The sequence below is a fragment of the Pristis pectinata genome, chromosome 34 (assembly GCF_009764475.1).
Source record: "Pristis pectinata isolate sPriPec2 chromosome 34, sPriPec2.1.pri, whole genome shotgun sequence".
Lineage (NCBI taxonomy): Eukaryota > Metazoa > Chordata > Chondrichthyes > Rhinopristiformes > Pristidae > Pristis > Pristis pectinata.
Window position 1 is genome coordinate 11,195,705 of NC_067438.1, and position 124,405 is coordinate 11,320,109.

General features: G+C 44.2%; 1 protein-coding gene and 1 long non-coding RNA gene across 2 annotated transcripts; both read left to right on the forward strand.

The window, feature by feature from the left end:
- The first annotated feature begins 2,359 nt into the window (after nt 1-2,359).
- Nucleotides 2,360-11,560, forward strand: LOC127585944 (uncharacterized). Its single transcript, XR_007958616.1, has 6 exons — nt 2,360-2,477; nt 3,085-3,165; nt 7,533-7,655; nt 7,744-7,827; nt 8,715-8,814; nt 11,171-11,560. It is a non-coding gene; the product is annotated as an uncharacterized LOC127585944 (long non-coding RNA).
- A 10,768-nt stretch (nt 11,561-22,328) lies between these two features.
- LOC127585943 (uncharacterized) lies at nt 22,329-90,350 on the forward strand. Its single transcript, XM_052043699.1, has 11 exons — nt 22,329-22,451; nt 22,653-22,848; nt 61,860-62,165; nt 74,614-74,862; nt 78,725-78,841; nt 80,830-80,910; nt 81,934-82,056; nt 82,146-82,229; nt 83,916-84,014; nt 88,788-88,825; nt 90,308-90,350. Exons 2-11 carry the CDS (start codon nt 22,674-22,676, stop codon nt 90,323-90,325), a joined length of 1,290 nt encoding a protein of 429 aa, XP_051899659.1. The 5' UTR covers nt 22,329-22,451; nt 22,653-22,673; the 3' UTR covers nt 90,326-90,350.
- Nucleotides 90,351-124,405: the final 34,055 nt, after the last annotated feature.

Genomic DNA, 124,405 nt, shown 5'->3' on the forward strand with positions numbered 1-124,405 from the left:
CTATCAGATTTTTAAAGAAATGAGTAGTTTCATTACATGCTCCATCACATTATCAGGGTTGCCGCCCCCAAATATCCATTTGTGCATTGAATGACCAGGGTGGCTGTGTCAGGTTTGGATTTGATTTGGAACCTTCTAAGCTGTTCTTGGGACATCACAACTAGAAGGCTTTATTGTTGGAGACTGGTTGTTCATTCCAAATATTGGTTTCATTCCACACTTTCCTCCAAGCTGAGGAACTGTTGTGCCTACGAGGGCTTAGACACGTGTCCATCAAGGTTTCTGGAAAACCAAACATTGAGCTGAGCTGTCCTTTAATTCCTTGTGGATGGGGAGGTCTGACATACCATTTATAGGGTTGGCATCTTGTATATAGCAATATTGGCCACCACTGGCACCCATTCAGTTGATGTACATTTCTGATGATGAATGGTTAAACCAACTTTCCTCCAAAGACATTCTTTTAAGTCCAAGGTAAGCTGTTTTGAATAGAAGTGAGGGATAAATCATGAGGAATGTCCAGGGTGAAAGGAAGTATTGGTTTTGATGGGGACAGGACAATCAAGCAATTTAACAAACATTATGATGAATGATGGTCACAGGCTGGACTGGGATTTGAACACATGGTGGTAAGGGGATTGAGGTAATGTGGTTGACACTGAAGCAAGGAAAGCTTGATGGGGGAGGGGAACATGTGAACCAAGAAAGCATTTAAGACCACCTTCTCAAGGGCATTTAAGGATGGACAATAGTTTAAAGACCTGGTGAAGGGAATTTGCTGCTAATGCGATCTTTGGACCCAGTTCATTGAACAACCAAGCTTCTGTGACCCTCATCCAAAGTGTGTATGTTATTATTTTAAATATTGTCAGTCCTACCTGCATCCTTGAACAGAGAAAATATTTCATCTCTCACCAGAGCAATGTCCCATGCCTGGGAAGATCGACGTACTGCTGTTCTAATCCAAGATATTGGAACTGGTTCCACTGTCCAATGGACTTTACTAGATATTGTACCTGAGATTGATTACCATTGCTACTGGTCTCGGACTGGGAGAACAAAATAAATTTTAGACTTAATCAGTGGACTAATATCGCAGAAATAACTTTACAGTAACCGTTGGCCCATTTGATGGACACTTTTACAGGGACACTTGCAGTGTACCTGGCATTTCTTGATGTGACAGCCTCTGGGCCAGCAATCTCATCAGTTGCAGTTTACAAAATAAGTCCTTCCAGAAGTTCCAACCACAGGGCACGTTGTCTGTCTCTCACTGTGGTCTCCACTTACTCGTGGTGCGATGAGCTCTCTTAACATCCTTCACTTCAATGTTGCAATACCTGGTCCATTCCTGAGCTGACGATGCTGAGCATTGCTTTTGACCTGACCAGCCCAGGGTTCCTCAACAGATTCTGAATCAATGGATATTGAGGATAAGTGCCACAAGGTAGTGAGTTTAGAAATAGGAAGATAGGACAGCTAAAGATGTGGTTAAGGAGTTGGTGAAGGGGGTCAGGACTTCAGATGTTTGGATAATTGGATATTCTCTTCTGGCACAGGGTTGACCTGTACAAGAAGGACAGGTTGCACCTAAACTGAAGGGGGACCAATATCCTGGCAGGGAGGTTTGCTGGTGCACGGTAGTGTAGCGGTTAGTGTAACACTTTACAGCACCAGCGACCTGGGTTCAAATCCAGCCACTGTCTGTAAGGAGTTTGTACGTTCTCCCCGTGTCTGCGTGGGTTTCCTCCGGGTGCTCCGGTTTCCTCCCACATTCCAAAGATGTACGGGTTAGGAAGTTGTGGGCGTGCTATGTTGGCGCCAGAAGCGTGGCGACACTTGCGAGCTGCCTCCAGAACACTCTGCAAAAAGATGTATTTCACTGTGTGTTTCAATGTATGTGTGACTAATAAAGATATCTTATCTTATTTGGGATGGCTTAAACTAATGATGCAGGGGTGTATGACCCAAAAGGACAGTGTAACAGGAGGGGAGAGAGATGCATGTGTAGTAAATGGACGAGGCAAGTCTAGTGGACAGAGCAGCCAGAGATGGCCAGAGTGCATAAGAGGGCTGGTAGGCTTAACTGCATTTACTTTAATGCAAGGAACTTTGCAAGTATGACAGATGAGCTGAGAGCATAAATCATCATGTGGAATTATAATGTGGTAATCAAGGGAACATTGTTGAGTGAAGGGCAGGGCTGGCAGCTCAATGTTGAAGGGTACAGAACCTTCAGACAAAAAGAGGAGGAGGTGTTGCACTGTTTATCAGGGAGAGCATTACAGCAGTACTGAGGGAGGATATCCTGGAGGGATCAGCAAATGAAGTTATATGGGTGGAACTTGGAAATAAGAAAGGAGCAATCACTTTGATGGGATTATACCCGAGGCCTCCAAATCGTCAGTAGGATTTAGAAGAACAAATATGTAGACACATAGCAGTAGGATGTAAAAGCAATAGTGCTGTAGCAGTGGGTAATTCTAACTTTCTCAATATTGACTGAGATTGCTTTAGTGTAAGGGACCTCGATGGGGTGGAATTTGTAAATGTGTCCAGGAAGGGTTTTTAAAGCAGTATGTAGAGAGTGCTGTACTTGAACCTTACTTTGGTGGAAGTTTCTGTAAAGGAACCTTTTGTGTACAGTGACCACAATTCAGTAAACTTTAAGTTAGTCATGGAAAGGGGTAAGGTTGAGTTAGAGTTAAATTAGTGGAGGGCTGACTTCATAGTATAAAACAGGATGTGGCAACGGTAGATTGGAAGCAGCTGCTGGAGGAGAAACAGATTTGATATGTGGGAAGCAGGTCTCTGTAAGTGGAAGAGACAAAGGTGATGAGATTAGGGAATAGCAAAAAGCATACATCAGCTATGGGGAAATTGTTTTGTGAGAATTGAGTTTATAGAACATCTAGAAAGCAAAAGCGGGGGGACATGAAATGGCCTTGGGGCAACAGAATCAAAGAGAATACCAAAACCTTTTATAAATATATTAAAAGCAAGAGAGTAACGAGTGAAAGAGTAGGTCTCCTCAGGTGCTAGTGGATTTGAGCTGTGTTAACATTATTGTTTGTTTCTCTACAGCCTCTCTGAGCTTGACTATCTGCAAAGTTCTGTCTCTTGTTGCCACCTTCATTGCACTTGCCTCCTGGATTGGGATTAAAGGTAGGTGCACAAGTAATAATCCATCACTTCATGAAATAATTAGTTCATTATTCTGTAGGATAATTGGAAATAATCCCTGCCTGTATATTGTAAGCTGTTTCTTCCAGACCACCAGCACCTGTGTGCCTGTCCCACAACCCATAGCCAGGTACAGAGAAACTTACTATATTTTATGAGACTATAGATCAGGAAAGACTCAGTCCTAGTGCTCACATAATGGTCTTTAAACAGTGTTGCTATACCAGATTTGAAAAGTTGGAAAGAGTGGAAATTTAATAAAAAAGAGGCAGTCCCACTCACATCTATCAGTTGCATGGTTTATGTTAATATGAGGTTGTAATTAAAATTGTGTCCAGTGTTTTTTGTGTTCAATGTAAATTAAATTTAAATTTAGGAAATTTTTTAGAGCAGACTTGGAAATAATATATAAATGAGAAGGATTGAAGGAGCAGGCTGTGTGTCCAAACTATAGAATTGTGGTAGAAAGTCTGTGTCTTCAATCTCACGGGCTCAAGAGTTATTGAACGGGAGTTTGTGTTGAAGGTATAAGGGAGGAGAATCTGGAGTGTTTTACTTCAGAGTTTGGTCATGCCTCATAGAGGCTACAGGATCATTGATTGATGCAAAAGATGGTAAACAGTAAGACTGAAGACCATACAGAAACTCAGCAGGAAGTGCTGCTGCCTCACAGCCCCCAGCGACCCGGGTTCAGTCCTGACCTCTGGTGCTGCCTGTGTTGTGTTTGCACATTCTCTCTGGGACTGCATGGGTTCCCCCTCAGGAGCTCGGGCTTCCTCCCATATCCCCATGCAGAAGGTGAAAGGAGAACCGGTGTGAGGAGAAATCTTCTGAACCTCATGCACACCAATCTACTGGAAATAGATCTCGCCACAACAGTAATTGTAGCTATATGGCTAAAAGGTTACAAAAGCATGATGAAAAAGAAACCAACACTATTTTAAGCACCAGTCTATTGGGAGAAGGGAGGTAAAGGTCCATAGGAAGAAAGGAAATGAAATCAAACTGTTGATTCAACCAACTTCTGCAGCTACAACTGACAAGTGATCCTGTTTTGCAAGGTCATAAACCAGGAGACTGATAAGGAATAATAGAGCAGATGCATCCTGTTTACGCAACCCTTCAACTGATAATCTCAGAATCGTGGGTCCTGGTAGAGGCACTCAACGAACATTCTGAAAAGTTGAAAAAAGCAGATAAAAGAAGGGACATTGGAGACATAACAATAATAACACGGGACCAATCATCGCAAAGAGGATTCTGGACGCCAGGCTCTGAGAAAGCCAGTTTCCCTCAGAATGAATCTGGCCAGTTCCTCTGGACTGGGTACTCCAACTCCAAACTGCTATGAATCCATAAGACAGTTGCTAAATATGTTGTGAGTCATAAAAGAGCCTTAAAGTATAACAGGGGTGAGTGGTCCTTTGATTGATGCATTAGTTGGCCAGTAGAGGTAAACTCCAATGACCCACTTTGTAATTTAGAAATCCCGATGGTTTGGCAATTGGCTGCAGAGGTGAAGTTTGCTGTGCTCCCCATCCACTCACCAGGGCTCCGCTTTTTGTGCTCCCTTTTGAAGGGGTCTCAATTGCTATGCTGTCATCTATTCACGGTCCCTGGTTCCCACACTTCCTTTAAACTTACTGAGTTCACAAGAAAATGTATTATAATACTGTGTAACATCTGGCAAAAAAGGTGAATTAAGTGTGCTGGAGTACACAGCACATAGAACAGTACAGCACAGGAATAGGCCCCTTGGTTCACCATGTCCATGCTGACTGTTATGCTAATTTAAACTGCGCATCTGCCTGCACGTGGTGAATATCCCTCCATTTCCTGCCTGTTCATGTGCCTGTCTAAATGCCTTTTAAAACTTTACTATTGTATCTGCTTCCACCACTTCTCCCGGCAGTGCATTTCAGGCACCTACCACTCTGTGTATATAAAAAAAGCACTTAAACTTTAAACTTTCCCCCTTCATCTTAACACTATACCCTCTAGTATTTGACATTTTCACTCTGAGGGAGAAAGACTCTGACGGGTATTCCCTATCTATGCCTCTCAATTTTATAAACCTCTATCAGGTTGCCCTCAGCCTCTGATGCTCCAGAGAAAACAGTCCAAGTTTGTCCAACCTTTCCTAAGACCTAATACTCTCTCATCCAGGCAACATCCTGGTAATTCTCCTCAACACCTTCTCCAAAGCCTCCATGTCCTTCCTCTAATGCAGCAACCAGAACTGCATACAGTACTCCAAATATGGCCTAACCAAAGTTTATACATCAGCAATGTAACTTCTCGGCTTTTATACTCAACACCCCGACCGATGAAGGCAAGAATGCCACATGCTTTCTTTGGCACCCTATCTACTTTGTTACCACTTTCAGGGAGTTATTGACCCAAAATCCCTTTGTACGTCAAGGCTCCTGAGGGCCTGCCATTTACTTTATACTTTCCTCTTATATTTGAACTCCCCAAAGTGTGATTACTAAACCTACCTAATAGGCGCAATGCATTTGCTATGCGTGAGGATGAGGATAAAGCCCAGAGGGATTTGGCAAGAATGCTAAACGAGGCATCTTAGAACAGGAGCAGGGCCAGAGGAAGAAGGAAAAAGAGAAGTTCAATCTAGTAATAATGTCCAATTCTGTAACTAGGGAGGGATAGCTTCCATTGTAAGCAGGATCAGTATCCAGAGTGAGTGGCATCTTGAGCCATCTTTGTTTTTATTTATGGGAGACGGGCATTGTTGGCAAGACCCAGCATTTATTGTCAATGCCTAACTACCCTTGAGAAAGTGGTGGTGAGTTGCCTTCTTGAATGGTTGTAGTCCTTCTGGTGAAGGTACTTCCACAATACTGTTTAGGTAAGGAATTCCAGGATCTCGATCCTGCAATGTTGACTGGTGCAAGTGAGGCTCCTGAATCTCCTTCAATGTCTGAATTTGGTCCATTTCTGGAATGTTTCGTGTCTGTGATGCTTGGTGTCACCCTCAGTCTGAGTAGCCCAGGGTCCATCACGCTATCAGTAGCTGAATATATTGGTCAGGATGATGAATGACTTGGAGGGGAACCTGCAAGTAGGGGTGTTTCCATGTGCACGTGGTTCCTTGGTAATAGATGCAATGCCATCACCAGTTCCCCAATAATGAACAATTAACATCAACCATTATCCCCAACCATCACATTCTGGCTTTCTTAGACTCTCCTTTTGGAGATGGTCATGGCCTGGTTTTTATGTTGTGCAATGTGATTTGCCACATCAATCTATATTTATGAATGCTGGCATGAACTGCATCATGTTCTGAGGAGTTACAAGTAGAATAAAAAATTTTGCAATCATTAGTGAACATGCCCATTTCAAGTCGTCTGATAGATCATTGATGAAGCAGCTGAAAATGTCTGGGCCTTGGGTATTGCCCTGACAACCTCCTGAAGTGATGTCCTAGGGTAGGAATGATTGACTGCGAGCAAGCATATCCATCTTTCTTTGTGTGACCTATGACTCTGAGCAGTGGAGAGATTCCCCTTGATTCCTGTGGACTTCAATTTTGCCAGTTCTGCATGATGCTGGGCTTGGTCAAAACTGCCTTGATGTCAAGGGCAGTCACTTTTAGTTCATCTCTCTTGTCCATGTTTTGACCAAGGCTGTGATGAGGTCTGGAGTCTAGTGATTCTGGGGTAAAACCCAAACTGGGCATCTGTGAGCAGGTTACCTAAGCATAGGTGACCAGTGTTGAAGGCACCAGGCTCCATTTCAGTAAAATTGAGGGACTGATTATGAAGTAACTAACCTAATTAGATTTGCTTTTTCCTTCCTGGCCAACTTCCATGTCAGGTAGATAACACTGTTGAAACTGTACTGGAACATTCTGGCTACTAGTTTAGTTAGTTCTGCAGCACCAGTCTTCAGTACTGTAGCCGGGAAGTTGTCTGGTCTGTGGAATTTGCTGTATCTAGTGCTGTCAGTTATTCTGGGGTGAAGTGACTGTAAATAGCTGAAAAGCAGCTTCTATGACAGTCAGGAATGTGGGAGAGAGATGAGATGATCATCCGCTCTGCCAAGCAACGAAGGTCATGTTGATTGTCCAATAGTATTATCCGAAACCACACAGATTCCAGCAGAACCTCTGGCAGCTGGTTGGAGATGATTCAGAAGCACAGGCGAGAATTTTTCTTGCAGTGGAGGGCAGGGCAAATCTCAAAGAGAATAAATGCAGAGTCACCCACATCCCCAGAACAGATGTACAAAATGTGTAATCAGGTGTTTGTGACTTGTATCGGTGCTGCTAATTAGTTTAATTTCCCATATGAATGACCAGCCAGTATTGTCGAATCTTTGCTCTCCAGATACCACCTTTGTACCTATCATTACATTATTCCTGGTGTCTGTTCATCTTTTTGATCATCGTTGCACCAATTATCATCCAGAAGGTCAGCTGCTTGTTTAATGGGAATTCCAAGAAAAGAAAGGTATGGATCAATTCGCTTATTGAATAAAATTACAGATTTAAAAATAAAACCATACGTTCTTAACCCATATATCATTTGTATTTCGTAGATTGTCAACCTTCCATTTGCTTGAATGACATTACTGTGATCCTCATTTTGATCGTTACTTTAAAGGAAGAGATTCAGCAAAACAGTGAGTTTACCACAGTACTTGCTTACTTGGTATTGCAAACTAATGTTTCCCCTTATTTCTTCCACATTTCTTTGCAACATAGGAGGCCATACTGTCCATCAAGTCAATACCAGCTCACAGAGCAATCCTATTTCCTGACTCATTTTCCTCGGAGTCATGGAGATATTGCATGGAACAAGCCCGTTGGCCCACCAAGTACGTGATCACCACCAAGCACCACTGCTCTTCCCCCATCTGGTTCTGGTTCCATCTGACCTTCACCTCTCCTCTACTGGCTCCCATTATAACCTTCCCTGCTTATCAGAATCCAGCACTGGGAGATTTTGTGTTCCTGCTTCTCATGCTCCGCACTGTCTCCACCTTCACCCTCCCGTTTTTCTCCAACCCCCCCCCCCCCCCACCACCACCACTTGGCTCCATCTGCCTCTTTTTTGTTTGCCTCCATCTATCATCCATCTACCTGTCTCCCAACTCCACCCTCCCACCCCACCTGGTTCAACCTGCCAGTCATCCTTCACCCCTCCTCAATCCACCAATCACCCAATTGTCCCTGTCTTACCCCGCCCCCCTCTCCCTTAATAATGGCTACTGTATCTCCCCTCTCCCCTCACAGTCCTGATGCAGAGTTTCAACCCAAAATGTTGACCATTCCTTCCCCCCACAGAAGCTACTCGACCCTCCAGCAGTTGTGTGCTGCTGCAGACTGCAGCATCTGCAGTCTTTTGCGTTTATATAATTCAGCATTAAGTTTTGTTTGATAATGCTCCTGAGAAATTCCTTGGAATGTTTTACACAGTAAAAAGCCACAGAAATGCAGGTTGTTATATTTTGCCGTGAGAGATGTTATTGTGAACTTATTCAGTACTTTCATTGTTATACATTTTCAGAACAAAGCTGTCATACCAGCATTTTTAACATGGAACATACCTATTGCACTGTTGGTCAGCTGTGTTCTAGTCGTCTCTGTGTTCCTTGCAACATATTGCTGTAAGTATTAAATAATTTGATCACATTCACTTTCCAAGAGGGGTAAGTTGCATTGAAAGTCCCACCTGTGCCAGGCATGTTTCTGACGACTCCTACAACTGAAAGCTGGGAAATGGTTTGTTTCACCTGAACCCAATGATTTATTATATTTTGTACCTCCTTCATTTTAATCTTCACTTCATCTATTATCTCTATCACTGTGTCTTCAACTGAGATTTTGGCAGCATCCTCTTCCTTGATAACCACCAAGACTCATTTAGTATTCCAGCTATGCCTTCTACCTTCATGCATGTTGGAGGGATTTGTGTGTTAAACCCGCACCCTGAATCTGGCTTTCACGTGGGGCCCAGTCACCCTCTTAATTATGGCTCAGATCAGCACAGCACAGAAGGAAAATCTCAGAAAGCAATGCTGATTTTCTCGAACAAGTTGTTTTATTCAGGCCCTGTTACAGTGTACACTGCGGAGAACTTTGAGTGAGAGCTCAAAGATACTCCTCTGACCCAGAAACCTTCCAGCAATTTATAGTATTCATGTTACAATAGTTCAATGTGGATTTCACAATAATTCATCAGTAACCCACTTTTCTTTGTAGTTTTTGGTCGTTGTTTTATCCCTGCAGGCATTGCCTCTGTCTGCCTGATAGATAGGACTTTACCTTCATTTCCCAGACAGCCATTTCCCCCATTCTCTCTGCAATTGTGTGCTCTAATTTATGGTCTTGTCCTTCTGTCGTGACTCTGCTTATGTTATGTTTCTCTCTCCTGCACTTAGTCTGCATTCCAACATCCATTTGTTTATCTCTGCTCCAGCTAGCTATGCCTTGTAATCTAAACACTTCCCTGATCTAAGTCCTGCCCTGTTTCCTGCAATTAAAAGGGTGACTGGGCCCTGAGTGAAAGCTAGATTCAGGGTGCAAGTTAAACACACAAATCCCTCCAACATGCATGATTTTTAAACCACCTCCACTACTGGTCAATTTTCCCATCATTCCTTTCTAATACGTGTGACACTTAAACTGACCATATATTAGAAACGTCCCCAATGTTCTCATGATAGGGAAATATATGATCATGCACTTCGGAAGGAGGAATAATGGTTTCCTTAAGGAGAAATCTTGCCTAACAAATCTGTTGGAATTCTTTGAGGAAATAACAGGCAGGATAAACAAAGGAGAGTCGGTGGATATTATTTACTTGGATTTTCAGAAGGCCTTTGACGAGGTGCCGCACATGAGGCTGCTAAACAAGATAGGAGCCCGTGGTATTACAGGTAAGGTACCAGCATGGATAGAAGATTGGCTGACTGGCAGAAGGCAAAGAGTGGGAATAAAGGGGCCTTTTCTGGTTGGCTGCTGGTGACTAGTGGTGTTCCGCAGAGGTCAGTGTTGGGTCTGAGACTTTACAAGTTGTATGTTCATGATCTGGATGATGGCTTTGTGGCCAAATTTGTGGCTTTATAAGGCGTTGGTCAGACCTCATTTGGAGTATTGTGAGCAGTTTTGAGCCCCATATCTAAGGAAGGATGTGCTGGCATTGGAGAGGGTCCAGAGGAGGTTTACAAGGAATGATCCCAGGGATGAAAGGGTTAATGTATGAAGAGCATTTGATGGCTCTGGGCCTGTACTCACTGGAGTTTAGAAGGATGGGGGGGGGGGAGGGGGGAGAAATCTCATTGAAACTTACTGCATATTGAAAGTCTAGTTAGAGTGGATGTGGAGAGGATGTTTCCAGTAGTGGGAGAGTCTAGGACCAGAGGGCACAGCTTCAGAATAAAAGGATGTCCCTTATGGAACAGAGACGAGGAGGAATGTCTTTAGCCAGAGGGTGGTGAATCTCTGGAATTCATTGCCACAGAAGGCTATGGAGATCAGGACATTGGGTACATTTAAAGCAGAGGTTGATTAGGTTCTTTATTAGTGAGGGTGTCAAAGGTTACGGGGAGAAGGCAGGAGAATGGTGTTGAGAGGGGAAAAGTAAATTGGCCATGATCGAATGGCGGAGCAGATTCGATGGGCTGAATGGCCTAATTCTGCTCCTATGTCTTATGATTCCTGGAGGTTCCTTCTTAAATGTATAATTATTTTTGAGCTCCCCACATTGGCCTTGTACTCTGCTCTCATGTTTGGCTGTGTTGTTTCAAAGCTGCCATGTCTAGATATGCATCCCCACCGGATAGTTTCCAATGTGCATCTGGTTGTGAGGATGGTTGTAAACTTACAGACCTGTCTCTTTGCCTCATCTGTTCTGTCCATTTTGCAGTCCCCTCTCTCTTGTCTGTCTGTTTTCTTGCTGCTGGTATTTGGGTATAAACATTTGATCACAGTCCATAACAAATACACTTCTGTTTGTTCTAGTTTCACGATCTGAATGGAGCCGTGATTTGAGTGGAGTTTGATGCTGGATCTGAATCTCATCAGACCTTAGAAAATGGCTGTGACAGTTGACATCAGTGCCAGTGAAAAGTTTTATCCATCAAAACAGAAAATATTTTCTGCAATCCTGTGGACAGAATCTACTGTTTCAACTACCTCATTATTTTCAATCATCTGCTTGATTTCAGAACACATTCCTTTCAGATGACCTAAGATCATCTGCCAAATGTGAATAAAGGTCAAGATGGTCAGAGGAAATACTTGAGCTCTGAGTTGTGCCGTGACAGGCCCATGACTACAACAACCACTGCCAAATTTTCTGTTCAGTTATGCCATGCTTAGTAATTTTCTTGTATGTACTATTTTTTTAAATGAAGAATAAATTGGTGATTTTAAAATAATTTTTATACAATATTTCAGTTTCTAATATGTTCCTTTTTTTAAGTATCTGTTGTTTGGGATGTGGGCATCATTGACGAGCAGCATTTATTGCTCTACCCTGATTGTGTTTGTAAAGACGGCAGTAGCCAACTTGAACAGCTGCAGTCCTTCTGGTGAAGATGCTATTTGGGAGGGAGTTCCTGAATTTTAGACTCGGTGACAAAATATATCCATATATATGAACTGTGGCTTGGAGATTGTGTGTTTCCTCTGCTGCCTTGTCCTTGGCGGTAGAGGTGACATATTTGGGAAGCACTGTCAGAGTAGTCTGGGGTGAGTCCATTTTGTAGTACTGCAGCAACAGTGTGTATTTGGGAAGCACTGTCAGAGTAGTCTGGGGTGAGTCCATTTTGTAGTACTGCAGCAACAGTGTGTATTTGGGAAGCACTGTCAGAGTAGTCTGGGGTGAGTCCATTTTGTAGTACTGCAGCAACAGTGTGCTGGTGGTGGAAGGAATGAATGATTAAAGGTAGTGGAAGTGGTGCTAACCAAGTGGTCTACGGGATGGTACCAAAATTCTTGGGTGCTGTTGCAATTGTGCTCACAGGCAAGCCGAGGGTATTCCATCTCACTCCAGCTGTCTGCCCTGTGATGGTGAGAACCTTTGGAAGGTCAGATGAGGCACTTACGCACTCACGTCCAGCTTCTGACCTGCTCTTGTAGCCAAAATATTTATAGTAAAACTTACAGCAGACAGAGCAGCAGAGCGGAGGAGCTTTCAGTTGAGAGCTTTTCTCCAGTTGCAGCAGAGAGGGTAGCGGAGGGGAGAAGCTAACAGCTTCTTTTTAAAGTTGTGTGATTGGCTAAGTGTGTGGCAACTCAGCCAATGAAAGGAAGGTAGAGTAAAGCAGAGCCATTGTGTGAGTGGGCCAGTGTAGGAGCGGGAATCTGAGGCTTCAGCTCAAGAGGCTTCGGCGAGGAGGTACAGGTGAGCAGTAGGTAAGAACAAGTAAGGTCTTTTTACAGTGGTTAAATAAAAAGACTCCAAATTACAACTAATTAAATAAAGTAGGGATGCAAGATCAGGTGATGTGTTGTAGCTGCATGATGTGGGAGCTGGTGGACCCCAGTGTGGTTCCTGGTGACCACATCTGCAGCAAGTGTTGGCTGCTCAAGGAGCTCAGGCTCAAAGCTGATGACCTGGAATCTGAGCTTCAAACACTGTGATGCATCAGGGAGGGGGAGAGTTACCTTAATGCTGTGTTTCAGGCCACAGTCACACCCATTACATTAACTACTTCACATTAGGTCTGTGGCCAGGGACAAGAGGGTGTGACTGCGAGTGAGACTGGTAGGGGGATCCAAGAGGTACTGCTGGAGGAGCCTCAGTCCTTGAGCAGGTCCAACAGGTCTGAGATTCTTGCTCCCTGTACAGATGAGAGTGGGGGTTGTAGGAAGGATGAGCAACTGAACTGTAACACTGTGGTTCAGGGAGCCATTCATGAGTTGGGAGAGGAGAGAAATGTCATTGTAATTGGGGATAGTATAGTCAGGGGAATAGACACAATTCTCTGTCACAAGCATCGAGAGACTCGAAGGCTGTGTTGCCTGCCTGGTGCCCGGGTTCAGGACATCTCATCTGACCTGCAGAGGAATTTGGAATGGGTGATTAAAGATCCAGTTGTCGTGGCCCATGTGGGTACCAACGATATAGGTAGAACAAGGAAAGAGGTTCTGCTGAGGGAGTTTGAGCAGCGAGGGACTAAATTAAAAAGCAGAACCAAAAAGGTAATAATCTCTGGATTACTACCTGAGCCATGTACAAATTTTCACAGGGTCAATAAGATCAGAGAGCTAAATGTGTGGCTCAAAGATTGATGTGGGAGAAGTGGGTTTGAATTTATGAGACATTGACACCAGTACTGGGGAAGGAGAGAGTGGTTCCGATGGGATGGGCTCCACCTGAACCACACTGGGACCAGGGTTCTGGCAATTTGCATAACTAGGGCTTTAAACTAATGGGGGGGGGGTGTTCAACAGATTGGAAAAGTATGGATAAAGTAAAAGGGAAGGAGAGTGCAGGAGAGGTTACTGAAGTCTTCAGAATAAAGAATAAAGCAAAGTTTAGAAAGGGACATGGAGACAAACTTGAGAAGAAGGCTGGTGAATCCAGGACTGGAAGTACCATATTTGAGTGCACGCAGTACATGAAACAGGGTAGATGAGCTTGTAGCACAGTTAGAAATTGGCAGGTATGATTTTGTGGGCATCACAGAGTCATGGTTGAAAGAAGATCACATCCAAGGGTACACGTCCTATCGAAAAGACAGGCAGGTAGGCAAAGGGGGTGGGGTGTTTCATCTGGTTAAAAAAGATGTAATCAAATTCTTAGCAAGAAGTGACATATGATCAGAAGATGTAGAATCCTTGTGGGCGGAGTTAAGAAACTGCAAGGATAAAAGGACCCTGATAGAAACCAGAAGCCCACACAGACACAGGGAGAACGTACAGACTCCTTACAAACAGTGGCCGGAATTGAACATCTTTCCTATAACAGGTTGACCAAAACTGAACACAATACTCCAAGTGCAGCCTCACCAGACTCTTGTACATTTGGACCATAACCACGCAACTTCTATACTATATGCGCTGACTGATGAAGGTCAGCGTGCCAAAAGCCTTCTTCATCACTCTGTCTATCTGTGATTCCGCTTTCAGGGAACCATGTACTACAACACTCCCCAGGTCCTTACCGTCCACTGTGATTTGACTTTCCGAAATGCAACACCTCACACTTATCTATTCCACTTGCCTTTTATGTTATGTGGTCACAGCTGTCTGTTTAGTTTTTGTTTACACAGCTGCAATCAGAATCAGGTATATTATCACCGACGTATGCCGTGAAATTTGTTGTTTTGTGGTAGTGATACAGTGCAAGGCACAAAGACAAAAATTAAATTAAAAAAAAAGTGCAAAAGAGGAATAACGAGGTAGTGTTCATGCACCGTTCAGAAATCTGATGGCAGAGGGACAGAAGCTATTCCTGAAATGTTGAGTGTGAGTCTTCAGGCTCCTGTACCTCCTCCCCGATGGTAGTAATGAGAAGAGGGCATGCCCCAGGTGGTGAGGGTCCTTAATGATGGATGCTGCCTTCTTGAGGTGCCACCTCTTGAAGTTGTCCTCGTTGGCGGGGAGGGTTGTGCCCGTGATGGAGCTGGCTGAGTCTACAACCCTCTGCAGCCTCTTTCGATCCTGCGCATTGGAGCCTCTATAGCAGTTGTTGGTTGTGAAAGGCACTGGCTGCATGCTTTTAGAACATGAGATAGGAGCAGGCTATTCAGCCTTTTGGGACTATTCATCAAGATAATGGTTTAATGTACCTCAGTTCCATTTTCCAGCACTTTTCCCTTATCCCTTGATTTCCTAATTATCCAGAAATGTATTAATCTCCATTTTGATTGAGCCACACCCCAAGGTAGAGAATTTCAAGGGTATACTGCCCTCTACGTGAAGAAATTTCACCTGATCTCAATCCTAAATGGTCTGCTCCTGGTTCAAGACTTCTCAGCCAGGAGGAACATCCTCCCTCTTTCTAACCTTTCGAGTCCTGTAATGATTTTGTAAGCTCAGTGACATCTCCTCACATTCTTATAGATAATGGAGAAAATAGTCTATTTCAACCTCTCTTCATATGGCAAACCAACCAACTCTGGAACCAGTCTGGTCAATCTTCACTGCACTCCTCTATGGCCAGTATTTCCTTTTCTAGGTAAGGTTACCAAAACCGGAAACAGTACTCCAATACTCTCACCAAAGCTCTTGCAATAAGATATCCTTACTCCTGTACTCAAATCCACCTGTAATACATGCCAACACACCATTCTCCTTCCTAAATGTTTGCTCTACCTGCATGTTTGCTTTCAGTGGTTTGTGTACAGGGACACCTAGGTCTCCTTGAACATCAACATCACCCAATCTCCAAACATTCAACAAAATACTCCGCACTTGTGTTTTGGCATCAAAGTAAGTAACCTAACACATTTCAAAATTGTATTTCAAATGGCGTATTCACATCTGCTCGCTCACCCAGCTTGTCCATATTCCCTTGAAGCATTTTTACATCTTGCTCCCTACTCATAATCTCATCTAGTTTTGCATCATCAGCAAACTAGATGATGTCCCCATGGCCAAATCTCTAACATTATGAACAGTTAGGGACCAAGCACCAATGAACATATAACAGTACAGTACAGTGCAGGAACAGACCCTTCATCCACCATGTCCGCGTCGACCATGGTGCAAATCTAAACTAATCCCACCTGCCTGCATGTAGTCTGTATCTATTCCCTGCCTGTTCCTGTGTCTGTCCAAATGCCTTTTAAATATTGCTATCGTATCTACTTCCACCACCTCCCCTGGAAGCCCGTTCCAGGCACCCACCACTCACCGAGTAAAAACACTGCTCGCACATCTCCTTTGAACTTTCCCCCTCTCACCTGAAACCTATGCCCCCAGCATTTGATATTTCTAACCTATCTATGTGACTTATTATTTTAAATACTTCTATCAGCTCGCAGCTCAGCCTCTGATGCTCCAGTGTAAACAATGCATGTTTATCCGACCTCTCCTCATCGTTAATGCTCTCCAATCCAGGCAATCCTCTTCTGCACCTTCTCCATATACTTCCCACTATGAGCAGACAATGCTACAGATGTGGCCTAATTAAAGTTTTATACAGTTGCAACGTGACTTTTATACTCAACACCCTGACCGACGAAGGTATGCATGCCACATGCCTTCTTTACCACCTTATCTACTTGTGTTGCCACTTTCAGGGAGCTATGGACTTGCACCACAATATTCCTCTGCACATCAATGCTCCCAAGAGTCTTGCCATTTACTGTATACTTTCCTCTTTGACCTCCCAAAATGTAACACCTCATATCTATCATTTCTCCACCCAAATTTCCAACTGGTCTACATCTTGCTGAATCATTTGATAACCTTTCTCACTATCCACATCTCCACCTACAGCCACATAGGTACAGACAACAAACAGAATATAAATTATACACAAAATATACAAGACACCAAAGAGAGGGAGAAAAAAGATTCAAAAATAAGACCATATTGTGAAAAAAACAAAGACACGATCAGAGATAAGTCCATGGTAGTGCAGGAGGTGATCTGTAGTGTTCATTGCTGAGGTAGGGTTAGGGTTGTGCAGATCAGTTCAAGAACCTGATGGCTGTAGGAAAGTAGTTGTTCCTGAACCTAATAGTGTGGGACTTCTGTACCTCCTGCCTGATGGTAGCAGCAAGAAAAGGGCATGACCCAGATGGTGGGAATCCTTGATGGTAGACGCTGCCTTCCTGAGGCAGCGCCTCCTGTAGATGCTGTCAAGGGTAGGGAGGTCTGTGTCCACTACTCTCTGCAGTCTCTTGCGTTCCTGTGTATGCATTTTCATACCAGGCCACGGTGCAACAAGTCAGGATACTTTTAACAGTGCACCTGTAGATGTTTGTTGGAGTATTTGGTGACATGCCAAATCTCCTTAAGCTTCTAAGAAAGTAAAGAAGATGGTGTGCCGCCTTCATGATTGCATCTATGTGCTGGGTCATCCGAGGGTCTATGTACAGGTCGTCCGAGATGCTTACACCCAGGAATTTGAAACTGTTTGCTCTCTCCACCTCTGACCCACCAGTGAGGACTATTTTAAAACCTACAAAATTATAGACACTGTTCCCAAAATGCTCCCCCATCGAAACTTCGCTCTCCTGACCAGGCTCATTCCCAAGGTCCAGTACTTGCCCATCCCTAGTTGGACTATCTACATATTTTTCAAGAAACAATCCTGAATGCACCAAAAAAATCCTGCCCCATCTAAGCCCCAGGCATTAAGGGAGTACTGGTCAATGTTAGGAAAGTTAAAATCACTCATAACAACCCATGTTGTTTTTACGTTTCCATGATCTGCCTGCAAATCTGTTCCTCTATTTGATGCTGGTTATTGGGAAGCCTGTAGTATAACCTCACCATAGTGAATGCAGCATTCTTACTCCTGAGCTCTATGCATATGGCCTCTCAGGATGAGCCCTCCAAGATGTCCTCTCAGTGCAGTAGTGGCAATCTCACAACTGCAAGTCCCCATTTTTTTTTTACAACCCTCCCTATCACGTCTGAAACATCTACACCCTGGAACACTGAGCTGCTAGTCCTGCCCTTCTCTCGACCAAGTTTCTATTGTGACTATGACATCGTAGTTCCACGTACTAATCCAGGCTCTAAACACACTTGCCTTACCTGTTACACTCCTCGCATTAAAATAAATACACCTGAGACTGTCAGTCCTGCTGTGTTCATTAACCTGGCCCTGCATATTATTGATATTGGACTTACTTGACTGAACCCCTACCTTCTCCTCAATCATTCTATCTGCTAACCTACTGCTCCAGTTCCCACCCCCACCACATTAGTTTAAACCCCCTGTTATGTCTGTTCTTCGTCAAGAGACAAACTTCGCGTCGGGTTAACATCTGAACATTTCTATTAACGAACACCAGGCTGCTTGCTTTCCCTCTTTTGAAAGCCACTTCCTGTTCCCCCCCATGTGACCACTTGCATTGCTTACTGGGAACTGTAGTTCTTTATTATAACTACACATCTTGCCGCTTTAAAGAAAAACAAACACAATACTTTGTCATTATAGACCTGCCAAGAACCCTTGTCCACTCAGCAGCTTTCAATCAGTCTCTGAGGTGGTTTAATGATCCTTTTTGGTCTGGTACTTGTTTCCACAGGTGTGTTGCTTTCATTTGCTGCATTACTATTGGTGTTGTCCTGGGAACTCTGGTCCACGTGTTCATTTTCTTCATATGCTGACTCCTTAGGTGTACTGACAGGGGATGGGTCACAGCCACCGGTTGGAGTTTGTGGTCATAGATCCACGCGGTTCCTCCTCAGAGGTGTCCCTCACTCCATCTAGATCTGATATGAATGTGGATTTACTTCCTCTTGCACAACTCCTTGCACGGACCATGTGCCAGAATCATGATCTCGGATTCACACTTGATCCCCAGGCTTCAGGACTGGTCGGCTTTTCGCTGTCTTGTCGTGATTCTGTTTCTGTTTTTCTTTCTCTTCGTCTTTGGCTTGTTTGACCTTGTGTGCTTCTTCAGGTGTCAACAGGTTTTCATGTATTGGAAGGTTAGTGTGTATGCATCGACCCATCAGCATTTGGGCTGGTGAAAGGCCGTCCTGCAGTGGTGCACTTCTGTAAATCATTAGACTTCTGTGGAAATCCTCTCGTCCATCTTTCACTTTCTTCATGAGGCCCTTCACCACCTTAACCGAACTCTCTGCTAGGGCATTAGATCTTGGGTGATGTGGGCTTCAGGTTATATGTCGAAACCCCCAAACATTGGCAAAGGATTCAAATTCACAGCTTGAAAATTGTGGACCATTGTCTGATACTACTTCACATGGAACTCCATGCCTCGCAAACACAGCCTTCAGGAACATAATAGCTGCTTTGCTGGACGTTGATTGCAGTGTCACAACCTCTGGGTAATTAGAAAAGTGGTCTGTTACAACAATATGGCTCTTCCCATTACAGTCAAACAAATCCACTCCAACTTTGAAATACGGCCTGTCTGGTACAGGGTGTGGTGTAAGTGGTTCTGCTTGCTGCTTTGGTCTGTAGGTAAGGCATATTTCATATGACGCAGTAGTCCGGCTGATGTCTTGGTTCATTCTTGGTCAGTACATCACTTCACGTGCTCTATGTTTACATTTTTCCTCCCAAAGATGCCCTTTGTGTATCTTCTAGAGCATCTCCTTGCGTAGTAACACTGGAATCACAAACTTGTTCCCTTTGAAGACCATTCTTTCACTACTGACAGTTCAGCTCTGCATGCCCAATAATCTCGAATGCACATTGGACAGCCATCCTTCGCTGGTATTGGTGTTGGTTTATTCTTGTCACTTGTACCGAGGTACAGCGAAAAACTTGTCTTACAAACCAATCGTACAGGTCAATTCATTACACTGTGCAGTTACATTGGGTTAGTACAAAGTGCATTGATGTAGTACAGGTAAAAACAGTAACAGTACAGAGTAAAGTGTCAAAACTACAGAGAAAGTGCAGTGCAATAAGGTGCAAGGTCACAACAAGGTAGATCGCGAGGTCAGAGTCCATCTCATTGTACAAAGGAACCGTTCAATAGTCTTATCACTGTGCTGTCCATCCTTTCCATAAAGTATCATTGAGTACTTTCATTGTTTCATCTTCCTCTGCTACTTTCCTAATCTGCTCTGTTCTACCTGGAGATACTGGAAGAAGGTGACAATCATGTGACAATCATATAGGCCTGTATATCCACATTAACCTGTTGGTCACTCTTTTCTGTCTTTTCAACTGCTCGAGACAGTGCATCAGCAGCAAACATATATTCTCCCAGTGTGTAGATCATCTTCACATCATATTTCTGCAGCCTTATCAACATGCGCTGTATCCTCATGGGACAGTCATTCAGTGGTTTGGACATAATTGAGACCAATGGTTTAAGGTCTGTCTCCACTTCAATAGCTTGCCCATAGATATACTGATGGAACTTTTCACATGCATATGTACTGGTGAGAAGCTCTTTCTCTATCTGTGCATAGTTGGCTTCCGCACTTGTTAAAGCTCTTGATGCATTGGCCACAGGTTGCCATGTGATATCATGCTGCTGTAGTAGTACTGATCCAAGGCCATGCTGGGACGCATCAGCTGATATCCTGATACACCTTTCCGGATCATAAAACTTCAGCACGGGCTCTTCAGTTAGGACCCTTTTCAACGTCTGGAAACACTCTTCTTGCTCATGAGACCAAATCCATTCATTTTGTTACTCAAGGAGTAACCTAAGTGGTGCTGACACTGTTGACATTTGAGGGATGAACTTAGCCAGGTAAGTCCCCATCCCTAAGAAACGTCTCATCTCCTCTTTGTTTTGGGGCCTCTCCATGTTTTCAATGGCTGACGTCTTTCTTGGGTCAGGCTTCACTCCCTCCTCAGATATGGCATCTCCTATGAAGATCAGTGTCTTAACAACAAACTCACATTCCTCTTTATTTAATTTCAAATTGACATTCCTTGTCACATCAAGCACTTGTTTCAGTCGAGTATCATGTTCCTCCTTGGTGGACCCCCAGACGATGATGTCATCCATCATGGTCTCGACACCAGGTATGCCCTCAAAAATCATGTAGATGGTTTTATGGTAGACTTCTGTTGCGCACAGGATCCCATATGGCAGCCGAAGATAGTGATATCTTCCCTGTGGTGTGTTAAAAGTACACAGGCTGGAACTTGCCTCATCAGACTTCATCTGCCAAAACCCAGACGATGCATCGAGCTTGCTAAATCATTTGGCACCTGAAAACCAGGACATGATCTCCTCCTGTGTTGGCAATTTAAAATGCTCTCTCTTGATGGCTTTATTGAAATACTTTGGGTCTAGACATATCTGCAATGCTCCATTTTTCTTTTGCACAATGACCAGTGAACTCACCCAATCTGTTGGTTCTTCAATTTTCTGTATGACATTCATCCGCTCCATGCGTGCTAGTTCTTGTTTAAGTTTATCTCTAAGCTGAAACAGAACTTTCCTGCATGCATGGACAACAAGAGCCACTGCTTCATCTATGTGAATTTTGTGTACAACAGGTGAGTATCCAAGCCCCTCAAAGACAGCTACAGACTCTTCCATGAGTGTTGTGTGGTCATCTTTGGTATGTGAAGCTACTATGAAAACTCTTTTCAATAGGTTGAGCTTTTCACATGCACTCAGACCTACTATTGGCTGCTCTCTTTTCTACAATCAGTAGCTGTGATTTTAAGTGCTGCCCCTTGTGCTTAAAGGTCACCATACAGCCCCCTTTTACTGGAACTTTCTCTCCGGTGTGGCCTGTCACTTTTAACTTCACAGTTTTATAATCATCCATGGATAACAGATTCACTTGAGCTCCGGTGTCAAGCTTGAATGAAATTACCATCTCATTCACAGTTACTGGAACAATCCATTCTGTTTTACCAGCAACCACAGTCTGTACAGAATCCACAAAGAATTCCTCCATTTCCTCATCAACTGTGTGCACCTTTCTCTTGTTAGCCCCAGCTTTGCAGCACCTTGCAAAGTGATTGTTGTTCCCACAGCTATTGCAGGACTTCCCATAAGCGGGACACATCTTTGGAATGTGTCTACCTCAACATCTGCTGTATTTGCTGTTTGAGCCTTCCTCTTTGCTTTGCTGTGGCTTTCTGAAATACCTTGTGCGCTGCTTCTCTGTTTTCACAGCAAGCACTGTTGCGTCTGCCCTGTGCAGCTCCTTAGCTCGTGCTCGTGTGGTTTCTGCTGACCTACAGCATGGACGTGGCGGGCCGAAGGGCCTGCTTCTGTGCTGCGTGACTCGATGACCCTGTTACTCTTAGATGCTGCTCTGCCTGGCCATAACCAGCTTCCCACACCTCTGGTGGACTAACTATTGCACGTAATCTTCTGCACACTTTCTGCATTTGTGAATCTTCTTTACGACAGATGCACCGCATCATTTACCAACTCTACAAAATAAGAAATGGGAAACGTATTTCCCATTCTCTCTGAGACTCAGACCAAGGTAACAGAAGTGGAAACATATACTGTTCCTCAATATAGTGTGACACATCTCCTGACATAACATTGGGACTGAATACACGGGGCAGTGCAGTAGACAAGGGGGTCCGAGAAAGTTCACATCCCGGAAGCAGTCACCCTCGATTGTAATAAATTCCACTGGAATTATTAGAACAATATTCCGCTCCCTGGTCTGTTGCAAAACGGTTGCTTCGCTTGTTTGTTCAGTGAGTGTGTTTAATGTCATTTACTCTGTGCTGGTGAGGCTTCTCTCCGCTTAGAATTTTTTCAAAATAAAGTTTATTGATAATAAAAGACAAACTATATACTTTGAATGGAGTGGATCAACACCAATCAACTTCTACCATCCTCTTCGTGCCCCGCCTCCCGCTCTTCCCCGCTCTCACGATTCTCTTTCTTGTTTCCAGTATGGGGCCAAATCCATCGCCATGTCCGCATTAACCGGACGAGTTTTATTTGGAAGCCGGCTATGTCGCCCTGCCTTCGTTTCCTCCCGTTGCTTTTGCTGCCGTTGCTTGGAGCTCAAGGTAAGGATCTGGAAGGGAGAAAAATTCTCAACTGAACGGCCCGGTGGGAATTATCGTCTCATCCCAGTTGCCACGGGTAAATGTGCCCAAATGTTATTATTTTGTAAGCGCTCTGCTATCACTTCATTAATAATATATTCCGACGCCTGACATCAGATCTGTTTGTAGTACATTGTTTCCTCTTCCCTCCTGAAATAGTGGATTGATGACTCCTGCTTCGATGAGGCAAATATGGGATATGCAGAGTCTGCTATTGATGGGTCTGGATTAGGAGGGCGGACCAGTGAGTTACGAGGTTTACACTGGGATTTCTCTTTGCAGACGCAAGGTCCTCATTGCCAATCCGAAATGCTCCTCAATTTTGAACAGTCTTGAGCTCGGGAGTTACAAGCCGATGTTACACTTTTTCTAGCAGGCTTTGAGAAATCCTCCAATCCTTTCCACTGTCCACCTGACAATCTCTTACCATGACAGAACTCAGAAGATGGTGGTTCTGAAGGAGTAGAGACAATTTACTGGAGTACTTCAAGGAAAAATTTAGGAGGTAAAAGAGGAACATGAAATGTCACTGATGGAGAAGATTACAGATATTTCCTAAGCATTTTATAAGTATACCAAGGGCAAGAGGGTAACCAGGGAAACAGTATGGCCCATCAGGGACCAAAATGGCAATCTGTTCATGAAGCCATAGTGTTATCGCCAAATGTTAATTATTATAAACTGAGATCATCACTCAGAAACATTTTCAGGACCAAATTTCTTTATTTCTCTGAAGAGATAGAGAACTCCGTTGTTACCCCAACTCACTGTTGGCTACAGCTGGTCAGAGTCCAAGGGAGTCTGTCTTTACATTGATTAGCTAACAGATTTATACAGTTCGAGTACGTGAGATGGGGGGGTTCACATTCTGTGGCAGTCTACAATGTCTACGGCAGTTACTCCTTAACTTGTTATCCTCGGCTACAAGGACATCTACAACCGCTTGCTGACAAGTTCTTACCAAACAAAGACTTGTTATTCATTCTTCACACATTCTGTTATCCTGATATTGTGTGTCCATACCCTTACTTCGGTACACCATCTTTTTCAGCGCTTTTTAAGGTTTCCACTGCTCTAGCCCTGAATTCTTAACCCTTTGCCATAGGACAGAGGGGAGGACTTAAATGAATATTTCATATATGTATTCATCAAGGAGAAGCACATTGTTGTTGGAGAAATCAGGGACTGCAGGGCAGCAAAATTCTAGAATTTGTTATGATTGCAATGTTTAAAAGGCATTTGGACAGGTATATGGATAGGAAAGGTTTAGAGGGATATTGGTAATTGGTTTATTATTGTCACATGTACCGACATACAGTGGAAAAACTTTGTTTTGCATGCCATCCATACAGATCATTTCACCACATTAGTACATTCAGGTAGTACAAGGGAAAAGCAATAACAGAATGCAGAATATACTGTTACAGTTACAGAGAAAATGCAGTGCAGGCAATAAGGTGTATGGCCATGAGGAGGTAGATTGTGAGGTCAAGAGTCCACCTTATCTTCTAAGAGGTCCATTCAATAGTCTTATAAGTGCAGGATAGAAGCTGTCCTTGAGCCTTCTGGTACGTGGTTTTAGGCTTTTGTATCTTCTGCCTGATGGGAGAGGGGAGAAGAGAGAAAGTTCGGGGTGGGAGATGTCTTTGATTATGTTTGCTGCTTTTCCGAGGCAGCATGAAGTGTAGAGAGAGTCCATGGAGGGGAGGCTGGTTTTCGTGATAGGCTGAGCTGTGTCCACAATCCTCTGCGGTTTCTTGCAGTCTTGGGCAGAGCAGATGCCATACCAAGCCATGATGCATCCGGATAGGATGCTTTCTATGGTGCATCTATAAAATTTGGTGAGGGTCAATGGGGACATGCCAAATTTCCTTAGCTTCCTGTGGAAATAGAGGCACTGGTGTGCTTTCTTGGCCATGGGGTCTATGTGGTTGGGCCTGGACAAGCTATTGGTGATTTTACAGCTGTGAACTTGAAGCTCTCAACCATCTCCACTTCAGTACCATTGATGTAAACAGGAGCATGTGCACCACCCCGCTTCCTGAAGTCAATGACCAACTCTTTTGTTTTGTTGACATTGAAGGAAAGGTTGTTGTCATGAGACAATGCCACAAGGCTCTCTATCTCCTTCCTGTACTCTAACTTGTTGTTACTTGAGATTCGGCCCACTACGGTGTTGTCATCTGCAAACTTGTAGATGGAGTTAGAGCAGAATCTGGCCACACAGTTGTGAGTATATAGGGAGTAAAGTAGGGGCTGAGGATGCAGCCTTGTGGGGCATCAGTGTTGGGGGTAATCGTGGCGGAGGTGTTGCTGCCTATCTTTACTGATTGCGGTATGTTGGTCAGGAAATCAGGGATTCAGTTACAAAGAGAGGTGTTGAGTCCTAGGTCTAGGAGTTTGGAGATTAGTTTGCTTGGAATTATGGTATTGAAGGTGGAGCTGCAGTCAATAAACAATAGCCTAATGTAAGTGTCTTTACTGCTAAATGCTCCAGAGATGAGTGTAGGGCCAGGGAGACAGCATCCACTGTGGACCTGTTTCAGCGGTAGGCGAATTGCAGTGGGTCGAGGTTGTCTGAGAGGCTGGAGTTGATGTGTGCCATGACCAGCCTCTCAAAGCACATCATGATGGTGGATGTCTGAGCCACCGGACGATAGTCATTAAGGCACTACCTTATTTTTCTTTGGTAAAGGGATGATAGTTGTCTTAAAGCAGGCGGGAACCTCAGATTGAAGTAGGGAGATGTTAAAAATGTCTGCAAGTACCCCCACCAGCTGACCTGCATAGGATCTAAGGACACAGCCGGGGACTCCATCCAGGCCAGATGCTTTCCACAGGTTCACTCTCCAGAAGACCGATCTGATGCCTGTAACTGTGCCTGTGGGTACAGGTGCATTGGAGGCTGTCAGGGTGGGTAATGACATTCCATTTACCTTCTGTTGAAATATGCATTGAATGTGTTAAGCTCATCGGGTTGGGATGCACTGTTGTCGGTGATGCTGCCTGGCTCATTTGAGGGACAGCACCCCTGACTCTGCAGTGCTGTGCTGAGCTTGGAGAGCTGGACAGCTCAAGCCTCTGGTGTCCAGCACTAAACCCACACCCTCCGTCGTTCTTTGTTTGTACGTGGTTTCAACAAGTTGTCCATTGGCCAAGCTACCAAATAATACGCATGGTCTAAACAGGCTCAGGAACTTGCTTTGGTATTGTTATTAGCCAAGAGATATGTTGCAGCTATATAGAACTTTGGAGAATTGGCTTGTTTGGAGTATTGTGCACCGTTCTGGTTGCCACATATTAGGAAGGATGTGGAGGCTTTGGAGAGGGTGCATAAGAGGTTCACCATAATACTGCCTGGATTAGAGTGTAATAGCTTTAAGAAGAGGGTGGACAAACTTGATTAGTTTTCTCTGGAGAGTTGGAGGCTGAGGATTGAAGTATATAATATTATGAACGGCATAGATAGGTTAGATAGTCTTTTTCCCAGAGTGGAAATGTCAATTGCCAGAGGGCATAGGTTTAAAGTGAGAGGAAGAAAGTTTAAGAGAGATGTGTGAGATTAGTGATTTACACTGAAAATGTAGGTGCCTGGAACGTGCTGCTAGGAGAGGTGGCAGAAGCATATGCGATAGTAACATTTGCTTCCACATTTGGTGGTGAGAGCCTTTTTCCCAGAGATGGGGTGCTAAAAACAAGAGGATATAGGTTTATGATAAGAGGTAAGAGATTTAAAAGGGACATCAGGAGCAGCCCCTTCACGCAAAGGGTGGTGCGTATTTGAGTGAGCTGCCAGAAATAGTGGTTGAGGCGGGCACATTAGCAACATTTAAAAACCATCTAGATAAGTACATGGTTAGGAGAGGTTTAGAGGGCTATAGGCCAAAGGCAGGCAGATGGGACTAACTCGCTGGGCAACACAGTCAACATGGACGAGTTGGGCGGAAGGGCCTGTTACCATGCTGTGTGACTCTGACTCTCTTTAAGAGGCATTTAGACAGACACATGAACAGGCAGGGAATGGAAGCATATGGACCAAGTGTAGGCAGATGGGATTAGTTTAGGTTGGCATCATGGTCAGCACAGACATGGTGGGCCAAAGGGCCTGTTCTTGCGCTGTACTGTTCTATGTTAAATCACTTATTTAAGACAGCACTTGGTACTAATTCTTTAATAATTCACCAAGTGGTACAGAAGCACTTTAATTCCCTAGGCAGAGAGGGCTACAGGCAAAGTGTTGGAAGAAAGGATTAATTTGGACGGGTGTCCGATGGTTGGCATGGAGTTGGTGGGTGAATGGCCTGTTTCCATGCTGCATGACTGATGCTACTTAGACACTTTGCATTAAAATAGGAGTCTGCGTGGAAGGTAGATAGCTGGTCCAGCATCAAAACACTTGGAAAACAAGTGTTTATCTGTAGTCCAATGCCTTTTATTACAAAGCACTACATTCAAAGCTGCTGTGGGAGTGTAAAGACCATCAAAATGTCCATCGTTCCTAAACCAGTGCCATTATTTACATTTTTCTACCAGGGTTCAGCTGCTGCCTGACTCTCATAAATAGAACAGATGATTTTGTATCACTTGCTTCAGTAAGATCTGCACTCAACATACAGTTCAAACCTGTATCAATGAGTGTATGGGGGTGCATAGCAGGATTGGCAGGGGAAACATGGTGAGCAGTACACTCCACTACTCAGTAAAATCATGGCAGTGCTACTTTCCTGCACTAGCATCTAAATATCTAGTGATCTCTCTCTAGAATAAACTGAGTGATCAAACCCCCTCTTCCCACTTGGTAGGGAATTCCAAAGATTCACCACCCTCTGGAAAAAGAAATTACTTTCCACCTCTGTTTTGAATGTTTGACTCCTTGCTTTGAAACTGCGACATCTGGTTCTATGCAGTATGGCAGAGGAAATATCAGTTTTGCATCTACTCTATCAAGCCTTGTGAGAGTTTTGTATGTTTCAGCTAGATCACCGCTCATTCCTCCTAACTCGAGAATATAGGCCGAGTCTCTCTGTATGATAAACAGGCATTCCAGAAGTTAATCTGGTGAATTTTTGCTGCATTTCCTCTGTCACAAGTACATCCTTTTTTCAGTAGTAAAACCTGACGTATACACAGTATTCTTGTGCTAACATACCATTTTCTGTCCTAATTCTTTGCTCTGTCTGCATGTAACCTTTCGTGATTTCAGTACAAGAACATCCAGGTTCCTCTAAACACCAACACTTTTCGATCTCTCACCACTTAAAAAATACATTCATTAGAAATCTTTGACCAGGAACTGGAGGAGAAGGTTGTTGTTGCTAAGTTGTTTTTTTACTTATGTTCTTAATTAAACCTCTCCCTGGTGATCGTCTTTCTTAATTAATAAAATTCTTCAGCCTCTCCACACTTCATGCTATCGTCCTTTCTGCAAGGTGATGATCAGGAATACAAAATGTGGTCTAACTACTGCTTTCCTCAATTTATGAAGAAGTTACATTTTGGGAACATGTGGTGAGTGGATACTCAGAAATCTAAAAAAAACCGCATACTTCCTATTAACTATTCAAGAGCTGAAGAATTTCAGATGGAAAAAAATCTGAACACTTAAAGGCACATCAGGTTAATAAACAGAAATAAGCTATTGTTTCTTAACAATTAGATCTTAAGATAACCTATCTTTTCAGGTACTCAGTAAATGAAACATACGAGATTTCTCTCTCGTCTCACTCTTGCCCCGACCGTGACACTCAACGTGACTTTCTCCCGTCCCCTGCTCCCCGCCATCACACTTCCCCTACTTAAGCCCTTGCCCTCATACTCTCCCCTCCCCAGCTTCCCACCTCCACCCTCTCCACTCCTCTGGCCCTCACCATCTCCATATTTCCTTATAACATAGAAGGAGGCCATTTGGCCCACTATCTATGCCAGCTCACAAAGGAATCCCATTCCCCCACCAGTTTTCCTGTCATCTGTTCTTCCCACATTTCCTGATAACCTTACCATCCAAACGGCACTAGGGGCAATTTACATTGGCCAATTAACCTACCAAGCTGCATGTCTTTGGGATGTGGGAGGAAACCGGAGCACCCGGGGGAAACCCCATGGTCAAAGGGAGAATGTGCAGATAGACAACACCAGAGGTCAGGATTGAAGCCGGGGCACTGGAGCTATGAGGCTGCAGCTCTTCTAGCAGTGCAATTGTGCTGCCTCCTGTGTATCCTGTTGTGCATCCACCAACCTCACACCCACTTCCAACCCCCTATTTTTACAGACTCCAAGTTAGCATTGTGTTGAGTGTGGATCTCACATGATCCAAATACATCTGTTCGATTTGCAAGTGTTAGACAGCACCTGAACCCTGCTACAGGAAGACAAATAAAGGCATTGGTTAAGGAGTGTGATGATACCCCCAGAGTCAAGTCAAGTCGATGTATTGTCACATGCACAAGTACGGTGAGGCACAGGTACAATGAAAAACTTGCTTGCAGCTGCATCACAGGCACATAGGTTCAGATAACATACAGAACTTAAATTACACCAGACAATGAGGAAAATAAGACTGCAAAGCAAGGCATTAGTGCAAAACAAAACCACAATCAGAGGCAAGTTCATGGTAGTGCAAGAGGTGGTCCGTAGCATTCCATTACTGAGGTAGGGTTAGGGTCCTGCAGGTCGTCTCAGAAACCTGATGGTTGTAGGGAAATAGCTGTTCCCGAACCTGGTGGTGTGGGACTTCGGGCTTCTGAACCTCCTGCCTGACAGTAGTAGTGAGAAGAGGGCATGGCCCAGATGGTGGGGATCCTTGATGATAGCTTAATTAATTTGCATTTTGAGGACCATGAACTCCCACTGCAGCCTGGAATGTAATGCATTATTGAAAAGGCACTGGCTTCAGATAAAAGGCAGTGTTTCTCAACTGTTTCGATGTTAGACCAGCTGACTGCCTTCCTAAACTGACAAGTACCTTCTTTAGGGTCTTGACCACTTGCATACATTTTTTTACTGCTCAGTTTGCACATAAGCACTTGAAATTAAATGGGAATGTACATATTCTGGTCCTCAGCTCCTGATCCCTGTCATGCACCTGGATCATATTCCTGATAACATTTACTCACATTCCCATAGCATTCCCAATACCTGGCTCTGGCCAAACAGCTATCCATATTCCCACCACAACCTTAGACACACACCCAGCCCACGCTCCAGATGCTCGCTCCTGCCTCACACTGAACCCCAGCTCCCACAGCACACTTGACTTGCAGCCAACCTCAGCTCTGACCACACACCCAGCCACTCTGGCTCCAGCCACTCATTTGGCCTACACTCTCAACCCAACTGTGGCAGCATACAGTTCTAATATTAACACCATGCTGCTTGTTAACGGAAGGCCTAAAGGCTGTGGAGAGAGTGTTTCCTCTTTTGAGAGATAAGGCGACATTCATTTAAAACAGAGATCAACTGAATTTTTTTCTCTGAGGAATGTGATTCTTTAGAACTCTTCCTTGAACTGTGGTGAAAGCAGGGTCTTGGAATATATTTAAGGCAGTGATAGATAGGTTCCTGTTAAGCAAGGGGGTGAAAGGTTATCAGGGTTAGATAGGATTGAAGAACTGAGGTTAACAGTCAGAACAGCCATGATCTTGTTCAAGAGTGGAGAAGGCTGAAGGACCATTTTCCCACTCCAGCTCGTAATTTCTAAGTTTATATATGGGTAGTTAACAGAAAGGAGCGTTTGGGTTCAGGAAACTACTGTAAATGCGTCATGTCAAAGTCTGTATGCAAATAGACTACAATTTCTTTTAGTATTCAGTATTATCAATGGTCTGTGTAAACACGAGCAGCTGTCAAGTGAGTGGATTGTGATAACAGTAAAATTAAAAACCTGGAGATGCTGGAAATCTTAAAATAAAAACAGAAAATGCTGGAAACGCAGCTGGTATGTGGAAAAAGAAACGGAGTTATCACTTCAGATCAAAACTGTTCATCAGAACTGGGAAAGAGAGAAAACAAATTTGTTTGAAATTGCAGGTGAAGTAGGGTGGGATGGATAGAGCAAAAGGGAATGTCACCGATAAGGTGAAGCCAAGGTTGCTCAGATGAAAAGCAATGAAGGCCGTCTGGTTGATATATTAATGAGGATAGTTAGAGAGAGACAAACAAACAAAAGAACAGGATATAGGTAATGCCCAGCAGATCACGCATTATTAATTGAGAGAAAATACCCGAGATAATATTACAGGTGGATCACCTGCAGCAGCACTGACCAGTTCTGATACAGAGAAAGTGAGTTACTTGAAATTATTGAATTCAATATTGAGTCCAGAAGGTTGCAACATATCCAGATGGAAATTGAGGTGCTGTTGCTCAAACTTGTGTGGGGACACGTTAGCATAAACAGGTCACAGACAGGTTAGAGTGGGAGTGGAATGGGCAATTGAAGTGACAGGCATTGTGACAGGCAGTTGAAAGCTTTGGGATGTTGAACGCAGGTGTTCCACCAAGCAATCACCCCATTTGCATCTGGTTCCTGTGGTGTAGAGTAGTCCACATTGTGTGCACTGAATGCAGTACACAAGATTGAAAGCAGTCCATGCTTCACCTATCAGAACTATTTGAGTTACTGGATGTAGGGAAGAGAAGAGCTAAAAAGGTAGGTGTTGCACTTTCTGCGGTTGTATGGGAAAATATCATGAGAAAGGGAGAGTGGACAAGGGAGTCCTGAAGGGAATGGTTCCTTTGATTTGTTGAAAGGAGAGGAGAGTGGAGGATGTGTCTGGTGAATAAGTCTTAATGAAATGGTGGAAATTTTAAAGATGATTCTTTCAATGCAGAGGCTTGTGGGGGTTGAAAGTGAGGGCCAAAAGAACTCTGAAAATCAGAAAAGCTGTAGATGCTGCAAATTTGAAACAAAACCAGAAATTCTGGAAACACTCAGCAGGTCAAGAGAACAGAGTTATGGTTTCAAGTTGAAGCCTTTAGTCTGTCTTTGTTTTGTTCTGGAGGAGGTAGGGAGGGGAAAAAGGGTGTGAGAAATAGATGAGATGGGGTCGAGAGCTCTGTCCACAATGGTAGAGGAGAAGCCAAGGTTCATGAAAAAAGAAGACATCTCAGAGGCATCTGTTTGAAAAGTCGTAACATCAGAGTAAATATGATGGAGATCAAGGAATGGGGTGTATAGGATGGAGTCCTTACAGGAGACAGGATTGGAGAAAGTACCGTCAAGTTAGCTGTGGTAGTCTACGGGCCTGTGACGGTCTTGACCTGAAACATCGACTGTCCATTTCCCTCCATAGATGCTGCCTGACTTGCTGAATTCCTCTTGCAGTTTGTCTTACACTCCTGTAATGGATGCTTGTTGCAGACATAGTCAAAGGTGGAGGTAGAGAGATACAGAAAGGGAAGTGAAGGTGAGAACAGGATGGAGAAAGGCAGTGAAAGAATGAAATATCTGAGTTCTGTCTGAGTTTCGGAAGCGGCATTAATACAGTCATCTGTCAGAATCTGGTTTATTAAGACTGTCTTATATGACATAAAATTTGTTGTTGTGGCACCAGTACAGTGCAAAGACATAAAATTTCTATAAATTATAAAATAAATAAATAGTGCAAAAAAAATAAGGTAGTGTTCACGGGTTCGTGGACCATTCAGAAATCTGATGGTGGAGGGGAAGCTGTTCCTAAATCGTTGAGTGTGGGTCTACCTCCTGCCCGATGGTAGTAATGAGAAGAGGGCATGTCCTGGATGCTGAGGGTCCTCAGTGATGGATGCCACCTTGTTGAGGCACCACTTCTTGAAGACGTCCTCGATGGTGGTGAGGGTTGTGCCTGTCATCGAACTGGCTGAGTCCACAACCCTCTGCAGCCTCTTGCGATCCAGTGCATAGGAGCCTCCATACCAGGCGGTGATTCAACCAATCAGAACGCTCTCCACCGTACATCTATAGAAATTTGCAAGACTTTGGTGACATATCAAATCTCCTCCAACTGCTAATGAAGTAGAGCCGCTGGTGTGCCTTCTTCGTGATTGCGTCAATGTGTTGGGCCCAGGATAGATCCTCCAAGATATTGATGCCCAGGAACCTGAAGCTGCTCACCCTTTCTACCGCTGACCCCTCAGTGAGGACTGGTGTCTGTTCTTCTAATTTCCCTTTTCTGAAGTCTACAAACAATTTCTTGGTCTTGATGACATCGAGTGCAAGGTTGCTGTTGCATCAATCTCACTCCCGTGCACCTCCTCGTCGCCACCTGAGATTTTACCAACAACAGTGGTGCCATCTGTGAATTTATAGATGGCGTTTGAGCTGTACTTAGCCACACAGTCATGAGTGTAGTGAGAGTAGAGCAGTGGGCTAAGCACGCGTCCTTCATCCTACTGGGGAAGAAAAAAGTTGAGGTATGGGGCCTGAGTAACACTAAAACAAGAACTACATACGCACAAAAAGAGAGGTGCATTTGGGACCATGCTATTTCTCCTTTAGCTGTGAGTACCTTACAATCTTTGTTGACACAGCTGTACAGGCAAAAACGTATTTTGATAACATTCAGGGTTTTGTTATAATGATAAATATTGCATCATACCCTAAAGGGTCAATTGCATAAGACCATAAACATAAGAATAGAATTAACCATTCGGCCCATCGAGTCTGCTGTGCCATTTGATCATCGCTGATTTATTTTTCCCCTCGAAACCCATTCTCCTGCCTTCTCCCTGTAACCTTTGACACCCTTACTAATCAAGAACCTATAAACCTCCATTTTAAATATACCCAATGACTTGGCCTCCACAGCTGCCTGTGGCAATGAATTCCACAGATTCACCACCCTCTGGCTAAAGAAATTCCTCCTTATCTCTTTTAAAACAAAGGACATCCTTCTATTCTGAGGCTGTGCCCTCTGGTCCAGACTCTCCCACTGATGGAAACATCTTCTCCACGTCCACTCTATCCAGGCCTTTCAGTACCTTGGAGGTTTCAACGAGATCCCCCTCTCATTCTTCTGAACTCCATCGAGTACAGGCCCAGAGCCATCAAACGCTCCTCATATGTTAACCCTTTCATCCCCAGTATCATTCTTGTAAACCTCCTCTGGACCCTCTCCAATGCCAGTACATCCTTCCTTAGATATGGGGCCCAAAACTGCTCGCAATACTCCAAATGTGGTCTGACCAACACCTTATAAAGCCTCAGCAGTACATCCTTGCTTTTATATTCCAGTCCTGCAGCATAACAAAAATTAATAAACAGCATGTCCATCAATAAAAGGATACCTGTAGTGTTTTATACAGTTCCAGCATACCTCTGCTCTTGAATTCTATGTCTGATGAAGTCTCATTGATCTGAGATGTTAACATTTCTCCACAAATGGAACGAGAGGCAGCATAGGTTAAAGGAGGTAGGTCTGGGGACTTGTTGATTTCACTTATCAGGAGACAGGACTCGGAGTGAAAGGTGAAAGCTTCAAGCAGGTAAGTCTCAGGACTTGTTGATTTTGCACAACAGGACCCTACAATTGGCACATCTGCAAAGTGATAGATAATAGCTCATTAGCTAATTGACACAGCCAATATAAAGAAGTTAGGGTTAAGCAGAGTGGGTTGGTGTTGGAGTGGGGGAGTTGAGGCTTTGGCTCAAGAGGTTTCAGTTTGAAGAGAGAGGCAGTGTAAGTGGCCCAGGTGTTGGGAAATGAGCAGCTCTAGGAAAAAAAGGCTTCAGTGGGAAGGCACAGGTGAGTACAAGTAAGGTTTGATCTTTTATTTTATTGTTATTATTTATTTGGCTTTGGTTCAGGAGGCTTCAGTGAGCAGAAGCTAAGGTGAGGTGTTTTATTGCACAGTTAGAGCAGTGGGAATGGCAGTCAGGGCAGTGGTATACTCCGCTTGCAGGATGTGGGAAGTCAGGGAGACCTCCAGTGTCCCTGATGACTACATCTGTGAGAGATGCATCTGGCTGCAGCTCCTTACAGTCTGCATTAGGGAACTAGAGCAAGAGCTGGATGGACTCTGGATCATTCAGGAGGCTGAGGGGTTGACAGACAGGAGTTACCAGGAGGCAGTCACACCTAGGTTGTAGGTTGTAGGATGCAGGTAGCTGGGTGAGTGTCAGGAGAGGGAAAAGGGAATAGGCAGTCAGTGCAGGGTACCCATGCGACTATTCCCCTCAATAACACGTATATCGCTTTGGAAACTGTTGGGAGGGATGACCTACCAGGGGAAAGTCACAGCGGCTGTGATCTCTGGCACTAGTCTGGCTCTGTGGCTCAGACAAGGAGGAGGAAGTAGAGGAGTGTGATAGTGATAGAGGATTCATTGGTTACAGGAACAGGCTGGAGATTCTGTGGAAGAGAAGGACACTCCCGGATGATCTGTTGCCTTCCAGGTGCCAGAGTCCGAGACATCTCGGATTGTGTCCATAGCATTCTTAAGGGGGAGAGTGAGCAGCCAGAAGTCGTGGTATGTATTGGTACCAACAACATAGATAGGATAAGGAATGAGGTCCCGAAGACGGAATATAGGGAATCAGGAAGGAAACTGAAAACCAGGAACTCAAGGATAGTTATCTTTGGATTGCTGCCTATGCCACGCGCCAGTGAGGGTAAGAATAGGAAGACATGACAGACGAATGCGTGGCCGAAGGGTTGGTGTAGGGGGCAGGGTTTCAGTTTTGTGGATCATTGGGATCTCTTCTGGGGAAGGTACGACCTGTACAAAAGTGACGGGTTACACCTGAACTGGAGAGGGACCAATGTCCTTGCAGGCAGGTTTGCTGGAGCTGTTGGGGAGGGTTTAAACTAGGTTGGCAAGTGGATGGGAACCAGAGTGTTAGGTCAGGTCATGGAGCAGTTAGAGTAAAGGTAGATGTAATGTGCAGAGACTGAGGTAGGGTAGGTAGTGGATAGGGCAGAAATGCAGTCAGTTGGATGGGTTGAAATGTTTTACTTCAATGGTAGAAGTATTAAGAATAAGGGCGATGAAAGAGCACGGATCAGAATGTGGAATTACAATGTCGTCATTACAGAGACTTGGCTGTTGCAAGGGCACGATTGACTGATTGACATTCCAGGGTTTAGATGTTTCAAAAGGGGTAGGGGAATTGGGAGGGAGGTGAAAGAGGTGGTCGGTGGGAAGTGGCATTACTAATCGGGGAAAGTATCACAGCTGCAGAAAGGGAGGACATTGTGAAGGGATCGTCTGCTGAGTCAGTGTGGGTGGAAGTCAGAAATGGGAAGGGAGCAATCACTCTATTGGGAGTATTCTATAGGCTCCCAATAGCCACCAGGAGCAGATAAGTGGGCAGATGTTGGAAAGGTGCAAAAATAACAGGGTTGTTGTCATGGGTGACTTCAACTTCCCTAATATTGAAAGGCACCACCTTAGTGCAAAAGGCTTACATGGCAGAATTTGTTAGGTGTGTCCAAGAAGGATTTGTGACGCAGTATGTGGACTGGCCGACCAGAGGAGAGGCCATAATGGATCTAGTACTAGGCAATGAACCTGGTCAGGTGACAGACCTCTTGGTGGGCGAGCATTTCGGAGATAGTGACCACAGTTCCCTGACCTTTAGTGTAGCCATGGGTAAGGATATGAGCAGACGATATGGGAAAGTATTTAATTGGGTAGAAGGCTAATTACAATGGTATTGGGCAGGAACTTGATAGCGTAAATTGGGAACAGATGTTCTCAGGGAAATGCACAGCAGAAATATGGAGCCTGTTTAGGGACAACTTGCATGGGGTTCTGGATAGGTTTGTTCCACTGAGACAGGGAAAGGATTGTAGGGTGAAGGAATTATGGTTGACAAGAGAAGTGGAACATTTAGTCAAAAGGAAGAAGGAAGCATACTTAAGGTTTAGGAAGCAAATCAGATAGGGCTCCTGAGAATTAAGGTAGCCAGGATGGAGCTTAAGAAGGGACTTAGGAGAGCTAGGTGACATGAGGCAGCCTTGGTGAGTAGAATTAAGGAAAACCCCAAGTTGTTCTACACGTGTGTGAAGAATAGGAGGATGACAAGAATGAGGGTAGGCCTGCTCAGGGATGAAGGGGGAAATGTGCCTGGAGGTGGAGGAGATAGGGAAGGTCGTCAATGAATACTTTGCTTCAGTGCTCACCAGGGAGAGGGACTTCACCGAATGCGAGGTCAGCATAGAAGAGTCTAATGAGCTGCAGCATGTTGTGGTTAAGAAAAAGGTAATGTTGGAGCTTCTGAAAAACGTTAGGATAGATAAGTCACCAGGGCCGGATGGGATATATGCCAGGTCATTATGCGAAGCAAGGGAAGAGATTGCTGGGGCGTTGACGATGATCATTGCGTCCTCCCTCGCTACAGGAGTGGTGCCAGAGGATTGGAGGATGGCAAATGTTGTTTTGTTGTTCAAGAAAGGTTAAAAGGATAATCCTGGGAATTATAGACCAGTGAGTCTTGCATTAGTGGTGGGAAAACTATTGGAGAGGATTTAAGAGCATTTGGAGAAGCATAGTCTTATTAGGGATAGTCAGCATGGTTTTGTGAGGGGCAGGGCGTGTCTCACAAGCCTAATTGATTTTCTCGAGGAGGTAACAAAACAAATTGATGAAGGTAGAGCAGTGGATGTGGTGTATATGGATTTTAGTAAGGTGTTTGACAAGGTTCCCCATGGTAGGCTCGCTCAAAGTCATGAGGCATGGGATCCATGGAGGTTTGGCTGCATGGATTTGGAATTGGCTTGCCCACAGGCAGAGAGTGGTAGTAGATGGACAGTATTCTGCCTGGATATAGTGACTAGTGGTGTTCCGCAGGGATCTGTTCTGGAATCCCTGCTCTTTGTGATTTTTATAAATGACTTGGATGAGGAAGTGGAGGGGTGGGTTATTAAGTTTGTGGATAGTGTAGAAGGTTGTCGTAGGTTACAGCAGGATATAGACAGGATGCAGAGTTGGGTGGAGAAGTGGCAGATGAGGTTCAATCCGGGAAAGTGTGAAGTGATACACTTTGGAAGATTGAACTTGAGTACAGGTTAATGGCAGGATTCTTAGTGTGGAGGACAGGGATCTTGGGGTCCAACTCCATAGATCCCTCAAAGTTGCTGCGCAAGTTGATAGTGTGGTTAAGAATGTGTATGGTATGCTGGTCTTCATCAGTCAGGGGATTGAGTTCAAGAGGTAATGTTGCAGCTCTACAAAACTCTGGTTAGACCACACTTGGAGTATTGTGTTCAGTTCTGTTTGCCTCACTATAGAAAGGATGTGGAAGCTTTAGAGAGGGTGCAGAGGAGATGTACCAGGATGTTGCCTGGATTAGAGAACGGATCCTATGAGGAAAGGTTGAGCGAGCTAAGACTTTTCTCTTTGGAGCGATGGAGGATTAGAGGTGTATGAGATTATGATAGGGATAGATAGTGGACAACCACCACCTTTTTCCCAGGGCGGCAGTGGCCAATACCAGAGGACATCCGTTTAAGGTGAGTGGAAGCCTGGAATGTACTGCTCGGGGTGGTGGTGGAGGCTGAAACAATAGGAACATTTAAAAGTCTCTTGGATAGGCAAGTGGTTGTAAGAAAAATGTGTAGGAGGGAAGGGTTAAATCGATCGTTGGGTAGGTGATATAGGTCGGCGCAACATCGTGGGCCAAAGGGCCTGTACTGCGATGTACTGCTCTGTTCTAAATGCTGCCTGATCTGTTGTGTATTTCCAGCACATTAATTTTTTAATAAAGAAACTCACGAGTCACCCAAGCATTAAACTGTTTACAAAAGCATGGGAAGGAAATTACTTTAGAACAATAGTTTTATTATTAGATCAGCTATGATCTAATTAAATGGAGAAAGCTCTGGGTGACATGGCTCAGGTTATCAACAATGCTGTACTGTACTTGTAACTGCCAGGAAAGACAGCTGTCTGTACTATAGCACACAAATGAGTTTTCCTGTAAATGCAATAAAGGCTAAGTAGGCATAGCCTGTAGGAACATGAAGTTATTGCCAAAGACTGATTCAGACCCAGATCCCACATGATGCTGGGCCTTGGCACCAGGGAGCAGCCTAGGCTAGTTCCTCACTGGAACTAACTATAATTTTAAAGATCTGTTACAATCATGATCAGCTGAAAGATTCTTTGAATCACCACCCCTGGCCCACCCTCTCCATCCAGAATCTATGGTATACAGCTATTGGCTTGGTAGATTCTCAAATAAAGTGGATACTGTGCTGTGTTTTGAGAAACATCTCACCTCCTGCTTTAGGGAAGTGGGAAATGTTTTCTTGCTGAGATTAAAGTGTGAATAGCCAGCTTTTTGAATAAAGCCATCAATATTAAAGTTTTTTTTTCCTGAATATCCTGGATGGTTGCCTTTAGAGTCATTCAGTAATGTAACAAGATCTTAACAGTTCAGCTGAGTACCAAATTTGCTGCGTTAGAGCTCTCCAAAATACAAAACAAAAGGCTATTTTTAAATATGATGATCTCTAATCTGACTATTCAGACATCCTGTGAGCCCTGGGGATGCTTGCCATGATTCCTTTCAAATTACTGCTTGCTGTGTGCCTGTGGAACTCACCAGGGTCCCAGTTCCTGCATTTCCTTCAAACTGACCAGGGTCCAAATTTCCTGAACCATCTTTAAACCTACTACTGAGTTCAAAGGAAAGTTTATTATAATAATGTATTAAGTGAAGTAAAAGTGTTTTTATTCTTCTAAATACCCCAAAACCAATAGTCTCAGAAAATCTGCCATTCAGGCATCACCAAAGTTTTGAGCATGAACATTGAACTTTTAATCCTATGGGTAAAAACCTTCTAAAACCATGGATGTGAAAATTGCAATCAACATGCACAGTGAAAAGCACTGCGTAATGTATTGCCACGTAGGGATACCTCGGCAAGGTCAAGGCTAAAGTACTGTTTTTGCAGGAGCTGTCTACCACACCTCTACAACAATTTTAAGAGGTAGTGATGGTGGTCTCCTGGGCCATCAATATTGTTGGAGGGCAGGCATGGGAAAATTACTGATGTGCCTCCGGCCTGTGTATTCTGCTGCAGGGTAGCAACTTCAGCAGGTCTGTGTCAGCTTAGACCAGGAGGCCTTTGACAGACGATTGCACATGTATCTGATGGTTGTGCTCTCCAAAATGGGCTCTGGGGAGAGAATCAAGAATTGGATGCAACTGCTCTACACAGACATCAGTAGTGCAAACCAAATCGATGGATGTGAAACAAAGCTTCTGCATCTTAGAACAGTACTGCACAGGAACAGGCCCTTTGGCCCATGATGTCTGTGCCAACCATGATGCCAGATGAAACAAATCCCATCTGCCTGCACATAATCCATGTCCTTCTATTCCCTTCATTTTCACGTGTCTGTCAAAATGCCTCAGACACTAGTATCGTGTCTGCTTCCACCACCACCCCAAAGCCTCCATGTCCTGTAATAAGGAGACCAGAACTGAACACAATACTCCAATGCGGCCTAACCAAAGTTTTATACAGCTACAAAATGACTTCCTGACCCTTGTATTCAATGCCCCTACCGATGAAGGCAGGTATGATCACTGTTCCCACTGAAACCCCAATCACCTGGCCAGGCTTGTTTCCCAATACAAGGTCTACTACAGCCCCTCCTGTTTAGTCTATCTACATACTATTCCAGGAAATCTTGGATGCATCTAACAAATTCTGCCCTCTTGCACTAAGAGGCAATCAAGATCTCTATTGGTCACATGTACATTAAAACACAGTGAAATGCATCTTTTGTGTAGAGTGTTCCAGGGGCAGCCCGCAACTGTCACCACACTTCTGGCGCCAACATAGCACGCCCACAACTTCCTAACCCCATATGTCTTAGCAATGTGGGAGGAAACCAGAGCACCCGGCAGAAACCCACGCAGACACGGGGAGAACGTACAAACTCCTTACGGACAGCTCCCGGAATTGAACCCAGGTCGCTATCGCTTTAATAGCATTATGCTAACTGCTACACAGGTAAAATCATCCACAATGAAAACCCTATTGCTTTCTCATCTTTCCATAATCTGTCAACATATCACTTCCTCTATCTCCTGCCGGCTATTAGGAGGCCTATTGGTGCTCCTCCAGTCCAGGTGCAATCCATCCTGTTTAGGTGCAACAAACCTGGAGTAAGACAAGGCAGACCACTCTCTTGTGTCTTAGATTGAGAAAAAAGGTTCTATACATCAGGAATTATGTGGGATAAGAGGATGACAATACCTGGCATTTGGGGGCATTCAGATCAAAATCTCCCTGTACGTGGATGACATCACTGTTTAACCCCTTGGATTGATTGGATTAATCTGATCATGTTTCCACGCTTTCTGTCAATAATTGTTGTCATCCCCTCTGTAAAATGTGTTGCTTTTGCCCAGCTACACCTCAATTCCTTATCCATTGGTGGTCAGGAGCAGCTCTTGCCTCAGTCTGAAGTTCAAAGATCTCACCTTTAAAAGTCCATCTCTTGGTTTTAGCTGGTTTTTCCATTATTCCATTTAGCTGCATTCAATGTTACTCCACAAGCATAATCTTACACAATAATACAGGTTTGAGGTGACTTGCCAAGGCAAAAGGAGAAAGCTTTTATGCAACAAGTTATTAGTATTTGGAATATGCTGCCTGAGGGTAGCAGAAACAGAATTAATAGTAACATTCAAAAGGGAATTTGATGGCTACTTGAAGAAAGAAATTGACTGTAAATAGGAATGGGCACAGATCACTCTAAATTGCTCTTTGAAAGATCCAGCAGAGCTATGAATAACCACATGGCTTTCTCCTATGTTACTGATGTACGAGGCTCCTACAAATCCAATTTTACCTCCTGCTTGTGGCAGGTGCATAACACCCTAAGCAGGGAAAGGCATGATGGGGTGAAATATGTGGGACACACTAAGCTGCTGTAGTAGCCATGAAAACCTGTCATGATTCTGAAAATGTGTCTGCTAATGAGGCTGTGGTAAGTCTTTAATTGTGAAACAGGCAGAGGAACATATTTGCATCAGTGGTTGTGAAAGCAGATAAGGGCTGCAGGACATTGGAGGTTATTGATTGCCTTCCAACTGCAAGTTAAATTGTGTAGTCATTGTATGTGTAACAGCTTCCCTTCATTAAAGAGGAATCACATCCAGGAACTACATAGTCTTACAGCATGGAAGCAGGCCCTTCAGTCCAACTCATCCATGCCAATTCTGTTGCTCAGAGAGCGAGTCCTGTCTGCCTGCATTTGGCCCATAGCCCTCCAAACCTCTCCTATCCTATCCATGTACTTACTCAGATGGCTTTTAAATGTTGCTAATGTGCCCGCCTCAACCACTATTTCTGGCAACTCGTTCCAAATACACACCAGCCCTTGCATGAAGCTGCCCTTGATATCCCTTTTAAATCTTTCGCCTCTGATCTTAAATCTATGCTTTCTTGTTTTTAACACCACCTTCCCTGGGAAAAAGACTGTGCTTTTCTGTCTATGCCCCTCATGATGTTATATACCTCTATCACGTCACCCCTCAATCTCCTACATTCCAGGGAATAAAGTTCCAGTCTACTCAACCTCTCCTTGTAACTCAGGCCCCAAGTCCAGGCTATGTCACAAGATCACAAGACCAAGGAGCAGAAGTAGGCCATTTGGCCTATCGAGTCTGCTCTGTCACTTCACCATGAGCTAAACTATTCTCCCATTTATCTGCAATTCCAGGCCTTTTCCCCGTATCCCTTGATACCCTAACTAATTAGATACCTATCCATCTCCACCTTAAACACCCCGAATGATCGGGCCTCCACAGCTGTACGTGGCAACAAATTCCATAAATCCACTGCCCTCTGGCGAAAGAAATTTCTCCACATCTGTTCTAAATGGGTACCCTCTACTTCTAAGACTATGCCCTCTTGTCCTGGACTCACCCACCATGGAAAACAACTTGGCCACATCTACTCTGTCCAGTCCTTTCAACATTCTAAATGTTTCTAGGAGGTCCCCTCTCATTCTTCTGTACTCCAATGAATACAGTCCAAGAGCCGACAAATGCTCCTCATATGTCAGCCCTTTCATTCCAGGAATCATTTTCTTAAATCTTCTCTGAACCTTCTCCAACATCAGTACATCCTTTCTAAGATAAGGGGCTAAAAATTGCACACAGTACTCCAGATGAGATCTCACCAGTGTCCCATACAGCCTTATCAGCACATCCTTACTTTTATACGCTATTCCTCTTGAAATGAATGCCAACATAGCATTCGCTTTCTTTAACTCTGATCTGACCTGGTGGTTAACCTGTAGGGTATTCTACACGAGGACCCCCAAGTCCCTTTGCACTTCCAAATTTTGAATTTTCTCCCCATCTAGATAATTGCCCTTTTATTTCTTCTTCTAAAGTGTACAACCACACATTTCTCAACATTGTATCTCATCTGCCATTTCTTTGCCCATTCTCCTGAACTGTCCAAGTCTCTCTGCAATCTTCGTTTCTTCAATACTCCCTACTCCTCCACCTATCTTGGTGTCATCTGCAAACTTAGCCACAAAACCATTTACTCCATAATCTAAATCATCGATATACAGTGTAAAAAGAAGCGGCCCCAACACCGACCCCTGCGGAACACCACTAATAACCAGCAGCCAACCATAACAGGATCCCTTTATTCCCACCCTTTGCTTTCTGCCGACCAGCCAATGCTCCACCCATTCTAATATCTTTCCTGTAATTCCATGGGCTCTCATCTCATTAATCAGCCTCTTGTGCAGCACCTTATTGAAGGCCTTTTGAAAATCCAAATACACAACATCCACTGCTTCTCCCTTGTCCATCCTACTTGAGATTACCTCAATAAATTCCAATAGTTTGGTCAGGCAGGATATTCTCTTAAGGAAACCATGCTGACTTGGACCTATCTTGTCATGCACCTCTAGGTATTCCATATTCTCGTCCTTGAGGATTGACTCCAATAACTTTCCGACCACCGATGTCAGATGAATAGGCCTGTAATTTCCCTTCTGCTGCCTCCCTCCTTTCTTAAACAATGGAACTACATTTGTGACCTTCCAGTCCTCCAGAGTCATGCCAGAGTCTATTGATTCCTGGAAAATCATCTCCAATGCCTCCACAATCTCTAAAGCCACCTCCTTCAGAACCCGAGGGTGCACTTCATCTGGTCCGGGAGACTTTTCTGTCCTTAGTCCATTCAGCTTCCCAAGCATCTTCTCTCTAGTAATCTTGACTGTACTCAATTCTATTCCCTGAGACCCCTGACTATCAGGTATACTGCTGATGTCTTCCACAGTGAAGACTGATGCAAAATACTCATTTAGTTCCTCTGCCATCTTTGTTACCTATTATAATTTCTCCAGCATCGTTCTCAATAAGTCCTATATCTACCCATGTCTCTTTTACTCTTCATATATTTAACAAAACTCTTAGTATCCTTTTGTATGTTATTTGCCAACTTCCTTTCATAATTCATCTTTTCCTTCCTAATGACTTTTAGTTTCTTTCTGTAGGTTTTTAAAAGCTTCCCAGTCTTCTGTTTTCCCACTAATTTTTGCTTCCTCGTATGCCCTCCCTTTTGCTTTTATTTTAGCCTTAACCTCTCTCGTTAGCCACATTTGTGCCATTTTTCCATTCCTAATTTTCTTCTTTCTTGTAATATATCTATCCTGCACTTTCCTCATTTATTGTAGAAATTTCAGCCATTTCTGCTCTGCCGTCCCGCCATCTAGCTTACTTTTCCAGTCAATTTGGGCCAGTTCCTCTCTCATGCCACTGTAATTTCCTCTGTTCCACTGAAATATTGACACATCTGAAATCAGCTTCTCCTTTTCAAATTTGAAACTGAACTCAATCATATTATGATTACTACTTCCTAAGGGTTCCTTTACCTTTAGTTTCCTAATCACCTCAGGTTCATTATACAGTACCCAATCCAAAACAACCGATCCCCTGGTGGGCTAATCAACAAGCTGCTCCAAAAAGCTATCCCATAGGCATTCCACGAACTCTCTCTCCTGAGATCCAGTACCTTCCTGACTTTCTCAATCCACTTTCATGTTTAACATCTCCCATAATTAAATGGACATTGTCTCTCTGACACACCTTTTCTATTTCCAGCTGTAACGTCATCCACATCCAGGCTGCTGTTTGGGGGCCTGTATATAACTGCTATTAGTGTCCTTTCACCCTTGCCATTTCTTAACATGAGGATTCTACCTCTTCTGATCCTGTGTCCCTTCTTTCTAGTGATTTAATATTGTTGCTCACCATCAGGGCCACGCCACCCCCTCTGCCTACCCGCCTATCTTTCCTATACACTGTGTACCCCTGGACATTCAGCTCCTAATCACATCCATCATTAGGCCATGACTCGGTGATGGCCACATCATCATATCTTTTAATCTGTAGCCGTACTACAACGTCATCCACCTTATTTCTAATGCTACATGCATTTAAGTACAGTACATTCAGACCAGTATCTGCTACCGATTTTGCTGCATTTCTATTGCACAGCAAATTATCCTGTCTTTTCACCTGCCTGTCCTTCTTGCCATCTTTGCTCACACTATCTTTGACTTGTTCCTATTTTCCTCTTCCTCGACCCTAACACCCTGGTTTCCTTCCCCGTCAAATTAGTTTAAACCCTCCCTGACAGCTGTATTAGACATCCCCGCCAGGATATTGGTACCCTTTGAGTTCAGGTGTCACCCACCCATCCTTTTTTTTTATATAAGTCACACCTCCCCCAAAATAGGTCCCAATGATCCAAGAATTTGAAGCCCTGCCCCCTGCATCAGTTACTCAGCCACACATTCATCTGCCTGATTCTGCTATTCTTGCCTTCATCAGCACGTGGCGCAGGCAGTAATCCTGAGATTACTACCTTGGAGGTCCTGCTCCTCAACATTCTTCCTATCTCCCTGTAATCTTCTTTCAGGACCCCCTCCATTTTTCTATCTATGTCATTGGTACCAACATGTACCAAGACTTCTAGCTACTCACCCTCTCCCCTCAACACTGTGGTCCAAGTGTCCTGGTAAATCTTTCCTGCACCCTTTCTAGTTTAATAACATCTTTCCTATAACAGGGTGACTAAAATTGTACATAATACTCCAAGTGAGGGCTCACCAACATCTTATATAACTGCAACATAACTTCCCAACTCCTAAGATCTGTGCCCTGACTGAAGGCCAGTGTGCCAAACACCTTCACCACCCTATCTACCTGAGATGCCGCTTTCAGCGAACTATGCACTTGCACTCCAAGGTCCCTCTGTTCCATAACACTCTCCAGAGCCCTACCATTCATTGAATAAGTTCTACCCTGGTTTGATCTCCCAAAGTGCAATACCTCATATTTATTTATATTGAAAGCTATTTGCCAATCCTCAGCCCACTTACCTAGCCGATCAAGATCCCCCTGTAATTTTTCATACCCATCTACACTCTCTACACCACCACCTATTTTAGTGTCATCTACAGACTTACTAACCATGTTATTCACATCCAAATCATTTATGTAAATTACAAGCAACAAGGGTCCCAGCACCAACTCTTGTGGCACACCACTAGACACAGCCCTCCAGTCTGAGAAACAACCCTCGACCATCATCCTCTGCTTCCTAACACTGAGCGAATTATGAATCTAATCTGCCATCTCCCCCCTTGATCCCATGCAATCTAACCTTCCAGACTAGCCTGCCATGGGGGACCTTGTCGAAGGCCTTGCTGAAGTCCATCATATAGACCACATCCAGTGCCCTACCCTCATCTACCATGTTTGGGTGCAACAAATCTGGAGTAAGACAAGGCAGACCACTCTCTTGTGTCTTGTGTAGAACCTTCTTCTGAATCTATCAGGAATTATGTGGGATAAGAGGGATGACAATACCAGGCATTTGGGGGCACTCAGATCAAAATCTCCCTGTACATGGATGACATCACTGTTCTACCCCTTGGATTGATTGGATTAATCTGATCATGTTTCCACGCTTTCTGTCAATAGTTTTGTTGTCATTCCTTCTGTAAAAATGTGCTGCTTTTGCCCAGCTACACCTCCCACATATGAAATCAATTCCTTATCCATTGGTGGTCAGGAGCAGCTCTTGCCTCAGTCTGAAGTTCAAAGATCTCACCTTTAAAAGTCCTTGGTTTTGGCTGGTTTTTCCATTATTCTATTTAGCTGCATTCAATTTTACTCCACAAGCATAATCTTACACAATAATACAGGTTTGAGGTGACTTGCCAAGACAAAAGGCAAAAGGAGAAAACTTTTATGCAACGAGTTATTAGTATTTGGAATATGCTGCCTGAGGGTAGCAGAAACAGAATTAATAGTAACATTCAAAAGGGAATTTGATGGCTACTTGAAGAAAGAAATTGACTGTAAATAGGAATGGTCACAGATCACTCTAAATTGCTCTTTGAAAGATCCAGCAGAGGTATGAATAACCACATGGCTTTCTCCTATGTTACTGATGTATGAGGCTGCTACAAATGCAATTTCACCTCCTCCTTGTGGCAGGCGCATAACACCCTAAGCAGGGAAAGGCATGATGGGGTGAAATATGTGGGACACACTTTAAGCTGCTGTAGTAGCCGTGAAGACGTGTCATGATTCTGAAAATGTGTCTGCTAATGAGGCTGTGGTAAGTCTTTAATTGTGAAACAGGCAGAGGAAGATATTTGCATCAGTGGTTGTGAAAGCAGATAAGGGCTGCAGGACATTGGAGGTTATTGATTGCCTTCCACCTGCAAGTTAAATTGTGTAGTCATTGTATGTGTAACAGCTTCCCTTCATTTAAAAGGAATCACATCCAGGAGCTACATAGTCTTACAGCATGGACAGGCCCTTAGCCCAACTCATCCATGCCAATTCTGTTGCTCAGAGAGCAAGTCCTGTCTGCCTGCATTTGGCCCATAGCCCTCTAAACCTCTCCTATCCTATCCATGTACTTTAGATGGCTTTTAAATGTTGCTAATGTGCCCGCCTCAACCACTATTTCTGGCAACTTGTTCCAAATACGCACCAGCCCTTGCATGAAGAAGTTGCCCCTGACGTCCCTTTTAAATCTTTCGCCTCTGATCTTAAACCTATGCCCCCTTGTTTTTAACACCACCTCCCTGGGAAAAAGACTGTGCTTTTCTGTCTATGCCCCTCATGATATTATATACCTCTATCACATCACCCCTCAATCTCCTACATTCTAGGGAATAAAGTGCTAGTCTACGCAACCTCTTCTTGTAACTCAGGCTGACAAATCCAGGCAACGCCCTGGTAAATCTTTCCTTCACCCTTTCCAGTTTAATAACATCTTTCCTATAACAGGGTGACTAAAATTGTACACAATTGTACTCTAAGTGAGGCCTCACCAATATCTCATAACTGCAACATAACTTCCCAACTCCTAAGATCTATGCCCTGACTGATGAGGGCCAGTGTGCCAAACACCTTCTTCACCACCCTATCTACCTGAGATGCCACTTTCGGCGAACTATGCACTTGCACTCCAAGGTCCCTCTGTTCCATAACACTTCCCAGAGCCCTACCATTCACTGAGTAGGTTCTCCCCTGGTTTGATCTCACAGAATGCAATATCTCACACTTATCCGGATTGAAAGCTCTTTGCCAATCCTTGGCCCACTTACCGAGAGGATCAAGATCCCCCTGTAACTTTTCATACCCCTCCACACTTTCTATACCACCACCTATTTTAGTATCATCTCCAAACTTCTTACTAACCATGTTATTCACATCCAAATAGTTTATGTAAATTACAAACAAGGGTCCCAGCACCAACTCTTGTGGCACACCACTGGACACAGCCCTCCAGTCTGAGAAACAACCCTCGACCATCACCCTCTGCTTCCTAGCACTGAGCTATTTATGAATCCAATCTGCTATCCCCCACCCCGCCCCCCTTGATCCCATGCGATCTAGCCTGCCATGAAGGACCTTGTCAAAGGCCTTGCTAAAGTCCATATAGACCACATCCAGTGCCCTACTCTCATCTACCCTTTTGGTTACCTCCTCGAAGAACTCCAAGAGATTTGTCAGACACTACTTCCCACACGCAAAGCTATGCTGACTGTCCCAAATCAGACCCTGTCTCTCCAAATGTTGGTAGATCCTGTCCCTCAGAATCCCCAACAGCAATTTACCCACCACCATTGTCAGACTCACCAGCCTGTAGTTTCTTAGCTTGTCTTTGCTGCCCTTTTTAAACAATGGTACCACATCAGACACTCTCCAGTCCTCCAGAACCTCACCTGTGGCCAGAGGTGAAGCAAAAATCTCTGCAAGGGCCTCTGCAATTTCTCCTCCAGCTTCCCTCAAAGTCTGAGAATGCATCAGGTCAGGCCGTGGGGATTTATGCACCTGAATGCACTTTAAGGCCTCCAGTACCTCCTCCTTGATAATCTGTATATGTCCAAGACATCACCACTCATTACCCTTGCTTCCATCATTTTCTCCACAGTAAAAACTGAAGAGAAATATTCATTTAAAAATCTCTCCCATTTCCTTTGGTTCCACACACAGACAGCCATGCTGATCTTTAAGGGGACCTATTCTCTCCTTATGCACCCTTTTACTCTTAATATACCCATAGAATCTCTTGGGATTTTGCCTCACCTTGTATGATCCCCCTCATACCCTCTTTTTGCCCTCCTAACTTGCCCCCTTCTAGCTCTCCCTCCTGGCTACCTTGTAACTCTCCAGAGTCCAGTCTGATCATTGCTTTCTAAACCTTAGGTAAGCTTCTTTCTTCCTCTTGACAAGATATTGTACGTCTCTTGTCAACCACGGTTCCTTCACTCTACCATCCTTACCCTGCCTCAATGGGACAAACCTATCTAGAACCCCATGCAAGTACTCCCTAAACAACCTCCACATTTCAGTTGTGCACTTCCCCAAGAACATCTTTTCCCAATTTACACTCCCAAGTTCCTGCTTAGTAGCATCATAATTCGCCTGCCCCAATTAAATACTTTCCCATATTGTCTGCTCCTATCCCTCTCCAAGGCTATGGTAAAGGTCAAGGAGTTATGGTCACTGTCTCCAAAATGTTCTCCCACCGAGAGATCTGAAACCTGATCAGGCTCATTGCCTAGTACCAGGTCCAGTATGGCCTCTCCTCTGGTCGGCCTGTCCACATACTGTGTCGGGAATCTTTCCTGGGCACACCTTAAACTCTGTGCCATTTATTTTCTTTACACTGTGGGTGCCAATCAATATTAGGGAAGTTGAAATCACTCATTGGGGGGGGGTGGGGGGGGGGGTGGTTGGTCTGTGGAATACTCCAATAGAGTGATCACTCCCTTCCTCTTTCTGACTTCCTCTCCCACACTGACTCAGTAGACGATCCCTCCCTTCCTACAGCTGTGACACTGTCCCTGATCAGCAAGGCTGCTCCCCCACCTCTTTCCCTGTCCCTTTTGAAACATCTAAGCCCCAGAATATCCAGCAGCCATTGCTGCCCTTATGAGAGCCAAGTCTCTGTAATGGCCATCATGTCGTAGTTCCATGTACTTACCCATACTCTAAGTTCATCGCCCTTGTTCCTGATACTTCTCGCATTAAAGTAGACAAACTTCATCCCATCCAACTGACTGCAATTTTGCCCTTTCAACTGCCTATCCTTCCTCAGTCTTTCTACACGCTGCATCTACTTGTGCACTAAATGCACCAACCTCTGACCTATCACTTGGGTTCCCATCCCCCTGCCAAACTAGTTCAAACCCTCCCCAACAGTTCTAGCAAACCTGCCCGCAAGAATATTGGTCCCCCTCCAGTTCAGGTGTAATCCGTCCCTTTTGCACAGGTTGTACCTTCCCCAGAAGAGATCCCAATGTTCAACAAATTTCAAAACCCTGCCTCCTGCACCAACTCCTCAGCCATGCATTCATCTGCCAAATCAACCTATTCTTACCCTCACTGGTGTATGAGGCACGGGCAGCAATCCAGAGATTACTACCCTTTTGAGGTCCTGCTTTTCAGCTTCCTACCCAACTCCCTATATTCCCTCTTCAGGACCTCATCTCTTTTTCTGCCTTTCATTGGTACCAATATGTACCACAACCTCTGGCTGTTCACCCTCCCCCTTCACGATGCTGTGGACCCGATCCGAGATATCCCTGACCCTGGCACCCAGGAGGCAACATACCATCCGGGAGTCTCTGTCATGTCCATAGAATCTCCTGTCTGTCCCCCTTACTATGGAATCCCCTAACACTACCATTATCCTCTTCTCCCCACTTCCCTTCTGCACCACACAACCAGGCGCAGTGCCAGAGACCTGGTCACTGCAGCTTTCCCCTGGTAGGTCATTCCCCTCCTCCAACAGTATCCAAAATGGTCTACCGGTTATTCAGGGGAACGGCCACAGGGGTACTCTGCACTATCTGCCTATTTTCCTTTATTCCCCTGACAGTCACCCAGCTACGGGCCTCCTGCAGCTTAGGAGTGACTGCCTCCCTGTAGCTTTTATCTATGAACTGCTCATTCTCCTATAGAAGCTGAAGGTCATCCAGCTGCATCTCCAGTTCCCTAACACAGTCTGTAAGGAGCTGCAGCTGCATGCACCTTGTGCAGATGTAGCTATCAGGGAGACTGGAGGTCTCCCAGAACTCCCACATCTCACAAGATGAACACACCACTGACCCTGGAGTTTTTCTAACTACTCTGGCCTGGAACTAAAGGAAGAACCAAAAGAAAGAAAGAAATTTAGCAGAGACTTACCTAAACCTTCACCTCCTCTTGCCAAAGCCTCAGTCCCCTACTCTAACCCTAGTCACTCACACAATGGCTCCTGCCAAAATGGCCACTCTGCTTATACCTACCTTCCTTTTATTCGCTGCCGTTAATTAGCAGATCAACTACTAACAATTTGCAAATGTGCCTCCTGTAGATTCTTGCAAGGTGAAACTCACAAGCACACGCACAGAGACTCACCTCTTCTCAAAGCTCCTGCTCTAAATCTGGCTCCAACTCCTGACTCTGCAAGGTGAAACTCACAAGCACACGCACAAAGCCTCAATATCTTTTGTCAACCAGGATTCCCAAAACCTGCCAGCCTTGCCCTTCTCCCTAACAGGAACATGCAGGCCCTGAATTCTTGACATGACTCTTCTAAAATCCTCCCACTTGGCAGACGCTGCCATCTCTGCTAACAATGTCACCCAGTCAACTTCTGTTAGATCCCGCCAAATGGCTTCAAACTTTGCTCTGCCCCAGTCAGGACCCTAAACTGTGAACTGGTCGTACCTTTCTCCTTAACTATTTTAAAATTAATGGAATTATGGTCACTGGACCCAAAGTGCTCGCCGACAGACACTTCTGCCATTTGCCCTACCTTAATCCCCAGGAGGAGGTCTGGTATTGCACCCTCTCTAGTAGGTCCCTCTTTATATTGATAAAGGAAGCCTTCTTGGACACATTTCACAAATTGCACTCTGCCCAAGCCTTTTACACTATGGTTGGCCCAGACAATATTAGGGATGTTAAAATCTCACACTAATACTAACTTTTATGTTTACAACCAACTGCAATCTCTCTACATATCTGCTCCTCCAATTCCCACTGACTACGGGGGGATGGCCTGTAATACAATCCCATCAGAGTGACCATCCCATTCTTGTTTCTAAGTTCTACCCATATGGCCTCACTGGATGATCCCCCAAGAATATCCTCTCAAAGGACCATTGTTATGACTTCTTCACAAAGGAGGCAACTCACCCTCCTCGCACACGTGAATAATATTCTGCAAAGCTTCCAAACCTGAGGAAAAGATTAGACGTCTGCATATTTCAGGTATATAAAGCTGTGGTAGAGATTGTCCTCAAATCAAGGGACAATTATTCTGTGATTTGGCCACGTGTACTCACAGGAAACGTGAGGTACAGTTTCAGCTTTCAGTACAGAAGTAAATTAGTTTCAAAATTAGCTGATGCAGTTGTATTAACAGAGTGCAAATGGGTTAATCAAAAATATGTATTTATATCTTTTCTACTGCAGACTTGGTACATGGCTGGTTTATGGACAAGGCCTGATTCAGAGCAAACTGAATCTTAAACCAGTTTAAAGTCTCAAGAAAGATGCAAACATAAGTTACTTTGCATGCAACTCTCATTTTTTTTCTGACTTTCATGTTGTTTTAGCTAGCATAGCCTGTACTGGGGATTTTAACATGCATGGGGGATTTTAACATGAAGGTGGATTGGGAAAGCCAGGAAGGTGAGTTTGTGGAAGTTCTATGGGATGGCTTTTTGGAGCAACTTGTTGATGAGCCCACCAGCTGAATCAGCTGTTTTCGATTGGGTGCTGTGTAACGAACTGGAGGTTATTAGGGAACTAAAGGTAAAGGAACCATTAGGAACTTGTGATCACAATATGATTGAGTTCAGTTTCAAATTTGAAAAGGAGAAGCTGATATCAGATGTGCCGATATTTCAGTGGAACAAAGGAAATTACAGTGGCTGAGAGAGGAGTTGGCCCTAATTGATTGGAAAAGTAAGCTAGTTGGATTGATGGCAGAGCAGAAATGAATGGAATTTCTACAAGAAATAAGGAAAATGCAAGATCGATTATATTCCAAGAAAAAAGGTTATGGATGGAAAAATGGCACAAATGTGGATAACGAGAGAGGTGAAGGCTAAAATAAAAGCAAAAGGGAGGGGCATACAAGGAAGCAAAAATTAGTGGGATGTTACGGACTCAGTGAAAGTCCCTTTAAGATAGAGAGTGTGTGTGTATGTGTGTGTGGGGCGTGCTTACGTCAATAGAAGATAAAGGACGTAATGACGTTGTTGAAGAAGTTAGAAGAAGAAAGAGAGAGAGAGAAGGGAGAGAGACACCAGCCTGCTTGTTTTTCTCTATCGATGGATGAGAAACAATAACTGTGTTTGCCACTGAAATCCATGTATGGAAGTTGGAAGTAATCCGGTGGAGTTCACTTTGTTGCTGACCTGTAGAAGGAAACAGGTATTTGTGTGTGGACGACCACGGTTCGGATGCTTTTCGGGGTGAGCAAGTCACTACCGAGTAAACACTGAAGTGTCGTTTGGGTTCCATCGTGGAACATTTGGATTTCGTATGTACTCTCTCTATGTTTTTCTACATCTACATCTTATCTTCAGACAACGGTGGTTGTTGAAGAAGCCCTTGCTCATGTTTCACCTTATGGCTTGCGGAACTGAACTTTAAGAACCATTCAGGAACTGGGAGTTTTGGACTTTGTCACACACACACACGAAGAGTTTAGTTTTGGGGTTAACGTTCGAGGTTTAACATTCTTGAATTCTAACATACTAACATTTTTACTTTTATTTTACGTATTATCATAAGTAGTGATTAATAAAATAGTTTTTAACACTGAATCATGCTCAGTGTGTTTCTTTTGTTGCTGGTTCGTGACAAAATTGGGGGCTCGTCCGGGATAGTTCCCAAGGTTAACGAGTGTCATCTGGGATCGTTCCCCAGATTGACGAGATTTGTTCGAGATTCAATCCAAAGATTTTTGAGGGAGGTCTGATAAATTCTTTTTAATTGGCTTGTGTGTGTGGAAACCAGCAACAATGGATACATTTTTGAAAAAACCCTCTCCTGGAGGATTGCAGGGGATGAGGAAGCCTGATTTGGTGAAAATTGCTGCAGAGTTACATCTTGAGGCAGTAACGCGATTTATGAGAAAGGCAGATATTCAGAGACTGATAGCTGGCCATTATGTGGAAAAGAAGGTGTTTGAGGAGGAAGTGTTAAAACAGTTTCCTGGCAGTGAAATAGCAATTTCTGAGGCACAGGTGCAGATAGCAAAGATGGAGTTAGAACAAACACGACTGAAGTTCAAGTTGGGACAAAAGAAATTAGAGGCTGAATGAGAGCAAACCCAGTTAAAGATAGAGGCTGAACGAGAGCTAACTCGGATGAAGATAGAGGCTGATCTAGCAATGAAGCAGATGGAATTGAAGAGGATGGAGCTGGATAGTGAGGAGAAGGAGAAACAGAGGCAGCATGATTTACAAATGATGCAAAAGAGTGTGGAATCTGATTCTGATGATGGTTTTTCAGCCAGCAGGGAGGTTCGATTAGTCCCTCCGTTTGAAGAAGATCAGGTTGATCAGTATTTCCAACATTTTGAAAAGGTTGCTGTGAGTTCAAACTGGCCAAGGAAAGGATGGGCTCTTATGGTACAGAGTGTGATTAAAGGTAAAGCTCAAAAAGCTTATTCTGCTTTGTCTGTTGAGGATGCAGCTGATTATACCAAGGTAAAACAAGCTATATTGAAGGCCTATGAATTGGTACCTGAAGCTTACAGACAAAAATTTAGAGACTTGAGGAAATCTGCAGATCAGACTTATATGGAATTTGCCAATGGAAAGGGAATATGTTTTGAACGATGGTGCCTGGCTAAAAATGTAGATGGGGATTATGATAAATTGACAGAATTGATACTGGTGGAAGACTTTAAAAGATGTGTTCCAGCTGAATTAACAACATATTTAAATGAAAAGGCAGTGGAAACTTTACAAGAAACTGCTAGGTTGGCAGATGATTATGCTTTAACCCATAAATCCAAATGGGGACAACCTAAAACCTTTCAAAAGAGTTACAAAGACAATCCAGGTAAACCAGAGATTAAATTGGGAGGTAATCAAAAAGGAAAAGATGAAAAGAAGCCAGGGCTGGAGAAATCTGTTGAGCGTACTTGTTATTACTGTAGGAAACCTGGCCACGTGATATCTAATTGTGCCCTTTTGAAGAAAAAGAAGGAAGCTGGGCCCAATGCTTGCTTTCAGGCAATTAAAAATCAAAAAGGTTTAGGAGATGCTGTTAAAGATCAGTCCTTGCAAGAGGGAAAAGCGGAAAAGTTGGAGGAGGTGAGAAAGGAATTCCGTTCGTATGTATCAGAGGGTTTTGTTTCACTGAATGATGAGTCACCCCAGGTGCCAGTGAAAATTCTTAGAGATACTGGGGCTTGTCAATCTCTCTTGCTGGACAGTGTTTTAAATTTTGGTGAAGAAAGTGACACTGGTGAAGTAAATCTAGTGCGAGGCGTTACAGGTGAGACCATGTCTGTCCCTTTACACAGGGTGATTTTAAAGTCAAAGTTCGTAGAAGGACCAGTCGAGATAGGGATAAGACCTAGGTTGCCAGTGGAAGGAGTTTCTTTGTTATTGGGAAATGACCTTGCAGCTGGAGAAATTGTTCCTGTGGTACGGTTAACAACCAAACCAAGGATTGATGAGTCTGAGGATGATCCAGATGTTTACCCATCATGTGCGGTGACTCGAGCTAGAGCTAGAGAATTAGCCAAGACAGACAGTCCGGTGCAGTCTGATGTAGTTCCTTGTGACAGTCCTAAACAGGAAGAAAATTTTGATGCCTTATCTGAGACTTTTCTGTCTTCACTGGAGGATCAACATCCTTACAGTGAGCCTGAATTTAAAGATTTGTCTTTGTCGAGGAAGGATTTTATGGTGGAACAGACAAAGGACCCTGAGTTGACAGAATTGAAAGAAAAAGCTCTCTCATGTGAGGAGATTGAAAAGGTGCCAACTGGATACTATGTCAAAAATGGAGTGTTAATGAGGAAATGGAGACCTCCTCATGTCCCTGTTAATGAGGAATGGGAAGTTATTCATCAGGTTGTTGTTCCAAAAGTTTATAGGGATGAGATTTTAAACCTGGCCCATAGTATGCCTTTGGGTGGTCATTTTGGTGTGAATAAAACTGTAGGGAAGATCTTGAAACAATTCTATTGGCCTGGTTTGAGAAAAGATGTGGTGATGTTTTGTCGAACCTGCCACACATGTCAGATGGTAGGTAAACCAAATCAAAAACCCCCTGTGGCTCCTTTGAAGCCAATTCCTGCTTTTGGTGAACCCTTTTCGAAGGTGATTGTGGACTGTGTTGGCCCCTTACCAAAGTCTAAGACTGGAAATCAGTATTTGTTAACCATCATGTGTGCCACTTCTAGATTTCCAGAGGCAATACCCCTTAGAAATATTAAGGCCAAGACGGTGTCAAAGGCTCTTGTAAAATTTTTTACCTTGTTTGATTTGCCAAAAGAAATCCAATCTGATCAAGGTAGTAATTTTATGTCAAAAATTTTTCAACAAATAGTCTATGAGCTGGGAGCAAAGCAGATTGTATCATCTGCGTATCACCCAGAATCTCAAGGAGCTCTGGAGAGATTTCATTCTACTCTCAAAAATATGCTGAAGACTTATTGCTTTGAAAACACCAAGGATTGGGACGAAGGTATCCATTTACTTTTGTTTGCCGTTAGAGAATCGATCCAGGAGTCAATAGGATTTAGTCCGTTTGAGCTTGTGTTTGGACATCGGGTGAGAGGACCTTTGGAGTTGTTGAGAGAGCAATGGGTTAATGAGGAAGTTCACTTGAGTCTGTTGGACTATGTCCAAAAATTTAAAACTCGGTTGGAGAGAGTCTGCCAGCTAGCGAGAGAGAATCTGAAAACAAGCCAGATAAGAATGAAGACATATTTTGATAGACGTGCTCGGCCTAGGACATTCGCAGTGGGGCAAAAGGTGTTGGTATTTTTCCCTAGCCAAAATAATCCCTTGCAAGCTCGTTTTTCTGGACCCTATGTTATTGAATCTCGAGTGACTGATCTAACATATATAATCAAAACACCAGATAGACGCAAGAAAACACAACTCTGTCATGTAAACATGCTAAAACCTTATTATGAGAGGGATTCAGTTGTGGCCTTGGTGGATGGTGAAAAGGTTGTTTCTAGAATGCCTGATGTTGATGTTGAGGAAGGCCAATTTAGACCAAATATTGTTCCATCGAAACTGAAAAACCAAAATATCATGGAGAACCTTGAAACGAAGTTGGACCATTTACAAGTTTCACAAAAACAACAGATGAGAGAATTAATTTTAAAATTTAAAAATCTGTTCCCAGATGTTCCAAACAGAACATCGATAATTACCCATGATGTTGATGTTGGGGATGCAAAACCAATCAAACAACACCCATATCGAATGAATGTGGAAAAAAGTAAACTTGTTGATCAGGAAATCAAATACATGTTGGAAAATGATATTATTAGACATTCTACTTCAAATTGGAGTTCGCCCTGTGTTATTGTACCTAAACCTGATGGAACTGTTAGATTTTGCACAGATTACAGGAAAGTGAATGCTGTAACAAAGTCAGATGCTTACCCTATTCCTAGGGTGGATGATTGCATAGACAGAGTGGGAAAGGCAAAATTTCTTACAAAGATTGACCTATTAAAAGGGTACTGGTGTGTTCCATTAACAGATAGAGGAAGGGAGATTTCAGCCTTTGTAACCCCTTCTGGATTGTATGAATACAATGTTTTGCCATTTGGAATGAAAAATGCTCCGGCAACATTTCAAAGAATGATTAATTCAGTGATTCATGGGTTAAAACATACAGATGCCTACATTGACGACTTAGTGACTGGGAATGATACATGGGAGGATCACATCTCTGCGTTAGAAAGGTTGTTTGAAAGACTTTCCAAGGCTAACCTTACAGTTAACTTGGCTAAAAGTGAATTTGGCCATGCCACTGTGACGTATCTTGGTTATGTTGTAGGTCAAGGCAAGCAAGCTCCTGTTCAGGCAAAAGTTCAAGCAATATCTGAGTTCCCTATTCCCACAGGTACGAGGACTGTTAGAAGATTTTTGGGAATGGTTGGATATCATCGAAAATTTTGTAAAAACTTTGCTGATATTGCTCTTCCCCTAACTAATCTTCTGAAGAAGGGAGTAAAGTTTGTTTGGACAGATTCTTGTCAAGAAGCATTTGAGAAGCTGAAAGCCATTTTATGCTACCATCCTGTGCTCAAAACACCTGACTTTGAAAAGCTATTTTCATTAGCAGTAGATGCCAGTGATGAAGCTGCAGGAGCTGTGTTGTTGCAGAAGGGTGACCTTGATGATATTGACCATCCTGTAGCTTACTTTTCAAAGAAATTTAATGAGCATCAAAAGAATTATTCCACCATAGAGAAAGAATTACTGTCGCTTGTTTTAGCCTTGCAACATTTCAGTGTATATGTTTGCACCGCTCAGAAACAAGAACAGAAGGCTGTTAAACTGGAGTTTAATTTTGCAAGAGTTTGATCTCATGATAACTCAGATTAAAGGCAAAGATAATGTGATTGCTGATTGTCTTTCCCGATGTTAAATGGGAAACATGTATCTGTACTAATCTGATAGTCTGTAGTTGTGTAGCATGATAATTATTAAAATTACTAACTATGCGCGGTTAAAATTTTCTTGGAAAAATTTTTTTTTAGGTGGGAGGTGTTACGGACTCAGTGAAAGTCCCTTTAAGATAGAGAGTGTGTGTGTATGTGTGTGTGGGGCGTGCTTACGTCAATAGAAGATAAAGGACGTAATGACGTTGTTGAAGAAGTTAGAAGAAGAAAGAGAGAGAGAGAAGGGAGAGAGACACCAGCCTGCTTGTTTTTCTCTATCGATGGATGAGAAACAATAACTGTGTTTGCCACTGAAATCCATGTATGGAAGTTGGAAGTAATCCGGTGGAGTTCACTTTGTTGCTGACCTGTAGAAGGAAACAGGTATTTGTGTGTGGACGACCACGGTTCGGATGCTTTTCGGGGTGAGCAAGTCACTACCGAGTAAACACTGAAGTGTCGTTTGGGTTCCATCGTGGAACATTTGGATTTCGTATGTACTCTCTCTATGTTTTTCTACATCTACATCTTATCTTCAGACAACGGTGGTTGTTGAAGAAGCCCTTGCTCATGTTTCACCTTATGGCTTGCGGAACTGAACTTTAAGAACCATTCAGGAACTGGGAGTTTTGGACTTTGTCACACACACACACGAAGAGTTTAGTTTTGGGGTTAACGTTCGAGGTTTAACATTCTTGAATTCTAACATACTAACATTTTTACTTTTATTTTACGTATTATCATAAGTAGTGATTAATAAAATAGTTTTTAACACTGAATCATGCTCAGTGTGTTTCTTTTGTTGCTGGTTCGTGACAGGGAAAACAGAAGACTGGGAAACTTTTAAAAACTTACAGAAAGAAACTAAGAAGGTCATTAGGAAAGAAAAGATGAATTATGAAAGGAAGTTGGCAGATAACATTCCAAAAGATTTTTTTAAATATATGAAGAGTAAACGAGAGACACGGGTTGATATAGGACCAATTGAAAACGGTGCGGGAGAGATTATAATGGATAACAGAGAGATGGCAGAGGAACTAAATGAGTATTTTCCATCGGTCTTCACTGTGGAGGACATCAGCAATATACCTGATAGTCAGGGGTCTCGGGGGATAGAACTGAATTCAGTTAAGATTACTAGAGGGAAAGTGCTCAGGAAGCTAAATGGACTGAAGGCAGATAAGTCTCCCGGACCAGATGAGGTGCACCCCCGGGTTCTGAAAGACGTGGCTTCAGAGATTGCGGAGGCATTGGTGATAATTTTCCAGGAATCGATAGACTCTGGCATGGTTCCGGAGGACTGGATGGTCGCAAATGTAGTTCCGCTGTACAAGAAGGATGGGAGACAGGTGGTGGGGAAGTTATTGGAATCGATCCTCAAGGATGGGGTTATGGAATACCTGGAGGTGCAAGGCAAGATAGGCCCAAGCCAGCATGGTTTCGTGAAGGGAAGATCCTGCCTGACCAACCTACTGGAGTTTTTTGAGGAAATCTCAGGTAGGGTGGATGTGGATGTTGTGTGTTTAGACTTTCAAAAGGCCTTCGACAAGGTGCTGCACAAGAGGCTGATTAATGAGATGAGAGCTCATGGAATTACAGGAAGGATATTAGAACGGGTGGAGCATTGGCTGGTCGGCAGAAAGCAAAGGGTGGGAATAAAGGGATCCTGTTCTGGTTGGCTACCGGTTACCAGTGGTGTTCCGCAGGGGTCGGTGTTGGGGCCGCTTCTTTTTACTTTGTTCATTAATGATTTGGATGATGGACTAAATGGTTTTGTGGCTAAGTTTGCAGATGACATCAAGATAGGTGGAGGAGTAGGGAGTATTGAAGGAATAGGAGGGTTGCAGAGAGACTTGGACAGTTTAGGAGAATGGGCAAAGAAATGGCAGATGAGATTCAATGTTGGGAAATGTGCGGTTGTACACTTTGGAAAAAGGAATAAACAAGCAGATTATTATCTAGATGGGGAGAAAATTCAAAGTACGGAAGTACAAAGGGACTTGGAGGTACTCATGCAGGATACCTTAAAGGTTAACCACCAGGTCGGATCGGCGGTAAAGAAAGCGAATGCTATGTTAGCATTCATTTCGAGAGGTATGAAGCATAAAGGTAAGAAAGTGTTGATGAGGCTCTATGGGGCACTGGTGAGGCCTCATTTGGAATACTGTGCGCAGTTTTGGGCCCCTTATCTTAGGAAGGATATACTGATGTTGGAGAGGGTGCAGAAAAGATTTACAAGGATGATTCCTGGAATGAAAGGGCTTACTTATGATGAGCGTTTGTCGGCTCTTGGACTGTATTCATTGGAGTACAGAAGAATGAGAGGGGACCTCATAGAGACATTTAGAATATTGAATAGATTGGACAGAGTAGATGTGGTTAAGCTGCTTCCCCTGGTGGGTGAGTCCAGGACTAGAGGGCACAATCTTAGAATTAGAGGGTACCGGTTTAAAACAGAAATGAGGAGAAATTTCTTTATCCAGAGCGTAGTGAAATTATGGAATTCTTTGCCACGTACAGCTGTGGAGGCCCAATCATTGGGGGCATTTAAGGAGGAGATTGATAGGTATCTAATGTTAAGGTATCAAGGGATATGGGGATAAGGCTTGGAAATTGGGGCTAGAGAGAAATAGTATTAGCTTAGTTCATGGAGCAGACTCGATGGGCCAAATGGCCTACTTCTGCTCCTTTGTCTTGTGATCTTGTATTGAGTAAAATTGTGGAAACTCTGGTCCCACATGGCCAAGTCCTGAAACTCTATAATGGAATTCCATACATACTGTATCTGTTCATATAATGTGTTCTGATTTGCTATTTTACTTTGTTTATGCTGCTGAATAATCAGAATTTCGCCACCAGAGTTCAAAGAATGTTTTTTTTTCTTTTTCATCCTGATCAGTGAAAAGGAAAGAAGCGATTGGGACCATTGGTTCATCGGTTTTTCTGGATCCTGAACACCAAGGTGATCTCAAGAGGAGTGAAATTTTATGGACCTTCACTGTCATCAACAAACGCCCTGTTACTATTGTGGATTACGTTCCAAATAAACCTGTGGAGGAACCAAATGAACAATTCAGATCCCGTATACGGTTTAAGCCTTCTAATGGCTGTCTGCTGATACACAGCCTGAAACCCGAGGATCAAGGCATTTTTAGCTTTGTTGTAGATGAGAGAAAGACAAGTATAATAGAATTGTTTCTCTACTGTAAGTATTCACTTGTTTGTAAATTTTGCAAGTACTGAAGCTGGTAAATTATTTACTCATTTACTGAAGAACTGTCCGTACAAGATTTGTGATTGTTGCCTTCATTGCAAACTAAACTGGTTTCTTCACCCAGTGGAAAGAACATAAGTAGATGAGTGCAGCTGTTCAATCAGCCTCCATTGCGATGACAGATTTACTCTCCCACCGTGGAGTCACTATGCGATTATGATCTACCATCTATTTCTGTACTAGTGAGATGAACCCAGAGCTGTCAGCCAAATCAGAATGATTGAATTTTCAGTTGTGGAAAAATGGTGGAATGGAAAACTGGAGGAGGAAAATGGTGGAGGATCAGGATTGAGTTGGGATGAGGAATGTTTGGGGAGATTCACAGAAATCATAAGATTCGTGAAGAGATAATGGAACTAATTGCATACCTGACAGTCTGCCTAAGGTGAAAGGAAAACTGCTGGAAGAACTCAGTGAGCTGTGGAGACAAAGGGGTAGTTGACGTTTCGGGTCGAGACCCTGCATCAGGACCTGAAATGTTGACTATCCCTTTCCTTCCACTGATGTGGCCTGATCCTCCAGCAGTTTGTTTATTGCTCTAGACTACAGCATCTGCAGTCTCTTGTGTCTCTAGTCCTCCTGTGCCTAAATATATATATATATATATATATATATATATATATATATATATATATCTCTCTCTCTCTCTCTCTCTCTCTCTCTCTCTCTCTCTCTCTCTCTCTCTCTCTCTCTCTCTCTCTCATAACAAAGTAGTGAGTGATTCAAACTAGCATGAGTATTTCCTTAAATTTAAAAAAAACTTAAATGGTCAAATGGCATTCTTACTATAATAACAACAGAAAATGCTGGAAATAATCAATAGCATCTGTGCAGTGTTAATATATTAAGTTGATTATTATTTATCAATTCTAATGAGTGGGAATTAACCTGAGACCATAACCCTTGTTTCTCTTGCCACAGATGCTGCCTGATCTGCTGGGTATTTCTAGCATTTCTGCTTTTATTTCAGCTAGCCAGAGTTTGCATTATTTTTCTTTTGCGTTATTTTAACTTTGACTTGTGACTGTTGGCAGAAAAGATAAAGCAGAATCCTAAGAGGAATAATAGGGTTGTAATAGTAGGTGACTTTAAGTTCCCTAATATTGACTAGGAACTGCAATAGTGCTAAGGGACTAGAATGGGGCATAATTTGTTAAGAATGTGTAGGAAAGTTTTCTCAAGCAACATGTTCATGGCCTTGCTAGAGAAGGGACAACACTTGACCTCCTCGGGAAATGAGACTGGGCAAGAGGCTGAAGTGTCAGTGGGAAGAGCACTTTGGGATCAGTGACCATAATTCTATTAGTTTTAAAACAGTTGTGGAAAATATAGGACTGGTCCACAAGTTGAAGTCCCACATTGGAGCTATTTTAATGGCATTCGACAGGAGATTACAAAGTTTGATTGGGAGGGGCTGTTAGCAGGTAAAGGGACATCTGGCAAGTGGGAGGCTTTTTGTAGTGAGATAAAGAGACTTCAGGGCCAACATGTTCCTATTAGGGTGAAAGGCAAGGCTGGCAGGAATTGGGGAACCCTGGCTGACGAAGGATATTGAGGCTCTGGTCAGGAAAAAGGAGGCATATGTCAGGTAGAGGCAGCTGAGGTCAAGTGAATCCCTTGAGGAGTATAAGGGAAATCAGGAGGGCAAAAATGGGACATGAGATATCCTTCGCAAATAAGGTAAGGAAGAATCCTAAGAGATTCTATTATTAAGAGCAAAAGCGCAACTAGGAACAGAATAGGTTCCCTTCAGGATAATTTGGTTGTCATGAGATGGGTGAGGTCTTAACCAAATACTTCTTATCTGTATTTACCATGGAGAAGGTCATGGAAGTAAGGGAATTCTGGAAACAGAACAGTTGTATTAAAAAAGAGTGGGTGTTGGTGGTCTTGAGGTACATAAGGGTGGATAAGGCCCCAAGGCCTGACCAAATGTATCCCAGGATGTTGCAGGAAACAAGTGGAAACAATTGCAGGGGCCCTGGCAGAGATTTTGGTACCTGCCTTCATCACAGGTGAGGTACCTCAAGGGATTCACTTGATCCCAGCTGCCTATACCTGCAATATGCCTCCTTTTTCCTGACCAGAGCCTCGATATCCCTCATCAGCCAGAGTTCCCAGGTCATGAGCCTTGCCCTCACTCTAACTTATTGTGCCATTATTTAAGAAGAACTGCAAGGACAAGCCAGGGAACTACAGGCCACTGAGTCTAACATCACTGGTGCAAAGGTTACTGGAGGCAAGGACTGATTAGGGATCATCAACATGGCTTTGTGTGTGTGAAATTGTCTGGAAGGTTAGGTTCCATGGAGTCCAGGGAGAACTAGTTAGGTGGATTCAAAATTGGCTCAGAGGTAGGAAGCAGAGGGCGGTCGTTGGAAGGTTGTTTCTCGGAATGGAGGCCGGTGATTAGTGGTGTGCAGCAGGTTTTGGTGTTGGGACCCTTGTTATTAATTCATTATATAAATGATTTGGATGCAATTGCACAAGGCTTGATCAGTAAGTTTTCAGATGACGTGAAATTCGGAGGTGTGTTTGATAGTGAAGAAGTTATCATAGATTACGGGGGAATCTTAATCAGTTAGGGAAGTGGGCCGAGGAGTGGCAAATGGATTTCAATACAGATAAGTGTGAGGTGATGCATTTTGGAACATCAAACTAGTGTAGGACTTGTACTATGAATGATAGAGCACTAGGGAGTACTAGTGCATAGTTCGTTGAAAGTGGGGTCACAGGGAGATAGGTTGGTGAAAAAGCGTTTAGCATGCTGGCCTTCATCAGTCAGGGCATTGAGAATAGGAGTTGGGACATCATGTTGAAGTTGTACAAATTGTTGGTGTACTTGGGAGTACTGTGTATAATTTTGGTCACCCTGTTATAGGAAAGACGTGGTTAAACTGGAAAGAGTGCAGAAAAAATTTACGAAGATGTTGCCAGGACTAGAGGGATGGAGTTATAGGGAGAGGTTGGCCAGGCTAGGACTTTATTTCTTGGGACGTAGGAGAATGAGGGGTGACCTTACAGAAATGTTTATAATTATGAGAGACCTAGATAAAGTGGATGGTAACAGTCTTTTCCCCAGGGTAGGGGAGTCCAAAATTATGGGGCATAGGTTTAGGCCGAGAGGGAAAAGATTTAAAAGGGACCTGAGGGGCAACTTTTTCACACAGATGGTGGTGAGTATATGGAACGAGCTGCTGGAGTATGTGGTTGAGGCAGGTACAAAAGTATCATTTAAGAAGCACTTAGATAAGTACATGGAGGGGCAGAGCTTAGAGGGATATGGACCGAATGCAGGAAGTTGGGACTAGCTGGGTGGGCACCGTGGTCAGCATGGACTCATTGGGCCGAAGGGCTTGTATCCGTGCTGTATTAGTCTATGACTCTATTGACTTAGTCCCTTTGTTCTTTTATTTAATATGAATGTCGTTGCCATGGCTGGCATTTGTAGACCATCCTGAATTGTCCTTCTTAACTGAGTGGCTTTCTGGACCATTTCACTCCCTCAGGTTAGACAGTTTAAAGATGGCTGATTTGGTGGTTGCACATTCATCGGTATTCATCTCATTATCTTGCAAGTTGATTAAATTTAATTCCTTCTGTGGTCTTGATGAGATTTGAATTCATGCCTCCAGATCATCGAACCAAGTTGCTGGATTGCTCATCTTATACCACCACCACTGTGCTACCTTACCCAAATTTCCAGGATACATCAGGAAGCCTTTATGGAACATATGACACCAAGATTGGTGGAGTTGTCAACAGTGTGAAGGGTCGTAGAAGGTGATATCAATGTGTTGGTGAAATGGGCTGAGAAATGGCAAGTGAAGTTTAATCCAAGAAAGTGTGAGGTGATGAATTTTGGGAGTACTAATGAGGCCAGGACATACACCATGAATGGTAAAGACCTTGAGAGTATTGAGGAACAGAGGGACTTTGGTGTGCAAGTCCAAAGATCCTTGAAGGTTGCTGTGCAGGTGGATAACATGGTTCAGAAGGATAGGGGATGCTGACCTTCATTAGTTGGGCATTGAATACAAGAGCAGAAAGGTTATGGCTCCAACTTTATAAAAGATTGGTCAGACCTCAGCTGGAGTACTGCGTGCAGTTCTGGTCACCGCACTATAGGAAAAGATATGATAGTGCTGGAGAGGGTGCAGAGGAGATTCACCGGGTGTTGCCTGAGATGGAGTATTCTAGTTATGAGGAGAGACTGGAGAGGCTAGGTCTGTTTTCCCTGGAGCAGAGTAGGTTAAGAGGGGAATTATTGAGGTATATAAAACTATGAGGGATATAGATAGGGTAGACTGCAGGAATCTTTTCCTCTTATTGGAAGTGAATAAAACTAAAGATTTGGGATAGTGATTAAGAGATTCAGAGGGGATCTAAGGTGGACCTCTTTCTCCCAGAAAGTGGTGAGTACATGGAATACACTGCCTGAGAGAGCATCATCACTGTCAGCATTTAGGAGGTGCCTAGATGAGAACTTGAGTCGTCTGAGGCATTGATGGCAATGGAGCAAGTGCTGGAAGATGGGATTAATACAGATGGGTGCTTATTGGTCAGTGTGGACACTGGGCTGAATGGCCTGTTTCCCTGCTGTATGAGTCAATAACTTTATTTGCATATTCATGTGTGAGTTGAGTGGCTGAAGCAGTCTTCATGACATTGCCATGATGTAGTTTTATCAGCACCATTTTTCTGGTCAACAATGATGAAATTACATCAGAGGTGAAACTGCAGATGTAGGTTTCCAATAGGCATTTAACTAGATGCCACATAAAAGGCTGGTGCATAAATTAACAGTTCATGGTATTAGAGGAATCGTGTTAGCATGGATTGAAAACTAGCTATCACATAGAAAACAAGGTGTTGGAACTAATTGGTCTTTTTCAGGGTGGAAGGATGTATGTAACAAGTGGGGTGCTCCAGGCATCAGTTCTTGGCCCTCAATTATTTACTGTTTGTATTAGTGACCTCGGAGTGGGTGAAATATAAGTTATCTGTTTGCCCATGACACAGAGATAGGTAGAAAGACATGCTGTGCTGAGGATTTGTGACCCTGCCATGGGACGTGTATGGAGTGATCGGGCAAAAACTTCGGCAGAAGAAGTTTAATGTGGAAAAGTGTGAAGGCATGCACTTTGATGGGTTTGAGGAATCAAAAGGCAGATTATCTAAATGGAGCGAGGCTGCAGGTGAGTGAGGTACAGAGAGATCTGGGTATTCTAGTACATAAAACATAAAGTTAGCAGCAGGTCCAACAAGTAATTATGAAGGCAAGTAGCATTTTGACCTTAATTGCAAGGAGTTTTGAGTTTAAAAATGGGGAGGTTATGTTACAGTTGTACAAGGTATTGCCATACCTGGAGTACTGTGCAGAGCTTTGGTCCCCTTGCTTAAAAACGGATGTAGTGGCATTGGAGGCATTCCAAAGGAGATTCATCAGGCTAATTCCTGGGATGAGAGGATTGTCCTGTCAGGAGAGGCTAGAGTTTGGATCTGTATTCTTCAGCATTTAGAGGAATCAAGGAGGACCTTATTGAGGCATATAAGATCCTGCGAGGGCATGACAGGGCAGATGTTGAGATTTTTGACCAGTGGGAGAGTCTCAAATGAAGGGACGTAATTACAAGATAAGGGGTTGGTCATTTAAAACTGAGGTGCATTGAAATTTCTTTTTACAGAGATTGGTGAATCTCTCATTCTTTACTTCAGCGGGTTGTGGAGGATAGATCATTGGAAGTATTTAAGGTGGAGGTTGATAAATCTTTGAAAGATTGCGGAATTGAAGGCTATGGGAAACTGGCATAGAAGAGGAGTCCAGCATAGATAAGCCTTGATCATATTGAATGGTGGGGCAGGCTTGAGGGGCTATGTGGCATACTCCTGCTCCTATTTTCTTGAGTTCTTCTGATCGTATCTTCATCAGTCATTGGATTCATCATCTTTGGAGAGCATCTCCTGTAGGACTCAGTGTTGTCTTGTTATACATGATTGGCCCATGACTCAGTTATAAGCAATAGCTTGCTTCGGAAGGACAGCACATATTGCTCTGAGGTCAGGGTGAAATGTCACTTGTTGCTTTATACCAATATCTAGGCATAGATGCATTTATTGGATGTTCCTCTCACAGTTGACCTCCTTTGGCACCAGGTTCAACTGCTCCACTGAATCTGACCCTGTCTCTGTTCGCATGGGTTATTTTGTCCACTCCATGCACTTTCATTGTCCTCTTCCTTGTGCACTGTTTGCAGAAATGATCTTCCAAATCACAACTGACATGCTGTTCCCACGTGCAGGGCATTTATTTTTCAACCTGCGATACTTGCCACAGCTAAGTAACAGTGGCTGTATTTCCCTTGTTCTCCCTTTTATCTTTTGCTTCACTACATGTACTTCCTTCCATTGGCTATCCAGCATTCACTTGAATAGTGCCTATACAGCTTTGCTGGTCTATATGCACTTTTCTAAAGTTAACTTTATCTGGCATGGTAGTCATTTCCTTGGACTTGACCCCCAGATTCCACAAATAATCCAATCTCTGAGTGAGTGCTTCAAATCTGCAAAATTCTAATAATTTGTTGTCATCTTAACTCCCTTGAGAAAGTGTGAAAAAAAATTCTCATTGATCCTGATTATGTGCAAAAAGTCCAGTAATTGTCAATAGGTTAATATCTGGGCAGATTGTAATATACTGCAAGGACAATTGAATAACCAAAGGAAAAGCTTATAGTCCTGAGATAACTTACTTCAAACTGTGGTTTTGTTCCACAGAAGCAGACAAACTCTGATAAGTTCCACACTAAATAGTGCCAGAAGAACACAGAGCAGATGATCAGGATACATTCTTAACACAGGTTGAAACAGTGATGTGCAGGATGGCAAAGGGCTTTACTTTTCATCTGTTTAGTTTAAGGCCCCTTCTTTCATAGGCTTTAGCAACAATGATAGAACTTGGCCTGTAGATGTGATGAGATTGGAATGACTTTGGCTGTGGACTGGAGGTGATGCAAGTTGAACTATTTCCTATCTGTCCTGTAAATTTTCTTCACTTCATTGGGAAGTTCATTGCAATTGAGGTACTGCAGCAAGAAAGATTTGAGAAATGTACCGGGGTGATAAAACTACCATACTTAAAAGTGTATGCATTGAAATTGAGTCTGTTATGGACCCATTGGTTGAAATCACAACTTGCATGCCATCAACTACTTAAAGGATCTTAGCCATGCCGCTTTCTCTCAAAGCAATCATCGTTCTGTGTCTGCATGTCAGCTAGGCTCTCAACTTAAGCGCTCTTTTTTGTCTTTATCACTGGAAAGCATCAGGAGAACAACCATCCAACAACAACCCATCAATGTCATTCCCTTGCAGGAGCGCTGCACCCAGTAACATTGTACCTCATAATATTTATGCTGTTGCCTGGTATTAACACCAGGTGAAATATGCAGGGTAGGACTGAGATGCACATTTCGTGAGGAGAAACACCAGGCAGCAGCAGGCTGCAATTACATCAAAGGGCTAGGGAACCTAGTGTGAGATCTTCCCAGAGAAGATGGTTATCAGCTGATGAAGCTGGTTAGATTCACAGCTAGAGGCCATCCAAAAACGACAATGCCTTAATGGAGTATCAAACCATTCTACTTGAAGCTTAGCTTCCTGTCACTGGAAGCAGACTGCTATTCTGCAGGTACAGAGAATTGAATACCTGGAATGCACTGTTGCCAGGATGGAGCAAACTCCCACCAAATGAGAGTTGTCTGTGTTGGTGTGGCCTGAAGGCACTGATTATAGCAATGTAGGTAGGAATCACTGAGCTGAGACAGTGAAAACAGAAATCTCAGTTGGAACTGTACTGAGGTGCATAATGGCAAAATACTGTTAGCAATTTGAAATCAAATGGAGGTTGCTGGGAATACTCAGAAGGTGAGGCAGATAATATTTCATCTCAATGGCCTTCAATAAGAAATAAGCAATGAGCTGTGTAGATGGAAGTTATATTTCAGCTGTGGGGGTAATCAGAGCTTTTAGTGTTTCTCAATGAAGCCACTTGGTCTGACTAAATGGTCTTTTTGAGAAATCGTTATAAATACAGCTGCTGCTGATGAAACTAAATCCACTGTACCTCTTGACAGTCACTAGAGAGCAGTGTTGTCCCCTGTTCTAGATCCAAGCATTTACTGCAGCGCCAGATGAACACCAGGGAGCAGTGTTGACTGTATAGTTGAGAGACAACTGAGGTATATAGAGTCATAGAGTTATACAGTACGGAAACAGGCCTCTTGGCCCTAACTCATCTATGTCAACAAAGGTGGCTACCTCAGTTAGTCCCATTTGCCTGCATTTGGCCCATATCCCTCTAAACCTTTCCTAAACATGTACCTGTCTAAATGTCTTTTAAACATTGTAGATGTACCTGCATCAACCTCTGTCAGCTCATTCCACATACCCACCACCCTCACTTCCCCTTTAAATATTTCCCCACTCACCTTAAACCTATGCCCTCTAGTCTTAGACTCCCATACCCTTGGAAGAACACTGTGACCATTCACCTTATCTCTGGCCCTCATGATTTTATATACCTCTATAAGGTCATCCTTCAGCCTCCCATGCTCCATGGAAAAAAGCCACAGCCTATCCATGGATGCTGCCTGACCTGCTGAATATTTCCAGTACTTTTAGTTTTTATATATAGTGTATTTGGATTTTCGGAGGGCCTTTGATAATGTCCCACATGAGAGGTTATTGTGTAAAACTAAAACTAAAGCACGTGGGATTGGGGATAATATTTTGGCATTGATTGATTGGATCTCAGACAAATCTAACAGGACGAGGCAGACTAGATACGGAGCATTTTCCCAAAGCCTCCAGAATCCAGAACGACTCAAAATCTACGTTATGCCACTACTGTCCGGTAGCGCTTACATCAACCATAATGAAGTGATTCAAGAGGTTTGTTTTAGTGCAAATCAACTCCCCCTCATACATGACTTGGATCTACTTCAATTTGCCTACTGCCACATCAGGTCAACAGCAGATGTGATTTCTCTGGCTCTTCACTCTGCTCTGAACCATCTGGGCAATGGGAACACATACACCAAGATGCTGTTCAATGAATATGGCTTGGCATTCAACACAATCATCCCATCCAAACTCATCATCAAGCTTCAACACCTGGCCCTCTGTACCTCCCTCTGCAAATGGATCCCCGACTTCCTCATCAGCAGATCCCAATCAGTGAAAATTAGTAAGATTAGATCATATATTTATTTATTAGTCACATGTACATCGAAACACACAGTAAAATGCATCTTTTTGCATTACTGACTATGTGCTGGGGGCAGCCCGCAAGTGTGGCCATTCTTCCGGTGCCGACATAGCAAACCCACAGCTCCTAGCCTGTACGTCTTTGGAATGTGGGAGGAAACCGGAGCACCCGGATGAAACTGATGCAGACATGGGGAGAACATACAAACTCCTTACAGACAGTGGCAGAATTGAACCTGGGTCGCTGGCGCTGTAATAGAGCTACTCCTCCTCCCTGACCATCAATATAGCTTCAACTCAACACTGCCTGCTTAGCCCCTGCTCTACTCCCTATACACATATGACTGTGTGGCTAAGCACAGCTCCAATGCCTATACAAATTAGCTGACAACACCATTGTTATTGGATGAATCACGAGGGGTGGTGAGTCAATGTACAGGACCGGGATAGGATACCTGATTGAGTGGTACCACAACAACAACCTCTCGCTCAGCATCAGTAAAACTGAAGAGCTGATTGTTGGCTTCAGGAAGGAGAAGGTGGGTGAACATGTGGTCTACATTGGGGGATTGGTGGTGGAGAGGGTCAGCAGCTTTAAATTCCTGGGCATTAACATTTTAGATGACCTGTCCTGGGCCCAGCACATTGATGTAATCATAAGGAAGGCACACCAGTGTCTTTACTTTCTTAGAAAGTTAGGGAAGTCTGGGTTGTCACAGAACACTGTCACAAACTTCTGCAGATGTACTGTTTAAAGGATCCTGACTGGTTGCATCATCATCTGGTACGGCAATTCAAATGTGCAGGAACATAAGAAGCTGCCAAGGGAAGTGGACTCAGCCTAATACATCACAGGCACATCCCTCCCCACCATCAGTAGTATCTACAGGAAGCACTGCCTCAAAAAGGCAACATCTATCATCAAAGATCCTCACCATCCGGGCCATGCCATTTTCTCGCTGCTACCTGCATGAGGTACAGAAGCCTGAAGTCCCACACCACCAGGTTCAAGAACAGCTAGCTCCCTTCAACCATTCAGTTCTTGAACCAATCTGCACAACCCTAATTACTACCTCAGTACAGCAACACCATGACCACTTTGACAATTTTGCACGACAGTGGACTTTTTTTTGTTCTAACTGTGTTTATGTTTGTTCTGAATGCTGCTTATCTGATGCTATGTGCCTGTGATGCTGCTGCAAGTGGAGGCCAAGCCATGAAACATATTCCGGATACATCCTTAATGGCAAAGGAATCCAGGAATATAGGGAGAAGGCAGGAGTAGGTAAATCATTGGCCACAATCGTGTTGAATAGTGGTCAGGCCCAAAGGACAGAATGGTTGACTCCTGCTTCTATTTTCTTCTATTATCTCATTGAAACACATAAAATTCTGACAGGGCAAGAAAGACTGGGCACAGAGCGTATGTTTCCCCTGGCTGGGAGTCTAGAACAAGATGTTATAGTCTTGGGATATGGGGTATGACATTAAAAACTGTTAAGAGAAAAAACTTCTTCACTCATGGGACCAAACCCATGGTGGTTACCCTGTGAAATTCCACTGTGGAGGCCAAGTTGCTGAATATATTCAAGCAGGTGAACAGGTTTCTAGACAAAAAGGGAAACAAGGGATATGAGATTAAACAATAAGTTTTAAAATAGAGGATCCACCATGATCATATTGAGTGGCAGAGCAGGATGAAAGGCTGAACATCCGATTCCTCCTAATAAAGTTTCTGTGCTGTTATTCTATAACTTTTGGGACTGACTGGCTGCTTAAGGCAGAAAATCCTTTTGGAGATAAGGAAGTCATTTCTTCACTGTAGGTTTGTCATTACCGCACAGGAATCTCCAGTCCTTCACTGGAAGCTGGTAGCAGCTCTGACAGCTTTATGCAGGTGTTGCAGGTTTTATTGTAATTAAGTACTAAAGGTTTTCAGGCGTAACCATAAGTAAGGTCTACCATTAAAGCGTAGAGTTCAATCACACAGCCATTGAAAGCCAAGCGAGGATTATCATGATAGCAACCTCTCCTTTCCGCAGTCATTATTTCCATGCCGGAGTGAGAAACCCAAGGACTGGGGACTCTGGACAGAAGAATGGGCCTGACAGCATTACATAAAAGGCCTCTATCAACACATTTATTGGCATCTTGTGCCCCTGCCTGCTGGAGGGCCTCCTGCTGGTGAGGTTGTGTAGGAAGCAGCAGTTGATGGGTGCCCCCAGAGTGAGGCAGGCACTTATGGATACCACCATCTATGGACACTGGCATTTTCATTTAGGTTACTGCTTGGTTCCATGCCACTTTACTGCCCTTACTGAATGTGGACAGGGTTCTGAAGCCAAAGAATCAGAATTTGACCTCAAGGTCCAGCTCCCTTTGGAAGCAGTGGTGAATTCTCCAAGAACAAATGAGTCACGGAACCTCCCCAATACTTGACATTTACATTGGGAATATTTTTTGTCATGGTCAAGCACGTTGGACATTCAGGTAGTGGATGCCCTTATGCCTCACGCATGGTTATACATTGTCAAATGAAGCCTAGATCATGGGTACAATCAAACAGTACCAGAACCTTCATAAATCTGTAATGGTCACAAATCTATAGGCTTTTAACGTTAAGGGATTGAAACAATATGGAGTCCACACAGGAAAATGGCAAAGCTGAAAGATCTTATCGAATAGTGAGCAGGTAAAGGGGACTGAATGGCCTTTTACTGCATTGCTCTTTGCAGTCTGAAGGTCTCTTGCTACGGGAAAGAAAAAGTAAAGCACTTTTCCTTGAGCAGTGAGCTTTCGCAAACAGAACCATTCAAATAAGAAAGAAATATTATGTACATTGATTAACAAATATGTTTCAATCACAGATTTAAAATCAATATTTGATCTGGCATCAACTGAGTTTTCCAAACTTCAAATATCCTTTGTGTGTAAAAGTGTTGCCAAATTACATATCTAAAGTACCGGTTCCAATTTTTAAACTATGCTTATCTTTATTGGTTTGTCCTGTTGCAGTATGATCATACCATATAAATGCATTTAGTTGTTCATATCTCGACCAATGAGGGCTAATTGGAAATGAAATATCATTAATCAATATTTTCTCCTCTAGATAAGCTGTCAGAAATTGTGATAAGGAGCAACAGAGCCCCCGGTTACATCATCCAACTCACCTGTGACGTTGCTGGAAACCCTCATAAATATGAATGGCAGAAAAATGGAGGGGAAGTCTCCGAGGATCACTGGCTCATTTATGGGAACAGAAGCCTTGTCATCCCGACAAATGAATGTGGAACGTACACCTGTATCGCTACCAATCCTGTCAGCTCTGACCAGGCAAATTACACTGTAACTCTCCCTGGTAAGCTTCATATATAGATGACATCTTGAGAATAAATTTCATGATCTTTGTGGACTTTGGAATGCAGCCTGTGTAAATTACACTGCAGCAAAGATAGTCAATAGCAGCATTAATAGAAATGTTCACTGTAACTTACAAAGGGTTTGACAGAGTGAGGAAGATGACTTCTTCTGGTTGGGAAAAGGGATCGTCAATTAGTTGTCACTCAGAGAAAGAGGATGGGCAGTCAGGAGGAATTCCTTGCTTGGGGTTGGTGGAGCCTGAGCTGTTCTGTGACAGGGATTGTGTGAGGAAGTGCCCATTGCAGCTATTTGGGGAGATCAAATTGGTTTTACAACATTGCAGTTTCCAGTCCATTTCTGATCAAAGTCTTTCTCTTGCCAGCCCACAGTTATCAACTATTATATGGTTTCGTTTAGCATCTTTTCTCTTGTAAGAATGCTGATTCACGCTGAAGTAGTTTCCCGGGTCTTCAGGTACCTGACTCAAGGGACTTCCAAACAGTGGGGCTTCAACAGTAAGTGTGGACAAGATGCTTGGATAAGGCAGCACTGGTTCTGGCAAAATCAGTCTTCCTATGGAAATTACTTTACAGCGATTGGAAATGGGGAGATTGACTTATTTTAGCTTCCCTTTTCTAGTGGTACATGGAACAATTATCACACCCTGACCACTGCTGCTTGATAAGATAAGTAAGATATCTTTATTAGTCACATGTACATCGAAACACACAGTGAAATGCATCTTTTTGCGTAGAGTGTTCTGGGAGCAGCCCGCAAGTGTCGCCACGCTTCCGGTGCCAACGTAGCATGCCCACAACTTCTTATCCTGTATGTCTTTGGAATGTGGGAGGGAACTGGATCACACGGAGGAAACCCACGCAGACACACAGGGAGAACGTACAAACTCCGTATAGACAGCGGCCAGAATTGAACCCTGGTGCTGTAATAGTGTTGAGCTAACCGCTACACTACCTGCCCTTAGGAATAGTAAAGGGAAAAAATAACTGGTGGGGGTTGTCTATAGGCCACTAAATAATAACATTACAATGGCACAGGCAATAAACCAAGAAATAGATGTAGCAGAGGATGTGGTGAGTCTACAGAGAGATATAGATAGGTTAAGTGAGTGGGCAAGGGTCTGGCAGATAGAGTACAATGTTGGTAAATGCGAGGTCATCCACTTTGGAAGGAAAAATAGAAGATCAGATTATTATTTAAATGGTGAAAGATTGCAGCATGCTGTTGTGCAGAGGCACTCGGGAGTGCTTGTGCATGAATCACAAAAGGTTGGTTTGCTGCAACTGTACAGGGGATTGGTGAGGCCGCACCTGCAGTACTGCATGCAGTTCTGGTCTCCTTACTTGAGGAAAGATATACTGGCTTTGGAGGCGGTGCAGAGGAGGTTCACCAAGTTGATTCTGGAGATGAGGGGGTTAGCCTATAGGAGAGAGTGAGTCGCCTGGGACTATACTCACTGGAATTCGGAAGAATGAGAGGAGGTCTTACAGAAACATATAAAATTATGAAAGGGATAATAAGATAGAGGCAGGAAGGCTCTGTATGTCAGCCAGAACTTGCTGCCCAGGGTTATATGGGATCAGAGACAATTTGGGCAAACAGGGATTTAGACGCTACTAGTAGAGAATGTGCAGAGAAAATAAATATCAGTATTACGGTGGGGAAAGGAGGCAGAATGGAGAATGATAACTGTCCGCCTGTTTTTTTTCAATCAACATAAATGGAAAACAAAATAAGGTGCTATAAAACAGGCTGCTGATCATTCAGTGCCCATTCTGTGTACCACAACTGATCTCCTTGACTTACCCCTATTCTGACCATTTCTTCCTCCCCACCCCATTCCCAGCCTATCCTCAATTCCCTCACCAAAAAAATTTAGACACCTGCTGGAACAATTACCTAATGTTTTCTTCTTTCTATATCTATATTTTCCTGTGCCTGACCTTCTGCACACTCAATAGATCCCCAAGTGTGGGAAAAGGTGATTCTATTCCCATCTGTTCAGGAGCATGCTTAGATTCAACCCTTGAAGAAGACTTCACTTTTGCCTGATTAATTAGTGACAAGGGATGTCATCTCTGAAATCACAAGAGGCCTCTTTTTCACCCTTGGAGCAGATTTTCACCACTTTGATTTCACTCTGATAGTATCACCATCCCTTGTAAGTAGATTGAGTACTGAAAAGATATTTATTATTCACATGTACATCGAAACACGGTGAAATGCATCTTTTTGCATTACTGAGAATGTGCTGGGGACAGTCCACAAGTGTTGTCATGCTTCCAGCGCCAATTTTGCATGCCCACAGCTCCTAACCTGTACATCTTTGGAACGTGGGAGGAAACTGGAGCACCCGGAGGAAACCCACGCGGACAAACTCCTTACAGACAGTGGTGGGAATTGAACCCAGGTCGCTGGCGATGTAATAGCCCTACGCTAACTGCTACAAGGGTGCACTGCAGTATCACCCAATGAAAACCCACTCTGTGATTCAAGGGTCACTCAGCAATTTTCCATCAACTGACAATTTGCTCACAAGACCAGATCCCAGTGGCTGAGGCACCAACAGTTCATTTTTATAGTTTCCTGAAAATCAGTGGAATGTCTTTCTGTTATTGCCTACAGTGAACCTTTCCGTTGGTGTCAGCTCTACCTCGGTTGACAGTATTCTCACCTCTGAATTGCAGGTTGGGGGTTCAGATCTCATTCTAGTCTCTTAAGCACATAATCCCAGATGATACTTGGAGCAGGACTAAAGAAGTGCTCTTTCAGAAAAAACTGCTCTCTTAGCTAAGGCCCTGTCTGCCCCTCTTGGACGGATGTAAACAATCTCATGGCACTACTTTCAGAAGAGAGAGAGAGTTCTCTCTGGTGCTCTAGAATATTTATCACTCAACCAGTATTAACAAACCTGATTCTCTGTGTTTCATTATCTTACAGATTAAACCTTGCTCTGTACAATTTGCAAGTTCCACATTGCAACAGTGATTGCATATAAGGCATTACATTGTCTAAGAACTCATTGGAATGATCAAGGTTGTGTTTTTTCTACCTATAGATAAATTCACTGAGGCCTTTTGGTGTGATGAGATGAGTGAATGTTTTAATTAATGCAGGCATCACTGAATAGGCCACATGTCCCACCCATTCTTGCTGGCATGACAACTGTTGCAGTAACCCAGTAGACAAGAGTCTTCAATCATTGTAGATTTGAAGCCATGTCGACCAGGCCCCAAGTCAGGGATACAAGCTCAGTTTCCTGACAGATGAGAAAAATGGTCTATGTTGCAAATATTGGGGCATTTATGCTAATTCTCTCTGATATACATACACACACACACACACACACACACACACACACACACACACACACACACACACATATATATATATATAATAGTGAGACTGGATTGGCTTTCCCTGATGAAAAGGAGGTTGAGGGGTGACGTTATAGAGGTTTATAAAATTAGGAGGGGCATAGATAAGATGGATCGTCACGGTCTTTTTTTTCCCAAGGTAGGGGAGTCTAAAACTAGAGGTTATAGGTTTAAGGTCAGAAGGGAAAGATTTAAAGGGGAACTGAGAGGCAAGTTTTTCAGAGGGCGGTGGGTATATGGAACAAGCTGCCAGAGGGAGCAGTAGAGACGAGTACAAGTACATTTCAAATACATTTGGACAGGTACATGGATAGGAACGGTTTAGAGGGATACGGGCCAAATGCAGGCAAATGGAACTACCTTAGAAAGACACCATGGTTGTTATGGACGAGTTGGGCTGAAGGGCCTGTTTCTGTGCTGTATAACTCTCTGACTCTATATCCTATTATGTGAATATTTTAATAGGTATTTCTGGGGCGGACTCTATAATTATTATCGCATCGATCACAGGACTGGTATCTTCTTTGGTACCTCTCAGTGGATTCTTGCTTCTATCGTGGTTGGAGAAGAAATCAAAGCAAGGTATCTGTCAAATGTTGAAAAGGTTGGGAAATTTCAGTATTCATCACCAAGAGTTGCTGGGTATCACCACCATGGATGAACTGGCTGTCCTGAAAGATAGAGCTGTCAGAATGGGTCTGAGGCAGGAGGTGTGCCAATCCACGGGAGGGAGAAACTGACTTGGCTTTGTCCTTCCCAATCTACCTGTGGCAGATACATCTGCCCACAATAGTATTGGTGGAAGTGATTGCCACACAGTCCTTGTGAAGACAAGGCTTTGCACCCTCCATCATGTTGCGTCACACTGCAAACATGCTAAATAGGATTGACTCAGAACAGATGTGGCAGCTCAAAACTGGGCATCCATGCAACATTGCGGATCGTTTTCATCAGCAGAAATGTATACCTGTATCCTTTTCATGGTCTAGCATATTCGTCACTACCATTACTACCAAACCAGGGGATCGACCCTGGTTCAATGAAGAGTACAGAATGGTATTGATGACATACACTCCAGATAGGAGTGCATGTCATCAATACCACAGGTTAAATAATATTTGGTCTCAAACTTTGCTGTATCCAGTCCAATCATCTTTCTTGATCTCATGTGAAGTGAATTGAATTGATTGGAGAATGGCCTCTGTGATGTTAGGGATCTCAGCAGGAAACTGAGATGGACCTTCATTTGACACTTCTGGCTGGCACTTCATCACTTTTAGGAACACATGATTCTGTTCCTGGCATGCTATTGCATACAGTTGCAACACTGGCATCTTCCCAACAATGTGGAAAATTGACCAGGTGATAAACAGCAGGACAATTTCAATCCAACTATTTGCTGCCCAATCAGCCCATTTGCAATAGTCAGCAAAGTGATTGAAGCTGTCATCAAAAGTGCATTAAATGGCTACTCAGCAGTAACCTATTCACTGATGCTCAGACAAGGGCAATTAGGGATGGGCAATAAATTGCCAGCTATACTCAGATCCCAAAAAATGAATAAATTCAAAGTATTTACCTTCAGGTTTTAATGTATATCTCCAAGTTATTCTTGACAAATGTTGAATTTTTAATAAAAGTACTTTCTATAGAGAAGAAGGTGAGTTAAGACCAAACAACTTTACCCAGGGCCTTTGTCCTGAGGGGTACAATAAAACTGGTATTTTTGTGTCATTGTGAAGTAGTTTCCAATTTTATTGACATAGAACAGCTGGGGAACCTCTGGCAAAACCCCAGACAGGTTCTTTTGGTTTGAATTTAATCTACCAAGTGAGTTATTAACAGAGTTGGGGATGGTGGAAGTGATTCCCTTAACTGTGATATTGTTTGAAGCGGGACCTTCCCCTAGCCCTGGCACATGGTCCTCTTTGGGTCTGGTGACAGGAGAAGGTGCGAAAAAAGGGTTGCCTACTGTTGGACCTGGTCATATACCTTGGATCTTATATATCTTTGGATAGGCAATAGAGTTTGGAGATGGGCTGCTAATTTTTGTGAATAGGTTTTTATGCAGAAGGGTGATGTCAGATTTGAAAACAGTAGGAATCGTATTTGAGGAGAGGGAACTGTTGGGATTATAGCCAATTTAGAGCTCTGGAATAGTGTTGTGATATTATCGACATGTGTTTAGAGTAGTTCCCATACTAGGCAGTGAAGAATGCTTGGTGAGGTTGGTCCAACAGAAAAAAGGAACGGAAGGAAGGTACAGAGAAACTGATGGTTTTAATCATTGAATCAGAAAAATCCAGGAGCACCTAGTATCTTATTGAAAGTGAGGTGTAGGAGGCAGAAAAGATGAATTTAATAGAGTAAAAGCTGAGGGTTAGCTTTGTATTTCTGAACAATCTTTGAGTGATCAGTGTCACCCTAAATCTTACCCGTCCAGAGTCCTTCAACATTACCAAGTCACTCAGTTGATGGTTGTTGTACATTTTATTCATATTTATAAATAGCTGTAAAGTAGGTTAAAGTGGAATTAAGCCATTTTAATGTTATTGTTCATTTCTCTGTAGCGTCTCAGAGCCTCATTATCTGTAGCATTCTGTCTTTTGTTGCTACCTTCATCACCCTCATATCCCGGATTGCGATTAAAGGTATGTGCACAGTGTTCGGCCCATATGCCTCTAAACCTTTCCTATCCATGAACCTCTCCAAATATCTTTCAAATATTGTTATTGTATCCACGTCTACCACTTCCTCTGGCAGCTCTGACATACCCACCGCACTCTCTGTGTGGGAAAACTTGCCCCTCAGATCCCCTTTAAATCCTAACCTTAAACCTATGCCCTCTAGTTTTAGATTTCCCTCCCCTGGAAGAAGACTGACCTCATGATTTTATAAACCTCCATAAGGTCACCCCCTCAGACTCCTTCGCTCCAGGGAAAACAATCCCAGTGTGTGCAAGAGTAACACGATCTTCAGTACATTGAATTCATGGATGCCATGGTAATTTTGGTCTTTAAGAAACATCCAAAATTTAAAAGCCTTCTGTCTACTCTGCATTTTGTGTCTATTCAAGCAGAAAGGAATATTTAGTAAGGAAAAGGATGATTGGTAGGAAAGTGAAGAATGCAATGAAATTACTGGGTCTATCTCCAAACCCTTGTGAGAGAATGTATGCATTCTGTCTGCTCGTGTAGAAGGCTTAGACTCTGAAAGAACTTTTAAGGGTATCCAACTCAGGCTAGAAAGACCTTTGTCAAGTTGATCAAAGCAATGTACAGGTGCAAATGTTATTCTTAATGCTTAAACCTGCCGTGCAATGAAAATTGTGTTGGTTGCCCCACATTGAATCCACACCAATGTTCCAGAAGGATAGTACCTCCCAAATCCACAACCTCACACACCAAGGACAAGAACAGCACGTGCATGGAGACACAACCACCTTCAGGTTCCTTTCCAAGTCGCTAACTATCTTGATTTGTAAATATGTCACTAGCTCTTCATTGTTGCTGAGTCTAACACCACCAGGGAGCATTTTCACCAGAAGGACTGCAGTTTTGCAAGTTCACCACCTCCTCCCAAGAGCTGCCCAGATCCAAAATGAAAAAATGAATACAAAACAAAATTAAATACATTACGAATTACCAACCACTATTGTTGAATCTTTCCTCCAGATGCTGCCTTTGTACCTGCTGTTGCTTTAGGCACTGTCTCTGCCCTGCTTTTGGTCATAATTGCACCAATTGTTATTCCGAAGTTAGGCTGCTCATTTAAAGGGAAATTCCAAGGAAAGAAAGGTAAAGAATGGTTCATGTACTGTATAAAATTTCTAGGTTTAAATATAAAACTATAACTTCCAACTTATTATATCATTTATATTTGACAGGATCTCAACCTTTTGTTGTCTTGAGTGGCTTCATTATAATCCCCATTACAATCGTTATCTTAAAGGAAGAGGTTCAGCAAAACAGTGAGTTTACTGTCAATGATTCCTGTGTCTAACGTTGCAAACAACTGCATTTACTTCTGTGTACTCAGCGTGCTTTTGTTGAATCCACAAATACTGTATGAAGTGACCACTCCATTGCTAATGTTGAGCCAGATTAATCTGTAATGGATACATTTTAATTTCAATGGATGAACAACCTTTCCCTCGATGTCAGCACAACAAAAGAGCTGATCATTGACTTCAGGGAGGGGAGCAGTGCGCACACTCCTGTTTACATCAATGGCACTGAGGTCGAGAAGGTTGAAAGCTTCAGGTTCCTAGGAAGGAACATCACCAATAGCCTGTCCTGGTCCAACCACGCAGATGCCATGGCCTAGAAAACACACCATGCCTCTACTTCCTCAGAAGGCTAAAGAAATTTGGTACGTCCCCTTTGACCCCCCACCGATTTTCATAGATGCACCATAGAGAGCATCCTATCCCGATGCATCACAGTTTGATGTGGCAACTGCTCTGCCTGAGACCACAAGAAACTGCAGAGAGTTGTGGACACAGTTCTGCACATCATGGAAACCAGCCTCCCCTCCATGGGCTCTATCTACACTTCTTGCTGCCTCGAGAAAGCAGCCAACATAGCCAAAGACCCCACCCAACCTGGACATTCTCTCTTCTCCTTCCTCCCATCGGGCAGAAGATAACAAAAGCCTGAAAGTATGTACCACCAGGCTTAAGGATGCCTTCTATCCCTCTGTTATAAGAATATTGAACGGTCCCCTAGTACAGTTAGATGGATTCTTGACCTCACAATCTACCTCATTATGGCCTTGTACCTTATTCTCTGCCTGCACTGCACTTTCTCTGTAGCTGTAGCACTTTATTCTGAATTCTGTTATTGTTTACCCTTGTACTACCTCAATGCACTGATGTGATGATCTGTATGGATGGCATGAGAAACAAGTTTTTCACTGTACCTTTGTACAGGTGACAATAATAAACCAATTTAATTTGTGTGGATGAGGCTCAAGAGGTTTTTCATCACATTGGTTCTCTTCCCACCTGCCACAACCCCGCTGTGCCCTTCAGAACTCCGTCAACAAGGTCAATCCTGATGCCATACTGTTGAATGCTGAAGACTCCCACCAGAGTAGATTCGGTCTCCTTACTCTACTCCATGCTGTTTCCAAGTGGTATTCAATGTGGAGTGTTCTGATTCATCAGCTGAGGGAGGGTAGTAGGTGGTAAACAGGAGGCTTCTTTGATCATACTTGTTGATGCCCAGAGAATTTATGGAGTCTAGAATCAATAAAGAGGACTCCCAGGGTCAGTGGCTTCCCACTATTTACCATGGTCTGCTTCCCTGGTGGGTCTGTTTGGGCAAAGATATACCCAGGCATGGTGAAAGACTCTGGGGCATTGGTTACAGGTCATGATACCCAGTACGTCCATTACTTGACTATTCTTTGGTTCAGCCTTCCCAATTTTGATATAAACACCCAGATGTTAGTGAGAGGATTCTGCATGATTGTGCTGAATGTGATATGTCTAGTGATTAGGTCTCCATGTATGTCATAACATTTCCTCCTGTGGTTTGGTGTCAATGCTCCTAAAAAAGTTCTTTGGATTGTCTTACCACAGTAAAGGTGCTAAATAAATGCTGCACTGGGAGACATTCAACTTGCTCAGTGTTTCATTGTCATATATTTTCAGATCAAAGTTGTCACACCAGTATTTTAACGTGGAGCATACCTATTGCATTATTGGCCAGCTGTGTTATTATAGTCTCTGTGTTCCTTGCAACATATCGCTGTAAGTACTGTAAGTATCAAATCATTTGCTCACTTTCACTTTCTGAAGAATTATCAGTTGTGAAAATGTTTACCTAACTATCTTGCCATTGCATTAACTTTTAAAGTAGAACAACTGTGAAGAAATTGCCTCAGCACATTACCTTCTTTTCCCTTATACCCACAGTGTAATCATAGGCATTTTGATTCCCTAGCACAGGTTGAAACATAAAGTCGGTGTTCTTGGGGTTAGCAAATGGATAAACCTGGGAGTGTTTTTATTACAAATTACACAGTCGTGTATCCTACTTTCCCTCAGGCCCACCTGTGAAGTCAGAGGCCAGCAGGAATTTCCCCAATTCCCCTTAGGCTGAAAGCCTCTCACTGGCCACAAACCCCTGACCCCAAAGGCGATGCTGCCAGCTCAGCCTGCCCCAAGGCTACGGTCACTATGACACTTGACTTCTGCCTTATTGAACTTGGATTAGGGAGTGAACAGACCGTGACCTGTAAAGATCCAGGACTGCAGGCTCCTGCTGCTGAGAATGAGGAGGGGCAAAGAGGTGAGAGGGAGGGTAGGGAAGACTCAGCTGCTTGGATTGAAAACATGGAACTGGTTTGGTTCATTCACCCTCTCCAACTGCTGATTTGGGCCAACAGTAACACCTGCTTTCTGTATTTCTCCTCCCTCTCTCTGCCCCCGCAGATGCCTTAATATTTCTGAGCCCTGCAACAATGCAAGATAAAAGTGGATCTACTTGAGTAGTCACTGCAAGGAGATTTTGAGTAATATACTTAACGTTAATGAAAGACTTGCAACCCATCACCAGCTTCTCACCTCTAGCTTTTGACCCCCAGCCCCAGTTTGCTATGTTCTTTTAACCTTGGCACACTTAAGTACCAACCAGCAAGCCCTGACCAACATGGGGCAAAGTATCTGCTTGATCACCGTCACCTGCCCCACATCAATCACAACCACTGATCTGTGGTCATTGCCCTTCCCTCACTGACTGTATATTCCATAGATGCTGTATTACTGGAAACAATTAAATTAAGCTGAATCTGCAGCAGGACAAGGTAAGGGATGTGTGGATTCTGGGAGGACGAGCAAATAGATACTTTCCACCCATAACCACTCTTACGACAAAACAAAGTAAAAGAAAATTCCCATGATCATCATCTTGGTAGAGTGGACATATGTAACTGGGGCTCATGTTGGTCAAGAGAGAAAAACTCATTGAGGACATATATCAGAATTTGTCCACATATTGATATTATATATTTGAAAATTGTGTACAGCATTGACAGAATGTTTGATATGACTCATGACTGTGTGGCCAGATTCTGCTCTAACTCTATCTACAAGTTTGCAGATGATACCCCCGTAGTAGACCATATCTCAAACAACGATGAGTCGGAATACAGGAAGGAGATAGAGAGCTTAGTGGAATGGTGTCATGACAACAACCTTTCCCTCAATGTCAACAAAACAAAAGAGCTGGTCATTGACTTCAGGCAAGGGGGCGGTGTACGTGCACCCGTCTACATCAACGGTGCTGAGGTCGAGAGGGTTGAGAGCTTCAAGTTCCTGGGAGTGAACATCACCAGTAGTCTGTCCTGGTCAAATCACATAGATGCCATGGCTAAGAAAGCTCATTAGTGCCTCCACTTCCTCAGAGGAGGCTAAAGAAATTTGGTATGTCCCCTTTGACACTCACCAACTTTAATCGATGCATCATAGAAAGCATCCTATCTGGATGCATCACGGCTTGGTACGGCAACTGCTCTGCCCAGGACCGCAAGAAACTGCAGAGAGTTGTGGACACAGCCCAGCACATCACAGAAACCAGCCTGCCCTCCTTGGACTCTCGTCTTTACCTCTCATTGCCTTGGTGAAGCAGCCAGCATAATCAAAGACCCCACCCACCCAGGACATTCTCTCTTCTCTCTTCTTCCATCAGGTAGAAGATACAAGAGCCTGAGGGCACATACCACCAGGCTTAAGGCCAGCTGCTATCCCACTGTGATAATACTATTGAACGGTTCTATTATACGATGGGATGGACTCTGACCTCACCATCTACCTTGTTGTGATGTTGCACCTTATTGCACTGCACTTTCTCTGTAGCTGTGACACTTTACTCTGTACTGTTATTGTTTTTACCTGTACTGCCTCAATGTAACTGCACTGTATAATGAATTGACCTGTAGGATCGGTATGCAAGACAAGTTTTTCACTGTACCTTGGTACAAGTGACAATAATATACCAATACCAATATGAAGCTCTGCTGGAAACTAACATACAGAAAATAACACCTATGAATTAGAATATCAAGGAAAATATTATTATTCCAGAAGTGCCTCGCATTTGGGAAAGAAGTGTTTCTGTCCTGGCACAATGAAAGGCTATTTCCATATTCTCTGCTCTCTTGAGCCCTGGAATTTATACCTAAATACATTCACAGGCCACATGAGTATAATTTCACAATACACCCAATGAAATCAGCCCCACAAAGATTATTTATGGACAATATGAGTAAAACGACTTTTCCATTGATGGTTTAGCCCTCTCCTAATGTCTGCTGTCCATTCCTCTGAGTATACCTATGTTCAATCACAATTATAGGGAAACCACACTGACATGGACCAAAGTATAAGAAAGAATTAGTCAATTAGTCAAGTCAGAGAAAGAATGGCAGGGTGAAGGAACCATGGGTGACATGAGAGTTAGAACATCTAGTTAGGGGGAAGAAGGCAGCATACATAAGGTGTAGGCAGCAAGGATCAGATAGGGCTCATGAGGAATATAGGGTAGCAAGGAAGGACCTTAAGAAGGGGCCAAGGAGAGCAAGAAGGGGACATGAAAAGGCCTTGGTCAGTAGGGTTAAGGAAAGCCCCAAGGCATTTTTCACTCATGTGAAGAGCAGAAGGTAGACGAGAGTAAAGGTAGGACCGATTAGAGACAAAGGTGGGAAGCTGTGGAGGTGGGTGAGGTCCTCAATGAATACTTCTCTTCAGTATTCACCAGGGAGATGGGCCTTGATGATGCTGAGGATAATGTTGGTAAGGTTAATGTTCTAGAGCATATGGATATCAAGAGAGAGGATGTGTAGGAGCTGTTAGAAAATATTAGGACAGATAAGTCTCCGGGGCCTGACGGAATATTCCCCAGGCAGCTCCGAGAGGCGAGGGAGGAGATTGCTGAACCGTTGGCTAGGATCTTTGAGTCCTCGTTGTCCACGGGAATGGTACCGGAGGAATGGAGGGTGGCAAATGTTGTCCCCTTATTCAAAAAAGGTAGTAGGGATAGTCCAAGGAATTATAGACTAGTGAGCCTTACATCTGTGGTGGGCAAGCTGTTGGAAAGGATTTTTAGAGATAGGATCTATGAGCATTTAGAGAATCATGGTCTGATCAGGGACAGCCAGCATGGCTTTCTGAAGGTCAGATAGTGTCTCACAAGCCTGATAGTGTTCTTTGAGGAGGTGACCAGGCGGATTAATGAGGGTAGTGCAGTAGATGTGGTCTGCATGGATTTTAGTAAGGCGTTTGACAAGGTTCCGCATGGTAGGCTTCTTCAGAAGGTCAGAGGGCATGGGATCCAGGCAAGCTTGGCTGTGTGGATTCAGAATTGGCTTGCCTGTAGAAAGCAGTGGGTTGTGGTGGAGGGAGTGCATTCAGATTGGAGGGCTGTGACTAGTGGTGTCCCACAAGGATCGGTTCTGGGACCTCTACTTTTCGTGATTTTTTTTTAATGACAGATGAGGGGGTGGAAGGGTGGGTTGGCAAGCTTGCAGATGACACAAAGGTTGGTGGTGTTGTGGACAGTGTGGAGGATTGTCGAAGATTGCAGAGGGACATTGATAGGATGCAGAGCTGGGCTAAGAAGTGGCAGATGGAGTTCAATCTGGAGAAGTGTGAGGTGGTACACTTTGGAAGGACAAACTCCAAGGAGGAGTACAAAGTTAATGGCAGGATTCTGGGTAGTGTGGAGGAGCAGATGGATCTGGGGGTTCATATCGACAGATCCCCGAAAGTTGCCTCACAGGTGGATAGGGTAGTTAGGAAAGCTTATGGGATATTATCATTCATAAGTTGAGGGATCGAGTTTAAGAACCGCAAGGTAATGATGCAGCTCCACAAAACTCTGTTTAGACCACACTTGGAGTACTTTGTCCAGTTCTGGTCACCTTATTGTAGGAAGGATGTGGACGCTTTGGAAAAGGTGCAGAGGAGATTTACCAGGATGCTGCCTGGTTTGGAGAATATGGATTATGAGGAGAGACTGAGGGAGCTAGGGCTTTACTCCTTGGAGAGAAGTAGGATGAGAGGAGACATGATAGAGGTGTACAAAATATTAAGAGAAATAGATAGAGTAGACAGCCAGTGCCTCTTTCCCAGGACACCAATGCTCAATACAAGAGGGCATGGCTTTAAAGTAATGGGTGGGAAGTTCAAGGGAGATATCAGAGGAAGGTTTTTTACCAAGAGAGTGGTTGGGGCATGGAATGTGCTGCCTGGGGCGGTGGTGGAGGCAGGTACATTGGTTAAATTCATGAAATTGCTAGATGAGCATATGGAGGAATTGCAAATAGAGGGATATGTGGTAGGAAGGGGTTAAATAGTCTTAGGTGAGGTTTAAAGGTCAGCACAACATTGTGGGCTGAAGGGCCTGTATTGTGCTGTACTGTTCCATGATTCTATGAATTGTGACTTTTCCACAGAAAATGGTGATGAGAAACAATATTCTCTTAACTATCTGTGATTTATAAAGATTCATTTTATTTGTTACAGACAGAAATGAAGATAGAAGCATTGAAGTAAAACAGCAGGTATGTTATATTCTAAACTTCTGCAGTTGTCTGGAACACTTATAAGGCTAGTTTAACGTGTATTTATGCAAACTAGAAGGAATGTTGGCTTCAGTGGGGAGGGGTGGATTTGGGGATTCAATTCCATTGCACGTGCACCATATGTTTGATAATTTAACAGTTTCTAAAATCCATTGTTTCATAGAATGGTTACAATGCAAAAGGAGCCATTTAGCCCATTAGATTTATGACAGGTTTATTACTGAAATCCCATTAGTTTCATTCCACTGCTCTTTCCCCCTCAGACCTGCAAATTATTTTCTCTCAATTGCCTGAATTATTCACTTCTGAAGGCCTTGATTGATTCAGATTAGACCACCCCTACAAGCAGTGAGTTCCAAATTATAATCATACTGTGCAAAAAATCACTTGCCATTTGTATCTTTTACCCATCTGTGCTTCCTGGCCCTTGAACCATCTGCTGAGGGTAACAGCTGTCCTCCATTTAACCTAACTAGGTCAGTCATGACCTTGTATACCTGTCTCAAATGTATTCTCAGCTTACTCTGCTCCAATGAGAATAATGGCAGTTCACCATCTAACCTTATACCTGAAATACCTCATTCGTGGAATCATTGAGAAAATACTTTTTATATCCTCTCTAGGACCTCAGAGTTCCTGAAATGGACACATGGGTCCAGTTGTAGTCTATCAGTTAGCCGGAATCAATATAACATCCCTACCTTTGTAATCTATGCTTTTAGTTATGAATACCGGGATCCCATATCCTTTGCTAACGACTATCTCAACATACTCTGGCACTTTCACATATGCTCCATTAGCCTTTCTGTTCCTGCATATCCTTTAGAATTGTGCCATTTAGTTATATTGTGTCTCCACATCATTTATGCCAAAGTGCATTATTTCACACTTCCTTGCATTGAATTTCATCTGCCACTTGTCTGCCTATCTATATTTTCCTGGAATCTATTAAATTCCTCATCATTGTTTGGCACACTTTCAAGCATTATCATTCATAAATTTGGAAATATTAGCCTCCACATCCTCGTCTATATCATTGATTTTATCAGTTAGAAAAGTGGTCCCAGCAGTAACCCCTGTCGAACACAAATGTCTACCATGCTACTAGTCTGAACAACAACTGTTTACCACAAATCTCTGTTTTTTGTCCTTAAATCGATTTCTTCCCCATTCTGTTATGATCTTTTAATTTCATGGGCCTTAATTTTGCTAACCAATGTTTTGCTTGTTTCTGAAAATCCGTGCAGATTATATCTTTTGTCTCCCTTTCTTGAAGCATTTGCTTTCATTAGGTTACCTCCCCACAGTGCATCTGGTTATAAGGATCATTGTAAACCTCCCACCATCTGTTTTGTCCATTTCACCGTTCCTGTTTTTCTGTTCAGTAGGGTTTTCTGCTGCTGGTGTTTGGGTGGAGACATCTGATCATTGCATGTAACAAGTATGCTTTGTTCATTTTAGGATAATGAAGACTTATAAGATTTCAGTATTGTTGACGTGGAGCTGGATGCTGCACCTTATTCTCTTCAGACTATTTAAAATGGGCATGACAGATCTCATTTTTTGGACTTGAATGCCAGTGGAAAAATTTTGTCCATCAATACAGCAAATACTTGCCTTCACTCCTATAGACTGGACACTGCTATTTGAAACACATTATTACAGCCCTCTGTATGATTTCAGCATGTATTCCTTCAATGCACTGCTGAGACACAATAGTTGGTAGGTCTGATACAAGAAACAGTCTCACCAGACCAAGAGTTTCTGACCAAAGTATTGATCCTTGAAGTGGGCAAGCAGCCCTTTAACACTGTGCTGGAGTTTGATGTGAACAGAAAATCAGTGGAGCACCAATTATAAGACTTACATTTGACCATTGCCTTTTGGTGAACTTTTAGACAAGGATACACAAGAGACTACAGATGCTGGAATCTGGAGCAAAAAAGGAAACTGCGGGAGGAATGGAATAGCCTAAATTTCGGGTTCAGGTCCTGCATCAGGGCTGAGAGTGTAGAGATAAGATAGCTAGAATGTAGAAGTGAAAGGGAGGTATGAGACACGGGCTGGTAGGTAATAGTTGATACCAAATAAGGAAGGGAGGATAGGCAGGTGGAACCAGGAGGGGAAGGGTAAAAAGTCCAGGTGACGGGGGGAGAGAAGGGATGGAAAAGGTAACAAGGGGAGAGGGAACTGGGGTGGATTGGTGGAAGTGGGAAAGGAACACGGGGTGTGAATTACCTGAAATTGGAAAATTACATATTTATACCGTGATATAAACCTGATTCTGATTCATTGAGATATAAACTCCCGAAGTGGAGTATGAGGTGTTGTTCTTGTTGGATTAGGGTCCAGGTTGCTGTTTTCTTGTCGTTTTACACTTGCTTATTTGTTTGTATGACCACCTGTTTGTATATATTTTTAGACTGGTTTGCAGAATAAAGGGAGAGCACGAGCACAAATTCTTTGTTACTTTGCCTTTACTTGCTGTTCCCTGTTTTTGCTTGATGTCACATGCTGACACTGCCTGACTGTACACTCTCTGATGAACACCTAATAAAAGAATGGCAGTGTGCATAAGACTGGTGCCTCAATCTCAACTTCCAAAGAACCTTTTGGTTAACATCATATCCAGATCTAACAACTTGGCATAGTCGGCAGGATAGTTGAGAGGTTGAAGGATAGTGGAGAACCCCAGGCGAGATGGAAAGTTTCAATGCGTGCATTCAACAGGAGGTAAGACTCTCCTTGCTGTCCTAATCATTAGAGAAGCACCTCATTTTTACCTCAGTACACTATTTAAAGGAAGTCTAAGAGTGAAGTTAAAACCCAGGGATGCAGTGGAGAAAGATTTGGGGAGTGGTGCCAGAATAGGTTTGGAACAAAGACTGCTCCACACAGCCAACAAAAGGTCGGTCAAGACTTGGGTCCATGCAAGTGTCCATGGCTACACCTTTGATTCGCAAAAAGTAGGGGGAATCAAAAGGGAAGTAGTTCATGGCAATCACAAGTTCTGCCAGATAGTTTCTGCCAGAGTATTAGCAGAGGGCATAGATCTATGTTCTCAAAAGAGACGGAGAGCCCCAAGGCCTTCCTGATGGGGGATGGAAGTGTATAGGGACTAGACGTCCAGGCTGTAAGGAGCCAGGGAATTGAAAAGTTGTTAAAATGATGGAGAGGGTGCAAAGGTGTCCCAGATGTAGGTGGGAAAGGACTGGACAAGGGGGAACAAGAGAGAGTCGAAGTATGAGGAGATACGTTCAGTGGGGCAGGAGCAGGCAAAAACAATGGCCTGATGGTCATTGGTGGGGCCATGGTCAAGGGGTAGGTATGAGCTGCGTTCTGGCCTCTTCAAGGTAGCAGTCAGTCCACCAGACTATAACAGCACCGCCCTCACCTGCAGGTTTGACTGTGAGGTTGGGATTGGTGCAGAGAGAGTGGAGAGCAGTATGTTTAGAGGGGCTGAGGCTGGAGTGGGTGAGGGGATGGAGAAGTCAAGACAGTTAATGTCACATCTGCAGCTGGAAATGAAAAGGTCGAGAAAGGGTAAAAGGCCAGAAGGGGGTGTCCAAGGGGCAGAGCAGTGTTGGAGAGGGGAGAAGGGGTCATCAGTGGGGGCGGGGGGGGGGGGGGGGAGGGGTTAAGGACTCCTTACCAAAGAAATAGGCACGGAGGCAGAGGTGATGGAAGAGCTCAGCGTCATGGCAGGCCCGGAACTGGTTGACATATGGGCGCAGGGGTACAAAGGTGAGGTCTCTGCTGAGGACAGACCACTCTGCGTCAGAGGGGATGGTAAAGACATGGCAGGGGTTGGAGCCAGGGTCAGGTGCAGGATCAGAAGAGGGCAGTGGGGTGGAGGTGGGGGGGGGGTGAGGTGGTGGGGGGAAGGGGTCTTTGAGGAGAGTGGAGGGCAAGGGGTTGAGGGTGGGATATGAGATCAGGGGTGGGTGGGGGATTGTGATGTGATCGATAGCGGGGACGAGCAGCGGGAACTGTAAGGAACCAAGGGCTTTTAAATGAGCTTTTAACGTATGCTGGAAACTGAAGTAAATCTTCTGCCTTTTTTCTCCGCAGGAGATCTGTGATGCAGCTGTCACCAAGATTTGGATATTGCTCCACCAACTCAACTTTTTTTTCCCCCAACAACCGTTAAAAATAATCAGCCACAAAATTATCACTAGAGTCAAATCAACCTTTTAGAATCATGAGCAACATGCACAAAATGCTGGAGGAACTCAGCAGGTCAGGCAACATCTATGAACAGAAATAAACAGTCGATGTTTGAAGTTTGAGTGTGTTGCTGCAGTATCTGCAAATCTCACCTTTCTCAAGCTTTCCGCACTGCAAGATACTTGGTGTAAATGAAATAACATCCTGTTTTAATCATTGACTGGTTTGCTAAATCAACTAATTCATTGTCTTGCAATAAACAGATAGAAGTGATACATTCCAAGGAGAGATGTGTGATTTATATATTACATGTGTGACTTATACATTACAAAGTAAGGAAATTAAGGGAAAGTTTGGCAACCAAGAGCTCCAAATAAGATGATCTCACAACTTAAACGTTTAGCTGCTGTGGCTGAGCCCTCCCCCAACCTTCCCCCCACTTCCCCCCCCCTCCCCCACCCACCACCCAAACCCAGTTACTCTGGATACAGTCTCCTTATTTTGTCCCATTCCCTTGTTCAATGTCTCAGGCCTGCAGGAATTATCGGAGGTCTCATTATGGAGTACATTGTTCCTTTTCAAGCACCAGTGAGTCTTGTTCATGTCATCCTCACAGGACAGGGCCTGCTGACTTTGTCAATTTCACTAAAAAGAAACTGCTGCTGTTTTATGTTTGTGAGTTAACCCTGTTTATCTAAAGTTTCCCCTCAAGGTTGAACACAGAGAATAGGTGTAAAAGGCAACTGCCAACCTCCACCACCCAGGGTAAAGGGAGCGTGGAAAGTGGCGTTGAGGCCAAAACTGGATCAGCTGTGATCTTACTGAATGGCAGAACAGGCTTGAAGGGATGAAGGATGAGGTTACGGAATACCTAGAGGTGCAAGGTAAGATAGGTCCAAGTCAACATGGTTTCGTGAAGGGAAGATCCTGCCTGACCAACCTATTGGAATTTTTTGAGGAAATCTCAGATAGGGTGGATAAGGGAGAAGTAGTAGATGTTGTGTATTTAGACGTTCAAAAGGCCTTCAACAAGGTGCCGCTCAAGAGACTGATTAATAAGATGAGAGGTCATGGAATTACAGGTAGGATAACAGAATGGGTGGAGCATTGGCTGGTTGGCAGAAAGCAAAGGGTGGGAATAAAAGGATCCTGTTCCGGTTGGCTACCCGGTTACCAGTGGTGTTCCGCAGGGGTCGGTGTTGGGGCCGCTTCTTTTTACCCTATACATTAACAATTTGGATGATGGAGTAAATGGTTTTGTGGCTAAGCTTTCAGATGACACCAAGATAGGTGGAGGAGTAGGGAGTATTGAGGAGACAGGAAGGTTGCAGAGACACCTAGATAGTTTAGGAGAATGGGCAAGGAAATGGCAGATGAGATTCAATGTTGAGAAATGTGCAGTTGTACACTTTGGAAACAGAAATAAACGGGCAGATTATTATCTAGAAGGGGAGAAAATTCAAAGTACAGAAGTACAAGGGACTTGGGGGTACTCGTGCAGGATACCCTAAAGGTTAACCACCAGGTCGAATCGGCGGTAAGGAAAGCGAATGCTATGTTGGCATTCATTTCGAGAGGTATAGTCTATAAAAGCAAGGAAGTGTTGATGAGGCTCTACGGGGCACCAGTGAGGCCTCATTTGGAATACTGTGCACAGTTTTGGGCCCCATATCTTAGGAAGGATGTGCTGATGTTGGAGAGGGTTCAGAGGAGATTTACGAGGATGATTCCCGGAATGAAAGGGCTTACATATGATGAGTGTTTGTTGGCTCTTGGACTGTACTCACAGGAGTTCAGAAGAATGAGAGGGGACCTCATAGAAACATTTAAAACATTGAAAGGACTGGACAGAGTAGATGGGGCAAAGCTGTTTCCCTTGGTGGGTGAGTCCAGGACCACAGGGCACAATCTTAGAATTAGAGGGTACAGGTTTAAAATAGAGATGAGGAGAAATTTCTTTAGCCAGAGGATAGTGAATTTATGGAATTCCTTGCCACGTACAGCAGTGGAGGCCAGATCATTGGAGGCGTTTAAGGAAGAGATAGATAGATATCTAATCAGTCAAGGTATCAAGGGATATGGGGATAAGGCCAGAAATTGGGGTCAGAAGAGTTTATTTTTCTGCTCATGGAGCAGACTCCCCCTCCCCCCATTTCTCATTTCTTTTTTCTTTTTCCCCTTTTCTTTGGAGCAGACTCGATGGGCCAAATGGCCCACTTCTGCTCCCTTGTCTTGTGATCTTGTGACATATTCCTGCTCTCATTTCTTATTAAATACTATCTGAAAGTCCCAGTAACCCATATCGATGGTTCCCTTCACATATTCTACCTATTCACACCCTCAAAAACAGATTTGTCAAGTACTTTTTCCCTCTCATAAATCTATGTTCATTTTGACCAATCCTGTTACTACTAGCTAGGTGCCCTGTCACCATTTCTTGAATAATTCACTCTAACATTTACCCAACCACTAATGTCAGGGTAATGGTACAGAGCTACACACTTTCTTTTTCCATTCTAAAACAGTGGGGATACATTTGCCACCTTCCAATCTGCAAAATCCTTTCTAAAGTAAATGGAATTTTGGGAAATGGCAAACAGAGTGTTCAGTCTCAGGGACTTGGTCGACTTTCAGTCCAATCAATTTCTGTGTATTTTCCTTTCTTTCAGTTAATAATTTACTCTACAGCCATTGTTCCCCTCTATTTCGGGGAGGCTTTCTGTGTCCTCTTTCCTGAACAACAGCTAAAATATTTGTTTTATTTCTTTTCCAAGTATAATTTAGAACAGAACAGTACGCACACTACGGGCCCTTCGGCCTATCATGTTGTGCCGACCTATATAAACCTACTCCACGATCAACCCGACCCAACCCTCCTACACAGCCCATAACCCTCCATTTTTCTTACATCCCATGCGTCTATCAAGATTCTTATAAATGTTCCTATTGTTTCAGCCTCTACCACACCCCTCCCCACCCCGGCAGTGCATTCCAGGCACCCACTACTCTGTGTAAAAAAAAAACTACCTCCGACATCTCCCCCAAACATCCCTCCACTCACCTTAAACAGATGTCCTTTTGTATTGGCCATTGCTGCCCTGGGAAAAAACTGCTGGCTCTCCGCTCTATGTCTCCCTTAATCTTATACACCTCTATCAAGACACCTCTCATCCTCCTTTGCTCCAAAGAGAAAAGCCCTAGCTCGCTCAGCCTTTCCTCATAAGACATGTTCTCTAATCCAAGCAGCATCCTTGTAAATCTGCTCTGCACCCTCTCTAAAGCTTCCACATCCATCCCATAATGAGACAACCAGAACTGAACACAACTGAATTCTCCATCTACTACCACCCTCTGCCTTCTGTGGGCAAGCCAATTCAGAATCCACACAGCCAAGTTTCCATGGATCCCATGCCTCGTGACTTTTTGGATGAGCTTACCATGTGGGGAAGGTTATCAAATGCCTTACAAAAATCCATATACTGTACATCACATCCACTGCTCTACCTACATCAATTTGTTTGTCACCTCCTAGAAAAATTCAATTAGGCTCATGAGGCATGACCTGCCCGTCACAAAGCCATGCTGACTATCCCTAACAAAACTATACTTCTCCAAATTGTCATATATCCTGTCCCTAAGAATCCTCTCCATTTGTTTGCTCACCACTGACAAATCACTGGTCTATAATTACCTCGAACAACGTAACAACGCTTGCCATCCTCCAATCCTCTGGCCAGGGAGGATGCAAAGATCATCGTCATCGCCCCAGCAATCTCTTCCCTCGCTTCCCATAGTAACCTGGGGTATATCCCATCTGGCCCCAGGGACTTATCTATCCTAATATTTTTTCAGAAGCTCCAACACTGCCTCTTTCTTAACCTCAACATGCTCCAGCATATTAGACTGCTCTATACTGTGCGCACATTCATCAAAGTTCCTGTCCCTGATGAACACTGAAGCAAAGTATTCATTAAGGACCTCCCCGACCTCCTCGACCTCCTCTGCCTCGAGGCACATTCCCCACCACCCCCCGTCACCGAGTGGTCCTACTCTTGCTTGAGTCATCCTCCTGCTCTTCATGCATGTGTAGAATGCCTTGGGATTTTCCTTAATCCTACTCACCAAGGCCTTCTCATGTCCCCTTCTAAGCACTTTCCTGGCTAGCTTACAACTCTCAAGAGCCCTGTCAGATGTTTGCTTCCTAAACCTTAAGTATGCTTCCTCTTGACTAAATATTCCACCTCTCTTGTCAACCATGGTTCCTTCACCCGACCTATCTCAGTGGGATAAACTTATCAGAGCCCCTCACAAGTGGCCCCAAAACAACCTCCACATTTCTGCTGTGCATTTCCCTGAGAACATCTGTTCCCAATTTAGGCTCCCAAGTTCCTGCTTAATACCATCATAATTAGCCCTCGCCCAATTAAGTACTTTCCCATATCGTCTGCTCCTATCCTTGTCCATGGCTTTGCTAAAGGTCGGGGAGTTATGGTCACTATCTCTGAAATGCTTGCTCACCGAGAGGGTCTGTCACCTGACCAGGTTCATTGCCTAGTACTTGATCCAACATGGCCTTTCCCTCTCTAGTGGCCTGTCCATATACTGTGTCACGAATCCTTCCTGTACACACCTCACAAATTCTGCCCCATCTAAACCTTTTGCACTAAGGAGGTATCAATCAATACTAGGGAAGTTGAAGTCACCCATGACAACAACCCTGTTAATTTTGCACCTTTCCAACATCTGCCTACTTATCTGCTCCTCAGTGTCCAGGTTGCTGTTGGGGGCCTATAGAATACTCCCAATAGAGTGATTGCTTCCTTCCTATTTCTGACTTCCACCACATGACTCAGTAGACGATTCCCTCCACAACATCCTCCCTCCCTTTCTGCAGCTGTGATACTAGCCTTGATTAGCAATGCCACCTGCTCCCCACCCCATCTTTTACCTTCCTTCCTATCTCTTTAGAAACATCTAAACCCCGGAACATCAAGCAGCCAACCCTGCCCTTGTGACAGCCAAGTCTCTGTAATGGCCACAACATCGTAATTCCATGGTCTCAGTTCATCACCCTTATTCTTAATACTCCTGTCTCAGTCTGTAAAGGACCCACATTTAGTTAGCTACTCTTTTCCATTTTTATACATCTTTGGCTATTTTAGCAGTCTGATTTTGATCCTTCTTGCTCAACTATTCTTGTATTTCTTCGTCCTTCTGAGCTGAATTCTAAAAATTTTCCAGTCCTCCCACAAATCTATCTCCATCTCTCCAGCCACACATTTATCTCTGCCATCCTCCTCTTTCTACTCTCACTGTTGTGTGACACAGGAAGTAATCCAGAGACTGCTACCTTTGGGGTCCTACTTCTCAATCTCTTCCTTAACTCCCTAAAACCCACCTACAAGAACACACCCATTTCTCTACCTATGGCAGTGGCACCAATGTAAGATTTCCTTATTAGTCACATGTACATCCAAACACACAGTGAAATGCATCTTTTACATAGTGTTCTGGGGGCAGCCCACAAATGTCGACACGCTTCCGGTGCCAACATAGAATGCCCACAACTTCCTAACCCGTATGTCTGTGGAATGTGGGGGGAGACCGGAGCACCCGGAGGAAACCCACGCAGGCACGGGGAGAGTGTACAAACTTCTTACAGACAGCGGCCAGAATTGAACCCGGGTGGCTGGCGCTGTAATAGTGTTACGTTAACCGCTGCACTACCGTGCCTGCCCACAACTACTGATTGTTCACTTTTCCAGAATTTTACACAGCTGCTCAGCGCTATCCTTAACTTCAGAGCCGGGGATGCCACAACCCTCTCCTCTCTACATTTAGGAGGCTAAATGCAGATTGGGTACCCAGTTTGCTTAACAGTCTGCCAGGGTAACCCTGAGCTTCAAACACCTGGTTGTTTTACCCCTGCCCTCCCACTCCACTCCCCACTCTGACCTCTCTCCTACTCTGGTGCCCCAAATAATCTCAAGAAACAGCACCTCACCTTCCAGACTCAATGAAGAGTTTAGTGATTTCACATACCAGCCTTCTCATTTTGTGTCAGTACTGGCCAATTCTGATGAAAGGCCATCGACCTGTAATATTAACTCTAGGTTTTTCTCCTCTCTCCACAGACACTGCCTGACCCGCTGGGTATTTCAGCATTCTCTTTCTTCCATCTTTCCCAAAACTGCTGTGTTCTGTATCTCACCTTCCAGCATTATTTTTTTCCTCCATAATCACACACACACAAGACCAGGCCTTTCCCCCCACCACATTTTTTCTCTACTTTATATGCTTCAGCATCTCCTTCTGTTAATCTATTCCAGACAGATCAGCTGTGATTAACAGGTATTCACCACCCTCTTGCAGCTAGCACCAACACACGTTATCGTTCAGTCTCTTTTGGTCTCCCACTCGATCACAAGATATTCCCTGTTCTCTCCACTTTTTCTGTAACTCAAAGCATGTTTAGAACATAGAACAGTACAGCACAGGAACAGGCCCTTTGCCCCACTATGTTGTGCTGAACTAATTAAGCTACTAATTAAATGACTAATTAAACTAATCCCTTCTGCCTGCACAATGTCCATATTCCTCCATTCTCTGCACATCCAGGTGCCTATCTAAGAGCCTCTGAAATGCCTCTGTTGTATCTGCCTCCATCACCACCACCCCTGGCAGCCTGTTCCAGGCACCCACCGCTCTCTGTGTAAATAAACTTTTCCCACACATCTCGTTTGAACTTTCCCCCTCTCACCCTAAATGAATGGCCTCTAGTATTAGACATTTGGACCCTGAGGAAAGTTCCTGCTGCCTATCTCTGCCACTCATAAACAAGAACTTCTATCAGGAATGTTTTTTTTAATTTTCAGTGTTCTGATGAAAGGTCATCAAACTGAAATGTTAACTGTTTAAACTCCCCTCTCCACAGATGCTGCCTGACCTGCTGGTATTTCTAGCACTTCTGTTTTTATTTCAGGTTGATAGCATCTGCAGTTTTTTTTTGTTTTTCAGTTTAGACAATATACCATCCTGGAACATGACCACAAAATCCCCCTAACCATAGAATTCCCCTGATAACTGTGCTCCCTTCTCATGCAGTTGAGCTTATCTGGTGCTCTGGAATTGACTTTGGCTGCATACTGTTGGAGAAATCTCAACCCCCATCAGTACTCAGAAATGAATACTGTTCTCTTCTAATTTATTCATTTCCTGGGGGTTGTGTCTGGGTAGAGTTGTTTAAGATCAGGACCAGTCTGAATAGTGGGATCTACAGCAGTGAAGCACCCCGGCGATGGTTACTGCTGAGAATGAGGAATGGACATTTGAAAAAGATACAAGACTAGCACTTACTGACCACCTCTAACTGCTCTTGTGAGGGTGGTGACCACCTTCTTCGTCCGCAGCGGTCTTACTGGTAAGGTACTCCAATAATACTGTTGGGGAGGGAGTTCTAGGATTTAGACCCAGCAACAATGAAGGACTGCAGTTAGGATAGTGTGCGAGTTGTATCTGCTGACCTTGTCCTTGGTGGAAGTGGTTGGCACTTTGCCTGTGCTGTTGGGGCAAGTAATCGCAGTGTATCTTATAACAGTACACTCTACAGATACTGGGCCCCTGTGGTGGTTGAATGAATATCTAGGGTAGTGGATGGGATGCCGGACAAGTGGGAGGCTTTGGCCTGGATGGTGTGCAGCTTCTTGAACATTATCGGAGCTGCATTCACCCCCACTTCTCAGTCGTGGAGAGACACGGCACAGAAACAGGTTGGTTGGTGGCCTGCCTGCTGAGTCCATGCCAACCATCAACCGCTCATTGACTTCATGGTGAAGGAAGGTCATTGATGAAGTAGCTGAAGGTGGTTGGACCCACTGCCCTGTGGAACTCCCGCAGTGATGTCCTGGGACAGGGATGATTGGCCTCCAATCATCACAACTGTCTTCTCTTGTGCAAGGTATGACTGCAGTGCAGACCCTTTGGTTCTTCAGTTTAGCCAGGTGCCTTGATGCTGTGGTTAGTCAAATGCTGCTCGGTGTAGAACACAGAGCAGTACGGCACAGGAACAGGCCCTTCGGCCCACGACATCTGATGGTGCCCAACATAATGCCAAATTACATTAAATCTCTTCTGTCTGTACATGATCCATATCCTTACATTCCCTGCATTTTCATGTGTCTAAGAGTCTCTTAAACACCACAGCCGTATCTGCTTCCACTACAACTGCTGACAGCACATTCCCTGCACCCACCACTCTCTGTGTAAATAGACTTGACCCCTACATCTCCTTTAAACTTCCCCACCACCAAGCACCCCCCCCCACCTTAAATGCATGTCCCCTAGTACTCTTCTACCCTGGAAAAAGATTCTGACTGTCCACCCTATCTGTGCCTCTCATCATTTTACCAACTTCTGTAAGGTCTCCCTTCTGCCTCTGACTCTCCAGGGAAAACAGCCCAAGTTTGTCCAACCTCTCCTTATGGCACACCCCCTCTAATCCAGGCAGCATCCTGGTGAACCTCTTCTGCACTCTCTCCAAAGCCTCCACATCCTTCCTGTAATGGGGCAACCGGAATTACACATAATTAGGGCAATCAACTCATCTCATCTTTGAAATTCTCCACCCAAAGGGCCGGTGGCAGCGCAGTATGTTCAAGAAAGACACCGATAAGTATTTAGATACTCAGGAAATTAAAGTGAGGGACGGTGGCGCTTTCCGAATGGTGGAACGGGGATGAATGGTCGACCCCGACTGCTGTTCAACAGAATCACAGAACTGGAGTTACCCTCGACCCTGAGCGAGGGCCAGAAGAAGAGACTGAAAATCCCGACTCCCGCTCCCTTTAAACTCCCCGGGTTCACTGAAAAATTATACAACTGTGTGACATTTAAAACAAAATTAAAAGTTCGTTGGGTTCTTAAGGGAAGTAATATCCAAAAGTCCGGACCCAGTCCGTCACCAAAGCCCCGAGTGTGCTGGATGATCTAACTTTCACCATATCGCAGCTTCCTTCTCCGTGTTTTAATCCCAGGCTCCGTTTAACACAAGGAATTTCCACTCTCACTACACATGGTCCTTCCACGCAGGCGTTTCACAGTCGAAAGAGGTCACACCCCGGCTGTGCCCTTTACAACAGACCCCGGTTCCTACCTGCGGCTCCGAACGACAGCCCAAGCAGCAAAAGAAGAAGAAGGTAGAACGACATAACCGGAGCTGTTAACCCTCGCCGTGTGGTGTCTGCTTCAAATTTCCATTTCACTCAGTGATCAATGAGCGTTGTGGGCGCGATATCGCAAATGCGGAAATCCTGTGCAAATAGCAAGTGGGTTCCCTTCCATCACCATCAATGCTGCCCTAACCTGTATCTCCTCCACTTCCCTCACTCCCTTCCCCCCACCCCACATATAACCTTGTCCTCACCTACCACTCCATGAGCCTCTGCATCCAACACATCACTCTCCACAACTTCCACCACCTCCAACAGGATCCCACCACATCTTCCCCTGACCCCCCTCTCTCTGCTTTCTGCGGAGATCGCTCTCTCCGCGACTCCCTTGTCCACCCGTCCCTCCCCACTGATAACCCCCCCCCACCCCCGGCACTCATCGCTGCAACCGCACCAAGTGCTACACCTGTCCCTGCACCTCCTCCCTCACCACCATTCAGGGTCCCAGACAATCCTTCCAGGTGAGGCAGTGCTTTACCTGTGAGTCCGAGGGTGTCGTTTATTGCACCCTGTGCTCCGGTACGGCCTCCTGTACATCGGTGAGACCCGACGCAGACTGGGGGACCGCTTCGTCGAGCACCTTTGCTCCATCCGCCGCAACAGCCAGGACCTCCCGGTGGCCGCCCACTTCAATTTCACATCCCACTCCCACACTGACATGTCTGTCCACGGCCTCCTCTACTGCCACGTTTAGGCCAGATGCAGGTTGGAGGAACAACACCTCATATTCTGCCTTGGGAGTCTCCAACCTGACGGCCTCAACATCGATTCCTCGAACTTCTGGTAACCCCTCCCTTTCTTTCTCTTCCCTCCCACTCCTTTGTCTTCCCTTATTCCTATGGCTCCCTTCCCCCACCTTCTCTCCTTCCCTCCCCCATCCTTTATTCCATGGTCCACTGCCCTCTCCCACCGGATTCCTTCTCCTTCAGCCCTCAGCCTCTTCTACCGATCACCTCTCAGCTTATTACATCTTCCCCCCACCCCACCCACCTACCTACCTTCCTCCTCTCACCTGGATTCGCCTATCACCTGAACTCACCCGTCCCCTGCCTGCCTGTGCTCCTCCCCCTCCCCCCACTTTCTTATTCTGGCTTCTGCCCTTCCTTTCCAGTCCTGATGAAGGGTCTTGGCCCAAAACATCGACTGTTTATTTCCCTCCATAGATGCCGCCTGACCTGCTGAGTTCCTCCAGCACTTTTTCTGGATTGAGCAAAAAAAAACTTCTGGAGGACAGCAGGTTGAGCAGCATCCATGGAGAGAGAACTGTCGAGACCCTGCGTTGGGACAGAGGGAAGAGGTGTATAAAGAGGGGTGAGGCAGGGGCTGGGACAGCTGCTGGAGGATGATAAGCTGACAATAAAGGCGACTGGTGCAGGTAAGGAGGGTGATAATGGGAATCCATTGGGGAGAGGTTAAGGGCAGGTGGACCCAGATGGGGGAGAGGATATGTGTGGGGAGAGGGTAGATAGAAGCAGTACGGGGATGAGAATGGATCATGTGGGGCGGTGTATGGGAAAGGAAATAAAAATAGGAGGACTGGCGGTGAATCAGGGAACACCAGAGGTGTGGGCGACCTGAAACTGGAAAATTCATATTTATGCCATCGGGTTATAGACTACCCAGGCAGAATATAAAGTGTCATACTTCTGGTTGGTCTTCGGCCTCACCCTGGCAGTGAAGGAGGCAAGGATGGACAGGTTGGTATGGGAATGGGAACAGGAGTTCGAATGGCAAACAACTGGGTGCACAATTAGTCCATTACACATGAAGCACAAGTGCTCTGCAAAATGGTCACCCAGTCTGTGCTTGATCTCGTCGATGTAGAGGAGGCCACATTGCCAGCACCGATTGCAGTAGATGAGGCTGGAGGAGATGCACACGAGTATTTTCCTCATCTGGAAGGATTGCTTAGGTCTCTGGATGGTGGTGAGGAACAAGTGTTGCAGGGGAAAGTGCCAGGGGTCAGGGAGGAATGGGTGGGGAGGGACGAGCAGACCAGGGAGTCGAAAAGAGAGCAGTCTCTGCCGAAGGTGTAGAGGAGTGGGGAGGGGAAGATATGGCTGGTGGTGGGTTCCTGTTGGAGCTGGCGGAAATGATGAAGGATGATGTGCTGGATGCAGAGGCTGGTAGAGTGAAGGACCAGGGGAACTTTCTCTCTGTTCTGTCTGGAGGGAGGGGTTGAGAGCAGAAGTAGGGTAGGCACATTGTTTCTGCCTGCTCTTGTCCACTGAACTTATCTCTTCATACCCTGACTCTATCTTGTCTCCCCTTGTCCCATCCCTTCCCACCTACATCCAGGTCATCTCACACGCCCTCCACCATTCTGCACCCTTGCCCCTACCACCTCATCTTCACGATGGATGTTCAGTCCTTATACACTTCCATTCCCAATCAGGGAGGTCTCAAAGCCCTTCACTTCTTTCTGCAATAAAGATCCAACTAGTTCCCTTCCACCAATACTCTCATCTACCCGGCAGGACTTGTTCTTACCCTGAACAATGTCTCTATTTGATTCCTCTCACTTCCTACAAATCACTCACATGGGCCCAAGCTATTGCCTGTCTTTTTGTTGGCGATGGGCAACAGTCCTTGTCCAAACCTCCTCTGGTACCACTCAACTCTTTCTCCGTAACATCAACAACTGCATTGGCGCCACTTCCTGCACCCATGCAGAACTCGTCAATTTTATCATTTCTGATACCCCTCTCCCTTTTCTGAATCTCTCTGACTCCATCTCGGGAGACAAACTTCCACTGGCATTTACTATAAACCAACTGGCTCCCACAGCAACCTTCACAACACCTCTTCCCACCCTCTCTTCTAAGGAAGCCATCCCTTCTCCCAGCTTCTCCATCTCCACAGCATTTGCTCCCAAGAAAAGGCCCTCCAATCCAAAACATCTGAAATGTCCTCCTTTTAATCAGCAAATCTGGTTTCCCCTCTACTGTGATTGATGGAGCCCTGTTCCTCATTTCATCCATTTCCTGCACTTCTGCTTTCAACCCCCCTCCCTCCAAACAAAGCGAGTTCCCCAGTCCTCACCTTTCACCCTACAGGCATCCAATCCAGAACATCATTCTTCTTCAGCAGTGAACAGTTTTGGTTTCCCTGTTACAGGAACGACTTTATTAAGCTGGAAAGAGTGCACAGAAGATTTACGAGAATGTTGCCAGGAATTGAGGGCTTGAGTTGCAGGGGAGAGGTTGAGCAGGCTATGACTTTAGAAGACTGGGAGGTGACCTTACAGAGGTGCATAAAATCATGAAGGGCACAGATTGAGTGAATGTTCACAGTCCTTTTCCCAGGCAATAGGAGTCAAAACCTAGAGGACATCGGTTTAAGGTAGGAGGGGAAAGATTTAAAAGGGACCTGAGGGGCAATTTCATGCAGAGGGTGGTGCTTATATGGAACGAACTGCCAGAGGAAGTAGTTGAGGCAGGTACAGTAACAACAGTGAAAAGACATTTGGACAGGTACATGGATAGATCAGGTTTAGAGGGATATGGGCCAAATGTGGGCAAAAGGGTCTAGTTTAGTTGGGCATATTGGTTGGCATGGACCAGTTGGGCTGAAGAGCCTGTCTCCATGCCGTGTCACTCTATGACTTCCACCAGCTGCAATGGGATCCCACACCGGCCACATCTTGTGCTCCCCACCCTTTTCCGCCTTCCGCAGGGACCACTCTCTCAGTGTCCTGATGAAGGGTCTCGGCCCAAAACATCGACTGTTTTCCTCCATAGATGCTGCCTGACCTGTTGAGTTCCTCCAGCATTTTGTGTTCGTTGCTCCAGATTGCCAGCACCTGCAGTCTCTCTTGTGTCACCACTCTTTCTGACTCCCTAGTCTGCTCATCTCTCCCCAACCACCCCTCCCTGATCCCTGGCACTTTCCCCTGCAACCACAGGAGTTGCAACACTTGTCCCTACACCTCCTCCCCCATCACCATGCAGCGACCTAAACAGCCCTTCCAGGTGAGGCAGAGATTCACATGCACCTCCTCCATCACCATCTACAGCATTCAGTGCTCCCAATGTGGCCTCCTCTATATCAGCGAGACCAAGCACAGACTGAGTGACCGGTGTGCATTGCATATACGCTCTGTCTGCAATAGCCATCCCAAGCTCCCAGTTGCATGCTAATTCATCTCCTCTTCGCATTCCCACACTGATCTATCTGTCCTCGGCCTTCTCTACTGCCAACGCAAACTGGAAGAACAACACCTCACATTCCACTGAGGTAGTCTACAACCCAGTGGTACCAACATTGAAATTTCAAATTTGAGATAATCCTCACCTCCTGTGTGTTCTCTCTCACTCTCTCTCTCCTTCCAATCCACCCCCTCTCACCCAGAACCACCACCACCTGCCTTTCAGTCTCTCCTGACCTCCACTCGATACTTTTGATGTCTCCACCTCTCCCACTTTCTCTGCAACTCAACACTTGTTGCATTATCTGGTTTATTGAATCTAAGATCACACTGAAGGATCAAGGAAAGTACAATTACAATTGATTTGGTATAACTTATCAAATTTCGTTGGCCTTTTGCATTGTACCAGCCAGTTTAGCCGAGACCGAGAACTCTGGCCCTTTGACCAACTCTGCCACGATATGTTCTTATTTGTTCTGGGGCTTTTGATTTTTGCTTCTCCATCTCAGAGTTTCACAAGTGTGGAAAATTCAAAGGATTCACGATCACCTGAGGAGAGATTCCTCCTCAACAGTCTCGTGCTGCCAGTCTTTATCCTGAGACTATGCCTCCCAGTTCCGGATTCCCATCAGAGGGAGTGTCCATTATTAAGCCCCCTCAATCCAATATGTTTCATGGTGATCACTTCTCATTCTTCTCAATACCAAGTACAGACCCGGGCCAATCAATCGTTCCTCACAATCCCTTGGTGGATTCATTCATAAAGGTAACAGATAGGGGTTTCTGTGTCCACAAGCAAGACTCCAGGATGCCCTGTTGCCTCTGCACCGTTAGTGTCCAGGATGTCTCGGAGCAGTTGCAGGCTCTGGAAGGAGAGGTTAAACAGCCAATTCGAGCCATGGGAAACAGGCCCTTCAGTCCAACTGGTCCATGCTGACCAAGATGCCCATCCAAGCTAGTCCCATTTGCCAGTGTTTGGCCCATATCCTTCTAAACCTTTCTTAACCATGTACCTATCAAATGTCATTTAAATGTTGTTATTGTACCTGCCTCAACCACTTCCTCTGGCAGCTCGTTCCATATACGGACCACCCTATGGGTGAAAAAGTTGCCCCTCAGGTTCCTATTAAGTCTCTCCCCTCTCACTTGAAACCTATGTCCTCTAGTTCTTGATTCCCCAACCCTGGAAAAAAGATTGTGTGCATTGACCCTTTCTATGCCCTACATGACTTTATCCAACTCTATAAGAGCACACTTCATTCTCCTACACTACATTGAAAAAAGTCCCAACCTGCTCAACCTCTCTCTATGACTCAGTCCCTTGAATCCTGGCAACATCCTGGTAAATCTTTTCTGCACTCTTTCCAGTTTAATGGCATCTTTCCTATGGCAGGGTGACCAAAACTGAACACAATATTCCAAATGGGGCCTCAGCAATATCTTGTACAACTGCAACATTACATCCCAACTTCTGTACTCAATACCCTGAATGATGAAGAAAAGCCTTCTTCACCACCCTGTCTACCTGTGATGCCACTATCAGGCAACCATGCACTTGTACTCCCAGGTCCCTCTTGTTCTACAACACTCCCCAGGGCCTGACCGTTCACTGTGAAAGTCCTACCCTGGTTTTTCTTCCCAAAATATAACATCTTGGAGTAGGGAGCAGCTTGGATTTCACAGGCTGGGAAGCCTTATATCAGTGGTGGGGAAGTTTTAGAGAAGATTCTGAGGGACAGGATATTCGCTTTGAAAGGCAATGACTGATTAGAAGTCAGCATGGTTTTGTGCATGGGAGATTGTCTCTCACAAAACTGATGGAGCTATTTTGATGAGCTAACGGAAATTGCCAGAAAAAACAGCTGGCCTGGGATTAAGAGCAGTTTAGAATTCAGAAAGGAGGACAGAAAGATTAAAAGGGTGAAGATGGAAGATGAGAGAAAACTTCCACAGAACATAAAATACGACTGTAAATGCTTCTGTAAATAAGTAAAGAGAAATAGATTAGTGAAGACAAATATAGTTCCTTACATTCAGAAACGGGCAGCACGGTGGTGTCTCAGGAGGTGCAGCTGTCTCACAGCTCCATGACTAAGATCCTATTCTGACCTCTGGTGCAGCCTGTTTGGAGTTTGCAGTTCTTCCCGCGTCTGTGTAGATTGGCCCTGGATGTGACAGGGTTTCCCCTGGGTGCTAGAGTTTCCTCCCACATCCCAAAGATGTGCTGGGTGTGAGGTTAATTGGCTACTGTAAATTTCCCTGTTGTTTATGGGAGCGGCTGGAGAATCAATGGGGTATAAATGGGCATGTGAGAGAAAATAAGTTATGGGGAATTAGGTTGGGGGGGAATGGGATTACTCTGAGAAGAAGCATGGACGATGGGTCAATGGGCCATCTATGTCATAAATATGAAATACAAGGGAAATTATAATTGGAACGAAGAAATGGCAGAGCAACTCAGCACGTACTTTGATTCTGTCCTCTTAAAGCAGGACACAAATAATGTCCCAGATATGTTAGAGAATCAAGGGTCTGGAGAGAGGGAGGTCTGAAGGAAGCCAGTACAGTGTAACCTCGATGTACCGAGTCTGTCTGGCAACAGCTTGAACATCTGCATTATGAGCCACCACATTAAATGAGAAACTAACGGATACCTAACTTTGGACCTTGCATTTCTATAAACACACAGTTTAAACAGACTTCAACAGCTACCAGCATGGATTGTTGTAGGGATCAGTGCTTGAGGCCCAGGGGTTCACAATATACAGTATATCAATAATTTGGATGAGACAACTGGATGAAACATTTCCAGGTTTGCGGAGGACACGATGCGGGGGCTTCGTGAGCTGCGAGGAGGATGCAGAAGGCTCCTGTGTGATTTAGACAAGTCAGATGAATAGGCAAATGCAGCTTAATGTGGATAAAGTAAAGGTTATCCACTTTGGTTATGAAAGCAGGAAGGCAGATTGTTTCCTGAATGGGGATAGATTGGGAAAAGGGAAGGTATAACAAGATCTGGGTTCCCTTTACACTGAAGGCAAGTGTTCAGTTGCAGCAAGTGGTTAGGAAGGGAAGTGGTCTTCACTGCAAAGTTTGACTCCAGCTGCAGCTGTACAGGGCCTCAGGGGAGTTGTGTGTGCAGTTTTGGTCTCCGTGTCTGAGGAAGGGTGTGCTTGACGAGAGGGAGTGCAACAAGCAATACATTTTTGCACAAAATTCACTTACTGGAAATTAAGAGTGTTGATCTAAGTAGTTCAGCCTCCACTCTTTGCTTGTGGATCATGTAAGGAAGAGATTCTTGGCTCATTCATGCGAGATGTGAGCATCGTTGCAAAGCCCATTCCCAATGGAGCCTGTGAACCGAAGATGCTCCCACAGGGCTGCGAGTTAGGGAGTTCCTTGATAAAGAGCAACAAGAATGAAGGAACAAACTCTTTCCAAATCAGGAGCCTCCGGAGTGGGGCGAGTGATGCAACGAGCAGTTGGACACTAGAATCAGAGGAGTGAAGGGCGGATGGAATCCACAGAAGAAATGTTTACGTGGATGACAAATCTGCAGAGCAGGAGACCAGCAAGGAAAATTTTCACATGAATATAAAGAAGGGAGGTGGGAGGGCTGTCATTTTAATTGCTTATGGCAGAGGTCCTGAACGGGATCCGAGTGATGGTAACGTTGAGAAACCAAAACTGACTGGATCTGAGAGAGAGAAACTTCAGAGCAAAAAAAGGAACTCAGCAGATCAAGCAGCAGCCGTAGAGGCAAATGGATAGTCAATGATTTGAGTCGAGACTCTGCCTCGGAACCCGCTGAGTTTCTCTGACAGTTTTCTTTTTGTTCCATATTTCAGCACCTGCAGTGTCTTATGTCTACATGAAACTTCAGAGTTTGGTTTCTGGGTCCACCAAGTGGCCAAGTACATACACAAACTTATTTTGTTCCATCTTTGTTTAGACACAACCGTCTTGAAGAATATCCCCTCCACTGCTCTGGAACTGGTTTCCAATACCCCAAGAATCTGAAGCCCTCCTTACTTCTCCACCCTGACCTGCCAAAGTCAAAGTCGGGTTTATCGTCATCTGCAAAGTCCATGTGTGCGCAGGTGCAATGAAAACCTTACTTGCAGCAGCATCACAGGCACAGAGCATCAGATAAGCAGCATTCACCTTATGAAGGAGATCACTCCTCTAACGTTTGGTTTGTTAACTTCCTTCCTGACTGCCTGGTCCTTTACTGCTGGACGTCATCCTTCTTCTTTCCTCTGCCATTGGTTCCCACGTGAACCATCACTTCTGGCTGTTCCCCTTCCCACCTCAGAATGATCTTGCACACATCATAATCACCTGTATTGGAGACCATTGAGGGGTCAATGGGAATGTGGGGAGAATAGGTTACAGAGAAAGTTGGTAGAAAATGGGATTGCTGTATGAGTCAGTATGGACCTGCTGGGCTGAAAGGGCATCCTTCTATGCTGTAGCGATCTTGGTAAATGGTCTGGTGAGAAATGCTATGCAATCAACTTGTTAAAGCTGGGAAGGTTCACACTCCAGAATGAGTCTCATCTCTCCTCAAGCTGTTCCAGTACCGTTGCATCACTGGTTTTGTAGATGATTGCCATGTCCACATCTACCAAAAGCAGGAGGAATCCATTCTGGTATATTACCCTTCAATCAGACCACTCTCAAGTTACCAGTGAAATGATATGAAGTGCTGTCGGCATTCCCTCACCGACGTGCTCAACAATGATTGGTTTGGATGTGCTGGCTTCACTCAGCTGCTGAGTGCATTGCAGCTTTATTTCAAATTTAGACTGAAGAGCTGAATTCCAGAAAATGCTGGGATCATTCAGCAGGTCAGGCAGCATCTGTGGGGAGAGAAACAGAGGTAATGTTTTGGGTCCAAGTCCTGCTCATATTTATCGGCTTCCATCATGATAACATGCTGCTATCACCAACTACTCTTTCCCTTCTTACGTTCCCAGTGACACTGCCCCCAGCTGAACTAATCATCCACTGTTATTTGGTCTTGATTCATTTTTGACTGCATCCATCTGTCTCACCTGGCTTCCCATGTTTCAACAGTCCATTGAAAATACATTCCTCTAGAAAACCTGATGCAAACCTCCAAATGGACTCCTGAGAAAGTATCACATTCTCAATACTAAGGTTGGATCTCTGGGGACAGTCTGTCCACTGAAACATGCAAGGAGCACAACAAGAGGTCAAAGTAAATACATCCCAGGGGAGCTGTGCAAAGAAACAGGTCTTTGAAGGTGAACTGCATTATAAAAGAACTAGGCATGTATAATGGGCCAGCAAAAGACTAGTACTCAGGGAAGCAAGTAATTAGGAAAGTGAGCAAAATGTTAAGGAATATTATTGCTGGAGGAATTGGTAGCAGGTCAGCAAGTTCCAGTGGAATGTTTCAGGTCCTTGACCATTTCTCAGACCCGAGAGAAAACAAGTTTACAGTAGAAGAGAATGTGGGGGACAGGTGGGTAGAACAAAGGGAATATCTCTGATAGGGTGACACCAAATGACTTAAAGTGGGAGCAAACAGTACATTCTACTGCTTTGTCTGTGTTGTGTTGGTAATAGTGAGACTATGGGACATGCCCAGTAGGCTGGACTATACTAATGGACAGAGAGAAAAACTGAGCCAAAAACATAGATGAATGATTGGCAGAAACCAGCCAGTTCTGATTCAGACAGAAAGAAAAAACGACTTACCCAAAGTCAGAGAATTCAGCATTGAGTCTGGAAGCTTGCAAAATGCCCAGATAGAAGATGGGATGTTGGGTCTCTTTTAACAGGGCAGAAGGCCACAGACAGGACCTTAAAGTGGCAGGTAACTGGAAGTTCAGGGTCACTTCTGTAGACTAAAGATAGGTTTTGCAAAGTGATCACTCAGTCTGTGTTTGGTTTCTCCAGTGCAGAGGAGACCACCCAGTGGGTACTGAGTTGAATGAAAGAAGTGAAAGTGAATCACTGCTTCACCTGGAAAGATTATTAGGCCCCTGGATGATGAAGGGACAAGGGTTGCATCTTCATTAAGGAATAACTGTATATGAGGGGTTTGTTCTTCAATGTAAAGTCACCGTGCAGTTCCACATTACGTTGCTTCACGAGCAACCAATCACATTTGCACACTCACTGCAGTATCCCAGCATCATGCCACACGTGTCACCCAGTGCAAGACAACCTTTCATCTTCAGGTGACCTGCAAATGAGTCTGGAGATCTAGGCACAATTCTCCATGTCGCAGGCAGTGGTCAGGTTATCAAATGCCGTTCTGTTAAAAAACAAAATGGTCATAGATGAGAGAGGGAATAAATAATTCTTCTTAATTACACCCTTTCTGCCTTTAATTTCAAAATCAAACTAATACCTGCAGGTGAATTATACCAGGTACTTTAATCCCATTCAAATACACTTTTGGAAAACTTCCCAATTTGTGATGTTGAACATACAACTGAAATTACCATTACCAAAATCATTATGGTCCAATATAAACATTTCCATAAAACCATTAAAACATGAACTTACTATCACAATCTCCTTTGATTTTTCCAATAATTTTTTAATATATATTTTTTGTTCTAATTGCCCTTTCCTGTAAATATTGTGTACAATTTGTTTATGTTTTTCTTGTGAATGTTGCTTATATAATGTTATGTGCCTGTGATGCTGCTGCAAGTAAGTTTTTCATTGCACCCGTGCACACCTGGACTTGTGCAGATGACAATAAACTGGACTTTGACTTTTCAACTTCGACATGTAATGCCTTTGTTTATTTTCCCAGTCCTAAAACAAACAACCTTTTGTTGGACTGACAGGTTTTATTCAACTTCAGTTTTGTTTTCCCCAATTAAACCTTATGTTTTGATATTCAGCAAACTCCAGAATACACTTCTTTTTCAAAAAATTGCAATCAATGTTTGACCATTCCCTTAGACTTAAGGTAAACTCTTCTCTGTATATTTGTTCCTGAAAAAGGCAATAGAGTCTCATTGTGTTAAGTCCAAATCTCTAAAAGGTAAAGGCTGATGGCCAAACTGTAGCAATGCTTTGTGCTTAAGTTCTGTAAGTGCTTAAGTTCTGGAAGTGCTTAAGTTCTGGAAGCTGAATGGGTTTCAGTTGAAAAGCCATCATCACCAGTTCAGGAAGAATAGAATCCCCTGCTGCTCCGTGTCAGGACCATGGGGTTAATATATCACTTTTGGGACAACTGCAAAGATATCAACAGCCGACTGCTTTGTAATCAAACACAGAGAAGTACAAAGAAGACTTGTAAACCTTGATTTGGATGGAACAATTCACAGAGTTGGGGAGTGGACTGAAGTCCTGTGATGCCTGCTGGTTCTTCAAAATCAGATACAATTGTCTTTCATTCATGTGGTCTGCTTGCCAGGATATGTGCTCTGTACATGTTATTGTAGACGTTGAGTATGATGGTGTCTAAAGTGAACAGTTTTTAAGTAAATAATGAATAACAAAGCAGGTGTTATTTAAAGTGTATTATGTTGTTTCCATAATGCATAAGGTGGAACCCTGTTCAATTATTTTTATGTTTCTATTTTAAAAGCATTAAACAAAAAAAATACTCTTTCAACTAGATTTATGTGCTGTAAAATAACTTAAATATGTGAATAAAAATACAGTACTGTATATTTAATTATTTACATTAAACACGTATTAATGCTCCAAAACACATTAAATTAGAGAAAATTAATCTGCCCTAGAGCCCGGAGCTTGAATTTGGGCTGGTGTGCATGAAATGCCAGGGCTGATTGTTAGTCCCAACCCATCATTGTGTAATCCTCAATAGTTAATGTAAAAGAAAGGCTGCCAGTCTGAAATAAAGCAGAAAACATAGGACATACCCTCCACAGATGATACCTGACTTTATATTGCCAGCATTTTATCTTTATTCCTACAGTCCTTCCCTTTGTTGACTGCACTGAACTACCAACCGATTGCTCCATTACAAATGTGATATTTAAGTACTTTCACTGAAATGTAATTGGCCCACCAGTTAACACGCCTGCTGCACCGAGCGGAAACGTTGTACACAGGTCTGGTACTAACGTTCCCTGTTGCCCACTCAACCCAGTCGGGTACTGGGCTGTCGCTGTCACCCGTCTCTCTCCCCACCCCTGTCCTTCTCCTCCCCTCCCCTGTCCTCCAACTTTGTAAAGTTGCCAGCGCACCTTCGCCGCCGGGTGCTTGCGGCTCAGGGTAAAGCAACACGGCTGTCAATGTAGAAGCTGCTCTGGTCATCGCCGTTGACCAGGGCAGGTTTCCTGGGTCACCCATCACACCGTCCTGCCCTCCTTTCATCTCGCTGCTTCCGCTGCCGTCAGGTACAGGTCTGGAATGGAGAAATGTTTTCCTCTTGGGGGCAGCAGACGCAGTTCCGGGCTGATGTCACTGGTGTCATTTGATTTATATCGATCTAGATCGAAAGCTACGGACCAAATGCAGGTGAATGGGGCTAGTATAGAGGAGTACCATGGTCGTGGTGGGCCGAAGGGCCTGTTTCTGTGCTGTACGACTCAATGACTCTAACCCACCACCTCTGGGCACTCGGGATTCCTCCCACATCCCAAAGATTAATTGGCTGCTGTGAACTGTCCCCAGTTCAGGCAGGTGGTTGGAAAACCTGCAGGGAGTTGATGGGCGTGTGGGAAAGGGGAATGAGATTGACGGGACTGTTCTGAGATCTGGAATAGACTGGATGGGCTGAACAGAAAATCTGAAATAAATATATGTGAAATGAATGCTGGCGCTGTCAGTAAATCACAATTTTTTTAAAAACTGCGGACGCTGGAAATCTGAAAGAAGGACAGAAAATGTTGGAAAAATTCAGCAGGTCGGACAGCATCTGTGGAACAAGGAACATTTTCTGTTTTTGCTTCTAGCCTTGCCAGTGAATCCCAAGTCCTGGCAAATGAAGAAAGTTTAAAAAAAAGTATTCCATCTGAGTACTGAGAGGGAGAAGTTTCCCCTGAGGTGCGCGGCAGGAGCAAAGAACATTTAAAAAATGGATTAATGTGGGATTAGTGTAATTGGGCGCATGATAGTTGGCACACACTAGTTGGGTTTAAGGGCCTGTTTCTGTGCTGTATCTCTCTCTGACTCTGGGAAGGAGATGGAAGGATGAGAGAGCAAAATTTATAAGGAATTCTACAGCTGGGGGAGTTGGCAGGCATTCTGTGGTGCTGCTAGTGATTCCAGGATGGTATGCTGTCTGAATCTCTTGCACTTGATCTGGGTCACTGCTGGTGTTGCTGGTATTCCTTCTTACATTGGTGATACTGCTCAGCCTTTGATGGCTGCCTGACATGCCAGTCAATGAGCAGCTGTCTCATAACCCACTTTAGATCACCAGTCAGTGTGCACAGAGTGCAGACAATGGTACCAACCACAGAAAACAGGTGTTCTGATTTACTGAACACAATAATTGCCCAAGTCAAATAGTATGGATGTCTTGGTTGCATTTTTTAACAAAATAATATTTAGCATTCCTCTGCACATCCTTGATGCCTGGAAACTCTTCAAGCAAGGAGCTTCTGTTTGTATTAGAATTTACCTGTGATCTTGTCAGAATGCAGTCACATCTCCTTAGAAATGAGGGCTCAAAGTTTGTTCGCCATTAAGAAGCACAGTTGTGCTTCACACATGAGGCAGAGTAGGTTAGCAAGCTCGGGCATAATGGGTGAACAAGGCTTGGAAGGCATCAGTGAGGGCAGCAAATATTTGTATAATGGAGGATGGAAGATCAGGCAGGGGAACATTAAGGTAGCCTGGGTATGATAGAGACGTTAAGGAGGAGGTCAGGAGCAGATGAGCCAAGGCAAACTTGGGGGTTGGCAATGGTGGAAGCAGGCGTCCTGATGGAGCAGATCTGTGGTCAGGAGTATATTTCAGGGTGATTCACGTCATCCAGAGTGACCAATAATCTCATTGACTTCAGACCAATGCAAAGACGGAAGTTGAAAGGAGTTTGTTTGGTGTTTAAATCACATCCTTCCGTGTGACAGTTGGAATTGCATACAATGCTCCAGCTGTGGCCTAACCAACGTTTTATAAAGCTGTACCATGACCTACCTGCTCTTGTATTCTGTGCCATGTCTGATAAAGGCCAGCATCTCATGACTTCTTCATTACCTTAACTAGCTGTGCTGTCACTTTCAGAGATCTATGGGGCTTCATGCACTGAGGTCCCTTTGGCTCATCCACACTCCTTTCGGCCTCTCTCTGCCAGGTACAATGGGCCAAATGGTTTCCCGTGTTGTGTTACTCTATGACATTCACCATTTCTTTCCCAATTAGCCAGGTTTGCTGCTGCAATCAATTGATTTGTGATATATAGCACCAGTGAGACCTTGACCACCAGCAACTCAGCAATTTACACTTTACGTCAGGCCCCATCATTTCCCTCTGAGCTCATGCGTGGTTGAGGTAGATACTGCAACAGATGTGGAAAGAAGCATGGTCCGATCAGGTGCTGATTAGTCCTGGTGACCAAGGACTCAAAGGACATCTCTTCCACTGGCTCTGCTGCCCAAAGAACAAACAGTCTCAGAGGATGGCAATCAATGGCTTTGATCAGCTTGCAGTAGCAGGGAGCGGGTTACCAGTCCTGCCAGCCGAAACAGAGCAAACCTACTACATTAACATTGTGACAGCAGTGGAGATTTTCACAGGTCCTGCAGATAGCACCTGCAAAAATAAAACCATTTTACTATCTTGCTCTTTACTCCCCCAGGACACCTAAGCTGTCTTAAGAAAAATCTAGCAGCAACATCATAGTCTCACCTCCAGGGTGGCAGTGGCCCAAGATGGCTCCCCTCCACTGAGGAAAGGGCAATAAATGCCGCTCCACCTTGCAAATGAATAAAAAAGAATATTATTAAAGTACAAGTTGCTGATGTAACATAGAAACTCTGCACAGCAAGATCTCACAAAGAGGCCAAGTTAATGACTTGACAATTTGCTTCTGGGTTTGCTGGCTAAGGGGTAATTATTGCCGAGGACACCCACTGACAGAAGCCCAGACCTTCCTCCCCTTTAGAGTATTGAGAGGGCAGATAGAGCTTGTGCTTAATGTCCCATCCAGGAGGCAGCACCAATGACAGTGCAGTGCTCCCTCAGTACAGCGGTGAAGCTACAGCCTGGATCCCACGCTCAAGTGAAACTTGAACCCACAATGCCATTAAAGAAAATATGGTTTGTATTGCATTAACCTCAGAAGAACAACACTGCACGACGGCGAACAGCCAAAGCCATCTGAAAAGACATTCACCTGCAGTCATCTGCATGTTATTCTGACAGGGTACGGTGCAGGAGAGCTGGAGTTATTCCCCGAATTCAGCAAGTAGTTTGAGGGAAACAATTTCACTCTGGTCTGTTTGACAGCAGCTATATGCAGAGCAAGGCAGTTAGTTCCAATCAGTCCATTTCCTTAAAGATTTTCAGATTTTAAATACTTTCATTGTGTAGCTCAAGGTCACTTCCAATGGATCTGCATGTAGTTAGAGAGCACATCGATTCACAAAGTACTGGTCAAGGTAAGGGGCAGGGGCACAGAGCGAGGGAGGGTGCAGGGGTATGGAGTGGGAGTACGGTGAATGGAGCATATTACAGAGAGGGGGTACAAAGCAGGGGTGCAGGGCAGGATACGAAGTAGGGTACAGCAACTGACACAAAGCAGGGGTGCAGGGCAGGATACGAAGTAGGGTACAGCAACCAACACAAAGCAGGGGTGCAGAGAGGCGTAGAGAGCTGGAGTGGAGGGTGGATGTATGGAGAGAGACATGGAATAGGGGACAGAGTTGGGGGACAGAGCAGGAGTAGAGAGAAGGATACAGTGCAGGGGTATGTAGCAGGTGTACTGAACAGTATACTAAACAAGAGGGCGCAGGGCGATTACTGAGATCACTAATGACTGTACTAACCAGGAGGAAACAGAGTGAAGCGTCACCAAACCCTATACTAACTAGAATGGCACAGTGTGATAGTGGAGGATCATCACCCATTGTACTAACCAGATGGGCACATGAATGCTAGGTCACCAATCACCATACCAACTCAAGAGGGCACAGGGTTATCACTGAGATCATTAACTATCATGTTAACCAGGAGGGTTCAGGTTAATGGTGGGAACACTAACTGTTACTGAGGATAGCACAGAGTGATTGGTGGAAGCACTTGGAGAATCCATGTCAAATACACGTGGATTATTGCATTATTTAAAGAGGAACAACACAATCTGAACTAAACATCTTCAACCAGGTATACTCTATCACCTGGGGTAATACGGTCAGGTACACAGCATTTCAGGAGATAATCCTGCACCTACACTGTTTAAAACAAACTCTGCCAAGGAGTCTTTGACCCAAAACTTTGATCCATTTTCTCTCTCCACAGATGTTGCCCGATCTACCTTTTTGGTTTTGATTAAAGAAAACTCCTTTACTCTGCTAACCCTAACCATTTCAAAAAATAGCATTCATAGTAGACAGACACCAAATTCTTATTTAACCCCTAACATCTATCTTTAACTCTACCCCTGACTGCAACCTCAACCTTATACTAATGCTGTCTATTCCTAATGCTACTCCAACCCTATCCCACATCCTAATCCTATTCTGAATCCCGTTCCTAACCCTAATTAGGGAGCCCAAGGTTAACAAGATTGACAGCTACAAGAAGGAAATAGATGGACACTGACAATGAAGCGCTTGCCTTGGGCAGAGACAAAATGAACATTAACTGAGATCAGAGCAGGAGCTGTGGCCGCACTGAGAGAAGTTGAGGAGCTGGGGACGTTTGCAGCTTCAGCTGGAACTCCCACAGGCTGTGGAGGCTGGCAGCGTAGTGCCTGTGTTAGTTAACCCTTTCCTTGCTGGATCAACTATTTTTGCCTTTGCCGAAGGACAAGAGTTAATAAACTAAAAGCTGACGGTTCTAATCTCCATGTCGCACAAAGGATGTCAAAGTACTGAAGAAGGTACACATAAGACTTAGTAGAGTGGTGTCAGGCAATGAACCATCCTGTGGCTGGTTTCTCTGGAAAGGGAAGGCTGAGAGCAGATGTGATGGAGGGATATTGGCGCAGGGCACCAGGGGTAATCTCCCTCTGTACAGATGGAATTTCCTCTGGATAAGATCAACCAGGGTCCGGAATGCCGGAGTAGACTGAAGGAGCCGTGGCCCCCTCCCGCTCCTGTATCTTAGCATTTCTCCCACTCTGCCTCCAAATCCCACTGTGTCTCGAGCTACTGGTGAGGTACGATGGTGGAGTAGGATCGGCTCTGAGGGAAATTCCCGACTGATGACCCTCAGGGAGAACTCTGCAGGTTCCCCATCTGAATGAGGTGTAGTCGTCACCATCAAATTTTGGCAAGAATCGCAGAACCTTCTAGATTCTACCTATCTGTCCTTACCCCCACTTGCAGAGTGCAACTCATCTGAAGCTCTGCTCTCTATAATCCAAGTCCCATTTTCTGTCTCACAGTCCACCAAACTTTTAAAATTCTCAGGCTTGTTTTCAGGTCTTCCATGGTCTCACCTTCTCCCTATCTCTGTAAGGTCTTCTGGCTTCACCACTGCCAAGATCTCTTCACTCCCCTATCATACATCCCTGATTCTAAGCACCCTGCATCTGGCAACCATGTCAACTCCCCTGGGCCGAAATGCCGGCATTTCCTGAATTTCTTCATTTCTCTTTCTTAGCCTAGCTCCTGTAGTCTGTCCTAATTATTGCCATTGTGACTTGCTGTTTCATTGTTGACCTGTACATTGCCATGAAGTGCTTCGGGACATTTTACCACCTTAAAGGTGCTATATAAATATAGCATATTGTTGTTGTCTATGTTTGCCATCATTTGATTTTGTCGCTGATTACAGCTTTAAGCTTTTCAGAACTTTTTCCATTCAGTGCCATCTTTGCTGAGAATACTGGAAAATTGTTCACTCCACGAGACTGGCAAATCACTGCCTTGGAGTGTAAGGCTTTAAGCCCATTCACGTCACCTGGGCACTGATATCAGGTGCTGCCTTTTTGATTTGAGGCTCCGTCAGATGGACGATAAAGGCACCTATTTCTGATGAGTTCTTTTGAGGGTCTTTGTTTCTCTTTTCAGAGATGCTGTCTGACCTTTTGCATGTTTCCATCATTTTCTGTTTTTATTATTAAAGATAAGGCCACTGTTTCAAAGAAGAGCAAGACAGTTCTCCTGGGAAAGATTTAAAAGAGACCCGAGGGGCAGGTTTTTCACACGGAGGGTAGTGGGTATATGGCGTGAGCTGCCAGAGGAAGCTGTAGAGGTGGGTACAATTACAATATTTAAAAACACATTTGGACAGGTACCTGGATAGGAAAGGTTTAGAGGGATATGGGCTAAACACAGGCAAATGGGACTGGCTCAGGTAGACAACGATCGGCATGGATGAGATGGACTGAAGGGCCTGTTTCTGTGCTGTATTACTCTAGGGACTCAATGAGCTCTGGCCAATATTTATCCTTCGAACAACATTTCTAAAACAGATAAACTGGATGTTGTTGCACCGCTGTCAGTGGGGCCTTGATGTGTTTCCTATATTACAACAGTGATTATACAGTGTATTTCTGAAGATTGCTTAGGACTCCCCTGGTGTTCAGAAAGAAGCTATAGATATGCAAGTTGTTCTTGTTGCCTTATGAACATAGAACAGTACAGGCCCTTCGGCCCACGATGTTGTGCCAACCTATATAAGCCTACTCCACAATCAATATAACCCTTCCTGTCTACACAGCCCATAATCCTTCATTTTTCTTACATCCATGTGCCTAGCTAAGAGTCTTTTAAATGCCCCTATTATATCCGTCTCTATCACCATCCCCGGCAGTGTGTTCCAGGCACTCACCACTCTCCGTGTAAAAAAAAATCTACCTCTGACATCTCCTCTAAACTTTCCTCCACTCACTTTAAACAGATGTCCTCTGGTATTGGCCATTGTCTCCCTGGGAAAAAGGTGCTGGCTATGCCTCTCATAATCTTGTACACCTCCATCAAGTCGCTTCTCATCCTCCGTTGCTCCAAAGAGAAAAGCCCCAGCTCACTCAACCTTTCCTCATAAAACGTATTCTATAATCCAGGCAACATCCCGGTAAATCTCCTCTGCACCCTCTCTAAAGCTTCCACATCCTTCCTATAATGAGGCAACCAGAACTGAACACAATACTCCAAGTGTGGTCTAACCAGAGTTTTATGGAGCTTCAACATTACCTCATGGCTCTTGAACTCAATATCCCGACTAATGAAGGCCAGCACACCAATACACCTTCTTAAACACCCTATCAACTTGCACAGCAACTTTGAGGAATCTATGGACGTGGACCCCAAGATCCCTCTCTTCCTCCACACTGCTAAGAATCCTGCCAGTGACCTTAGAGTACAAGTTTGATTTTCCAAAGAATATCACTTCACACTTTTCCGGATTGAATTCCATCTTCCACTTTTCTGCCCAACTCTGCATCCTGTCTATATCCCGTTGTAACCTATAATAACCTTCTACACTATTCACAACACCTCCAACCTCCGTGTCATCTGCAAACTTACTAATGCACCCCTCCACTTTCTCAGGCAAGTCATTTATAAAAATCACCAAGAGCAGGGGGCCCAGAACAGATCCCTGTGGAACACCACTGGTCAACGACCTCCAGGCAGAATATGCTCCATCTACTACCAACCTTCTGTTTTCTGTGGGCAAGCCAATTCCGAATCCATGCAGCCAGGTCTCCGTGGATGCCATGCCTCATGACTTTCTGGATGAGTCTATCATGGGGAACCTTGTCAAACGAGGGCACAGCCTCAGAATAGAAGGACGTCCCTTTAGAACAGAGATGAGGAGGAATTTCTTTAGCCAGAGGGTGGTGAATCTGTGGAATTCATTGCCACAGACGGCTGTGGAGGCCAAGTCATTGGGTATATTTAAAGCGGAGCTTGATAGGTTCTTGATTAGTAAGGGTGTCAAAGGTTACGGGGAGATGGCAGGAGAATGGGGTTGAGAGGGAAAAATAAATCAGCCTTGATTGAATGGCGGAAAGACTGGCCGAATGGCCTAATTCTGCTCCTACGTCTTATGGTCTAAACACCTTTAAAGTCCATGTACACCACATCCACCGCTCTACCTTCATCAATTTCTTTTGTCACCTCCTCAAAAAAATCAATTAGGCCTGTGAGACACGACCTGCCCTTCACAAAGCCATGCTGACTATCCCTAACAAAACTATGCTTCTCCAAACGCTTATAAATCTTGTCCATAAAAATCCTCTCCAATAGTTTTCCCACCACTGACATAAGACTCACCGGTCTATAATTCCCAGGATTATCCTTTCTTGAACAACGGAACAACATTTGCCATCCTCCAATCCTCTGGTATCCCTCCTATGGCCAGGGATGATGCAAAGATCATTGTCAACACCCCAGCAATCTCTTCCCTCAGTTCCCGTAGTAACCTGGAGCATATCCCATTGAGCCCCAAGGACTTATCTATCCTAATGTTTTTCAGAAGCTCTGACATTACCTCTTTCTTAACCTCAATGCTCCAGCACATTAGCCTGTTCTACGCTGACCTCACATTCATCAAAGTTCCTCTCCCTGATAAGAACTGAAGCAAAGTATTCATTAAGGACCTCTCCTACCTCCTCCACCTCCAGGTACGTTTCCCCCTTTATCCCTCACTCTAGTCATCCTCCTGTTCTTCACGTATGTGTAGAATGCCTTAGTGTTTTCCTTAATCACTCACCAAGGCCTTCTCATGTCCCCTTCTAGCTCTCCTAAGTCCCTTCTTAAGCTCCTTCCTGGCTACCTTAATTCTCAAGAGCCCTATCTGATTTTTGCTTCCTAAACCTAAAGTATGTTTCCTTTTTCCTCTTGACTAAATGTTCCACCTCTCTTGTTAACCATGGTTCCTTCACCCTACCATCCTTTCCCTATCCAGGATCCCATGCAAGTGGTCCCTAAACAACCTTCAATGAATTTCCCTGAGAACACCTGTTCCCAATTTACGCTCCCTAGTTCCTGCTTAATACCATCGTAATTAGCCCTCGCCCAATTAAATACTTTCCCATATTGTCTGCTCCTATCCTTTTCCATTGGCTATGCTAAAGGTCAGGGAGCTGTGGTCACTATCTCTGAAATGGTCACCCACCGAGAGGTCTGTCACCTGACCAGGTCCATTGCCTAGTACTTGATCCAACATGGCCTTTCCTCTAGTTGGCCTGTCCACATACTGCATCAGGAATCCTTCCTGGACACACTTAACGAATTCTGCCCCATCTAAACCTTTTGCACTAAGCTGGCGCCAATCAATATTAGGGAAGCTGAAGTCACCCATGACAATAACCCTGTTATTTTTGCACCTTTCCGAAATCTGCCTACTTATCTACTCCTCAGTATCCCAGTGGCTATTGGGGGACCTACAGAATATTCCCCTGTTGAATTGTTTTGGACATAGCAGCCTGGTTGATCAATACTGTTACATTCCCTCACTCCAGTACCAGCAGTCTGTACCATCTACAGGATACACTTCAGCAACTCACCAAGACTCCTGAGACAGCACCTTCCAAACTCACGACCTCTACCAGCGAGAAGGACAAGGGCAGCAAAAGCATGGGGGACACCACTGCCCAGAAGTTGCCCTCCAAGCCACACACCACCCTGACTCAGAAATATATCACCGTTCCTTCACCATTGCTGGGTCTAAATCATGGAACTTCATTCCTAACAGCTTTGTGGGTACAGCCACACCGCAAGGACAGCAGCTCAAGAAGGAAACTCACCACCACCTTCTCAGGGGCAACTAGAGATGGGCAATTAAATGCTGGCTCAGCCTGCAAAGCCCACGTCCCTTGAATGAATAAAAAAAGTTTACTTGTGGTGATAACACACACGGCAGATCTGTCAAACCGGCTGTTGAGTTCCTGCCCATACACTGCACATTGTATAAAAGCACCTACACAGCTGGTCT

What these genes read in the sequence shown, in the direction of transcription:
- LOC127585943 (XM_052043699.1), top strand. Translation starts at nt 22,674, where the DNA reads ATGTCCGCATTAACCGGACGAGTTTTATTTGGAAGCCGGCTATGTCGC. An exon ending in ATCCCGGATTGCGATTAAAG is followed by an intron (nt 80,911 to 81,933) that starts GTATGTGCACAG and finishes TCTTTCCTCCAG; the next exon opens with ATGCTGCCTTTGTACCTGCT. An exon ending in GAAATTCCAAGGAAAGAAAG is followed by an intron (nt 82,057 to 82,145) that starts GTAAAGAATGGT and finishes TATATTTGACAG; the next exon opens with GATCTCAACCTTTTGTTGTC.